Genomic DNA, 107,079 nt, shown 5'->3' with positions numbered 1-107,079 from the left:
AAAAAACAAATCCAAAAGAAAAATAAGATCCCTCCAGTACCCATTGTCATGATCCATGATCCCGCATCCTGACAAAAAAAGGAAGAAAAGATGGCTCAAGAATTAAATTAATCAAAGACTCTAGGCAGGACACAAAAAGTCGAAAGGAGATATCTCAAAATTTGAGTCTCTTTATCTCTATATACCTTGCTCTCCACCCATGTTTCCTGTAATAAATGTGATGCTGATAACTTCACTGATTTGAATACTTTATATACCATTTTAAAACAACTGAAGTTATTTCAACAAATAGTTATTGATTATTGGTTAAATAAATGGTATCTTTTAATCATTTCAGCTCCTCATATTTGGGTAGGATCATGGAAAGGAGGAGATATAACTCCCCACACATGTTCTTCCACTTCAATTGTTGTGAATCCATTCATATCACTTCCTTTCAGTCCTGCCATTCTTTCCTCATTCTGGTCATTCACCTACTGTTCAGAGTATTTCATTCTGTGGCTTGAATTCACGTTTCTCTCAATGTCATACATTTGCCATTCATAGAAAAAAAATGATTATGGAGATACAACAAAGATAAAATCATTGGAAATATTTATTGAGCCTCTAATATATGTTGGCTAACTCACACCTCTTATCTAATTAATTCTCACAACAGATGTGGGGGTGGACATGCTCATCAACAAAGTGCTCATCTGCTGGCAATATGATAATCTAAGAAAAATCAGCAGATGTCAAATTCTGGAGAAGGTTTGACAGGTGCAGATCCAGGAGAAGTGCCTAGAATTTAAAATTAAGCATGTACAGGCATTTCTTAATATTCTAGGCAGAATGTAAGATGGTCTTTCTTTCCTTGAGAAATTTAAATTCATGCAGATTAAGGATGTATAAATTTACTTTGGCATAGATTGAAATCTGAAATATTGGAGTCAACGAAGCTCTCTGTTCCAAGTATTAACAGCGTCATATATTTACTGAACATGCATAAAGTATCAGGAACTATGGTAACTGTGTAACATTTTACCAAGTGTATTGCTAAGTAAGATATATGCTGTTTGCTAAATAAGATATATGAGGAAAAAAAATCTTCTTTTAAATAATAAATAGGATTCACATGTGACAAATTTCTATAGCAATGACAGAAATTAAAATTTCCAAAATTTCAGGAGGGGAAAACAAACAAATTTATTCTTAAAAGACAAGAAAAGAGGACAGATTAAAAATAAAAATATATTAAAAATATAAAGCAGATATAGAACTATAGAAATGAATCCATGAAGATATGTCAGACAGTTTGATTTAATTTATTGAGCTAAAAGATAATAATTATCAGACTAGACTTTTAAATATAGTCATACATGTTAAAGGGGCTTCCCTCTTAGCTCAGTCCATAAAGAATCTACCTGCAATGCAGGAGACCCAGGTTCAATTCCTGGGTCGGGAAGATCCCCTGGAGAAGGAAATGGCAACCCATTCCAGTATTCTTGTCTGGAAAATCCCATGGACAGAGGAGACTGGCTGGTTACAGTCCATGGAGTTGCAAGAGTTGGGCACAGCTTAGCAACTAAACCACCACCATCATACATTTTAAAGAGATTAACCTAAACAATAAAGATGCAAAGTGGTTAAAAGTAAAGGAAGAAGGTTGAGTGGGTAAGTACTAATGAAAAGAAAGATAGCATTCATATTAGTGTCAGAGCAAAATTAATAGAGAAAAGTATGTCGGTAGTGTTAATGACATTTCATAACATTAAGAAACTACAAAAATTCTATGGAAATAGAAGTTTGTATATTTTATGGAAATAGAGGTTTATAAACCTGATGAGATCTCATGGACAGCTATAGCTCAGTTGAACCAGAGACTCTGGAAGGTGCATTCCATTTACACACACAGAGATTACTTTTTAAAATATCATATGTTGTGATACAAATTAATTTTCTTCAAATACACATTACTTTGACCACCTCATCTGAAATGTAACAATGCAGTTACATTTCTACTGCAATAAGCACATATTTTAAACAAGTTGAAATTTAAAACTATATAATAAAGCATCTAGTGAGGTTGGGAGGGTGCTTTAGATTTGAAGCAACACACAGAATATTTTTCATTCTCTTTCCAAACAGTTTATTCCATAGTAAACCAAACTTCGAAACTGGGTCTGGAGTTTCCCTGACAGTTCAGTAGACTCTGCCTTCCAGTGCAGGAAGTGTGGGTTCGATCCCTGGATTGGGGAGTTAAGATCCCACATGCCTCGTGATCAAAAACCCAAAGCATAAAACAGAAGCACAGAAGCAATATTGTAACAAATTCAATAAAGACTTTAAAAAAGGTCCACATCAAAAAATAAAATAAAAAACCTGTTTCTAATTTTCTTGGCCTTTGGCTTCTTCAGTGTTTTCTAATATTTCCTCTGTTCAGACATTATCTCTTAGTTCTTCCTCAAATTTTGTTTCAACATAAAGGACATGATTTATAGTCTCAGGATTGAACATAAGTGGGCTTTCAGTTTGTACTCACATTCCTCAGAGTATAAGGAATTAATAGCTGTGACATAACTATTTTTTAAGGACTTGGCCAGCTTTTCTTTGGGGAGCTGTCTCATCCTTACAAAAAGTAAGAAGGAGGTTGGGGGTTATAATCTCCAAGGTCATCTATTTAAACACCTCTTGGAAATCAAACAGAAGGCTTATGTGTACATTTCCATTCCCAGAACCACAGAGGAGATATAACTTTTGGTAGAAAACAAAAGCACTATTCAACATAATTGCCAGTGATGATTCAGTTTTAAAAATCAAAATGATTTTTAGATCATCTAAAAATTTAGATGATTTTAGTTTCAAAAATCAGGAGAGCAATTCCTATTTCTGTAAGGACAGCAGAAAAGTCCCAGAATCAGGATTCATGTGAGCTGATTTTAAGATAAAATTCAATAACTTTAGTAGTGTGGTTAAGATTCTGACTGCATTGAAAACATTGCTACCATTACTCAGAGATAAAGGATTTTATCTAAAGAGATAATCACCTGGTAAGTAAAATTTCAATCAAGCTATAGTAAATAATAATTGCTTTCAAATACAAAAGATAAATTTTGCATATACAATTTAAATTAAATTTTATCTATAAACATGCTGATTACATATGTTAATTCCCCTTGTCATATGCTTCAACAGATGTCAAAATTAAGCAGATTTTTGGTATGATTTTGAGAAATTCATGGAGAAATGATAGCATTTGTGTCACATAGGGGTTATATTAAAGAAAAGAAGAAAAAACCTTATACTTAAGATGGAAGAGAAAAAAAAATATTAAAGAGAAAGAAGGGTACAGATAAAATAAGTTAAGGGAATGTACTGATATAGAGATTCATCACTCTGCTGCCTCCTTTGCTGCTCTGCATAATACGTATTTAGTGAGTAATTAAAAAAGCAAAATGTTACAATATAGAAAACCTTAATACCAGAGGATCCTGAATGTCAAGGTAGAGCAAACTCAATCAGGAAAATTGAGAATAGGATGAACAGTTACATAGAGAGCAAATAGAACTAGTTTAGCCAAGAATTGGTACAGGTCTTGAGAAAAACCTTTGAAACTGTTGGGAAACATTAAGCTTATTCACAAATTTTTGTGTAAGACAACTTGGTTATAAAAGTAGTAACAAAAACAAACAGATAAAAATAACATGTCCCTAGAATCATAAGACTAGTTTGTACCCGACAACCAAATTAGCAATATCTGGATAGTGAAAGAAAATTAAAATAAATCTAAAAACAGTCTTTAGAATTTATCAGTATTTACCCAAATTGTTGAGTATTTGGCTTCCTTTTTTACAAAATAAGAGATAATAAAATGATCATTGGACTCCTATTTGGATTAATTGTTCAATTCATATAAAATGTTTAAAACTTCTTTCAGGAAATATTAGGTATTATTATCATTACTTACTTTTATGTCTGTGAAAGACCTGTAATAAAAATCAATTTGATATGAACTGCAATGGCTTTAATTTTAGCTATTAATATTTCGGCATACTTCTGAAAAAAGTTATTTTTATTATACTGTATGAAATAGTCTATACACAATGATATGAAGAAAAACAAAGTGAAAGAGAAAATAATCGGGCAGAAAGTGAAGAAGAATTAAAGAGCCTCTTGATGAAAGTGAAAGAGGAGAGTGAAAAAGTTGGCTTAAAGCTCAACATTCAGAAAACTAAGATCTTGGCATTCACTCCCATCACTTCATGGCAAATAGATGGGGAAACAGTGGAAACAGTGTCAGACTTTATTTTTCTGGGCAAAATCACTGTAGATGGTGACTGCAGCCTTGAAATTAAAAGATGCTTACTCCTTGGAAGGAAAGTTATGACCAATCTAGATAGCATATTAAAAAGCAGAGACATTACGTTGTCAACAAAGGTCCATCTGGTCAAGGCTATGGTTTTTCCAGTGGTCATGTATGCATGTGAGAGTTGGACTATAAAGAAAGCTGAGGCCAGAAGAATTGATGCTTTTGAACTGTGGTGTTGGAGAAGACTCTTGAGAGTCCCTTGGACTTCAAGGAGATCCAACCAGTCCATCCTAGAGGAGATCAGTCCTGGGTGTTCATTGGTGGACTGATGTTGAAGCTGAAACTCCAATACTTTGGCCATCTCATGCGAAGAGTTGACTCATTTGAAAAGACCCTGATGCTGGGAAAGATTGAGGGCCAGAGGAGAAGGGGATGACAGAGGATGAGATGGTTGGATGGCATCACCAACTCAATGGACATGTGTTTGGGTGCGCTCTGGGAGTTGGTGATGGACAGGGAGGCCTGGTGTGCTGCGGTTCATGGGGTTGCAAAGAGTTGGACACGACTGAGCGTGAACTGTGAACTGATTGCACAGTATGTACCTGCTAATTCTACCTGCACTATCATGAAATATTTATGTTTATACTAGAAATGCTCATATTAAAAAGGAGAAATTTGTCATAAATAACGAATTTGTGTTAGCAGCAATGTTAGTCCTTGTAGTTTATCATACAAAATGTTCTCTTTAAATCACATAAATATGAAAATGAGGATCTGGTATATATAAAATCAGTAACTCTAATATTAAAAAGGAAATTGGAAATAATGTGGAAGTGTTAGAAATGTAAGTTATACTTTAAATAGCATGATTATAAAGTCTCTGATATTAAGTTGAAGGCTGTGAAGGAGAGACATTTAAGGGAAAAAAAGGAAACTAATTAAGTGTTCTAATTATTTTCCCATTTTGTTAGGATAACATCTAGTTAACATGAGACAGACAGATTTTCAAACTCTCCTGCCTATGAATTAATGGAATGTTTCTATTCACTTTTTCTTTCAGTTAGAATATGCTTTCCTCCAGGATAATATGAGTAAATTATCAAAATGATCTGAAATTATTGGACTAAAAATATGCTTATAAACTATAGAAGCATATTGGTTAATTAATTGAAAATTAAAGTATCTACAACCTAAACTAAAGCTATTTAAGAAAGTAACTTTTATTTATTTTTCTGATTATAGAAATGCTAATAATATGCATGATATTCTGAAAAATATTTTCTTGGGATATTTATTTATGAAATTGTCATTATTTCATGAAGAAATCATTGTAACCTAAAGGATAACAAAGCAGGGACATTATAATTAATCAAATTATAAAATATTCTATTATAAAAATTATTGAAACCTGATCCCTATAAAGCAAGTGCCGTTCACTTATATATTATTGTTATTAGTCTTTTGGCAACATTTGTTTCTCAATTTTATGTATAATTACTATTATTTTTCCTATTAAATTAAAAGAAATGTCACAGCTACTTTTGCTTCACCCGAAACAGTATTTTCTTTACTGTTTTTGTCCACAATGCTTGCAAATATATCAGACTGTTTTCCAGAATCAGAGCTTCTTCTTCTTCAGTCTCTAAGCGTGTCTGAATCTTTGTGACCTTGTGGACTGTACCACGCCAGGCTTCCCTGGAGTTTACTCAAATACATGTCCATTGAGTCAATGATGCCGTCCAACCATATCATTCTCTGTTACACCCACCTCCCCCTACCCTGAATCTTTACCAGCATCAGCGTCTTTTCCAGTGAGTCGGCTCTTCTCATCAGGTGGAAAAAATTTTGGAACTTCAGCTTCAGCATCAGTCCTTCCGATGAATATTCAGGGTTCATTTCCTTTAGGATTGGCTTGTTTGTTCTCCTTGCTGTCCAGACTCTCAAGAGTCTTCTGCAACACCCCAGTTTGAAAGCCTCCATTCTTTGGCGCTCAGCCTTCTCTGTGGTCCGACTCTCACATCTGTACATGACTACTGGGAAAGTCACAGTTTTGACTATATGGACCTATATTGATAAAGTGAAATCTCTTATGCTGTCTAGGTTTGTCATAGCTTTTCATCAGTCAGACAAATGAGTCACTTGTCTTGTGTGCAAGCAACTCACTGATAAAGATAATAATGATTTAGTGCAACATTTTAAAAAATCACATTCCACAAGAAAATATCAACATTTTAATCAAAGACAGGGTTCTATCTGGCAATTGCACAACTTACTTTACTCCCTTCACTTTAAATATGCTTGTTTGAATCTCCTAAGCAAACAAGCCACTTCAGGAAAAGAAATGTATCTTTCCTAAACTCACTTTTCATCCCATACATAAGATGACCGTGCATGTTTGTTTATACTTAAGCAAGTGTATTTTATTAACACTATTCTCCTTCACTCTAGAAAATAATCAGATCTGGTATATAATATGGCAAGATTTTCATACAAGGTTTAGAATTAACTGTTTAAAAGTATAGTATAGGAAGCTGATTTACTCAGTGGATGTATTTCTCCAACACTCACCCTGATTGACTCCATGCTTAGTCAATATTTCTCATGCTAACCTGTCTTTTTTTTTTTCAGGCAAACTCACTGAGTCTTCACTGCATTAGACCATGAAATATACCAATAACATCACTGAATTCATTCTCTTGGGACTTTCCCAGAACATGAAAATCAAACAAGTGTGCTTCCTACTCTTCTTATTTTGTTACATAGCTATTTGGATGGGAAACTTGCTCATCATGATTTCTATCACATGCAGTCAGCTAAATGATCAACCCATGTATTTCTTCCTGAATTATCTTGCTGTATCAGATCTGTGTTATACGTCAACAGTGACACCCAAATTAGTCACTGACTTGCTGGCAGAACGTAGCACAATTTCATACACTGCCTGCATGGTGCAGCTTTTTGCCATGCACTTCTTTGGGGGGATTGAAATCTGTGTCCTCACCGTGATGGCCTATGACCGCTATGTGGCCATCTGCAGGCCCCTGCACTACGCCGTCATCATGAGCAGGCCCAGACGCTATGCCATGGTCAGTGCTTGTTGTGCTGGGGCATTTCTGCACTCCTTTGTCCAGGGTCTCCTCACCATTAACTTGCCGTTCTGTGGCCCCAATGAAATAGATCACTATTTCTGTGATGTGTATCCTTTGCTGAAACTGGCCTGCACAGACACCTACAGAGCTGGGATCCTAGTGGTGGCCAATGCAGGCATGATGGGGTTGGTGATCTTTGTGGTCGTGATGCTGTCCTACATTTTGATATTATACACCATCAAGGCTTACCCTACAGAAACCCGGTACAAAGCTCTTTCCACCTGTAGTTCCCACATCACAGTTGTGGTTCTGGGCTTCGTGCCTGTTCTCTTCATTTACATTAGACCGGCCACAACGTTTCCAGAAGACAAGGTGTTTGCTCTCTTCTACACCATCATCGCTCCCATGTTCAACCCTCTGATTTACACTCTCAGAAATGCAGAGATGAAGAATGCCTTGAGGAAGGTCTGGTGCCAGAAACTATTTTTGATTGCAAGGCAAAGCATCTGAAATCACTTTGCTTCCTCATTACACATCTTATTCAAGTGATATTTGCTTACTTTAGTTTAATAAACAATGGACTTTGCTCTAGAAAAACTAAGCATAAACAATAGCATCAGTTGAAAGGATTTCTATCAATCCATGTTTCTTATTAACATCTTCCCCTAGTAACAGGAGTCATCATTTCCTTGTTGAAGTGACACTTTGCTTTGATTTTTTTTTCTCTTTCCATAAGTCGCTAAATGGAGGTTACCATTCTAATTTCCCCATACTTTGGTTCCATGAAACAAATCTCCAAGTGTACATAAGCTACAATCATGTTGATCATCCCAGACAGAAAGTCCATAGAACCTTGCATTACTCCCTGCATTCTCATAAAAAAGGAGTATCAGAAATTTGAAGTCTTATTTTCTATTCAGCTGAGGACATCCCATATTCATTGCAACTATTTGAAAAGCAAAATTTAGTTATGTAGGAACTGAACAACAAAAATATGATTTATGTGAGAATCACTATATACAAATTGGAACATGTTTCTAAAGTGATTTTAATGAAATCATCTTAAAATGACAAAAATTAATAATTATATAACCTTTTACCATAACAATATCTTCATATATATTGAAACATTAGTTTGGAAATAAAAAGGGTAGCTATATGATTTATTGCTCAAATTGAGATAATTTGAGTGTAAAAAAGAGGAGTTCTGCTACTAGTTATGCTGAAATAATGGACATAAAATGGGATTGTATCAAGCAAGTAGGATGTCTACCTACTTTTCAATGTCTGAGATGTATGGATATTCTTCTAGTGAAAAGGTTAGTGGCAGGAACATTGCAGATCTGCATGTTATCTTAGTTGAAGTCAATGGGGTTTTGAAAACAGTAGTAAATGATAGTACTGAAGCTATTTGATCTAGTGTATACTTCTGGTTTTCCGTTACCATCACGTTGCCGTGCTCTCCTCCAGGGGATCTTCCCCACCCAGCGATCCAGCCCAGGCCTCCTGCGTCCCCTACATTGCAGGTGTATTCTTTACTAGTGCCATCTGGGAAGCCCAAAACAAAAGTACACATTTTCACTTTCCATAGAATTTCTATACACTTTGATATCCCTAGATATATATAGAATCAAGAAGTATCTCTTTTCAAATAATTGAATTTTATTTTTTTCTTAATTCTTTAGCAAAATAAGATTCATTGGACATCATGAAAATAGCTCGAAGGGGAGGAATAATGTATTATGTTGCACATGTATAGGGGCTTCCTAGGTGGAGCTAGTGGTGAAGAACCCACCTGCCAATTCAGCAAAGGGAAGATATGTGGGCTCAGCCCCCGGGTGGGGAGGAGCTCCTAGAGGTGGGCAGGGCACCCCACTCCAGTATTCCTGCCTGGAGAATCGCGTGGATGGAGGAGCCTGGCGGGCTGTGGGTCATGGGGTCGCAGAGAGTCAGACACGACTGAAGCAACTTAGCAGCAGCAGCAGCACGTGTGAAGGGAAAAAAGTTATAGATAGACGGAATATGTAAATGAATGTAAATGTAAATATGTAAATATAAAATGTAAATATGTAAATGAATCCACATAGGGAAAGACAAAATAATGTCATAATACAGTGTATAATGAAAAATTTCAGAGGTGTTCAAATGTGGAAGTAAGGGGAATATTCATATAGGTACTAAAAATTTTAAAAAAATGTTATTAGAGCAATTGATAACCTAGCTAATTCTATGAATTATTATGACGTCTACATCATGATGCATGCTGGTTTGCATTAGTTCATTAAAGGTATCTTGAAGCAATGAGAAAATTATTAACAAGTGTTTCATTTTTTAATACCTTACCTTAGGTTAAAAGAGTTTGTTTTCCAATAAAATTATTATTATAAAATGTTGAGTTAATCTAAAGTTGTAGTAATAGTAGAGATGGCAGTTATGAGTCAAGTGATTTATTAAAATATGAATTTAGTAACAAGTGAACAGGAAGCATGCAGATAAATAATATCTTACTAAGTGAGGGGCCGTGAAAAGACCTTGTTCTTTTTTTTCCCCTCTGTTGTTTAGAGATATTAGTAAATAGCTTATAAGCTAATTGTGATGCTGAAAGGAAATGTGTATTGTTGTTCTTAGAATAGAAACTGCTCAAAATTGTTTTACTACTGCTCTTATTTCTAATGTTATATTAGAAATATATATATTATTTCTAATAATAATATTAGAATACAATTCTAATAATTTCTGTAATTTAATTTCTGTGAAACAAGAATTTTATAATAAATATTTTATTTTTACTTTTTCATTATATTAGAAATATAAGTAGAAGATTTCTGTGGCTTATGTTCATGCATGTTTAAGTAACATATATGCAAAACAGAAAAAGAGACACAGATGTACAGAACAGAATTTTGGACTCTGTGGGAGAAGGCGAGGGTGCGATGATTCGAGAGAACAGCATCGAAACATGTATATTATCTAGGGTGAAACAGATCACCAGCCCAGGCTGGATGCATGAGACAAGTGCTCGGGCCTGGTGCAGTGGGAAGACCCAGAGGAATCGGGTAGAGAGGGAGGTGGGAGGGGGGATTGGGATGGGGAATACATGTAAATCCATGGCTGATTCATGTCAATGTATGACAAAAACCATTACAATATTGTGAAGTAATTAGCCTCCAACTAATAAAAATAAATGAAAAAAAAAATAAAAAAGAAAAGGCATATAATAAAAAATGTTTGTATATTTAAATATTTGTGAGTATACTTACCCACTCATATGCCATTGAAAGGAATACAAAATAAAATGAGATGGATTCAGCCATTCATTATTGTAAATCATTAGAATAAAAAAGTGCTAAAAATAATTTTTTCTCTTAAGGAATGAAATCAGAACTTCTTTAAAGTTACCTGGAACTGAACTGAAAACACTAAATGTGATAGTAAGAATTTCAGGGGAAAAAATGCCATTTTTAAAGCATTTAGTATGGGAATAATTATGATTTGTGTTGAATTATCAGACTTTTCTAAATCCTCCTTCTAAATTGTTAGTCATTGTCTTAACAGTATTACTTTTTTTTTTAACAGTATTACTTTTCATTTCTTCTTGTCCAGTTACGAATGTCTTAATTCCAAAGAACTATAGTTCTGTCATGAGCTTTATAACATTTTATTAAATTGCTAAATAGGTAGGTTGGAAAACTTGAGGTGAAATTGCATATTTTCACCCAAAGTTTAAAAGAAGCATGCTTTTTAATTAATGGTACCTGGTCAAGATAAAGGATATTACTAAAATAAAATAAAGCACCAATTTAAAAAGTAACAAAAAAAAAGTAACATTATAATAAAATATGATTTCAATCTTCATAAGATATATGTGATAATTTTTTTCTCATAAGGCTCTATGAACTCTAGTTCTGAAATATTGATCTAATTATCTATGTTATTTTACAGAGGTGTAAACTGAAACTCAGCAGATAAAATTCTTTCTAAGCATCAAATGGCAAAGTCCAGTTAAGTCAGTTAAGTAGTCAGGTTTGTGTGTGTGTGTGCTAAGTTGCTTCAGTAGTGTCTTTTTGTGACCTTATGGACTCTAGCCTGCCAAGGCTCCGCTGTCCATGAGATTATCCAGGCAAGAATAGTGGAGGGGGTTGCTACGACCTCCTCCAGGGGATCTTCCAAACTCAGGGACTGAACGCATGCCTCTTATGTCTCCTGCATTGGCAGGTGGGTTCTTTACCACTAGCACCACCTGGGAAGCCCCCTAAGTAGTCAGGTAAGGGAAACCAAAAACCATAAAATTGATGGAACACTCAAAATTTTATTTAAAGCTTTTTAGCAAGGAGGAAGTCATCGTAAAGGAGGAGATCAAAGGTTTCATCCTCAAAAATGACATGTACAGTAGCTCATTTCAGCTCAGTTACTCAGTCGTGTCCAACTCTTTGTGACCCCATGGACTGCAGCATGCATTTATAGTAGAAAAAGCAGAAAATAGAGTGGAATGGGATTATCAGACTAGATAAAACTGAGGAACACCTGATTTAGTTTTAAGCAAAACTGATAGTTGGATAAATGAATCTTACTTCTTCAAAGATAGTCTTAACTCCATTAAATTCCATCAGATAATTGCTCAAAAATTCCACTTTTCTATCTCTACTCTCTCTCTCTCTCTGTCTATATATACATATATACACACACACACACACATCAGACTTCCCTGGTAGCTCAGCTGGTAAAGAATCCACCTGCAATGCAGGAGACAGCTGGTTGAGTCCTGGGTCAGGAAGATCCCCTGGAGAAGGGATAGGCTACTCACTCCAGTATTCTTGGGCTTCCCTGATGGCTCAGTCAGTAAAGAATCTGCCTACAATGTGGGAGACCTGGGTTCAGTCCCTGGGTTGGGAAGATCCCTTGGAGGAGAACATGGCAACCCACTCTGATACTTGTGCCTGGAGAATCCCCATGGACAGAGAAGCCTGGTGGGCTACAGTCCATGTGGTCATAGAGTCAGATACACGTAAGCACAGCAGCAGAATACACACACACACATATATATATATATATATATATATATATTCCCATCACTGAGTCTGATCTATATTTTGTCAAATATTATTTTAGGATTATTCTACACTTGAATTTAGATAGTAAGGGAAAATCTTTTACCTTGAGATAGATCATCTATTCTGAGGAACTAAGGGATTTATATTTTCTTCTTTTTTGTAGCAAAGTCAGTTGTGGTTTATTTATTCCTTGATCATATATACTTAATGTCAAACCCAATTAAAATAGCATGAGTTTGTGTGTGTGTATATATATATAAACACATATATTTTCCCCATACTTACAATGTCACTTCACAAACAGATCACACAGTGACTTGCTTTTCAGAGGAACATGCCATGTAGACTATAAGACTGGACTTTACACTATGTTCTACTTAGATCTATATATTCTCTTCACTTAAGTAAAATAATAGTGGTTCACAAATGCACAAAAAAATCTCTAGGCATTTGATTAAAAGATATCTAGAGTTGTAGGACACGAGGCTAGGTCTACAGTTCTGAAAGGAGTTTGCAGTGTGTGATTGCTCCTATTTTCCTGTAACTGCCTTTTTGTTGCTGTTTAGTCGCTGAGTCATGTCCAGCTGTTTAGCATTCCCTCGGGCTGTAGCCCACCAGGCTCCTCTCTCCGTGGATTTCCCAGGCAAAAACACTGGAGTGGGTAGCCATTTCCTTCTCCAGGGGCTTCCTGGCCCAAGGCTCGAACCTGTGTCTCCTGCATTAGCAGGCGGATTCTTTAACTGTCTTTTACCTTTTAACATATTATATTACCTTTCATACCTTGAGGCCAAGTGTATTGACAGCCAGGTCTCCCCCAGGTTTAGCCTCCAACAGAGGCAGGATCACTCTCCCTCCAGATTTTTCAGTGTGTTTTTACTCTGCAAAAAGTTTTCTTTTCTTTTTTTAACAAAGAGGATTATTAGTGAAAAGTGAAATCAAGGAAAATGCATTGAGAGGGAAATAAAAGCACAAACCACTGAAGACAAGCTGTTTTAGAAGACCTGGCTTTTACACATTCTGACTGATTTTCCCATTAGCAGGAAAGAATCAGCAACAGAGGAAGTGATGAGAAGACAGTCACTGGCATCAAAGATGAATGACCTTCAAATCATTAGCCTTCCTTCCCAGAACCTTTTATTGCACCAAACTCTTCTTATGGAATTTTTCATCTCCATGTTTCTAAGTGTGTAGATAAGCGGGTTGAGCATGGGGACAATAATTGTGTAGAAGAGTGTAAACACTTTATCTTCTGGTAATGTTGTGGCAGGTCTAATGTAAACAAAGATGACAGGTATGAAAAAGAGGATCACGACTGTGATGTGGGAACTACAGGTGGAAAGTGCTTTATGGCGGCTTTCTGCAGAATATGTGCGTACGTTATACAAAATCAAAATGTAGGAGGCCATCAAAACCACAAAGATCACCAGTCCCATCAAGCCAGAATTGGCAATGACAAAAAAGCCAATTTTGTGTGTATCAATGCAGGCTAGTTTCAACAAAGGATATACATCACAGAAATAGTGATCTATTTCATTAGGGCCACAGAAAGGTAAAACAATTGCAAGAAGAAATAGACCAAGAGAATGAAGAAGTCCCCCGGCACCTGATGCTATGAGAATTGAGTGACGTCTTTGCCTGTTCATGATGATGGCGTAGTGGAGAGGTTTGCAGATGGCCACATAGCGGTCATAGGCCATTCCTGTGAGGATGAAGACCTCAATCCCCCCAAAGAAATGTGTGGTGAAAAGCTGTGTCATGCAGTTTTTATAGGAAATGACCTTTCTCTCCAGCAGTAAGTCAGTCATGAGTTTGGGTGTCACAGTGGAGGTGTAGAAGAGATCTGAGAGTGCAAGGCAGTTAAGGAAGAAGTACATGGGCTGGGTGATTAGCTGACTGCATGAAATAGAAATCATGATGATCAAGTTCCCCAACCAAATAGCCAGGTAACAGAATAAGAAAAATAAAAAGCAGAGGATCCGGACTTTCTTGTCCGTAGAAAGTCCCAAGAGAATAAATTCAGTAACATTATTTCTATCTTCCATGATCTGATGGTCAAGAAAGTTATCTGAAATGACAGAAGCAATGAAACTAATCATTGATGAGAAAATGGAAACCTATTATCTACTTAAAATGGCACCAATGCCTTTTAAAGACAAGTTATTTTGAGACCCACTGAAATCATTTTCATTTAATACAACTCTTTTGAATATCTAGTACTAATATTCTTCTAAGAGCTAAGAATACAGTGATAAATTTGACAAAGTCCCAGTTTTTATATAATTTAAATTACTTTGTGAGGAAGCAAGGAATTATATTTGTCAAGAATAAAAAAAAAGAGATACTAGTGTTAAGCAGGGTGACATGTAATGTGCCAATTTAGCATGCAAAATAGAGGCAACTACAGAATCTGCTTGATTAAGGGGTTTCTAGTGAAATCACAAAATTCGTGTTGGGAGTGTGGGTGGGCTTCACAGTGCTCGGTGCAGAGTCAGTGTTAAATAAATATCAATTAAATAAAAAAACTGGAAAGTGAACAATGTGCTGTAATTTCAAAGGAATAATACAAGAAATAATCTATCATCCTTTAGTCAGGTAATTCATGATAAAATTGAAGAACAAATCATTTTTATGAATGGACTCATAATCCTTTTTGACTTTTAAGAAGAAATAATTCCTTCATGTGAAATACTCCATGAAACTTCCATATTTCTTAAACTTTATTTGTAACATCTCTGGGTTAATATATCTATAACTCTGCTTTTCCTATTTGTCTGTATTTCTCTTGCAAGATTATATCCTCTTTCAAAATAAATTAACATTCAGAAGTCATTTGAGTTACGTCTTATCAGACTGTAATTATAGTTGCCTAGTTTGGAAATAATATACTGAGAAATGGGCTCCTCTAATTCCAAAATAGTTCCCCCAAACACAATACAGTAAAAAAGATGTAGCACTTCTTCCCTTAATTTCTTAGAGAATTCACCCACACAATCTGCATGACTATATAAAAGAATCTCTTCAGTTCTCTAAAATAGAAACAGTTATACCTGTATTCAGGTAATCATCTGGTAAATACACTATATAAGCAGGCAAAATACCTAGTTTTATCCTCCCATTCTGTTGCTTAATTGTTCATTCCCTAGGATCCCAGGCTCCCATTCATGAAATAAAGTGATTAGATAATCTCTGAAGATCTCCCCAGATTCCAGTATTGTGTGATTTCTGATCCTCCATTAATTTGAGGAAGACATCTGTTTACCTCTCTCCTGCCTTCCCTTGTCTGCTTGATACATTGAGACTATAAAAAGTAACAAATACAGTGGCAATTTCATTACAATTCCTGTGCCTCAGTTTACTTCTTTGTAAAAATCAAGGTAAAGATAATATCTCTTTATATGGTGTTTTTGAATAATTCGTTCCTAAATATGAAAGTTCTTAAAGCAGTATCTGGAAAGTACTATATATTTAATAATTACTGGCCATCCTCAACAATTACTAAGGGCTTCCCTGCTGGCTCCGATGGTAGAAATCTGCTTGCCATGAAGGAGACCAGGGTTCAATCCCTGGGTTGGGAAGATCTCCTGGAGAAGGGAATGGCTATACACGTCAATAAATATTTTTGCCTGGCGAATTCCACGGACAGAGCCTGGTAGGCTACAGGCCTTGGGGTCAGAAAGAGTCAGATACAACAGCAAATAACACACACATGATTACTAACTATAAGATCAAGGCCCAGAGAAAATGTAAGTACACCATCTTAGGAATTGTATCTTGTGCTATCCTTCCCTGAACAAGATAGGAAATATTATTAATATTAATACCAGAAACTTCAGAGATAGAGTCGTGGTCAGCACACAGCTCTGATACTCAAATGCGAGTCTTCAGCTCCTTAAATACTTTTTCCTTCTTTCTTGGAATAAGCATGCAGTACCTAATTTACAGGACTACTGTGAAATGTAAATAAGCTTACATATATAGAACTTGATGCTCAAAAACATGCTAGTTTCCCCTCCTTCCTCTTGGAACCCCATAGTGTTATAAACTTAGGAGGTCCTCACATTATTTGAGTGGTAGTAGATTCTAGTAATTAAGGTTATGAGTTCTGGACCTACATAGAATGAGATACTGGCTCCAAAATTGACTTGGAGCGTAATCACAGATAAAATATATAAGCTCAGCTTCTTCACCTATAAAATGAATAATACTGTAATTAACTCTGAGATCTGCTGTAAAGATGTGATGAGGTCACATATAACAGCTTAGGACAGAAACTGGTATATATTAAGATAAAACATTTAGTACATATTCACTGTCATTGACATCATATATGTCATATCAATGGACATATTGTATTATTCTTACTATACGTTTTGAATAGCTTATTTAAAATATGCAGTATTGTAACACGGGATAAATATGGATAAGACATAGCAGAGCTTCCAGGCCATAAGCCGTCTGCTCTTTCTTACCTGGAGGCTGGGGCTGCTCGCTTGGGGGAAACAGCCTATCATTGAGCAAAACCTTTCTCTTTGGTCTGGCTTGAGCTGCCTTCCCCACATTTCTGAACATAAATGTACTGCTTATTTCAGCCAGTTAGTATTTTTGTTTTCTTTCTTTTGAATTAATTAACCTTATCCAAATTAGACAGATGTTTATGTTCCCCTTTGATAATTTTTCTTCATCTCAACTAAACTTAGGAAAAAGAAACCTACCACTTAAATACTATCCATTCAAGTAGCTTGTTTGAAAATTTCATCATACATTTTTGCTTCTGCATAATCTTAGAAGCATACTGGTGTTTTGATTTTATTTTATTTTTTAATATATCTTCTGTTCCCTTGCTGCAATACTGTACACTTATCTGCTGGACCAGTGCATTCTTCTTCATATTAAACGTTTTTCCATAATGGAATCCAAAGAGCTAATCATATGATTAAATTTGTGAAATATGAAAAGACAAGTAAATCTAGTAATATTTTGATAGCTGCTGAGGGACATGGCACTGATAACTTTAAGAGCTCATGTGCAAATCACCATTCATGACAGTTGAAGCCAGGTTTTCCCAAATAGTAAAAATAGCATTTTAAAGTTTCTGGAATTTTTCAGAGGTTAGTTAGAAGGCTTAGACCATAAATACAATCAGAATGATTCAAATATTCATTTTAAGGGAAGTCACTATTATAACTAGGAACTGGATTTAACTTACCAGCTGCTTAACTCATCAGACAGATTTCTTATAAGATGAGGCTTCACACCTAAGATAAAGTCAGAATATTAAAAATTATCATTTCCATGCAGTAATCCATCTCTAATTGCATAAAATCTTACAAGAGAACTCATGAGTTCCACTGTTACAGATATGTTTGGTAAATTGAACTAATTTTGAGATTTTTTTTTAGCATGCAGTTTTTCCATTTCTAAAAAAAAAATAAATGTGTCTCTGTGATATTTTACCTTTGTCTCTATAGAAAAGTTACACATATACATAATATATTCTGCTTGATGTTAAATTGGCATTTAAGGAGAATTCTGACAAAATGTGTAATATAGAAAAGGTCTCAATATCTCTGAAGATATAGAAATTTCCCATCAGTATACTTCACCAAAGATGTAAACCATAGCTTCAATTTCTCAATTTCTACCTAATAAATAAATATGCCAAAGTTCTTAATTACATTTCCCTATTGCATCAACATCCAAACCACTGAGATCAGACATGGACATGGAGCCTATGAGGAGATGGAGTATATAATGACTATGGACGTAGAGTATATAAAGCTCGTTTGTCAGGACAGGGCAGAATCAGTTAGCTGAGGGAGACTGAAGTCAGCTGTCATGGGAAATATTGAGAACACTACAGCTAGAATTAAAAGTTCAGAGAGTAGACCCAGGATTTAAGACTTAAATTTTCCTGGGGAAAAAAAAAAAAAAGCTTGTTAGGGCATTATAATTTCTGGCTGATGCCTGGAAAAGACTCCTATGCTTTACCCCTATGCTTTTATTTGTGGGGGGGAAACTCACATGCCCCCATGGGCTCTCTTGCAGATGCACAGACAATTTCCCAATTTATCTTTGTAAGGCAAACTCCTTTCTAAAAAGATATGCTTTTTTCAGATTGAATTTTCCATGTGTATATTGCAGAAAACATATTTTAAAAAGAACTGTAACAAAAATAAAATGGTCTCATAAATTTACTCATATAAAAATATTTACTACCTCCTAATTCTAAAAGGTCTGACTTGGACAAAACTTACTATGGAGAACGCATTTGTTGTTGTTTAGTCGCTAAGTGATGTCCCACTCTTTTGCAAATCCACAGAATGTAGCTTGCCAGACTCCTCTGTCCATGGAATTTTCCAGCAAGAATACTGGAGTGGGTTTCCATTTCTTTCTCCAGGGGAACTTCTTGACCCCGGGATCAAACTCACATCTCCTGCATTGGCAGGTGGGTTCTTTACCATAGACCACCAGGGAAGCCCTAGAGAATGTATTTAGTGGTGAACAAAACAGCCTTTGTCCTCAGGGAGGCTGGAGACTAAGGAAAGAGACAGGCAATGAAACAAACAAGAAAATAAGTGTATACTTACAAATAGTATATTTTAAATAAACAAATAGGAAGTTGTGGGTCATTTCTTTTCAATCTATAGAAGTTTTAGTCAAGTGTAAATCTTGAACATTTTTATGTTATACAGATATTTATTCCTTAGTTGCCTCTTGAATTTTACTTTATGTAATTTCATAAGACAATTGTATTTTCTCATCCATTTTTTACCTGAAAATGTAGTTTTTATATTTGTTGAAAAGCTGAAATCATATGACTGAATTAATCTTTTAAGAAATGTACTTAATCTTTATTGTTTGTCTGAAAGCTTCTAAGATCTTTTCATGTACCATTGGGTTTTTTTAAACAGTCAGTGGGTACCTGTGAATGGATCTATTTCTATAGTTTCTTTAAAGTTTACCATTTGTCAAAGGATACATTTTAAAAGAGAATATAATTGAATTTTTATGCAAATGATGAATGGACATGTCAAAGATTCTATTGAATTTATTATTAATATTTAATGTAGAAACCAGTAAGATGTTACCATCAGTTCAGGCAACAGTTCACCACATATTTATCATCAGTAAGGGGTGTTAAAATGAATTTATAAGTTGACGCAAAATAGTCGAATATCCAACGGGCTGTCATTAATTGCATTTCACCTGACACAATTTGAATTTCTACTTCCAGGCATTGTTGATGTTGATATTATTTTGTGTGAATCAACTTCTCTATTTTGAGTTGTAAAATGTCTTAGCCAAGAATAATGAAAGGTAGATAATAACCTGAATGCAAGAACTAGTAGGGTCACTCACCAAACGACAAAGAATCTCACTGTGCTTTCTTGATATTATATGTGCTATTAATGATCCATCTGAAGAGAGAAGTATGGCTGATGCTCTTGAGAACCTAAGAAGGGAGGAGATTACAGTGCAAAAGTGAAGGAGCTAAATCATAATTCCCTGGTTAATGGTTGATATTGACAATGCAGTGTTTGCTTGTTTATCTTATTAAACTATAGTTTATTTACAATGTTGTGTTGGTTTCAGGCATATAGTCATGTGATTCAGTTCATATATATGTGTGATCATATGTATGTATATTTTCCATCTCAGATTACTTTTCATTATAAGTTATTACAAGATATTGAATATAGTTTCCTGTGCTATACAATAGATCATTGTTGTTTATTTTATATTTGGTAGTCTGTAACTGTTAATCCCAAATTGCCAATTTATCCCTCCCCTCCCCGTTTTCTTTTGGTAACCATAAGTTTGTTTTCTGTGTCTGTGTATTTTTCTGTTTTGTAAATAAGTCTATCTGTGTAATTTTTTTTTTTTTTTTTTTTTTTAGAATCCACATATAAGTGATTGCATGTATTTGTTTTTCTCTGTCTGACTTACTTTACTTAGATTTCTTGGTCCATCCATGTTGCTGCAGACTCCAAGTTTTTTAATAATCCACATTCACAACTTTTATTCCAAGAATAAAAATAAGACAGAAACATTTGTGTTAATTTTTGAAGTTTTATTTTTCAATAATACAAGTCTGGTTGGTTGGAGGATAGGGCTTCTGAAGAAGGGGGAAACTTTGAGGGTTGGCGGGTCTTCTTATTAAAGACCCTGCTTATTTCATACCAGAAAGTGATCTTTCACTTTCCCGCTCTGTTATATTCTCTGACGTGTATACTGTGCATGCCCTATCCAGGAGTTCTCAGATAGCCGTCAAGAATTAGGTTTAAAACAACAATAAGCAAATATGTTAGGATCTTTTTATAAGCATTTCTAGCACATACTATTTTTAGGTTTATTTGTTGGGCATTTTAAACTGAGTCATAGAACTATGCTATTTTTCTTTTTTATATTATGAACCCATTTTAAGAATCCTCAACATTGACAACTCATTTTTATCTAACATGGCTCTCTCTACAACTTGAAAACAAATTCTCATGCAAGTACATCATATCCAAGAAGTTTTCTAAGACTTCTGAGATTCTGCCCATTCCTAATCAGTTATCTAGTGGCCTGATCTTGCTACTAGTCATTTCTGACATTGGGCAAAGGAGCTCCAGGATGACTACTGGAAAAACTACCATTAACTTGAACAGTGCCAAAGATGTGCCCATTGACTTTAAGTGATATTCTCCACTTGCCCACTCTAAGAAAAAAACAATTTCCCCAGTAATAGGTGCCCACTGCACGCTGCGCTCTGCTTAGTCACTCAGTCGTGTCCTGCTCTTTGGGACCCTTGGACTGCATCCTGCCGGGTACCTCTCTCCATGGGGATTCTCCAGGGAAGAATACTGGAACAGATTGTCATGCGTGCTTCCAAGGGATCTTCCCAACCCAGGGATTGAACCCAGATCCACCACATTGCAGGTGGATTCTTTGCAGTCTGAGCCACCAGGGAAGCCTAGTAATAAGAGCATGACATTAACATGAGCCCCATTCTCACACCCTCACTGCTCCGAAGGAAAGTTATTATCAGAATGGTTACATTTCTGATGCCTAACAGGAGATTGGGCAGTAAAACAGCTCATTCGTATTCAGCACTGACTGTGTGACCAAGCAGTGTTTCAGTCCAGCACATATCCTCACAAGACTGTGTGTTGGGCTATTATTATCACTTGATGGATGATCTGTTGAGCATATGTCCCAGTCCTCATGGTTAGTAAGCAATTCTGGGTCCAGAACACATGCCCATAACAAATATACACCATCAGGTGCTAGAATTAGCCAGAGTTGCCATTCACATTTACACGGACAGAGTTGGGAGAGACAGTTCCTTTGAACAAAAGAAAAGAGATTGATGTGGGACTTAGGTAAGAGTACTGGTGTTGGACATATGAGAAGCTCCAGATTGCCACTGGCTACAAAATTATCAGAGTAGAAAGCTATATTTTTAAGAAATATAGTTGCAGGTCCAAAATTTGGTCTTTTAGAATATTCTTTAAATGATGCAAGTAAAATGTTGGAATTATCTTCTAAATCATTGCTACCCGGAATTGTCTGTATTGAATAAAGTCACATACAAGAATGGGCTCTGTGGGTTCTCAGTGTGGATTTGTATTACATGATGCCTTTGATATCTAAATTGATATTTAGATATGCTAAATATCTAAATTGATTACACAGCCAAAAGATCAGAGGGGAAGAGGAGATATAAATAAGAAAACAAGAAAACTAGAAAAGAGCACATCAGAGAATCTGGATAAATCCAGGGAGTTGTAAGCTTTTGCTCGTACTTAAACCTATATATTGCTAAAACAAAATGAAACAAAAAAGCATATAAGGCAAGCATTATACATTTTAAAGTCTTCATGGTAGAAAATTCATATATTCAACAAGTTCAGCGGTGGGAATCAGAGGTATCTTAGTTCATTTCCTCTCTTACTGCGATATGGCACCAGAGTTTCTTTATGGCATTCTTCATCTCCAAGTTTCTCAGCGTGTAGATTAGAGGATTAAGCATGGGAGCAATGATGGTATAAAAAAGAGCGAACACTTTGTCTTCTGGTAAAGTAGTTGCTGGTCGAATGTAAATGAAGAATAAAGGAGCGAAAAAGAGGACCACCACAGTGATGTGGGAACTGCAGGTGGAGAGAGCTTTGCGGCGATTCTCTACAGAGTAGGACCTGACCGTGTATAAGATCACAGCGTAAGACATCAATCAACAAGACCACGAGAGTCACCAGGCCCATCAGGCCCGAATTGGCGACGACGAGGAGACGGATTCTGGTGGTGTCAGTGCAGGCCAGTTTCAGCAGAGGATACACATCGCAGAAGTAATGATCTATTTCGCTGGGCCCACAGTAGGGTAAAAGGATGGCCAGGAGAAACTGACCAAAGGAATGCAGGAACCCCCCAGCACAGCAAGCAGCGATCATGGCAGCGCACTTCTGTCTGGTCATGATCAGAGTGTAGCGCAGAGGCTTGCAGATGGCGACATAGCGGTCATAGGCCATCCCCGTGAGGAGGAAGACCTCGATGCCCCCAAAGAAATGCATGGTGAAGAGCTGGGTCATGCAGCCCTTGTAGGAAATGGTCTTCTTTGCTGCCAGCAAGTCAGTGACCAACTTGGGGGTCACAGTGGAGGTGTAACAAAGGTCTGAGAAGGAGAGGTAACTCAGAAAGAAATACATGGGCTGCTTCATAAGTTGACTGGAGGTGATCGAGATCGTGACAAGTAGGTTTCCAATCAGAATTGCAGTGTAACAAAGTAAGAACAGTAAAAAACAGAGAATTTCAATTTCCTTTTTCTGAGAAAGTCCTAGGAGAATAAATTCTGTAATGTTATTCCTATTTTCCATGACTCAGAGCAGTTTGTAGCTACCTGAAATTAAATAGTTATCAATCTATAAATATGTAAATACGATGATGTATATTATTCCTGGTCATGGGCATTTTATAATGGAAAGCATTCAAAACTTGAAGAAAAAGATTTGATTTTTATTTTGAAAGGCTTTTCTTGCATTCTTTTTGTCCCTTTCTGGAAAATGTTAATTCCTGATAAACAACTTTGATACCCGATTTAAAAACAAACACTGTAGAATGTAGCAAGCATATTTATGCAACCATTCTATTAGCATGTATTAACAAACATAACTGGATATTATGCCTTGATAGAATTCAAGAAATGGTACTGTAGAAAAAAAGCGGTCATCCGTTTCCTATTTTCACCATTTGTTATTGAGAAAATAGACACAGAAATGAAACTTTGACAGAAAATACAAATGCACTTATATGTGGATAATGTTATATGTGAGAAATTTCCTTCCATCTGTCCTAGGTGGAAATGTGATAAGTAGAAAAAAAAATCAACCAATTTGGAATCTTGAGGTATATATACATGGCCAAAATCAGTTATATATCTGTTGTGCCTAATTTACAGACATGATTAATTTATAAGTGTGCCTAATTTACAGATAGGATATGATATTTTATAGTCAAACAAAAGGATAACAAGCAAAGTATAATTACCTCTATTTTTTCAAAAGGTATCATCTCAAACTTTAAAAATATTTGTTTTAGACATTCAGTAAGGCAAAGAATGCTCAAACTACCACACAATTGCAGTCATCTCACACGCTAGTGAAGTAATACTTAAAAATCTCCAAGTCAGGCTTCAGCAATACGTGAACCGTGAACTTCCAGATGTTCAAGCAGGTTTTCGAAAAGGCAGAGGAATCAGAGATCAAATTGCCAACATCCGCTGGATCATCGGAAAAGCAAGAGAGTTCCAGAAAAACATCTATTTCTGCTTTATTGACTATGCCAAAGCCTTTGACTGTGTGGATCACAATAAACTGTGGAAAATTCGGAAAGAGATGGGAATACCAGACCACCTGACCTGCCTCTCGAGAAACCTGTCAGGAAGCAAGAGTTAGAACTGGACATGGACCAATAGACTGGGTCCAAATAGGAAAAGGAGTACATCAAGGCTGTATATTGTCACCCTGCTTATTTAACTTATATGCAGAGTACATCATGAGAAACGCTGGGCTGGAGGAAGCACAAGTTGGAATTAAGATTGCCAGGAGAAATATCAATAACCTCAGATATGCAGATGACACCACCCTTATGGCAGGAAGTGAAGAAGAACTAAAGAGCCTCTTGATGAAAGTGAAAGAGGAGAGTGAAAACGTTGGCTTAAAGTTCAGCATTCAGAAAACTAAGATCATGACATCAGGTACCATCACTTCATGGGAAATAGATGGGGAAATAGTGGAAACAGTGGCTGACTTTATTTTTCTGTGCTCCAAAATCACTGCGGATGGTGATTGTAGCCATGAAATTTAAAGACGCTTACTCCTTGGAAGGAAAGTTACGACCAACCTAGACAGCATATTGAAAAGCAGAGACATTACTTTGCCAACAAAATTCTCCCTAGTTAAAGCTATGGTTTTCCCAGTAGTCATGTGTGGATGTGAGAGTTGGACTATAAAGAAAGCTGAGCACCGAAGAATTGATGCTTTTGAACTGTGGTGTTGGAGAAGACTCTTGAGAGTCCCTTGGGCTGCAAGGAGATCCAACCAGTCCATCCTAAAGGAAACCAGTCCTGGGTGTTCATTGGAAAGACTGATTTTGAAGCTGAAACTCCAATCCTTTGGCCACCTGATGCAAAGAGCTGACTCATTTGAAAAGACTCTGATTCTTCATTTGCTATTATTTTCTCCCAATCTGAAGGCTGCCTTTTCACCTTACTTATAGTTTCCTTTGTAGTGCAAAAGCTTTTAAGTTTCATTAGGTCCCATTTGTTTAGTTTTGCTTTTATTTCCAATATTCTGGGAGGTGGGTCATAGAGGATCTTGCTGTGATTTATGTCGGAGAGTGTTTTGCCTATGTTCTCCTCTAGGAGTTTTATAGTTTCTGGTCTTACATTTAGATCTTTAATCCATTTTGAGTTTATTTTTGTGTATGGTGTTAGAAAGTGTTCTAGTTTCATTCTTTTACAAGTGGTTGACCAGTTTTCCCAGCAGCACTTGTTAAAGAGGTTGTCTTTTTTCCATTGTATATTCTTGCCTCCTTTGTCAAAGATAAGGTGTCCATAGGTACGTGGATTTATCTCTGGGCTTTCTATTCTGTTCCATTGATCTATATTTCTGTCTTTGTGCCAGTACCATACTGTCTTGATGACTGTGGCTTTGTAGTAGAGTCTGAAGTCAGGCAGGTTGATACCTCCAGTTCCATTCTTCTTTCTCAAGATTACTTTGGCTATTCGAGGTTTTTTGTATTTCCATACAAATTGTGAAATTATTTGTTCTAGTTCTGTGAAAAATACCGTTGGTAGCTTGATAGGGATTGCATTGAATCTATAGATTGCTTTGGGTAGTATAGCCATTTTGACAATATTGATTCTTCCAATCCATGAACACGGTATGTTTCTCCATCTGTTTGTGTCCTCTTTGATTTCTTTCATCAGTGTTTTATAGTTTTCTATGTATAGGTCTTTTGTTTCTTTAGGTAGATATACTCCTAAGTATTTTATTCTTTTTGTTGCAATGGTGAATGGTATCTCAAAAATATACAAGCAACTCCCGCAGCTCAATTCCTGAAAAATAAATGACCCAATCAAAAATTGGGCCAAAGAACTAAACAGACATTTCTCCAAAGAAGACATAAAGATGGCTAACAAACACATGAAAAGATGCTCAACATCACTCATTATCAGAGAAATGCAAATCAAAACCACAATGAGGTACCATTACACGCCAGTCAGGATGGCTGCTATCCAAAAGTCTACAAGCAATAAATGCTGGAGAGGGTGTGGAGATAAGGGAACCCTCTTACACTGTTGGTGGGAATGCAAACTAGTACAGCCGCTATGGAAAACAGTGTGGAGATTTCTTAAAAAACTGGAAATAGAACTGCCATATGACCCAGCAATCCCACTTCTGGGCATACACACTGAGGAAACCAGATCTGAAAGAGACACGTGCACCCCAATGTTCATCGCAGCACTGTTTATAATAGCCAGGACATGGAAGCAACCTAGATGCCCATCAGCAGATGAATGGATAAGGAAGCTGTGGTACATATACACCATGGAATATTACTCAGCCATTAAAAAGAATTCATTTGAATCAGTCCTAATGAGATGGATGAAACTGGAGCCCCTTATACAGAGTGAAGTAAGCCAGAAAGATAAAGACCAATACAGTATACTAACACATATATATGGAATTTAGAAAGATGGTAACGATAACCGTATATGCAAAACAGAAAAAGAGACACAGAAATGCAGAACAGACTTTTGAACTCTGTGGGAGAAGGTGAGGGTGGGATATTTCAAAAGAACAGCATGTATACTATCTATGGTGAAACAGATCACCAGCCCAGGTGGGATGCATGAGACAAGTGCTCGGGCCTGGTGCACTGGGAAGACCCAGAGGAATCGGGTGGAGAGGGAAGTGGGAGGGGGGATCGGGATGGGGAATACGTGTAAATCTATGGCTGATTCATATCAATGTATGACAAAACCCACTGAAATGTTGTGAAGTAATTAGCCTCCAACTAATAAAAAAAAAATAAAAAATAAAATAAAAAAAAAAAAAAGACTCTGATGCTGGGAAAGATTGAGGACCGGAGGAGAAGGGGACGACAGAGGATGAGATGGTTAGATGGCATCACCGAGTCAATAAAAGACATGGGTTTGAGTAAACTCTGGGAGTTGGTGATGGACTGGGAGGCCCGGTGTGTTGCAATTCATGGGGTCTCAAAGAGTCAGACACGACTGAGTGACTGAACTGAACTGAAGGCATTTTAGGATAATAGTAGGTTTCACTTGAGTTTTGGTTTTACACAGTGTCTTATTCATTTGCATAAATTTCTTCTTTCTAACTGATGTACTCAAACTCTTCAACTCTTCCTAATAATCAGTCATCTTGAAAATGTTTGTTTCTTTCTGTTCCTACATCACACATCTTAGTATCTCAGGCAGGCTTTTCTCTCTTTAATTTCTGTTATTTTTACCTCCTCTCCTCCTAGCCACTGCTATAAAGTAATGTAAGACCAGTGCTAATAATGTGTTTATAACCATCACACCTTTGAACAAACCAATAGCTTTCTATTGGCAGAAGTTCAAGAAGCATAGACTAGGGGAAACTACTGAGAATTAATCATCACACTAAATCACACCAAAATTCTCTACTTCAACTATATAAAACACAGAACCTTAGTATTTAAAATATTTTATTTCACTCACTCCAAACTTCAGAGCCAATATATTCATAATTCATTTTCAAATCTGTAATGCTCCTCTCCTTCTTTTTCATTTTCAGAGAAATTGCCATTCAAATCTGTGTACATAAAGTGGGGTTTGGAAGAGGAAAACTGCAAATCTATCTGGTGTATGAGAGTTACCATCAAGGCCCACAAGATGACATTTAAATAGTATCATACTGAATAATGAAGAGGGGATATTTGTAGTGGTCAAATAAGCCATCTCCTTCAACCAGCACTAACAATTATGCTTTAGGCTTTTAATCATTCCCAATAATTTAAAAGCATGTAATTCTCTATTCTAATTTCTCCCCTAAATTTTATTCTTCTTCTGATTTTGTGGGAAACACTGCAAGTTAAATATTCAATCACAGATTATTCTTTATATAATACTTGATTTGCTGCATGATCAGTTAACTTACATTTTCTCAGCCTTTTTTCCCCCTTACTATTTGTCTAAAATTCTGCCTCTGTGAGACTCTTTATCAGATAACAGACCAAATTATATTTGAAAAAGACAATGTAAATGCCATTTTGATGAGTGTTTGCACTAAAAGTGGAAAATCAATGAAATGATTATGAATTATCAAGAAAATAAACAAATACTTTTAAAATGCAGGTTATTTTGTCTTACCAATATTTGAATATTTCAGGCAAAATTGAAAATTTTTTTTAAAATAGCAATCATGTAAATGCACTCAATCTACTCTATTAGGAAGAGAGGGGAATATGTGAAAAATTCCTAAAAATTAATTTGCTTTTTAAAATATAAAAACTGTATAGTGCATGACTGAAAAACTATAGCCTGCATTCCTGAACAACTTGAAAGCATTTCTCCTATTTTCAATTATTTCTATAGAAATAAAAAAGTATGACTCATGTCTAAAAGTATCACAGCATTTTCACATTTAAAAAAATAAGTATTATATCATCTTAAGAGAAGATATTCTTTAAAATGAAGCAAAGTATTTTCTCCTTCATCTCGTTGTACTATTTTCTAACTTGTTGACTTGAGTATGCCACATCCCTTTTTTGTATTTCAGTTTAGGCATCAAAGAGCAATGGGAGTTAAACTATATCTTTAAGGATCTCTGCTGGACCTGAACTTATTGTCCATGGTTCTGACGTAAATTTTGAGGAGTCATCAGCTGAATGTTGATGATGATTGTTTTCCAAACAAATCAGAGTAAATTTACAACTCCTCACCAGGTTATTGTCTCTCTTACCTCTTATAAGATTAACTGATCCAGTCTCAGAAAGAAGCACAACTCCTTGAGCTCTCCTTTAATTTGGATCCTTTAGAGAGTGCTATTTTAAGTTCCTTTTATCCAATCCAGGTATATGGAAATCTATGTCATCTATGGTTCATACTTAAGTGTTCTCTGAAATCTCTAATGATTCCATGAAGTAGTGAAGCTGGACGAGCAGTTCCAAATCAATATTTGTTCAATACTATCACAGAGTATTAAACTCCAGCTACTTCCAGGTAGATTTCACTAACGACAGCCCACCACGTGGTGGTTGCCCAAATATTCTAAGTCTTATGGTTCTTAGAACTAATTACCTTGCTTCATATTTTTATCTGATTATTGTCAGATACTATTAAATGCTTTAGCTTATCTCTCTAAAAAAATCTTATCTTGGTGAGAGTTAGGACCAGTGCCTCATTTTCTACCTGAAATGAACAAAATTAAAAATGAAACAATACAAAATTCATGCATTTCAGATCTATGTTGAATAGTGAATGCTTAACTTTGGAACAGATTACGTAAACTCTGAGCCACCTTACTTGTTTAACCTCTAAAGAAAGGAAAATAAAACTCATTATTAATTAGTTATCAACTACTATGTGCCAAGAGTTGTACTAGGTGGAAAAAAGACTAAAATCACCTAGGAGACTTCACTGAAATTCTCATTTAGTAAGTTAGTTACCCAGTTCTCCTATAATAAGATTGTGACTGGATAATGAAATGATGAACTATGAAGGATTTGATGTATTAGATTATACAATACATTCCTCATTTAATCAATTGTAGTGCACTTTGTCTCATCATGAATTAAATTATTAATTATATTAGTTTTCTCATTATATCCTCACTCTATACTTTAAGTGTTCAGTATGTATTTGTCAAAGAAATAATTTTATTTCAATATTTGATAGAATGAAATTAAACTTAATTTTAATTGTGTCATTATCAATATAATTGTTTTGAGACATAAAAGCACAGAATCTTATAATCATATTTACTTCAGAAAGATAGAGACTCAGAAAGATCAACTTAGGATTGTTTTTCTAATTTTTCCTAGTATTCTGTCTATTAGTAAAAATCATTTGAAGTTCACACAAACCCATCCCTGTAACCTTTCTCCATTGTTCACTCCCTTGGCTTACTGTGGAGACTAGACCCTTAAGAGTAGTCTAATATATTCAAACTCAGTCACTTGCCCTAAAACCCTGGTTGTCTCCAGCCTGGGTGGTTTCCAAAATGTACAGAACTAAATCTGAGCATGCTCCATTCACCACTCTTTCATTTATTCTGAATAATTATTCAGATCAACTTCATTAACTTCCTATTTTAATAAATAGCTCTGTCTTGGTTGAAATGCAATAGAATAAGTGGTGTTAATACAGGAATGAGAAACTCAAGCTACAAATATGGCACATTCAGGCAATTAATAGAAAGTAAGAGCAGAGTGATTTAACATACTTTGTGCACTCCAGGACTCTTGCCTGGAAAATCCCATGGACGGAGGAGCCTGGTGGGCTACAGTCCATGGGGTCGCAAAGAGTTGGACACGACTGAGTGACTTCACTTTCACTTTACACTTTCATGCACTGGAGAAGGAAATGGCAACCCACTCCGTGTTCTTGCCTGGAGAATCCCAGGGACGGGGGAGTCTGGTGGGCTGCCGTCTATGGGGTCGCACAGACTCGGACACGACTGAAGTGACTTAGCAGCAGCAGTGCTACTTGAGGTTTTCCTTGACAGATTTTCTGTATCCTTAACTGAAATATAAGTCACCGACTTTCTGCTTTACTTGTTTCCCTTTAATATTCCCCAAGTTATGAAAAAATGTTTATTACTGTTATTGTTTATTACTTTATGCAACTGACATAGGAAGGGTAAGTTATCACACATGAGTTGTATAAAAAATATATAACCATGAAAGAGATGCTCTATGTTACCAGGTAGGTAGAGCAATAGTTTCAAATATTGACTGTATGTAAATGTGGCTAAAGTTTTCTTACAAACATTAGCCAGAGGGCAAATGATCATTAAATTATATTTAGATAATTAATTCTAAAATCATATTGATCAAGCAATAGTAATTAATTGTGGGTTGATTAAAGAAAAGTCAACTCATGTCCAACTCACCAGATATTTGGCTTAAATCTAAGGTACATGTAGTATTTCACAGTACCATACCTTAAGTTAACCAGTAAATTTTATGACTATGTAGTAATATGTCTCATTATACAAATAATTTTGAAGAAATCTGAAAAGAGAACTTACCTGCTCTCTAAGGTAATGTGTCCAGCTTTTTTCTTAAGCAAACTCAAAAGGCTTTTTCCAGTTTTATTTTAATATTTAAGAGAATAAAATGGGGCACCATCAGCATTTATGTTGGCAACTTTTCTTTATTTCTCTTTAAATAACACTTTTATTATATTCTATGGTGAACATAAAAACAAAGACAACACAAGGTTCCTATCTGATTTCTAAAAAACTTTACCTGGGAGATACTTAACTTGCAGACACTTATTGCAGTATCTCTGTGAGGTTGGAAATTCCCTTTGGGATAATTTGACCAAAGTGAAGCTGAACTTTTGGAACATTATTCAAAGACCTAAAAATAATTATATCGACCAAGCCATATTTTCCCTATGTGTATATGGAAACTAAGCACAAATCAGCTTCTATTTTAATATGGTGACAATTGTGAGCAAAACCCTAATGACTTGGAAAGAAAGCTCATAATACCCACACCTCAGAAAGAAGAGGTGAGGAAAGAAAAGGAAACTCTGAGTTGCAGGTAAAAGGAAAGCACTGATGCTGCCCCAATTGACAGTTTGTGGAGGATGCTGGTTATTCTAGCATGCATCTCCTAAAGTCTATTAATAATAAAACCTCTTTGAAAAGTTGTCACAATCTATTCTTTACTTCTCAGTGTCCTTCACTGTTGATTATTCTGTCAACAAGTCACCCAAACATCTCCCTTATATACCTCATCCCTGTAATGGAAGATAATACCAAGCCTTTTTGTGATTGTTCATGTTTGTCTTATTTCTCAGTAACATTTTGAGAATATTTTCTCTTTGACAGCATTTTATGCAGGCTCCAGAGACCATATTCCTCAAATGTATTAACATTTTAAAAAATGAAACTTCAACAACTTTAAGTGCAAAACAGTGGCATTAATTACATTTAAAATATTGTGCAACCACTACGTATTTCCAAAACATTTTCATCACTCCACACAAAAACTTTGCACCCATTAATAATAACTCCTCAGCCTCCTATCCCTCTAACTGATGTCCTGTAATACACTCTGCCTCTAGGAACCTGCTTCTTATCTTTCATGTAAATGGAATCACACAATGTTTGTTTCTCCTGTTGTTTTAAATTAATCAGTTACTTTGGCTGTATCGGGTCTTAGCTGTGGCACAGGGATCTCTCATTACTCTACCTGGATGCTTCAGTGCAGTGTGGGGTCTCAGTTGCTCCTCCACATGTGGGATCTTAGCTCCCAAGTAGGGACTGAACCCGTGTCCCCTGCACTAAAGGTGGTTTCCTAACCACTGGACCACCAAGCAGGTCCCCTATCCCTTTTTTAAAACTTGCAATTTAATCTTCAGTTCAGTTCACTTCAGTAGCTCAGTCATGTCTGACTCTTTGCGACATCATGGACTGCAGCACACTAGACCACCCTGTCCATCACCAAACCCTGGAGCTTACTCAAATTCATGTCCACTGAGTCGATGATGCCATCTAACCACCTCACCCTCTGTCATCCCCTTCTCCTCCTGCCCTCAATATTTTCCAGCATCAGGGTCTTTTCCAATAAGTCAGTTCTTTGCATCAGGTGGCCAAACTATTGCAGTTTCAGTTTCAGCATCAGCCCTTCCAATGAATATTCAGGACTGATTTCCTTTAGGATGGACTGGTTGGATCTCCTTGCAGTCAAAGGGACTCTCAAGAGTCTTTTCCAACACCACAGTTCAAAAGCATCAATTCTTAGGTGCTCAGTTTTCTTTGTAGTCCAACTCTCACATCCATACATGACCACTGGAAAAACCATAAATTTGACTAGATGGACCTTTGTTGGCAAAGTAATGTCTCTGCTTTTTAATATGCTGCTTAGGTTGGTCACAGCTTCTTTCAAGGAGCAAACATCTTTTAATTTCATGGCTGAGTCACCATTTGCAGTGATTTTAAAGCCCCCAAAATCCAGGTCTCTCAGTTTCCACTGTTTCCCCATCATTTGCCGTGAAGTGATGGGACCAGATGCCATGAGCTTAATGTTCAGAGTGTTGTCCTAGCCAGCTTTTTCATTCCCCTCTTTCACTTTCATCAAGAGACTCTTTAGTTCTTTTTTACTTTCTGCCATAAGGGTGGTGTCATCTGCATATCTGAGGTTATTGATATTTCTCCTGGCAATCTTGATTCCAGCCTATGCTTCATCCAGCCCAGCATTTCTCATGATGTACTCTGCATATAAGTTAAATAAGCAGGGAGATAGTATACAGCCTTAACATACTCCTTTTCCAGTCTAACTGGTTCCAACCCATTCTAACTGTTGCTTCTTGACCTGCATACAGATTTCTCTGGAGGCAGATAACATTGTCTGGTAGTTCCATCTCTTGAAGAATTTTCTACAGTTTGTTGTGATCTATACAGTCAAAGGTGTTGGCATAATCAATAAAGCAGAAATAGATGTTTTTCTGGAATTCTCTTGCTTTTTCTATGATCCAACAGATACTGGGAATTAGATCCTTGGCTCTTCTGCCCTTTCTAAATCCAGCTTGAACATCTGGAAGTTCACAGTTGATGTACTGTGGAAACCTGACTTGGAGAATTTTGAACATTACTTTGCTAGTGTGTGAAAGTGAAAGTGAAGTCGCTCAGTCATGTCCGACTCTTTGCGACCCCATGGACTATAGCCCACCAGGCTCCTCAGTCCGTGGAATTTTCCAGGCAAGAGTACTGGAGTGGGTTGCCATTTCCTTGTAATTGTGTGGTAGTTTGAGCATTCTATGGCATTGCCTTTCTTTGTGATTTGAATGAAAACTGACCTTTTCCAGTCCTGTGGCTACTGGGAGTTGAAACCCAAGGATTTTGTACTCCAAGGCCAAATTTGCCTATTACTCCAGGTATATCTTGACTTTTGACTTTTGCATTCCAGTCCCCCCAATGAAAAGTGGGCTTCCCTCATAGCTCAGATCATGAACACCTTATTGCCAAATTCAGACTTAAATTGAAGAACGTAGGACAAACCACTACACCATTCAAGGTACGACCTAAATCAAATCCCTTATGATCATACACTGGAGTGACAAAGAGATTCATGGGACTAGATCTGACAGACGGAGTGCCTGTTGGACTATAGACGGAGGTTTGTGACATTGTACAGGAGACAGGGATCAAGACCATCCCCAAGAAAAAGAAATGCAAACAAGCAAAAGGGCTGTCTGAGGAGGCCTTACAAATAGCTGTGAAAAGAAGGGAAGCGAAAAACAAAGGAGAAAAGGAAAGATATGCCCATTTGAATGCAGAGTTCCAAAGAATAGCAAGGAGAGATAAGAAAGCCTTCCTCAGTGACCAATGCAAAGAAACAGAGGAAAACAATAGAATGGGAATGAGATCTCTTCAAGAAAATTAGAGATAGCAAGGGAACATTTCATGCAAAGATGGGCTCAATAAAGGACAGAAATGGTAGGGACCTAACAGAAGCAGAAGATATTAAGAAGAAGTGACAAGAATACACAGAAGAACTGTACAAAAAGGATCTTCATGACCTGGATAATCATGATGGTATGATCACTCACCTAGAGCCAGATGTCCTGGAATGTGAAGTCAAGTGGGCCTTAAGAAGCATCACTACGAACAAAGATAGTGGAGGTGATGGAATTCCAGTTGAGTTCTTTCAAATCTTAAAAGATAATGCTGTGAAAGTGCTACACTCAATATGCCAGCAAATTTGGAAAACTCAGCAGTGGCCACAGGACTGGAAAAGGTCAGTTTTCATTCCAATCCCAAAGAAAGGCAATGCCAAAGAATGCTCAAACTACCACACAATTGCACTCATCTAACAAGCTAGTAAAGTAACACTCAAAATTCTCCAAGCCAGGCTTCAACGGAATATGAACCGTGAACTTCCAGATGTTCAAGCTGGTTTTAGAAAAGGCAGAAGAAGCAGAGATCATCCTTTGAATCATCGAAAAAGCAAGAGAGTTCCAGAAAAACATCTATTTCTGCTTTATTGCCTATATCAAAGTGTTTGACTGTGTGGATCACCACAAAATGTAGAAAATTTTGAGAGATGGGAATACCAGTCCACCTAACTTGCCTCTTGAGAAATCTGTATGCAGGTCAGGAAGCAAGAGTTAGAACTGGACATGGAACAGCAGAGTCTTCCAAATAAAGAAAGGAGTATGTCAAGGCTGTATATTGTCACCCTGCTTGTTTAACTTATATGCAGAGTACATCATGAGAAATGCTGGGCTGGAGGAAGCACAGGCTGGAATCAAGATTGCCGGGAGAAATATCAATAACCTCAGATATGCAGATGACAACCACCCTTATGGCAGAAAGTAAAAAAGAACTAAAGAGCCTCTTGTTGAAAGTGAAAGGAGAGTGAAAATGTTGGCTTAAAACTCAATATTCAGAAAACTAAGATTATGGCACCTGTCCCATCACTTCATGGCAAGTAGATGGAGAAACAGTGGAAACAGTGACAGACTTTATTTTTTTCGCCTCCGAAGTCACTGCAGACGGTGACTGCAGCCATGAAATTAAAAGACGCTTACTCCTTGGAAGAAAACTTATGACCAACCTTGACCGCATATTGAAAAGCAGAGACATTACTTTGCCATTACTTTGTTATAACTCCTCTTCATTTATAGTAAGCCTGCTTTAAAGCTAAGAAAAATTTTATCAATTCTTATTCACAACCTTACAGAGTTATGAACACAAATAGTAAATTGTGTCAAATAAGACTGTTACAATGATTTATTCAATCTTATTGAGAACCACCTTGGTGGGGTGGATCATAGAAGATGCCATAAAACATTCATTATTTGAGAGTGCCTGCTTTACACTTGAGATGAATAACCATCCCTGTCCTAACCTCAAGAAGGCAACGGGCTCACAGAGGATACAATCCAGTGAACAACACAGGTTTGGACTGAACGGGTCCACTTATACACACATTTTTTCAGCATTAAATACAGCACTACGTAATTGCAGTTGGTTGAATCTGGGAGACGTGGAACTGTGGATTCACAGAAACCATGTATATTAATTGTGTTTGTTTCTGTAAGGATCTTAATATTTTACTAATAACTGTACATATTATTAACCACATTTTTGTGTATTAGCTTCTTATACAATTAATTGAAATGAAGTGTTAACTCTCATTAACCAAAATATGTGATTATGTAAGTGACCAAGAGACAACACATCGCTGCTAGTTCAAAACTGAAAAGTGAAAAAGCAAAGATAAAAATCAAAGGTGAGTGGATGCTTGAATGTGATCAAGTAAATTACCATCTTTGAACACTTGTTTCCTTATTCCTGAAAGAGAAATGAAATTACCAACTGACAAAAAAAAAAAAAAAAAAAAAAAACCACAACCTAAATATTGATAATCATTTTTTATTCTATTGACTGCAACCTAGAACTTACGGGGCTTCCCCGGTGGCTCAGACAGTAAAGAATTCACCTGTTGTGCAGGAGACCGGAGTTCAGTCCCTAGGTCAGGAAGATCTCCTGGAGGAGGAAATGGCTTCCCGCTCCAATATTCTTGCCTGGAGAATCCCATGGACAGAGGAGCCTGGTGGGCTCAGTCCATGAGGTCAAAATAGAGTCAAACTCCACTGAGAGACTATGCACAGCGCAAACCTGAGAGACAACATCTCAGTCCAAAGAAACTGCTCTGAAAAGGGAAGGGAGGAGTCAGAATGTACATGCATTTTGCAGCAAAATCCAGGTAGTCAGACCATCAGAAGATTACCGTAAATCAAAGAAAACCAGGGAGCTCATGTTAATGAACTTAGGGCTTCTCTGTGCCTGGGAAGGGGGAAGAATCTGGGCTCCTTGATATCATCCCTTTGAGCTGCACCTTAACTGCTTAGGGCCGGTACCCTGTTCTTTTCTATTCTGTGTCCTCTCAGGGTGCAGCTCTGACCCCATCCAGAGCTCCTCAGGGCTCAGGTCTGAGCAGGAGGTGGGGGTGCAGGAGCCGTGCTATGGCTTGGTGGCCTCAGCATTCTCTGTCGGTCGACACGACAGGTCACAGTTTTCCTTCACAGAATAAAATGTTTTCAAAGTTATATTTAAACCACGAACATCTTGCTTTCTATCAGTTTCTGCTACTTTCTCTAAAGCAATCAATGCACATTAGTTGTGCCTTGATTTAAATTACGGCGTCACTCTGCCATCTAGTGGACATGCTAGGTGCATCACCTGTTAGGGAAAGACTAATTCATACTCTCTGCTACTAATTTGCAGAGGGATTTTATGCTGCTTGTGGCTCAGAAGGTAAAGGATCCGTCTAGAAAGTGAGAGATTCTGGGTTCGATTCCTGGATCAGGAAGATACCCTGGAGAAAGGAATGGCAACCCACTCCAGTATTCTTGCCGGGAGAATTCCAGGCGCAGAGGAGCCTGCTGGGTTACAGCCCACAGGGTAGCAAAGAGTCAGCCACGACTGAGCGATTAGCACTTTATACTCTTCGATCCTATGAAAACATTCTGCCAGCTGCTATGTAATTTTGCTGAGAATGAGACCACAAATAGCTAATGTAGGGTCAAACTGGGAATCCTGGGGGAAAATAAAACCAACATGTCCTTCCCATTATGTCAAACTAGTATTTAAACTGTATATAAACTTAACGGGAAAAATAATCTCTTGTGTAACAAGAAACAATACTGGACTGAGATGATCAGATTTACTTTAATTCTTGAATCTTTTCTGAAATATGTGGCAGACTGGAGGCCCAGGCTAGATCAAAGAAAGATGAATAAAACTGCCTGTGAGCCCAGTGAGTGACCCCGGACACCAGGGTGCCCGTGATGGCCTGCCTTCACACTCGCCGTTCTCAGAGGCATCTGCACACACATACCTGGGGGAGGAAAGTGCAGGTGTTAGTGGCTCTGTCGTGTCTGACTCGTCATGACCCCATGGGCTATAGCCCACCAGTCTCCTCCATCCATGGAATTCTCCAGGCAAGGATACTGGAGTGAGCAGCCATTCCCTTCTCCAGGGGAATCTTCCTAATCCAGGGATAGAAGCCAGCTCTCCTGCATTGCAGGTCAAATCTTCACCATCTCAGCCCCCAGGGATCTATCTAAAACTACATATTTACATGTAGTACTGAATTTAGGAGGCTATTTTGAATTAACTTTCTTACTTTTTTAAAGTATGCTTTGCCCACTACACTTATAGGAATGACCTCCTCAGGTATGTGCCGTGCTCAGCCCCTCAGTCGTGTCCAACTCTTTGTGATCCCATGGACTAGCTCAATGGGAACCAAGAGCTCCTCTTGGTCTAGAGGAACAAACTCCTCCGTCCATGGGAATTCTCCAGGCAAAAATACTGGAGTGAGTTGCCATTCCCTCCTCCAGGGCTCTTCCCAACCCAGGGATTGAACCTGGGTCTCCTGCATTGCAGGAGGATTCTTAACCATCTGAGTCCCCAGGGAAGGCCCTCCTCCGTTATAGACGAAGATTAATAAAGTTTGTATTGAACTGAATCCTTCTGCGTTAAGGTGGTTAGAATGTACTACTTAATTATAGTAATAGATATTTTATCAGGTGGAGTAGTTAAATCAACATGTTACAGATGTGTAAATTATGGATTTTGAGAATTATACAGATAATTTTAAAACAGTATTTTGAGAACACCAAGTAAAAAGTGATCTTAGTGAAAGCTCTAGGCTAATGTGAGGACCAGTCACAGAATATGGGAAGTGTAGAGAGACATTGTGGAGTTTAATATCTTGTTTGCGTGCTTCCTGAAAAGTCTCCCCCTTCCTTTTGTTTACATTAAAGTTTGTGTCTCTAGAGCCCCTTCTTATATACTTTTAGTGAAACTGGGCAACCCAGAGACTCTGAGTCATTCACACTATTCTGTTTACTGGCACTGGAGAAAAAAAGAAAATTCTTTTATTGTTGTAGTTCTGAAATTAGCTTCCTGTTGCTTTTAGAAGTGGATTCATTTAAAATTAAATTTCTGTCCTCAGGAAACAGAAAAAAAGGGCCAGTGTTTCTTTCATATTTTAGCCTTGAAATATTTGAAGACAGTGTTAGGAGTCTCTTTTTGTTTTCCTTCTGTGCTCCAGATGTCTTCAGGCCTTTGGCTGGTTTATCAGATGCTCTAGCTCCCATATTACATCTCATTGTTTATTAGTTCACATTTTAGGTGCCTGAATAATTATTGCTAGTTTCTGGGAATTATTCACTTACCTGCAGTGAGATGTTGTCGAGAACATAATGTTCGTTTCTGAATCAAAATGAAAATGGGAGCTACTTCTTTCTGTTTACATCAGCTACTGATGAAACCACACTGAGTGTGGTGATCGTAACATTGAAGCTGAACCAGGTTCGTTCCCACTGTCGGCGCTGTTACAGCCACAGCCTCTTCATTACCACATACTTGTCCTGTGGGCATGGGACTCTATCTCAACTCTACTCAGCAACCGTTACTGATCCTAATTGCATTCTTTACACAGTTTAGATTCCCTGGTCCTCTGATCCTATCTCATACTGTTTGCTGTTGTTCAGTCATGTAAGACTCTCTGCAACCCCACTGACTGCAGCATGCCAGGCTTCTCTGTCCCTCACCATCTCCCAAAGTTTGCCCTGCATAAACTCTACTTCTAATTGAAAAAAACATTTGAACATTCAAACTCCTACCTTGGTTCAGACTGTCTTCTCTGCTTAAAATGTCTTTTGTTTTTCTTTCTTACCCCTTCAATCTGCCTTAACACTATAGTTTGACTCAAAGTTCAAAGTCTTATTGTGATTTTATTGATCAGGAAATATCTTGGTCATTATTCAAGTATCTCAACATGTGAAGAGCACTCTTAATATGCTTGACAAAAGCTTAATGAAAAATAAATAAGCAAAACACAAAAATATTATGCACAGTAGCAATGCAGAAAAGTGTAGTATTTTTTAAACCAAATTATTATTTCTCTCACTACATTATATTTGTACCATAACAATTCCATTGTTGAACTTCCCAGGTGGCGCTAGTGGTAAACAACCCAGCTGCCAATCCAAGAGAGACAGGTTTGATCCCTGGGCTGGGAAGATTCCCTGGAGGAGAGCACTGCACCCCAGTCCACAATCCTGCCTGGAGAATCCCATGGACAGAGGAGCCTGGCGGGCTTCAGTCCATACCCCTGCAGAGAGTCAGATACCACTAAAGTGACTTCACACACATGCACCCAGTCACATTATCATAAGCCATAATTGAAAACAAGCTTAAGTCTCTGCATTGCCACTCAGAAGGCATCTGCCTACTGATCTGGAGATAATTTGAGACTTTGAACAATCAAGAAATGCATTCTATTGCATAGGTTGACAAGGTGTGATCTGCAAACCAAATCTGTCCTACTGTCTTTATAAATAAAATTTTATTGGAACAGAGTCATGCCTATTGATTTATGTATTGTCTACAGGTGAATCCAGGCTGCAAGATGCAGACATGCATAGCTGAAATTGAGATGATGTGGCCCACAAAGGCTAAAGTATTTACTGCACACCTTATTCCAGAAAAAAGTGCTGCTCCCTGTTCTATTAAATTAAGTCACTGGAGTTGAGATGTTTATATGTTAAGCTATGTCAGCTTCTTAAATAATAAATATACTATACTTCCCATAAACCTAGACTACAAATTGAAAAATAGAATGGAATTTCAATAATAAATGTAAGAATAAAAAAATTGTGCCCATATTTGTAATAGTAATGCAAGTTGTATTATCTTAAGAAAACCAATCATTTTTATAGAAAATGAAGCACAACACAATGTTAAAGAAAGGATTGAAAAAACACTATAATATGATTCATATTGTTTAAGTTTTACATCAAACACATCAATATGTCCCTCAGATATAGAGAAAGTGAAAGTTGCTCAGTTGTGTCAGACTCTTTGCGACCCCATGGGCTATATAGTCCGTGCAATTCTCCAGGCCAGAATACTGGAGTGGGTAGCCTTTCCCTTCTCCAGGGAATCTTCCCAACCCAGAGATAGAACCCAGGTCTCCCGCATTGCAGCCAGATTCTTTACCAGCTGAGCCACCTGGGAAGCCCAAGAATACTGGAGTGGGGAGCCTGTCCCTTCTCCAGGGGATCTCCCTGACCAGGAATCAAACCAGGGTCTCCTGAATTGCAGGAGGATTCTTTACCAACTAGCTATGAGGGAAGCCCACAGATACAGATACAGAGGGACAACCAGAAATTCAACAAAAATTAAGAATCTTTGGATTGTTACCCAATAGCTGGTTTTGCTTTAGTATATTCCTGCATTTTGCAAGTATTTAAAGACAAAAATATAGTGTCTAGTTCAACATTTTTAAAAGATCAATGAACTAGAGTGCATGATGAAATTGTTCCCCAAACTTTGGGAAAAAATACATATGCAACCAAAGTATCACAAGGGCATTATTTCATCTAATTGCCCCATTTGTGGTCTCAAGGCAATAGTTAAATAATATTCTCTAAAGTAAACCTCCTTAGGGTTTTGGTGGCATATATATGTGACAGTTTGATGTTAAGGTTCACCTTTTTTGGTCTCCTTTGCTCTTTGTCATGTCTGAATATATTTTAATACATTATAAGAGAAATTCATTTTCTTCTGAAATATTCATTGCAATATACTCTAGTTTCCTATTTTTCAGGCTTATTACTATATTAAAAAATTGACTTCTCAGCAGAAATTTTCCTGGAATCCATTAAACTTAGAAGCTTTATTAAATGAACCAGTCAAATTTTTCTAAACTCAGGTGAGTTGATTTTTATTTCACTTTAAAAGGAAAATAATATGTTTCTAATATGTCCCATTAATCTTTGCAGGAGGCAAACAAGCATGTGTATAAATCTAATTGCCAGGTTACCTGTTTAGCTGACTAGAAGTCTCTGATTATTTATCTTTCACCACATTTATTATTGTTCACCAGGCTACATCACTAGGAAATATTTTTGGTTTTTCTGAATCACAATATTTTCACTCCCTTTATACATATAAACTTTAATAATAAACAAGAAGTATAATTTGTCATTTGTGCTTATATGGGTTATATCCTGGAATAATGCTCTAAGAAACAAATTGAGGCTGAGATTTTATAATTTTATAATTTCTAAAATGCCTGTTACAGGACTGAGTACATAGTGGGTCTGCAATGGGAAAATTATTCCAGGGTAATTGCACAGAAAAGAAGATAAATACTCTGCACAGCGCCTGTGCTCATAGCTGAGCATGGCTGACACTTCCTGGGGCTACATGGGCGATTGGGAACAGGGGCCCCAAGCCTGTTGATAATACAGAGTATGGGAGGTGGAGTGAAAAGCTACAAGTGTGGATAAGGATTGTGGAGAAGAAGGAACAAGCATGCATCAGAAATTGTATTCATCCTTGGTGAAGATTTCCCTTTCAACCCTGGACTATTCAAACTTTGTTACCATAGACATAGGGAACAAATCCTGACTTTTGGAAAAAGTGTTTTCAGTTAGAGAATATGTGCTCTACGATTTGTATGTTAAAGTGAAACATACTTTCAGGGAATCAGGAATTAATCACATGTTTAGGAATGTAAACAAACAACTGAAGAAAAAGAGTGGGGGAATATGTGAATGGCATAGTTATACATGTAGAGGAAATCTTGAAGGGTTATATGTGTTCTTGGAGTATAAAGTTATAAAACCTGAGTGAAAGTAACAGAGTGTTTAATTTCAACTCCTAATGAGATATAGAATTTTTAGAGAATTCTATGTGGAATGAACTTCCCTTTATACTGAGTGCCATTTCAGGTTTCGGTAAGAATTTAGGAAGTAGCTTTGAAAAGAATGAATTTTAATGTCAAAAAAAGACAATAGAGGCATTTTGGAGGAAAAGAGGCTAATTAAAAAAAAAAAAAAAGAATTCAATGCACTCTTTTTCCCATAAGTACTCTCATTCTATGCCTGGGTCAGGAAGATCCCCGGGAGGAGGGCATGACAACCCATCCAAGAGAATCTCATGGACAGAGGGACCTGGAAGGCTACAGTCCATGTAGTTGCGAAAACCTCTGACAAGACTGAGCGAATAACATGACTTTTCATTCAAATTTTGCTTCAGAGGTCTCTGAATCAACTTTTACATTTTGTCCACAGGAACCAAGAAAACCAGAGTGCTGAAGTCACTTTCGTTCTCTTGGGCTTCTCAGAATACCCCAAACTCCAGATACCCCTTGTCCTGTTATTCTTAACCATCTACTCCGTCAGTGTGCTGGGGAACCTGGGCATGATCCTGATTATCAGATAAATCCCAAACTCCACACCCCTGTGTACTGCTTCCTCAGACACTGTCCTTTGGTGATCTCTGTTCCTCAACAGCAGTTACACCCAAGCTACTAGAAAACCTGAGTGTGGAAGACAGAACCATCTCCCTCACAGGATGCCTCCTGCAATTCTTCTTTGCCTGCACATTTGTGGTGACAGAGACATTCCTGTTGGCAGTGATGGCGTATGACGATTTGTGGCTGTTTGCAACCCTCTTCTCTACACAGCTGTGATGTCCCAGAAGCTTTGTTCCTTACTGGTGGGTGCATCACACTCTTGGGGTACAGTCTGCTCCCTGACTCTTACCTGCTTTTTATCCGAATTGTCCTTTAGAGGAAATAATATCATAAATAACTTTGTCTGTGAGCACGCGGCCATTGTTGCTGTTTCCTGCTCTGACCCCTACATTAGCCAGGAGATCATTTTAGTCTCTGCCACGTTTAATGAAATAAGCAGCCTGGTGATCATTCTTACCTCCTATGTTTGCATTTGTATCACTGTCCTGAAGATACCCTCGACTGGGGGGTGCCACAGAGCCTTCTCCACCTGTGCCTCCCACCTGACTGCCATCACCATCTTCCACGGGACCATCCTTTTCCTCTACTGTGTTCCTAACTCCAGAAGCTCATGGCTCATGGTCAAGGTGACCTCTGTCTTTTACACAGTGGTCATCCCCATGCTGAACCCGTTGATCTACAGCCTCAGGAACAAAGATGTGAAAGAGACTGCTAGGAATCTAGTTAACACCAAATTATTATGTCAACAAATGTAAAACAGCTTAGGTTTGCATTTTCATTTTCAAGAGCACTGTGGAGAACTGTCCAAGTTTTCTAGCATTTTTAAGCGCATTTCAAACTCCAATTTTTAGGAAGGAAAACAGTGCACACATTTAACGTAATTCCCTTGTTGATACATCATTCAACAACTTTAGTAAACTGTAGAGAATTAGCAATAAAATAATAAATAACACCTAATTAAAGCCTAGACGATTTAAAAAGTCTCTAGATAACATGTTTGTTACGAAAAGATTTCTGAGTAAAGACACATTACCATTTGCCTGTTCAGGTGAGTCTTCTTTTTTTTTCTTTAAGTAATTATAAGTCATGGAAGAATGGATTTGAGTTGTCATGAGAACTGGCCACCTGATGTGAAGACCTGACTCATTTGAAAAGACGCTGATACTGGGAAAGATTGAGGGCAGGAGGAGAAGGGGACGACAGAGGATGAGATGGTTGGATGGCATCACTGACTCAATGGACATGGGTTTGGGGTGGACTCTGGGAGCTGGTGATGGACAGGGAGGCCTGGCGTGCTGCGGTTCGTGGGGTCGCAAAAAGTCGTACATGACTGAGCAACTGAACTGAACTGATGAGGGAGTCACATCAGTTGAATCATAGTAACTAAGAGTTGTTCAACACTAAGACGCTAAAGTTAAAAGACTTGCCGGTGCTTAGTTGCTCAGTCATGTCTGACTCTACAATTCTATGGGCTTTAGCCTGCCAGGCTCCTGTGTCCATGGCAAGAATACTGGAGTGGGTAGCCATTCTCTTCTCCAGGGGATCTGCATGACCAGCAATCAAACCTATGTCTCCTGCATTGAAGGCAGATTCTTTACCATCTAAGGTACCAGGGAAGCCTAAATTTAAAGGATACATTTATTTAACACCACATAGAAAGAATTCGTACATTATAAGTGCAAAGAAGTCATGTCTCTGCCCCCACAAAGTCCTGAATATGATTTGGTAAAATTCTACTTGTTAATATAAAATGTATTTGTTTTTTTATGCATAAGTCATCAAAAATAAAATTAAGAAATGCACACTTCAGAAATAGTTCTAGCTAAATCTAAAATAGTCTTTCATGTCAGTCAAATTACATATAAAATAGCCATTGATGTACAATGATAAAATAACAGAGAACTTCATTGGTAAATAACATTAGTGGTAGATTGAATGGGGGCCTTGCTAACATCAGTTAGAGTATCTTGGTTAACCTGATTTAATTTTGCCCAACTGGCAAACTCGTGGGCTTCCCTTGTGGCTCAGATGATAAAGACTCCGCTTGCAATGCAGGAGACCTGGGTTCTATCCCTGGGTGGGGAAGATCCCCTGGAGAAGGGGATGGCAACCCACTCCAGTATCCTTGCCTGGAGAATCCCATGGCAGAGGAGCCTGGTGGGCTTCAGTACATGGAGTTACAAAGATTCAGACATGCCTGAGCAACTAACACACTTCGCAGTAAACTCACGTCCAGTCTGTAGAGTGAATCTATTTGACGTGTGCTGTGGTCTTCCCAGGTGGCACTAGTGGTGGAGAACCTGCCTACCGATGCAGGAGACACAGGAGACCTGGGTTCAGTCCCTGGGTTGGGAGGATCCTCTGGAGGAGGGCACGGCAACCCACTCCAGTACTCTTGCCTGGAGAATTCCATAGACAGTGACACCTGGTGGGCTACAGTCCATCGAGTGGCAAGGGATCAAACACCACTGAAGTGACTCAGCATGCCCACACCTTGATATCAGGTGTACCCAGCCCCTCCTCCCTAAGTAGACTCTGCTATCACATAAGATATATATTATCTGCCAGAAATTGGGGGGAAAGCCTAACACCTCTTTGTGAAAGACTATTTTTTTTTCCCTGCTAAGCATTTTGTCTAATAGTAATTCTATGTTCATCCATGTGAGAGGAACCACCAAACTTATTCTACAGTGTCTGTAGCATTTTAGATTCCCAGGCACAATATATAACTTCTGGTTGCTTCATATCCTTGCCAATCATTGCTATTATATACTTTTATTATAGCAAATCCAGTGGATATAAATTGATATCTCATCATGATATTGATTTGCATTTTCCTAATAACTAAATAAGTTGAGAATATTTTCACAAGCTTGTTGGACATTTGTAAATTTTGTGTTGTATCTGATTTGACTTTTTGTCTTTATTGTTTCTTTTCTGTACCTTTTCTTTTCACTTTATTGATAATGTTTTCAATATACAAATATTTTAAATTTTGAGGAAGTTCAATTTAACAATTTATGTATTTATTTATTGTCACTTATGTTTTTGTTTCCCTAAGAATCTACTGCCAAATTCAAAGCCATGAAATTTAAGGCCTGTGTTTTTCTTATAAGAGTTTTATAGTTTATGCTCTTTCACTCAAGTCCTTGTTCACTTTCTGAGTTAATTGTTGTATATAATATGAGGTGAGTGTCCAATCCCATAATTTTACTTGTGAACGCCCAGTTGTCATGGCATCATTTGTTTGAAGAAGAGTGTATGCTTTCTCCAATGAATATTAAGAGAATCATAACCTCAGAAGCACCATGATGGTGGTGAGCTACCATTTGGGAGAAATCAGAGCCCGTATAGGGCACAGCTGCACAGTCAAAGTGTATTTTGAGTCTTCCACTAGTGAGGAATAAGCGTGTTGTTATTGTTGTTCAGTCACTAAGTCGTGTCCGAGTCTTTGCCATCCCATGGACTGCAGCACGCCAGGCTTCCCTGCCCTTCACTGTCTCCTGAAGTTTGCTCACACTCATGTGCATTGAGTCGGTGATGCCATCCAACCATCTCATCCTCTGCTGCCCTCTTCTCCACTAGCCTTCTCTCTTTCCCAGCATCAGGGTCTTTTCCAGTGAGTCAGCTCTTCACATCAGGTGGCCAAGGCACTGGAGCTTCAGCTTCAGCATCAGTCCTTCCAATAAATATTCAGGGTTGATTTCCTTCAGGATGGACTGGTTGGATCTTGCTGGATGAAGGACTCTCAGGAGTCTTCCCCAGCACCACAATTTGAAAGGACAATTCTTCAGCACTTTGTCTTCTTTATGGTCCAACTCTCACATCCGTACCTGACTATTGGATAAATCATGGCTTTGACTATATGGACTTTTGTTGGCAAAGTGATGTCTCTGGTTTTGAATATGCTGCCTAGTTTTGTCATAACTTTCCTTCCACGGAGCAAGTGCATTTTAATTTCATGGGTGCAGTCACCATAAAGCAGAGATTTTGGAGCCCAAGAAAGTAAACTTACTGCTTCCACTTCAGCTCCTTCTGCATCAAGTTATTATTATTCTTAACCTGTGTCTTTAAAGCGAAAATGGGTAGTTACCGAAATTAGTGAAAATATCATCCTCTTCATAAACAGATATTTTTAGAAAACATATCAAACAAAATTTCTTTTTAGATTCACTAACAAATATAAACATCTGAGAACATTCTATATTTGAAAAGCCAATGGAAGCTGTTTTCTATCAATAGAATCAATAGTGTAAATATAAAATAAAGTTTATAATATAAATATTATAAAGTACCAAATAAACAGTATAATTATAGTTTAGCAGCCATATGTTTAGAAACATAAGAATATATATATATCTTCATAAGAAAATTTAAAAAATTAAATGTGGATTAATAAAAGATAAATCTATTGCTGTATAATTCCCCTTGTGGATTTATGTATTTTATATCCACATAAAAATTTTAAAAATGGTGTTGTTTATTTTTTAAGATTAAATGAGTAAAGTTGATAATACAAATGCCCTAAGGCTTTAGGGAAATAATATACAACCAATATACCACCTGAGACAGTATTAACACATAATTAGTTGAATTGCAGTCATCAAGGCAGTACTTCAGTTATATTCTCTAGTTTTCACATCCCTAAGGTCATGATGGCATATATTTGTGATACAGCTTGGTGCCAGGATTTACTTTTCAGGCTTGATCTTATCTTTGGTATCTCTGAGTTTCCTTAACAGGTTGGAAAATCATAAAATATGAAATAATTAATGAAAAATGCTGGGCGCTTTTACTACCTTTTCATGTGTGTTTCTAAGTACCAAGCAGCAGCATTGCTGGAGTTCGTTAATCTTGGCAAAGAGTTCTTCACTAAATGACTCATTCAAGTTCTTCTGTGTTTAGGTGAGTTGACTCATGTCTCTTTAGTTTTACTTAAGAAAGAAAATAAAAAGACCCAGTAATCTTTGTAGGAGACAAACACATGTGTAGAACAAAGTGTCCACAAAGAACCACTTTTTGGCTGAGAAGGTTTATAGAGTTATATTCCAATTCTTTCTTTCAAATAGTTTTTGTCATAGTTTTCTCATTGGGTATTCACCATAAAGCCAGAAATGGAGAATTCTCCTTTTGGCAAAGGGAAGAATTATAACAAAGTGGGCCTTGTCTTCAAGATTTTGCTGTAATTTTCTAGAAATAAAGTGACAGTAACAACCATATTTGTAAATAATAGGAAAATAATCTACAGTAATTGTGAGTGATAAATATGAAAGTTTGTCTGTATACAGAGGGGATGAAACAATGAGTCATGTCTATAAAAGTAGGTGGTAAAATAAAGCAAACATCATAAGAAAGAATAAAATGGGGAAATAAATTATAAAGAAATAGGCATGTACTACATAGCAGAAGTTGATAAATCCACCTTCACTAAAGAAGGATGTATTAAGTGATAATGAGGTTGAATATAGATCTAAGCAGTTTTTGGAAAAGTCATACTGAATAATGTTAATATTATGCATTTGCTTAACATTTATTTGGAACCTTAAAGTCACTGTTATATTAAACAATCATGGAAAATTATTCTCATAATCTTTCACAGAGTATTTTAAATTGAAGGAATGTGGCTGGAATAATATAGTTATAATCAATCTTTGCAGTGCTGAGACCTTACAGAGTATTTTTATAGAGGATCTGTTGTGGACATGGCCTTTGGAAGATATCTTTCTTACAAGTTCATCATGTGGGAATCAGAGAAAGCAATAGTGTGGTGAGAAAACCTAGAGGAAAATAAGGAAATATGCATCTTAAACCAGGCGTTCTAATGAAATTCTACAGTGCTTCTATCGTGGGGCTTCTAGAAGAAGGGATTTCAACATTGTATTCCCCAATGTCTCCTCCAGCTGATAGATGTCCATGTTTCTGCAGGATTTTCACAAACATATCAGGTGTTTGAAATCATAATGATTATTCATAATTCTAATATATAAAAAGGTAAATATCTGTTCTACCATGTCTTACAGCATTTGAATTCATTACTGAAGTATCTAGTTCCATTCTAGTGATTGAAAGTTTATATTAATATTCTTATCTTACTGTTGAGGAAATGCCTTGTGATCAGTACTAATCAAGAAACATTCTGGTGTCCCATTTGAAATAGGTGTTTTCCAGCCACTTTTCTTTGGAATTCAAATCCAAATTCTTCTTAATTCAAAATGGCAGAGTATATATTTGATCCATTCTGAAGCCTATATGCTTTCTCCAGTACTTTCACAGTTCTTATTTTTGCCACCCAAACTCCAAGGTCTGCTGCAATGGAAAAAAATAAGAGTTTTCTGTTCAATATTGTTTCAACTATTATCACAGGAAGCATAGCACATATTTTGTTTTGAACCTTCTGATGAATAATACAATTGGCTATGAAGAATACATTTGAATATTTTCAGAATTAATTCAACATAAGTGAAAAAGTTCAGTATGTTTTATAGCATAGCTCCAGAAAGGGTTGAGAATTTGGAATAACTAGGAATAAGAAAGGAATTGAAAGGAGATAGAACAACCAAGAAAATATTATGTTAACTGTTTTGCAGAGATGTTACCATTATACAAATTAGCATATAAGCTAATTGTCTCATATCTCAGGAGGTGAGGCAGGTAAGCAACTGGAACCTAACGACATGTTTTTCTCCAATGCCTGTAATTGAATTGTCATATCAGGTGCTTTCACAAAGCTCAGAGTCATGCAAAGGCAATGTCTCTTGAAAGCAGCTGATAATAATGAATTTTATTATTTGAAATAAATCAGGATCCAATCTGTTTTAGTTCTTTGTTTCTGAAGATCAATCACAATGAAAATTATTATTGGCTATATAATTGACATATAAGTGGACATTAGCATCTAAAATAAAGCAGAAGTGTAGCATTTACAGAAACACTGTAAACAGAGACCCAGTGAGCTTCTCAAGACATTTTCTGTTCTCTCACCTATTTCAAAGTTTAGTTTTTACTTCTAGATCAGCATTCATATTTTGTCGACAGGAACCAAGCGAACCAGAGTGCTGAGGTCACTTTCATTCTCTTGGGCTTCTCAGAATATCCTCAGCTCCAGCTGCCCCTGTTCCTGGTCTTCCTGACTATCTACACAGTCACTGTGCTGGGGAACCTGGGCATGATCCTGATCATCAAGTCTAGCTCCAGGCTCCGCACGCCCATGTACTTCTTTCTCAGCCACTTATCCTTTGTGGATTTCTGTTACTCAACAGTAGTTACACCCAAGCTACTAGAAAACTTGATTGTAGAAGACAGAACCATCTCCTTCACAGGATGCCTCATGCAGTTCTTCTTTGTCTGCATATTTGTGGTGACAGAGACATTCCTGTTGGCAGTGATGGCGTATGACCGATTTGTGGCCATTTGCAACCCTCTTCTCTACACAGTTGTGATGTCCCAGAGGTTTAGTTTTGTGTTGGTGATTGCTACATACTCTTGGGGTATAGCCTGTTCCCTAATATACACATTACTTTTTTTGACTTTATCCTTCTGTGGGACTAAGTTCATAAATAACTTTGTTTGTGAGCACGCGGCCATAGTTGCTGTTTCCTGCTCTGACCCTTACATTAACCAGGAGATCACTTTAGCCTCTGCCACATTCAATGAAGTAAGCAGCCTGATGATTATTCTTACCTCCTATGTTTGCATTTGTATCACTGTCCTGAAGATGCCTTCAACTGGGGGGCGCCACAGAGCCTTCTCCACCTGTGCCTCCCACCTGACTGCCATCACCATCTTCCATGGGAGCATCCTTTTCCTCTATTGTGTTCCTAACTCCAAAAGCTCATGGCTTATGCTCAAGGTGGGTTCTGTGTTTTACGCAGTGGTCATCCCCATGCTGAACCCACTGATCTACAGCCTCAGGAACAAAGATGTGAAGGCTGCTGTCAGGAAGTTAATCCATACCAACTTAATACATCAATTAATGATTACTGTAAAATGACTAAGATTTAGTGTGCATTTTCAAGAGGATAGTTGTCCAAGTCTTCCAGAATTTATAGTACTTTCAAACTATTTTTTTTCAGAAAAGAAAACAGTACACACTTTTGAAGTGTGTAAGGCCCTGGTTAATACAACATTCAACAACTTTTGTAAACTTCAGAGATTTACCTATAAAATAAGAAACAACACATAATTAAAGCCTGGACCATTTAAATTAAGTCTCTAGGTGGTTTTTCATATACAGATTTCTGAGTAAGCTCACATTATCATTTGGCTGCCAAGGTACAGTCATCGAACAATGGATTTATAGAGTTGCTCTGAAAATGTATAGCTAAAAGTTAAAGTAATTTATAGCTAAATTTATAGAAAATTTATGAGAGAGTTGCATCAACAGAAATATAGTAAACTGAGAGTTGTTCAACACTAAGACACTAAATTGAAAAGACTTATTTATTTAATCCCACACAAGAAACATCGGTACATTATAAGTTCAAAGAAGTCTTATTTCTGTCCCCACAAAGTCCTGAATATAATTTGGTTAAATTGTACTTGTTAATATAAAATTTATTTGCTTTTTGTAAATAAAACATCAAAAATAAAATAAGAACTGCACACTTCAGAAATAGTTCCAGCTAAATCTAAAGTAGTCTTCACGTCAATCTTAAATTGTGTATAATATAGCTATTGGTATATAAAGATAAAATAACAGAGAACTTCATTGGTAAGTAACATTATTGGTGGACTGAATGGGAACCCTGCTAATATCAGCTAGAGCATCTTGGTTAACCTGATTTAATTTTGCCCAACTAGCAAACTTACCTGCAGTTTATACAATGAACTATCTTTGACATATGTTACACACCTTGTATTTAAGATCCGAATCTTAAAAAAATAGATGACAGATTTTAGGCAAAGAATAATTTTGAAGCTGTAATTAGGTTTCTGTTTTTCAAGAAAAGCCAGAACAAATTATAAAGAAAAAAAAAGTCTGGATGGCTGCAGAATCCTTTAGAATAGAATGCTTGTTACTTCAGAAAATACCGTGAATGGTCATCTATTTACACGTATTTAAAGCAGAAATTCTCCATAAATTTTGACAGTACAATTTTGCAATGAATGTAATGATTTTAAGATTGAAAATCTGTTAATATAAATGATTTTATTGTCTGTTCTACAAAGTCCTAATGATGAGCTCTTTATTTCCAGAAATAAATTATACTCTTTTAACTTTAAATTCTTCTTGGTGGTTTGCATAGGTGCAGCTTTTTGTTTTGTTTCTAAAGTGTTGTGGAAATGTTTTTAATGAAATTGTTCACAAGATAAAGAAAGAATGTACAGAATAGTCTCTTAATGGAGAAAATGTTATAAGTTCAATATAAACCTCATTGTGTTAGGTGCTCAGTCTTCTCCGACTCTTTGCGACCCCGTGGATATAGCCCACAAGCTATTCTGTCCATGGAATTCTCCAGGGAAGAATACTGGAGTGGATAGCCATTCCCTACTCCAGGGGATCATCCCTACCCAGGGATCAAAACCTGTTCTCCTGCATTGCAGGCAGATTCTTTACTGTCTGAGCCTCCAGGAAAGCCCATAAGCCTCATTAGGTAATACTAATTTTCATATCATGTATATTAATAAATAAGATTTCAGCAAATTTGTTGATGCATGCACCAATTCCATAGATGGTGGGTTAAATTCTTTATTGCACAACTGGTCTTCATTACTATTCATCATCTTTAAAAAATATTTTGCCTGAAAGAGATAAAGAAAAACTTAGATGGGCTAATAGGGGAACAGACTGTGGAGCACTTTTTCAATGCTATTTTTCCTGGGTATTACTGCCTAGATACATAGTTCATTCAAGTTCAAGAACAGTCTTGTAGATGGAAAATAGTTTCATTCTAAGCACAAATATAGTACTCAACAGAAAGTAAGTAAAAATAAGCCTGAGTTTGAAAGAAGAGCCTGAAAGAAGAAACATTTAGGAGTAATTTTCTAGTTATATTTGGTGTTTATTTCCTACTGCTATTATCAAAACTCCAGAAAATTCTTTATAAATATCACAGTCTTATCTTCAAGGAAGATTCCGCATTAAGAAGATATAATTGTCAATCTTGCATAAACTTTGCCTCTCTGTAAAATAAGTAGGGAGTGTTTTATAGCTTATTGTCTGATGACAATATCATCAGATAAGAAATGTACGGAATAATAAATCATAAATAAACATGGGCAACCAGTTCAAATAGCAAATCAGTTCATTGATATATAAAATAAGATAATACATCATATCTAAGAGGGATTTAATACAAAAAAAGTGTGCATTTGGTATGCTGCTGTTGTTCAGTCACTAAGTCCTGTCCAGCTCTTTGCTACCCCATGGAATTGAAAGGTTGTTGCTGAACGATAAGACGCAGGATTCTTGGCCTCCAGAAGAGACGAATTCAATCCGGGGCCAGAGACGAGGCTGGATCGCTCAGAGCTTTTGTGTAATAAAGTTTTATTAAAGTATAAAGGACATAGAGGAAGCTTCTGACATAGGCATCAGAAGGGGGCAAAAGAGTACCCCCCTCCTAGTCTCTAGCTGTATGTTATATAGTCACTCACAGTCTGTTAATGAAAAGAAAGGAGTGTCATAAAATTTAGAATGGCACCAGATAATTCATCCCTGGCCATAAAACGATTGACTTGAATCTTGTAGAAGGGCAGAATACCAGCAAATAGTTTCATTTATATAGATTAGGGGAACAATACCTGAGTTTACAAGTAAGTTAGGCCTTGGTGGAACCAACTTGAAGATAGAGTCTGGGGTACATTAACATAGCTTAAGACAACATTTCCATAAGAAAAAGAAATGTATTGGTTAACTCAAGGTTTGAGAGTAGTTAGCTTCAGGTGAGACCAGGTGTCGTGGCAACACAGCATTTTAAGAGAAACCTCCTTTTAAATTTGTGTAGAGAAGGAAAAACATATCTCTGGTTTGTTTCTTCCTGCCGCTTAAGAGAGAGAAAAATGTCTGGCACTTGCAGCCTCTTTCCTCCATTTGGAGACCCCTGGCCTTCCTGCCTGTTACCCTCTCAGAATGTAGCACACCAGGCTTCCCTGTCCTCCACTATCTCCCGGAGCTTGCTCAAATTCACGTCCACTGAGTTGTTTTTTAAGATTCAATAGTAAATTTAAACATCTGAGAACACTGTATTTACATTTGAAAAACAACAGTGAAAGTTATTTCCACTTGATAAAATCAATAATGTAAATATAACATGAAGTTTACAATGTAAATGGTGTAATATACCAAATAAACAATATGAGTTACTGTTTAGGTCCTCTATTTTTAAAAACATAAGACAATATGAGAGTTTACTGTCATAAGAAAAGAAAAAAATAAACTAAACATAGTTTAATAAAAGCTATTTCTGCAATACTGTCAAGTAGATTATTTTTCTCTTGAATAGTTTTATATTTTATCCCTATAAAATCCATATAAAATCCATATAAAATCAAGAAACAGATACAATTTCTTTTATGTTTTAAGATTAAACAAGCTGATAATTCAAATGCCCTAAGGCTTTAGGGAAATAATATACAATCAAGACACCACAGGGGACAGTGTTAACATCTAATTACTGAACTGCAGTCATCAAGGCAACACTTTAGTGATAATCTCTGTCTCCACATCCCTAAGATCTTGATGGCATATATTTGTGATGCAGTTTTGTGTCAGGATTTAGTTTCCAGTTTGATCTTACCTTTGGTATCTGGGAGTTTTCTCAATAGTAATATATGTAAAATAATAGTGATATATGTAGAATATATATGAAAACAACAATATATGAAATAGCTAATAAATTTACTGGTGGGTTGCACTCCCGTTTTCAGGTCTGTTTCTATTAAATAGTAAGCAGCAGCATTCCAGGTGTTTAATTCTTAGCAAGGAGTTCTGTAGTAGACTCATTCAAGGGCTTCTGTATTTAGGTGAGGTGACTCATAACTCTTGTTTTATTTTAAAAAGAAAATACAGAGTTCCAACAATCTTTGCAGGAGACACACATATGTTTAGAGCAAAGTACCCACAAATCCATTTAATTTGACTTAAAAGGTTTGTGGTATTGTACTCTGATTCTTTCTTTCAAATAATATTCATCCTGGTTTTCTCGTTGGGTTTCCACTATATAGCCAGAAATGAAATAAACATTTTGGTAGATGAAGAATAATAAAAAAAGCAGGCACTGTCTTCACTTTTTCCTGTAATCTTCAAGAGATAAAGTGACAGTAACAGTCATATTTATAAATAAAACAATATGGCATATCATACCTGTGAGTTATAAACATGAGTGTTTGTATGTATACAAAGGGGGCAAAAGAAGGAGTACTATCTACTACAGTAGGTGGTAAAATAAAATATCAGAAGTGAGAAAAAATTGGGGAAATAAACTGCTACTATAAGGAAATGGGCATGTGCTATGTAACACAGTTTGATAGACTCACTTTCACTAAACAAGAATGCGTTAAGTGATATACGCATTTTTATAGATACAAGCAGTTTTGAAAAAGTCAAACTGAATGATAGTAATGTCATGCATTCACCAATAACATTTAGTTGGAATCTTAAAGTCACTGAAAGTCAGGTTAAAGTAATCATGGACAATTATTCTGATATTGCACAGAATATTTTAAACTGAAGGAAGTACTGAGAAATTACACTATTGTTACAGAGGATCTATTGTGGGGATGGTGTTTGGAAGATATCTTTCCTACAGGGTCAGAACGTGGCAATCCGAGAAAGCTGTAATGGAGTAAGAAAATCTGTAGGACATTAGAAATATAATCATGCATTGTAGACAAATTGTTCAAACAAAATACTACAGTGTATCTATTGTGTGGGCTCTAGAGGAAAGGAGGTCTACACTGTCTTCCCAAATGTGTGCACCAGTCGACAACAGTCCATCTCGTGCCTGATCTTCACAACATATAAGTTTTTAAAAATCATAGCCGTTACTCATAATTCCAATAAATAAGAAAGCTAATTATCTACTATGCATCACACCCTGTCGTATAACCTTTGGATTCATTATTGAAATATCTAGTTCCATTCTCGTGATTCAAAGTTTATACTAATATTCTCATCTTATTATGGAGGATATGCCTTGTGATAGCAGTAATAACCAGGAAATGTTCCGATGTCCCATTTGAAATGTTTTTTTTCCTGACATTTTTCTTTGAAAAAGCTAAAAACTTAATTAAAATGCAGTAATACATGTTTTTTCTGCATCTTGAAATTTATAGACTTTGTCCAGTAGCTTCATAGTTTTTATTTTTGTCAACCAAATTCCACAAGGTGCCATGCTGGAAAAAGAAAAGCTTTTTGTCCAAGATAGTTTCAGCTATTATCACAGAAGGTATGGCACTTATTCTGTTGTTAACCTCCTGATGAATAATAAAATAGACTATAAAGAATAGCATTTAAACATTTTCAAAATTAATTCAATGTAAGTGGAAATGTTTAGTGTACTTTCACAGCACAATTCCAGAATGGGTTGAAAATTTTGGGTTACTAGGAGTACACGGGCAGAACATCAACGAAAACTTTAACTATTTTTCAGGGATGTTATCATTAAAAAAATTAACAGTTGTAAGTAATTTGTCTCAGAGCTAAAGAAGTGAGTCAGGTAAGAAATTGTAGAATCTCATATGCTTTTCCTCCAACTGAACTGTTTCACTAAGCTCAAATTCATGCAAAGAGAGTGTTCCATGAAGTCAGCTGATAACACTGAATTTTATTATTTGATGGACTTCCCTGGTGCTCCAGCGGTTGGGAGGCTGCCTGCCAGTGAGTGACACCCATGGGTTCAGTCCCTGGTCCAGGACGGGTCCACGCAGCAGGGCAGCAGGGCCTGTCTCCACTGAGCCTGCACTCGAGAGCCGCCGCTGCTGAATTCTGCTTGCCTCAGAGTCAGTGCTCTGCAGCAAGGGGTGGGGAGAAGGGAATGGTCAGCCATCCCAGTAGTCTTGCCTGGAGAAGTCCATGGACAGAGGAGCCTGGCGGACTACAGTCCATGGGGTCCCAAAGAGTCAGGCATGACTGAGTGACTAACACTTTCACTTTCTTGTTAGAGTATAGAATGTCAGAAATAGGTTATCATTGTGAAAAACATGACCTGCTGACCATGAATACTAAAAATGGCTTGCCTTTGGTGTAATTGAGGTACTCAGGGATTACAGTTTAGCTATCAACAGTTTATTGATAATCCATATGCTTGCAGACCTGCGTTCAATCCTTGGGTTGAGAAGATCCCCTGGAGAAGGAAATGGCAACCCACTTCAGTATTCTTGACTGGAGAATTCCATGGACAGAGGAGCCTGGCAGGCTACAGCCCATGGGGTCACAAAGAGTCGGACATGACCGAGAGACTAACACACACACACATGCATGCATGAATAAGTCTTGCAAATTATACTTTAAAAAGTCATTTCTATTTGCTCACCATTAGAATACAATGATGCAATTGATATTTTTATATATACTCATTTATGCAGCACTACTGCATTCTGTTATTATTTTCCCATATTTTGGTTGCAGATTCCTTAGAGCTTTCTATATACAGACTCTAGCTGGCAAATAAAGACAGTTTTACTTTCTACTTTTCAGTAATTACAATTTTCTTTCCTTATTCAGCAAAAATCTAAAATAAGATGTTGAATAAAAGTGGTTGAGGACATTATTTTTTGGTTGTTTTTATGTACAGGGTTAGGAGAAAATCAAGTTATTTTACTTGATGTAGGATTTTTTTTTTTTCTGTTTTCTGTTTTTACATTAAATATAATGCTAGCTAGAGGTATTTTTGTAGATGATCTTTATCAGATTGAAGGAATTTTCTTATATATCTTGTTTGCTGTTATACAGGTAATTGTTTTGGTTCCTCCCCCTCACCCAAGTCATTATTTATTTTTCTATCATATACTGTGATATTTTATTTTCTAATATTTTATTCAGTATTTCTGTAATGAAGTGCATTAGGTTATCTTGGTTTTTTTTTTTTTTTTTTAACAACATCTTTGTCTGGTTTTGTTTTTCATGGTTGTTGGTTAGTTACTAAGTCTTATCTCTTTTACAACCCCATGGATGGTAACATGCCAAGCTCCTCCATCCATGGGATTCTTCAGGCAAGTATACTGGAGTGGATTGCCATTTCCTTCTCCAGGGGATCTTCCTGATCCAGGGATAGAACACGTGTCCTCTGCCTGGCAGATGGATTCTTTACCTCTGAACCACCAGGGAAACCCATGAAACACCAGAGATGTCCCAAAACTCAGAAAACGATGAGAAATATTGGTGGTGGCTCCTCCTCACTGTCGGAGACACCCGCACCCTTTCTTTCCTGGTGTGCCTCTCTGCCTTGCTTCGATCTTAACAGTTTCTCTATGTGCTCGCCCACTTGTTGTGCTGTGTCTCTAAAAGTAAACTTCATACCTCATTTACAATTTTTGCCTCATTGAGAAATGCATTTTTTTACTGGGGACAATATATATATATATATACATACTGATGGCTGCCAGTAACCCTCATCTCAGCTATCAGTTTTTAAACTATGGAGCTATGATTCACACATTCTAAACTAATTAATCATTTTCAGATTTTGCACATTGCTGATTGAGTTATCTTTGCCTCTTCAACCAAATCCTGAGCTCCTGAAGGTCAGGAAGAGGCCAAAGAATTCTATCATTGTACTTGCACAGCCCTGGATTCTAGATATTTGTACCTGAAAATCAAATCCAGAAATCTTTGGTTTCTATCATAGAGGTTTCTTAGAACCTCTGTCAGAATCACCTGGGAAATCAGTTGAACTCCCGGATATTTGGCAGAGAAACCCAGGAAAGCTCATTTTAAACAAGTCTCTTGGAATATTCTTATGTACACGAATGTTTGGGAATCAGAGAGCTGTCACATACAAATAAACACAATCTTAAGTACATGTTTCACACAAGGTATAGGTAAGATAGTAACAGCATCAAATTTAAATAACATTTCCAGTCTCATTTCCCCCTCTAGTCCCTCCTCCCCCTCCCATCTGAATCATCTTCCTGGAGTAAAATTTCGATCAAGCCCTTCCTTCAACCAAAACCTTCCCAACTGAGAGAATATAAAACCCATGATCATAAGCTTATCCTTTAAGAATCTTTATGGCCCAGTTGCAATCAAATGACATAACTTTTTAACTAAGAGCGCAAACTCTGGGGCCAGACTGACTTAATTCAAATCCCAATGCCTCCAGTTTGAGAATGAGCTATATTAATGGGATGAAGAAAAAGTGTTGCATATATTTCTTATTGCTCTGTTTATTCAAATATCCATGCACTTTTTTTGTACTGTTTATTAGTTAAATGCTTGACAGAATTTACCATTTAATAGTATGGGCCTGGGGTTTTCCTTGTGGGAAGATTTTTAACTGAAAATTAATTTCATAAGAAGATAGAGGCTATTCATATTTTGTATTTCATCTTTAGTAACTTTATTTGTATGGTTCAAATGATTTTTCGACATCAACTAAGTAGTTGAATTTTTTGGAAGAAAATTATACATAATACTCCCTAATTATTTTTTCTACATTGACAACATCTGTAATGAAGTTCCATTTTTTTTTTCTTGAGTAGCAATTGTGTTATGATCTGTTATTTTTAATCAATTTATCTAACAGATGATTGATTTTATGTATCATTTTAGACATCAGAATTTTAGTTTTGTTCAATCCCTTATTCCTGTTTCACATTCCATTTTTTATCTTGCTGATCACCATTCTCATCTTTTCCTCCTTCTATTTATTTAAAAAAATTTTTTTTCATTTATTTTCATTTGTTGGAGGCTAATTACTTTACAATATTGTAGTGGTTTTGCCATACATTGACATGAATCAGCCATGGATTTACATGGGTTCCCCATCCCGATCCCCCATCCTGCCTCCCTCCCCATCCCATCCCTCTGGGTCTTCCTAGTGCACCAGCCCTGAGCACTTGTCTCATGCATCCAACCTGGGCTGGTGATCTGTTTCGCCCTTGATAGTATACTTTCTTCAATGCTATTCTCTCAGAGTATCCCACCCTCACCTTCTCCCACATAGTGCAAAAGTCTGTTCTATACATCTGTGTCTCTTTTTCTGTTTTGCATATAGGGTTAGCGTTACCATCTTTTTAAATTCCGTATGTATGCATTAGTATACTGTATTGGTGTTTATCTTTCTGGCTTACTTCACTCTGTATAATGGGCTCCAGTTTCATCCATCTCATTAGACCTGATTCAAATGAATTCTTTTTAATGGCTGAGCAATAGTCCATGGTGTGTATGTACCACAGCTTCCTTATCCATTTGTCTGCTGATGGGCATCTAGGTTGCTTCCATGTCCTGGCTATTATAAATAGTGCTGCAATGAACATTGGGGTGCACGTGTCTCTTTGAGATCTGGTTTCCTCGGTGTGTATGCCCAGGAGTGGGACCATATGATTATCTCAATAGATGCAGAAAAAGCCTTTGACAAAATTCAGCATCCATTTATGATAAAAATTCTCCAAAAGGCAGGAATAGAAGGAACATACCTCAACATACTAAAAGCTATATATGACAAACCCACAGCAAACATTATCCTCAATGGTGAAAAATTGAAAGCATTTCCCCTAAAATCAGGAACAAGACAAGGGTGCCCTCTCTCACCACTACTATTCAACATAGTTTTGGAAGTTTTGGCCACAGCAATCAGAGCAGAAAAAGAAACAAAAGGAATCTAGATAGGAAAAGAAGAAGTGAAACTCTCACTGTTTGCAGATGACATGATCCTCTACATAGAAAACCTTAAAGACTCTACCAGAAAATTACTAGAGCTAATTAATGAATATAGTGAAGTTGCAGGATATAAAATTAACACACAGAAATCCCTTGCATTCCTATATACTAACAATGAGAAAACAGAAAGAGAAATTAGGGAAACAATACCATTCACCATTGCAACAAAAAGAATAAAATACTTAGGAGTATATCTACCTAAAGAAACAAAAGACCTATACACATAAAACTATAAAACACTGATGAAAGAAATCAAAGAGCACACAAATAGATGGAGGAATATATCGTGTTCATTGATTGGAAGAATCAATATTGTAAAGATGAGTATACTACCCAAAGCAATCTATAGATTCAATGCAATCCCTATCAAGCTACCAATGGTATTCTTCACAGAACTAGAACAAATAATTTCACAATTTGTGTGGAAATACAAAAAACTTCAAATAGCCAAAGCAATCTTGAGAAAGAAGAATGGAACTGGAGGAATCAACCTGCCTGACTTCAGACGATACTACAAAGCCACAGTCATCAAGACAGTATGGTACTGGCACAAAGATAGAAATATAGGTCAAGGGAACAAAATAGAAAGCCTGGAGATAAATCCACGAACCTATGGACACCTTTTCTTCAACAAAGGAGGCAAGAATATACAATGGAAAAAAGACAACCTCTTTAACAAGTGGTGCTGGGAAAACTGGTCAACCACTTGTAAAAGAATGAAACTAGAGCACTTTCTAACACCATACACAAAAATAAACTCAAAATGGATTAAAGATCTAAATGTAAGACCAGAAACTATAAAACTCCTAGAGGAGAACATAGGCAAAACACTCTCCGACATAAATCACAGCAAGATCCTCTATGACCCACCTCCCAGAATATTGGAAATAAAAGCAAAACTAAACAAATGGGACCTAATGAAACTTAAAAGATTTTGCACAACAAAGGAAACTATAAGTAAGGTGAGAAGACAGCCTTCAGAATGGGAGAAAATAATAGCAAATGAAGAAACAGACAAAGGATTAATCTCAAAAATATACAAGCAAACTTCTGCAGCTCAATTCCAGAAAAATAAATGACCCAAGCAAAAAATGGGCCAAAGAACTAAACAGACATTTCTCCAAAGAAGACATACAGATGGCTAACAAACACATGAAAAGATGCTCAACATCACTCATTATCAGAGAAATGCAAATCAAAACCACAGTGAGGTACCATTACACGCCAGTCAGGATGGCTGCTATCCAAAAGTCTACAAGCAATAAATGCTGGAGAGGGTGTGGAGAAAAGGGAACCCTCTTACACTGTTGGTGGGAATGCAAACTAATACAGCCGCTATGGAGAACAGTGTGGAGATTTCTTAAAAAACTGGGAATAGAACTGCCATATGACCCTCCTTCTATTTATTGTGAGATTAAAAACTATGTTTTCTTTTTTATCTTCTTAAGATGGAATTACAGGTCATCAAGTTTCTTCTCTTAAGTAAAACATTCAAGCAAGTAGGTGCTATTTTAGATAGAATGAGGTATAAATAGAGAGAGTACAAAAATGTTGACCTCATAAGTGACAAGTCTAAACTAGTCCTTAAGATTCCCCACCATTTGGTGTACACATATCTTCAACTAGTCATTCAATTAAACATTAATCTGGGAGCTGCTGGCAAATAATTTTAAATTATAACTAGTTTTAAATCAGTTGATCATAAGAAAAGAAGACTATCCTGATTGGTGGGTCTCATATAATCTGATGATTTGTTAAAAATACTTGAATCCCTCCTTAAAGAGATGTATGCATTATAAGAGGGTATTGAAAGAGAGATTTGAAGTGTAAGAGTGACTTGAGTGGAGAAAACAAAGTGGATACCTAGGAGTGCATTCTAGGAACTGTGAATAACCCCAAAACAGATGTAAAGGAAACAAGACCCTATTCCTACATCTTTAAGGAACTGAATTATTCCAACAATATGAATGAGCTTGGAAGAGAACCAATTTCTAGATGAGAAACTTGATGACACTTTGATTACAGCCTTGTGAAAACTTGAATAGAGGGACGAGGTATATTGTGCCTAATTCAAGCATATGAAATTGTGAACTAATAAATGAGTGTTTTTCAAGCCACTGAATCTGCAGCAGTTTATTATGATGAAATAGACCATTAATATACAACATAATTGATAGATTATATCAATTGCATTATCAAAAAATGTATATTCAACAAGGTTTAATAAAACAGGGAAACATTGGGATACAATAATAACTGCAAATGCCATAATATATTTCTATTCAGTGTGATATTGAATGTGTTTTTTATGAAAATGTAGATGTCCAAATAAGAAAACTTAGAGGAAAGACTGAAATAAACATAACACAGGAACAACACTATGCGTGGTCTATTGAACAGTAATTGTGATTTTCTCTTTCTGAATTTTGGAATTCACGTCTTCCATGATAAATATAAACGGTTGATTGCTAGTGTTATTTTTCTAAGATGAGAAGATAAATGTGCTCAAGCTTCCTATATGATTTAATGATTTAAAATAAACTATACTCTAAATGAGGAGTATGGGATTTTCTTTAAATTGTCTTGTTTGTAGATGGAAAACATCCCAATCAAAATTCTCTGGGGTGTGAATCCCCAAAGTTCCTCAGGTAGACGTAAATATACAGCATGATCCCTAAGTTTACCTTACAAGTATTTCTTACCTTTGAGAGTGTCTTTATTTTTTAATGAGAAGAAAATGTAATTTTCTTGATGACTTTACTGAAATATACTTTGGAAGAGGTTGCAATACTCTTATTACAAACTACAACAATTTTAATTAAATGTAAGTATTTTTGTTGAATACTTTTTAAGATTCTTATTTAAATTAAAGAAGTCTTCAGTAAATCAATCTATAAAGACTATATGGCTTCTGGTGAGTTGTTTAAATTAAGTCATTTACTTTAATTCTGATGTGGGAAACTCTGAAGTTAACAATACTTTTGGCAGAGAAACATCTATGCAACCCTAGTGGCAATGAAATGATATTCATTTAATTCATTTAAGGGTAAGAATACAAGATATTGAATTTATTTTTTATATCTTTAATATTCATGGGTGCATTTAGTTTTGAACTTTGCTTATATAGCTGAGTGATGCCCTTGGTGGATACTCAAGTAATAGTATTTGTTTTCAATTAAAAATTTAAAAAAAAATTAGGGAAATATTAAAAAGAAATCTATAAAACTGTAGAGAAATATGCCAGACTTTGCATTAATTTTTTTGAGTTTAAAGTCATGCAGGTGAAAGCAAGTTGGAGCAGTACAGCAAATTTGAGTTCTGAATTAAACCCCAAAGTAGTTTGAAATATGTGGCCTGGTATTTGATATTAAAAGGTAACAATGCTTTTATATACCAAAATGTGTGTATTTTGTACACAAAAATCAAAATTGCTGCAGTGAGTAAAACAAAAGAAGTAGCTATCAAACATTCTGGATGATGCAGTGATACAGTGCATGCTAAGTTGCTTCAGTCCTTTCTGCCTCTTTATAAACAACCCTATGGTTAGAGCCCTCCAGGCTCCTCTGTCCATGGGATTCTCCAAGCAAGAACACTGGAGTGGGGTGCCATGCCCTCCTCCAGGGGATTTCCCAGACCCAGGGATAGAACCCATGTCTCTTATGTCTGCTGCATGTAGTTTAGTATTTTTAGAGATCACAGAAATCCAGACAGAAGTGTTCAGATTGCAGGTAATTTGTATGGAAATGATTTTGAATATAGGTAAGCATTTGAGCATGATTTTAAACTAATATTGAAACAAAATTGGTTTTGAAGAATGGCTGTAGGAAGGCTAAATAAAGATAGCTGCTGAGTAGATGAATGGATAAGGAAGCTGTGGTACATATACACCATGGAATATTACTCAGCCATTAAAAAGAATTCGTTTGAATCAGTCCTAATGAGATGGATGAAACTGGAGCCCATTATACAGAGTGAAGTAAGCCAGAAAGATAAAGAACATTACAGCATACTAACACATATATATGGAATTTAGAAAGATGGTAACGATAACCCTATATGCAAAACAGAAAAAGAGACACAGAAATACAGAACAGACTTTTGAACTCTGTGGGAGAAGGTGAGGGTGGGATGTTTTAAAAGAACAACATCTATACTATCTATGGTGAAACAGATCACTAGCCCAGGAGGGATGCATGAGACAAGTGCTCGGGCCTGGTGCACTGGGAAGACCCAGAGGAATCGGGTGGAGAGGGAGGTGGGAGGGGGGATCGGGATGGGGAATACGTGTAAATCTATGGCTGATTCATATCAATGTATGACAAAACCCACTGTAATGTTGTGAAGTAATTAGCCTCCAACTAATAAAAAAAAAAAAAAAAAAAAAAGATAGCTGCTGAGTAGATGGGTGGTAGCTAGCAATAAAGATGGGAATGTATTTTGAAGAATATGTTCATTTTGCCCTAATTACATTTTTCACAGCCTTAACCTTGAATGGAAAGGAAATCATAGAGATACAGAAAAGGACAGGGAAAAATGGACAAAACAAAGCTTATGCCTTGATGGCTTGAGACATTAATGGAAATGTGCAGCTAAGAAGGAAATATTAGAAAAGAATTAAGTAAGAAATGGAGTTCCTCCGTGTATGCATTTTTTCTACTTCTTAGTTACTATTTGCACCATTTTAGACTTTGTAAAATTATAGGTGGTGCTACATTGTAGAATGTTTTGAGGTCATATATTTCGAATTCAAAGTAAACATGAAAAACAGCATTAGAAATACAAGAGAAGAAACTAAATTTGGTGAGGGACATTCATTACATGTGAAATTAAAGTCTTAAATGTTTTAGAAAATAATTAAAGTTGGACTTCCCTGATAGCTCAGCTGGTAAAGAATCTGCCTGCAATGCATGGGACCCTGGTTCAATTCCTGGGTTGGGAAGATCTGCTAGAGAGGGGATAGGCTACCCACTCCAGTATTTCTGGTCTTCCCTTGTGACTCAGTTGGTAAAGAATCTGCCTGTAATGTGGGAGACCTGGGTTCAATCCCTGGGTTGGGAAGATCCCCTGGAGAAGGGAATGGCTACCCACTCTGGTATTCTAAACTAAATTTGGTGGGGAGCAATTATTACATGTGAAATTAAAGTCTTAAACATTTTAGAAAATAATTCACTAGTTTAACTTATATTTTATACATAATTGTGTAGTAAAAACAAATTCTTATAATAGAATTATATTCTATAGGTAAGGTTTCAGAGAGTTTAACTTGTCAGAGACATATTAATAAGTGGCTGAGGTTAAATTTGAAGGCAAGTTGACTTGATTAAAGAGTCTAGATTGCTAAAAGACATCATTCATATTCTCTAGGAGATACGATATGTGACATTTTACCAAGGTTTGGCCAGTTGGCAAGATCATTAAGGGAATGTAAACCTGAGGCTTCTCTGATAAGGTGGGTGCTGAATCTCTCAGTTGTGTGACTTGCCAGGCTCCTCCGTCCATCAGATTTCCAGCAAGGATACTGGACTGGGTTGCCAGTTCTTTCCCCTGGGGATCTGCCTGACCCAGGGATTGAACTCATGTCTCTTGCATCTCCTGCACTATCGGGAGGATTCTTTACCACTGCATTACCTGGGAAGCCCTCTCTGATCAGAGAGCACTAAGGAAAAGTGAGAGAAAAACAGAAGACATCCTGAGCAGTTAGAATGGCCTGAACAAACATAAGAATTTGAAGTGTAATCAACAATTTCAATTAAATGAAGCTAAAGAAAGGAATTATCCACGTGGAGAAAAGGGAGACATAGCTGAGGAGGCTGAGAAAATCCAAACAAGGACATTTTCTGAGTCACCTTGACACTCAGTTCTTCCCAGTCCATCCTCTCCTTGCCCCTCCATCAGCAGCTGCCTTGCACCCTCCACACCTGTAGACATGCAGTGTACCATTTGGGCTCCAACTGTGTCTTATTCGCCTTCCTGGGAAATCCCAGACTTCACCACTGCAGACCAGTCCCCTGTCCAGGCTGGGAAAAAAATGCCCTCTATTTCTGTCCTGTCTGGCTGCTTAGGGTGAACTCTGATTTTCTCTGACAGGGGCCATAGTGAAGGATGAGAGAAATCAGAGTGCTGGAATCACCTTCGTCCTCTCGGGCTTCTCAGAATACCCACAGCTCCAGATGCCCCTCTTCTTGGTCTTCTTCGCCGTCTATACAGTCTCTGTGGTGGGGAACCTGGGTATGATTGTGATCATCAGAATCAATCCCAAACTTCACACCCCCATGTACTTCTTTCTCAGCCACCTCTCCTTTCTTGATTTTTGTTACTCTTCTATAACCACACCCAAATTATTAGAGATCTTGGTTGTGGACGTAAGGACCATCTCCTACGTGGGTTGCATGATGCAATTCTTCCTTGGTTGCACACTTGTGATTACGGAAATGTCCATGCTAGCAGTGATGGCCTATGACCGGTTTGTGGCTGTTTGTAACCCCCTGCTCTACACAGTTGCTATGTCTCCTAAGCTCTGCAGCCTCCTGGTTGCTGGAACCTACACGTGGGGTGGAATGTGTTCCTTGACAATCACATGTTCTCTTTTGGAGCTGTCCTTCTGCGGTTCTAATGTCATACATCACTTTGGCTGTGAGTATTCTGCTATCATCTCTGCCTCCTGCTCTGACTCTCACGTCAGTCAGATGACATGTTTTATCATTTCTACTCTCAATGAGGTGTGTAGCCTCCTGATTATCCTTGCCTCCTATGTTTTCATAATTGTCACAATCATCAGGATGCCTTCAGCCGGTGGACTCCGAAAAGCCTTCTCCACCTGTGCCTCCCACCTGACCGCCATCACCATTTTCCACGGGGTCATCCTTCTTCTCTACTGTGTACCCAACTCCAGAAGCTCACGGCTCTTCACCAAAGTCGCCACTGTGCTTTACACAGTAGTGATCCCCATGCTAAATCCCCTTATCTACAGCCTTAGAAATAATGATGTGAAGGAGACCATTAGAAAATTAGTCAACACCAAAATGTTTTCTCACCCAATGTAATTTTGAGTGAGAAGAGAGATAGAGGAAAGCACTTTCTTAAATGCGCTTTATACAGTGTGTTGGTGGTTATTACATTTTTCTTCAAATGTGTGCTTATTCACTGATTAGTGTCCTACTCTTTGCGACCCCTTCTCTGTCCATGGGGAATCTCCAGGCAAGAATACTGGAGTGGGTTGCCATGCCCTTCTCCAGGGGATCTTCCCAAGCCAGGGATGGAACTCATGTCTCCCGAAGTGCATGTTGATTCTTTAGTGACTGAGACACAATGGGATACAATCTCTTGGGAAAACTATATATACATATACATATATATCATATATATATATATATATATATATATATATATATATATATATATATATATATTATATGAATATAATGTGATTTTTAAACTGCACTGTGATTTTAAAATATCACCTTCAGTTTAAAAGAAAAAAAAGAAGTAAAATTATGTTTATGTCTCACTTTCAGAGTGTTATAAGCAAAATAATGATCATCTAATGTTGTGCATGGGCTTCCCTTGTGGCTCAGATGGTAAAGAATCTGCCTGCAATATGGGAACCTGGGTTCTTTCCCTGGGTATGGAAGATCCCCTAGAGGAGGGCATGACAACCCAACCTAGTATCCTTGCCTGGAAAATCCCCAGGGACAGAGGAGCTTGGTGGGCTACAGTCCATGGGGTTGTATGGTACCCTTGTAGCTTACCTATTTATACAGAGTATTTTGTATACTTTATATTCCTAAATTGCCCCACCTGCTTTCCTCTATAAAGTCTGCAAATAACAATTGTTGGTAAGAATTAGAGTAAAGGGAAAGCTTGGGCATTGTGGGTGAGAATGTAGATTGGTATAGCCAATGCTGGAAAACAGTATGGGGTTTTGCACACACACACACACACACACAAGCTAAAAATAGAACTACCACGTGAGCCAGCGACTTCACTCCTGGATGTTTCACCTTTTTTGTCTTTAATGGAAATGCTGCGTAAACACTCTTACACAACTGTGTGCCGCATTGCACGTGAGCGCGCACTGTGTGAGGTGTGCCCTATCTCTGAATGTTCTGGATCAAAGGGAGCTTGTTTCTGATCTTTTGCTAGATACCATCAAATAATTTTCCAAAATAGAGGGATTAGTTTAAATTCCAACTTTATTGCATGTGGGTTCTAATTATTGTCCATTCTTGCCCATGTTTAATATTGTCATTGCAGACATTTTAATATTTTCAGGTTGGTGGGTGAGTAGGGGTACTTCATTTTGGTTATGAATTCAATTCCACTTTATTAATGTGCTTGAATTCCTATAATTTAGTCATTAGTCATTTGACTTGTCTTACTTCTTTGTGAAGGGCCTATTCAGGGTTTTTTTTAACCTATTTTTCTATTAGGTTGTTAATAGTTTACTATGAAATATATATTTCATTATGCATTCTAAATAAAGGTCCTTTGATATATGTATCATGAATATTTTCTCCTAGATTGTGGCTTGTCTATTCACTCGGTTGGTGATGTATTTAGGGGCACACATTTCCTTATGTTTAATGAATTAATGTTTATCAAACTGTTTCTTTACACAGTGAAGGCTTTTAATGTCTTATTTAAGATCCACTTCTTACCTCCAAAATAATAAACATATTCTCATATTTTATATGCTAAATTATCACAAATTTCATACAGAATTATACTTTATATTCTACTTCCTCTGTTTTCAATTCAGGGTTTTATTTTCTCTTTTTACATTGATTTTTGAATTTATTTCAAACTGAAAGTAAATTTTGATGGGGCGTGATTATAAGCTAATTTTATATTTTGACTTATTGGTGTATATTTACCCCAGAAATACTTATTGAAAAATTCACTCATTTTAACACTGCTCTGTGGTGCCAGAATATTCATAAAGTAAACATCAGTATATCCATAGTTCGTTTCTAGATTTTCTGTATGCTTCTAGGATTTTATAACCAGAACTACCCTTAACTAGTAGGCTTTGGCATCAAGTTGAGCAACTCCTAAAAAGTTAACTCTTTATCTTGCAGAGTGTTTAAGATATTCTTTATCTTTACCTTTTAAAACAAACTTTAGATTTATTCTTGTTTAGATTTAGTGTAGAAAAACAGGAGAATTGTAGATCTATTTGCAGAGAATGATGTTTTCATCCTCAAGTCTTCCAAATCATAAGCAATCTACATTGTTATGTTTATTTAGATCTACTTCATGTTTTACAATATAAGATATATCATATTTTTATAAAGTTCTTACATATATTTTTAAATTAATCTGGATGTATGATTATTTTTCATATGATTTTAAATGTCATTTGTAAAATGTTTATTACTTTTCAATTAGGATTCAATGCATTTTGGCAACTCTAACAATATCTCTTAATAATTTTATAATTTATTTGTAGATTATTTTGGATTTTCAACATGCATATCATACAATCTCTAATTAAACATTTTCTGGATATGTTGTTTCCAATGTTATTCCTTTTATTTTTTTCTTGTGTTTGGTTAACTAACTGAAAACATTAGTACAATTTTGAATAAACAGTAAAAGTGGGTATCTTTGACTTCCTCATCTAACAAGTATCAATACTTAACATTTCATGCTTAAAGTATAAAGTAAAGTTATCTTATGTATTTTTTTGCATGTGTTTGCTTGTTATATTTTGTTTTTTAGTGAGTGAATGTTGAATTTATCAAGCTAATTTTCCTCATTTTAACTCCTTTAATATTTTGATATGGTAACTTATATTTAAAAAATTTTTCTAATGTCAAAATATGTGCTTTTTTCCTGAGAAAATTATTATAAGCATTATATATTTACATTTTTATTAGTTGATTGGTTTAATGTGTCAATATTTTATGTATAATTTAAAATTCTATGATCATTGGTAAGATTGTTCTGTAATTTTCTTTTATTGTCCTTTACTTGTTAGTTTTTGCCATTAAAATTATATTTTTCTCTTAAAACAAAAATAGTAAGAGAGTCTTCTTATTCAATTAAGTGAATATTATGTAGAAATGAAAAAAAGAGTGTGATAGAAGAAACACATATAAAAAATGACTATAAGTTAAATGCTATTCAGTTCAGTTCAGTCGCTCAGTCTTATCCAACTCTTTGTGACCCCATGGACTGCAGCACAACAGGCCTCCCTGTCCATCACCAACTCCCAGGGTTCACTCAAACTCATGTCCATTGATCGGTGCTGCCATCTAACCATCTCTTCCTCTGTCATCCCCTTCTCCTCCTCCTTCAATCTTTCCCAGCATCAGGGTCTTTTCAAATGAGTCAGCTCTTCCCATAAGGTGGCCAAAGTTTTGGAGTTTCAGCTTCAACATCAGTCCTTCCAATGAACACCCAGGACTGATCTCCTTTAGGATGGACTGGTTGGATCTCCTTGCAGTCCAAGGGACTCTCAAGAGTCTTCTCCAACACCACAGTTCAAAAGCATCAGTTCTTCGGTGCTCAGCTTTCTTTACAGTCCAGCTCTCACATCCATACATGACTACTGGAAAAACCATAGCTTTGACTAAATCGACCTTTGTTGACAATGTCTCTGCTTTTGAATACACTGTTTAGGTTGGTCATAACTTTTCTTCCAAGGATAGGGTGTTTTAGTTTCATGGCTGCAGTCACCATCTGTAGTGACTTTGGAGACACCCCCCTTCCAAAAAAAAAAAAAGTCTGCCACTGTTTCCGCTGTTTCCCAATCTATTTGCCATGAAGTGATGGGACTGGATGCCATGATCTTAGTTTTCTGAGTGCTGAGCTTTAAGCCAACTTTTTCACTCTCCTCTTTTAGTTTCATCAAGAGGCTCTTGAGTTCTTCTTCACTTTCTGCCCTAAGGGTGGTGTCATCTGCACATCTGAGGCTATTGATTTTCCCAGCAATCTTCATTCCAGCTTGTGTTTCATCCAACCCAGCTTTTCTCATGATGTACTCTGCATATAAGTTAAATAAGCAAGGTGACAATATACAGCCTTGACGTGCTCCTTTTCCTATTTGGAACCAGTCTGTTGGTCTATGTCCACTTCTAACTGTTGCTTCCTGACCTGCATACAGATTTCTCAAGGGGCAGGTCAGGTGGTCTGGTATTCCCATCTCTCTCAGAATTTTACACAGTTTTTTGTGATCCACACAGTCAAAGGCTTTGGCATAGTCAATAAAGCAGAAAGAGATGCTTTTCTGAAACTCTTTTACTTTTTTGATGATCCAGGGGATGTTGGCAATTTGATCTCTGGTTCCTCTGTCTTTTCTAAAATCAGCTCGAACATTTGAAGTCCACGGTTCATGTATTGTTGAAGCCTGGCTTGGAGAATTTTGAGCATTACTTTGCTAGCATGTGAGATGAGTGCAAGTGTCCAGTAGTTTGAGCATTCTTTGGCATTGCCTTTCTTTGGGGTTGGAATGAAAACTGACCTTTTCCAGTCCTGTGGCCACTGCTGAGTTTTCCAAGTTACCTGGCATGTTGAGTGCAGCACTTTCTCAGCATCATCTTTTAGGACTTGAAATAGTTCAACAGGAATCCCATCACCTTCACTAGCTTTGTTTGTAGTGATGCTTCCTAAGGCCCACTTGACTTTGCATTCCAGGATGTCTGGCTCTAGGTGAGTGATCACACCATCGTGATTATCTGGGTTGTGAAGATCTTTTTGTACAGTTCTTCTGTGTATTCTTGCCACCTCTTAATAGCTTCTGCTTCTGTTAGGTCCATACCATTTCTGTCCTTTATTGAGCCCATCTTTGGATGAAATGTTCCCTTGGTATCTCTAATTTTCTTGATGAGATCTCTAGTCTTCCCCATACTATTGTTTTCCTCTATTTCTTTGCACTGATCATTGAGGACGGCTTTCTCCTTGCTATTCTTTGGAACTCTGCCTTCAAATGGGTATGTCTTTCCTTTTCTCCTTTGCTTTATCTTCTTTTCACAGCTCTTTTTAAGGCCTCCTCAGTGAGCCATTTTGCCTTTTCACATATTTTTTTCTCGGGGATGGTCTTGATTGCTCTCTCCTGTACAATGTATGAACCTCCATCAATAGTTCATCAGGCACTCTGTCTATCAGATCTAGTCCCTTAAATCTATTTCCCACTTCTACTGTATAATCGTAAGGGATTTGATTTAGGCTATACGTGAATGGTCTAGTGGTTTTCCCTACTTTTCTCAATTTAAGTCTGAATTTGGCAATAAGGAGTTCATGATCTGAGCCACAGTCAGCTCCCGGTCTTGTTTTTGCTAACTGTATAGAGCTTCTGCATCTTTGGATGCAAAGAATATAATCAGTCTGATTTCGGTGTTGACCATCTGGTGATGTTGATGTGTAGAGTCTTCTCTTGTGTTGTGGGAAGAAGGTGTTTGCTATGACCAGGCGTTCTCTGGGCAGAGTTCTGTTAGCCTTTGCCCTGCTTCATTCCTCACTCCAAGGCCAGTTACTGCACTCCAAGCAGTCACTCCAGTAATGGCTATTACTGCTGCGCTTAGTCGCCCAGTTGTGTCTGACTCTTTATGACCCCAGAGACTGTGGCCCACCAGGATCCTTTGTCCATGGTATTCTCAGGCAAGAACACTGCAGTGGGTTGCAAAGCCGTCCTCCATGGGATCTTCCTAGCCCAGGGATTGGACCCAGTTCTTCCACCTTGCAGGCAAGTTCTTTACTGTCTGAGCCACCACGGAACCTATTAGTGGAGAAGGCCCTCAAGCAACTGTGATTTTTATTATCTATTTATGTGAAGAAAATAGTGTTTGAATCCTGACTTCACACACCAATTTTCTGGCCCAGGAAAGTAGGTTTGTTGTGTCTTGTTTACTTCTTTGTGAAATGTGTATATTGAGTTAGCCAGAAAGTTTGTTCTGGTTTTTCTGTAACATGGAAAAACTGGAATGAACTTTTTTGGCCAGCCCTACATTATTAGGAAATTGTAAGTTTGCAGTCACTAAATTAGTTGCTATTTAGTTAATAATAAGTTAAAAAAATATTGCTTACTACTCCCAAAAACTACCCCTCAACCAGGACCCAACACACTGACAGTCACAGAAACTAAAAATAAAGTCTGGCAAATGTTGTAGCAAAATAATGCAAAGTGGTGATACTGACAGCTACATATTACATTTACACTTTTTCAGTTCAGAATTGATAGTATGTTGGCATAAAGCAGAGCTGGTTGTAGTATTGAAGATACAATAAAATGGGACTACTAATGTGAATGATGGCATTTTAAAAATAGATTATATAATTTTTAATTTAAAAAATAAGTTGCAAAGATATTTCAGAGTTTTCATCACACCTTGTACATTGTTAGTAGGAATTCAAAATGTTGTAGCTGCTATGGAAAACAGTATAGAGGTTCTCTATTAAGTTGAAAATTAAATTGTAAATGATCCAGAAATCCTTCTTATGGGTATTATCCTAAAAATTTGAGGTCAAGCTTTCAAAAATATTTTAGCATTCCCACACTCACTGTAGAACCATTCACAATAGCCAGGGTGTGGAAACAACTGAAATGTCTATGGACAGATAGTTGGATAAAAGAATGTGGTGCATATGTAAACAGAGGAATACAATCTGACCTTTAAAAAGATGGAAATTGTGTAATATGTGACTACATGGATGAAACTTGAAGACATTAAGCTAAATGAAAATGTCAGTCACAGAAAGACAAATACTGCAGGATTCCACTTATATTAGAATCAAGGAATGGAATAATAGTTATCAGAGGCTAGTGGAGAGGGAAGCAGGAATTTACAAATCAATGGTCAAGAAGTTTCAATTTAGCAAGACACACACAGTGTACTGTACAAAATTATATGTGTAGTCAACAGTACTGTGTTGTACACTTAAAAATATCTTAAGAGGGTAGATCTCATATTGTGTTCTTACACAGTAAAATAAAATTTAAGAAAGAGTTAATAGTACATTATGACTAAAATTTAAATTTTATTTCAATTCCATCTGGTTTGTTTTTTCCCGCTAATACACTCTTTTCTTCCTGAGATGTAATCTGGGGTACCATATTGGATTAATTTTCACATCTCCTCAGTATCCTCTGGTCTGAAACAGTGTTTCACTCCTTTCTTGTTTTTTCTTGACTTTGACAATTCTAAGGAATATTGGTGAGGTATTCTGAAGAATGTTTCCGGATATGGGTTTACCTAATGATTCTCTCACGTTAAACTGGTAGTGTAGATTTTCAGTATGGTTTTATCACAGAGGTGACGCTTTTCTCACGACATCACATCAGGGTGAGTGATATCCACATTACGTCACTGGAGAAGACCACCTTTATCTTTTGCTTAAGGCAGAGCTGGTCAAGTTTCTCTACTATAAACTTGAATGCTGGATTTGACATGCAGTTAATTATTTCTATATATTTTTTTTCATATTTCAAAGTCTACATTTCATGCTTATTCGATGAATACCTGTTGTTTCAAAAGTTCAATATAAAAAAAAAAGTAATTAATGGGATAGACGTGGTGGTGTAATTATCTTTAATGATTTAGAAGAAAACACATCCACTAAAATGACACAAGAGACAGTGTCTCACCTAATTAAATGGTTTGTGGTCCACTGAGCATTACTCCAATTACAATTCTGTGTACTTCATATATTCATGGTCATGGGGGGAAATATAAGACCCAGGGTTTGGCAGAATTTAGACTGTGAATTTAGCTTTTAGCTTTTTCTTTGTATTTTTTAATATTTCTAATGTCCCTAGAAATAAAACGCCATTTTACTGTCATGCTCATTGAAATATACTACCATTTTGGCAAGCCTAAAGTCTTTTAATATCTTAAAGAATGTTTGAATACTGAGAAGAAATATACCTGAGATTCATTAATCCTAAAAAGAAATTCTCAGTAAATTAATCAAGAACATCTGGTTTCAGGTCAGTTCATGTTTCTTTCTGTATCTTTCAAATTAAGTGGAAAAGATGAAGCTACAGCTCATATAGACTACTCCACAAACTATAGGTGATCCCTTTCTATGATCAGAAACATTTTAATTTGCACTAATATGGCATGAAGTGGTTTTGACAATTAAGATTTGTATTACTGAAACTGGCAGCAATGAGCAATAGGGAAATTGCAAAAATACACAGAATTCTGTAATTCTATAAGCCCAGTTCCAATTTGAGTACAAACCTATCATTAATCCACTGATTTTCTCCAAAATCATTTGAAATTGCTAAGGTTGAACACTAAATCAAGTTTTCAGTCTGTTTCGTTATTGCTGTGAGTATTGCATCAGTAAACTGAAACAGTGGTTCCAGTCTTCCTAATATACTGGGGGGTTGCTAATATTTTCAAATGTTGAAGGAAAGCCATTTATTAAAATAGTCTGAATAATAACGGATATTTACAGTGTATCTGCCAAGTCCCTCTTGCTATTGGAAAAAATATTCTGATGACATATTATTTATGTCTAGGGTTGTTTGTAGTGGATATCAAGTAGGCCTTCATGGAGCTGAGTCTGTAGCCTGACACTTGATCTGGACAAAACTAAGATGAAACAGACAATCCATCTAATTTTACTGAAGTTTTATGTTTGTATCTTGGGGCCATTCATTTTAAGGCATTGCAGCTCTTGCTTCCCCATCTTCTCCAAGTTTGCCTCATAACAGAGGTTTACTCATTGGTAGAGAAAATTTGTACTTTTCATTGCATCTTGAATGCATTTTGTATAAAATTATTGTTGGCATATATAATAATTAATTATATATAATTTATAAATATGTTATATCCTTTTGTTTCTCATAACATCATATGTATTTTATGTGATATATTTAATTATATATTGGTGGCTGAGACTGTAAAGAATCTGTCTGCAGTAGACCTGGGTTTGATCTCTGAGTTGGGAAGATCCCCTGGAGAAGGGAATGGAAATCCACTCCAGTATTCTTACCTGGAGAATCACATGTACAGAGAAACCTGGTGGGCTACAGTCCGTTGTTTTTCAAAGAATCAGACACGAGACAGCAACTAACTAACACTCATTTATACACTTATTTTAGATATATATCAAAAAGGTTTAGCTGCTAAGTCATACTGGAGTGGGTTGCCATCTCCTTCTCCAGGGTATCTTCCTGACTTAGGGATTGAACTCAGGTCTCCTGCATTGCAGGTGGATTATTTACTGACTCAGGCATCGGGGAGGCCTGCAGCAATACTGGGGTGGGTTGCCATTTTCTTCTCCAGGGAATCTTCCCCACCCAGGAATTGAACCTGTGTCTCCTACATTGAAGGTGGATTCTTTACCATTAAGTCACTGTGGAAGCTTTATATATTAAAATAGATTATCTAAAATCACATTTACAAATAATTAATATAAGTTAATTAGATTCAATTAATGACTGAATCAATGTTAAGCAAAATGTCAATATAAAAACCCAAAAATTATCGCAGGAGGCAGTATAATCTTAATGAAGTTTCTTATGGAAGGTACATGATTATTTCAAGAATAAGATTCTATAATTAATTTAAGCACAAGATGGAAGGCATAAACTAGTTACAACTTAAGATTTATGCCAATTCACAAACTTTATGGTTGCTTAATTCTTTAATATGACTAGAATAAGAAGAAAATTATACTAAGATTTATATGTCTCCTTTTACACATCATGTGATATCCTTGATCCTTAGTGTAATTGTTAGAACCATAAAAAAGTACTCTGCTTCTTTTTGCCATCTCAAAATCTTGTGATTTACAATTTCTCTTGTGTTCCAAATTTATATTTTAGTTGTATATTAGAAATACTAACTAAGGGCTAAATTTTAAACGATAGGATGAATAGTCTGTATTTTAGTGGTTCTCATAATTTATCATGCATCTTAAATCACCTGGAGGGCTGGATAAATCACAAATTGTGGGCTCCATTCCAGAGTTTTTGATTCAGGACGTTGGAGACGGGACTTGAGAATTTGCATCCCTAACATAGCCTTAGGTGTCCCTGCTGATGGTGGTTTGAGGCCCATACCTGGAGAATATATACCAACTCCACAGAAACATGAATCTTCTGCCTTCTCTGTTTCTCTTTTCTCTTCATTTCTATTTTTCAGGAATAATGTTTGGCCCTTTGTTCAACAGGAATCATGCTGCTATCAGAAGGAAATCAGAGTATCACACCCACATTTATTCTCCTGGGTTTTTCAGAATATCCAGAACTCCAGGTCCCACTTTTCATTGTTTTCTTGTCTATCTACACAGTCACTGTTGTGGGGAATTTAGGCATGATCATAATTATCAAGGTCAATTCAAAACTCCACACGGTCATGTACTTTTTCCTTGGTCACTTGTCCTTTGTCGATTTCTGTTTTTCTACTGTGGTTACACCCAAACTGTTGGAGACTTTGATTGTGCAGGACAGAACCGTCTCTTTCTCTGGTTGCATTGCGCAATTCTGTTTCGCTTGCCTATTTGGCGTAGCAGAAACGTTCATGTTGGCAGCGATGGCCTATGACCGCTTCGTGGCAGTCTGCAGCCCCTTGCTCTATGCCGCTGCGATGTCCCCGAAGCTCTGTGCTCTCTTGGTGGCTGGCTCTTACTCCTGGGGTGTAACGTGCTCCATGACACTCACGTGCTTTCTTCTCGCGTTATCCTATTGCAAGTCTAGCACCATAAATAATTTTATCTGTGACCACTCTGTAATTGTTTCCGTCTCCTGCTCAGATCCCTATATCAGTCAGATGTTATGTTCTATTATTGCCATATTCAATGAGGCGAGCAGCCTGGTGATTATTCTGATGTCCTATATATTCATTTTTATCACTGTTACGGGGATGCCTTCTGCAAGTGGGCGCTGGAAAACCTTCTCTACCTGTGCTTCCCACCTGACAGCCATCAGCATCTTCCATGGAACCATCCTTTTCCTTTTCTGCATTCCTAACCCCAAAACTTCTTGGCTCACAGTCAAAGTGACTTCTGTGTTCTACACAGTAGTGATTCCTATGCTGAACCCCTTGATCTACAGCTTGAGGAACAAAGAAGTAAAAAATACATTCACAAGATTACTTTTCACAAAACCGCTTTGTCACTCCACATAATATTTTTAAAGTCATTATTTTATTTCTGAAAAAAAAATTGATGTCCTATGCTACAGATTGTTCCATTCTTGCAGTGTAATTGATGATTCAAATCTTTTGATAAATACACTTTAAGTTAATATATCTATGGCAGGATAGCATTTTATTGATGATTATTGATTTTTGCATACATCAGTGTTTAGTAAAATAGCTGTAAACTATATGTAAACCAAAATTTTTAAAAAATGACTGCTTTTTTTGTAGTATTTATAAATTATTTTTGAGTGAATTCAAATGTATTAAAAGTTTATGGGTATATGATGAAATAAGCTATTTTTTTCTGCTTTGGCCAGTTGGCATGTACAACATAAGAAAAATGATTAAGGAGAAAGTTCAAGCTTCATACAAAGAATGAATAAAACTCTTTATGACATCCTCTTCAAAACACAAGTCTGGGAAAATTAAAGATAGGAGGGCAACACGGACTCCAAGAACTAATCAATCAAATACACAATAACAATAAAATATGACTAGCCAACCAACAACACAATTATTCCAGTCATACAATGACCAAGTGCTGTCTTAGACTACAGTGTTTAGGCATGCATGACAGCAATCTGTCTTTCACTATATCACAGAGTTTGCTCATACTCATGTCCATTAAGTCAGTGAAGCTATCCAACTATCTCATCCTCTGTTGCCCACTTCTCTGCCTGCCCTCAACATTTCCCAGCACCAAGGTCTTTTCCAATGAGTCAGCTCTTCTCATCTGGTGGCCAAAGTGTTGGAGTTTCAGCTTCAGCCTCAGTCCTTCCAATGAGAATTCAGGGTTGATCTCCTCTAGGATTGACCTGGTTTGATCTCCTTGCTGTTCAAGGGACTCTCAAGAGTTTTCTCCAGCACCACAATTTGAAAGCAACAATTTGGCACTCAGCCTTCTTTACAGTCCAACACACACACATCTATACATGATTACTGGAAAAACCATAACTTGGACTATATGGACCTTTGTCAACAAAGTGATGCCTCTGTGCTTTTTTTTTTTAAATTATTATTATTATTTCATTTATTTTTATTAGTTGGAGGCTAATTACTTTAAATATTGTAGTGGTTTTTGCCATACATTAACATGAATCAGCCATGGATTTACATGTGTTCCCCATCCTCATACCCCCTCCCACCTGCCTCCCTATCCCATCCCTCTGGGTGTTCCCAGTGCACCAGCCCTGAGCACTTGTCTCATGCATCCAACCTGGGCTGGCGATCTGTTTTGCACTTGATAATATACATGTTTCAATGCTATTCTCTCAGATCATCCCACCCTCGCCTTCTCCATAGAGTCCAAAAGTCTGTTCTATACATCTGTGTCTCTTTTTCTGTCCTGCATATAGGGTTTTCATCTTTTTAAATTCCATACATATGCATTAGTATACTGTATTGGTGTTTATCTGCTTTTTAATACACTGTCTAGGATTGTCAAAGCTTTCTTTCCAAGGAATCATAGATGAATGAATCATAGATGTAAACATAAAAATGAAAACTGAAAAATATTTAGCATAAAACAGAAAAAATCTTTCATAAGTTAGGATGATAATTTTTTGAATGAACAGAAAAAGGATGGATTTTTAAAAAACAATAAAAGGCGCTTCATTGCCATTAAAATATTTGGTTAAAGTTTCTTAAGCATAAATGACACCACTAATAAAGTGAAAATACAAGCCATAGATTGTGAGTAAGTATTTGCAAAACATATTTGATAAATGATTTCAATGTAAAACACACAGAGGAAGACTTTATACTCAATACAAGAAGAAAACCTACTTAAAGTTTTAATGAGCTCTCTGAGCACACATTTGACAAAACAGAACACACAAACAAACACATGAAAAAATACTAAGCATAGCTAGTCATCAATGACATTCTTATTAAAATTAAAACCTAAACCACAAGGAGAAACTACTCTACTCCATTTAGAATAGCTAAAATGAATAAGAGATTCAAATACTGCTGAAAATGTGGAGCAAGTTAAATGCTTATGCATTTCAGGTAAGAGTACAGGGTTAGATAACTTTGAGAATAGTTCAGCAGGATCTTGTGAAGTTACACAAGCACCTCCCGACTATGATGCTGCAGAAACTGTGATTGCAGTTAGTTTCAGCCTCGGAGTTGGCGGCAGTTTGTTGAACAGCATGGAAAACTAATATCCAACAAGGTTGCTAGCTCTGGGTGACCAGGGTGTAGATACTGGCTCCAAAGCTAGTCCAGGGTACAGAGGTGTCAGCAATGGGGGGAAGATGCCTCGTGGAACTCAATCCTATCTCAGTGAGAGAATAGCCATGCAGACTTGTGGGATTTTGGATCAAGACCATACTATGTACAATAATTCTGTGCCTGGTGGGAAACAGCCTCTGGTGTGTTATCCCTTCCTGGTAGAGTCTGGCACGTGTTGGTCAGGTTGTCAGGAGCCTAGGGGAAGCATTTGTTGTGGCTGTTTAGTTGCTAAATTGTGTCCAAATCTTTTGCGTATCCATGGACTGCAGCCCACCAGGCTTCTCTGTCCAACAGATTTCCCAGGCAAGGATATTGGAGTGGGTGGCCATTTTCTTTACTAAGGGTTATTCCTGACTCCAAGCAGGGATAGAACCTACGTCTCCTGCACTGCAGGTGATTTTTTTTTCTTTTTTTACCACCGAGCCACCAGGCAAGACAGTGGATCTAACTGTGTGATATTTCAGTATAGTAGAACCAATGGATTGATTGACACTCAGAGGTTTTAGAGCTTTAAACATGTTTCCAAAATGCATTTTCCATTTTTAAGACACTGTATTTTTTAATTATATTAATATAAATTTGAAAGTGTGGATTGCTTATATTTAGAAGAAAACACAATTTAGTTTCAGTAAAGAGCATCACTGTTTCTGAAGACAATAATATTTATTTAAGTTAAGCAACAAAATCAGAGACCAAGTTATATTGCTTATACACCTCAAAACACATGCACTTCAGACACAGAATGGGAAAGGAAAATCACACAGTAAATATATATAATAGCAGTTAATATCTCTGAACAGTTTCATTTTTGCTTGTTTATCTTTCACTTTGGGTTTTATTGTAGTCATCAAGTTTTCTTATTCAGTTCATGCATTTTTTTTATAATTATTTTTAAAGAAAGTCATGAAATGGACTATTTGAGGTGCCATCTAGAGTGATTCAGAAGGAACTACCTTCTTGCAAATTGCCACATGAAAAAAAAAAAAACATTCAAGCTAAGTTATTGATGTGTGATATAAAAATAAATAGCTCAAGAAATACTCTCTAGGGTCTAAATCCCCAAGGTCACAGAAGCATACATAAGCCCTACATTTTGTTCATAGGAATCAGATTCAGCTTCCAAATCTCTCTCTCTCTCTCTCTGTTTCTTCCTTTCTCTGAGTTTTCCTGGATATTAAGAAAGAAGTATATTCCAGTCCCATTAAATTTTTGTGGGCTCCTCCTATATTGATTAACTCCTTAATGTTTTACATGATGTTTGAATTCTGAGTGGGAACTCCCCTGGAGACAATTAATAGTAGAAATGGGATCTTCAGGTGAGTTGGTTTCAGGTGGGATCATCTATCTTGTTTCTTTTCTCTCCTTTGGGGAACACTGAGATTCTGAAACCTCTAAAGCAGAGGACACGCTGTCAGTCTTTGTGCGATAATGTCTCCCAAGTCCATTTTCCGGAAGGCTGAGCTTTGATCTCCTCCCCCTTCACTGGTGTATCGTCCTGGATTTTGCTTTGAGAATATCCACACTGTGCTTCACAGAGTAGTCACAGTGAAATCTTTTAAAAGAATATTATAATGCCTGGGAATTCCTCAATGCCTCAAAATTGAGTCGAAAGAAGATAAGAATCATATGTATAAAATAATAATGAACCCCATAATATACAATTCCATTTTTCTGACAGTAATGTCTGCAGGTATGTCAAGAGTGTGGAAAATATGACTGAAGTGAAGAGGAAAGTGTCCTCATGACAGTAATTTGCATGAAATGCTTTATATATTGTTCAACTGCTGCATCAGTATGTAAGAAAAGAGGAAATTACAGGCATTATATTCTGAGAATACTGACTTGATTAAAGAAGGTTGAAATTTGAAGAATATAGCTAGGATAAGGGTTTAGGTAAAACTGAGCAGAGAAATTTAGATTTGATAAATTAGTTAATAGGGAGAAATTAAAGTTTTAAGAGTCAGAAACTGTCATAACAGCCACAATAACCAAGAAAAGGAGAAATTGATTTTCTCACAGTGCAGGGTAGCAGCAGCTCAGGGAAGTTGGCTGAGCCTAGGTGACCATGAGATTAAAAAGGGATGATTAATAAGGGTCAGATAATAATGAGAAAACAGGGGAAACAGAGACAATGTATTGAAGGATAGTGATGGATGAATTAGCATGGACAGGGCCAAGAGGAAGTTCAGAAAAAGAGTTGAGCTACTCTTTGACTTCACAAATTGTTCCTGCACTATTGTTGCTGCCAACTTTGAACCTTGATCTGTTTCTTAGATTGTTTAAAATAAAATGTGTTTAAAAATAATACCAGTTATTCAGAGTATTAAGAATTAAAATGGATGAGAGTGGGAAAACCTATATATTTTAAACTGCACACTGTCAGACTTTGTGCTATTATATTAATGTCATTTCCTAACTTAATACTTATACACCTATAAAATATATATGATCATGTCATTATTACTGATAGAGAAGTTGAGGCTCATAAAATCTGAGTGATTCACCAAAGACCATACAGTAAATGCCAAAGCTTGGAACTGAATTTAAATCTAAGTTTCCAACTCCCTGCTTCTTTCATTGTGCCAGTCTGTCTGTCACTAGCTCTTTTCCACTTCCCACTGATTCCCTTTTCTGCATATAGGAAATGCATTTTTTGAGTCTCAAAAGTACCATAAAGCTATTCAAGAAATAATGAATTATTTCTCCCTTCACATGGTCAGACAAAACTAAAATTGCATCTGTGTTTATGAGGGTCGAACTGATAGTCCCTTTAATAATGAATATTTCAGATGCGTGCTTGTTATTGGTTAACTTATTTTAAAATCTTTGCCAAATAAATATACTCCTGTTGTTATAAACTGCTTACCAGTACAAGATGCTTTTGCTTTCTCAAAATAATGTATACAAATAATGATTGTATGACTCAAAGCAAGATTATCACCTGTAGTTTTAATCGAACTCAGTATTCCTGTCACCAGAAGTGTTGAGGGTGATCATGTAACCACTTGTGTTTATTACTGTATTCTCTGATTTTCTTGAGAAACAGTATAGAATGTGAAAGAGTTCAGCAAAATATATTTTAAGTTACTCTGTAATTCAGATATTCTATAAGCACTGAATGCTATAATATTCCTAATAAATTTATTAGATTAAAAATATTGATAGCAAGTTAAGAGATATTGATCAAAGAATTTAAAAGACTACATTGAGAGCATCAGTGAGACAATGAGAGACATCAGTGACACTATGTGAGACAAATGAGAAATAGTCAAATGGGAAAGAAAGCAAAAATGAGGGCACTACAAATTATAATACAACTTCATTAATTTACCAGGTTCCTGCATTGAACACAAAGCCAATAAATTTACCATCAGACTGGAATCATTGGAAAACCTGAAGTTAGAGCTTTATTTCCTTCATTGTCCATTTATGTTTTCCAAAAGGTGAAAATTATTGTGGTGACTCATGACCTCTGCCTTTTCAATGATCTTCAGTTTGAACATAAGGATAGAAGTACTACGGCCTCTAAAAATAATACTCCTCCTGCTTTTTAAAATAAATTTAAGTGCTATGTTTTCACTTATTGTTATGCTACTCCCACTAAACATCACAGACCTTCAGATTGGTGGAACTGAGAAAAACATGTTTTTCTACAACACTAAAGAAATATGTCTCCCTAACTCTAAACTAAATTCAATTTCTGTCACTCATGATCAACTTCAAACCTAACTCATCACTAGCAGGCTGTGTTAATTCAAACACGTGTCTTCACTCATATATGCTTCCATTTCCCTTTGTAAAATATGAGACTGCTTGTTTTGAAATTCAAAGTCTTATTTAGTGGTCAAAACAAAGGTACCAATATTTTAACACAATAATGTCTGCTGCATGATAAATGTGATATCCATGCACCGTCATCATTATCATTGTCATTATTTTATTATCACTGTCTCAGATTTTCTCCAACAATTATGTGGTTTGCTGAAGGAAATCAGAGTGCTGGAGCCACATTCACCCTCTTGGGCTTCTCAGAATATCCCGACCTCCAGGTTCCCTTGTTCCTGAATTTCCTCACCGTCTATGCAGTCACCGTGGTGGGGAACCTGGGCATGATTGCCATTATCAGGATCAGTCCCAAACTCTACACCCCCATGTACTTTTTTCTCAGTCACTTGTCCTCTGTTGATTTCTGCTATTCCACCACAGTTACACCCAAACTCTTGGAGAATTTGGTTGTGGAAGACAGACCATCTCTTTGACGGGATGCATCATGCAGTTCTTCTCGGCTTGTATGTTTGCAGTGGCAGAGGCGTTCATGTTGGCAGTGATGGCTGATGACCCATTTGTGGCCGTTTGTAAGCCTCCACTCTACACAGTGGCCATGTCCCCAAAGCTCTGTGCATCGTTGGTGGCCGGTCCCTACATGTGGGGTGTAGTCTGCTCCCTGACACTCACTTGTTCTCTCCTGGAGTTATCCTTCTGTGGGTCTAACGTCATAAATAATTTCTTCTGTGAGCACTCTGTCATTGTCTCTATCTCCTGCTCTGACCCCTTCATCAGCCAAGTGCTCTGTTTTGCCATCGCCATATTCAATGAGGTGGGCAGCCTGGCAATTATCCTCACTACTTATACTTCCTTTTTTGCCACTATCAGAAAAATGCCCTCTGCTGGGGGGCACCAAAAAGCCTTCTCTACTTGTGCCTCCCATCTGACCGCCATCACCATGTTCCATGGGACTATCCTGTTCCTTTATTGTGTACCCAGGTCCAAAAACTCATGGCTCATGGTCAAAGTAGGTTCTGTATTTTATACAGTGGTGAGTCCCATGCTGAACCCTCTGATCTATAGCCTCAGGAACAAAGATGTAAAAGAGAGTGTCAGGAAATTAATGAATCACTTAATATAATTTGGTTGAAGATATGTATTTCCAAAAGAAATTTGACCTATTACATAGTGTTAATTAAATCTTCTTGTAGAGATGGTGACTCAAATTATGTAGTCAACTCACTAGATCATAAATTTAGAGTCATAGATTGTCTATTTGATCTCTTAGGTTCTGTTCAGTTCAATGTCAAATAAAATAGCTGTATATCATGTGTAAAATGATGTGTGTTGTGAGTGTATGAAAAGTGAAACTGTGAGTTGTTCAGTCATGTCTGACTCTTTGCCACCCCATGAACTGTAGCCTGCCAGGTTCTTCTATCCATGGAAGTCTCCAGGCAAGAATACTGGAGTGGGTAGCAATTGCCTTCTCCAGGGGATCTTCCTGACCCAGGGATTGAACCTGGGTTTCCTGCATTTCAGGGAGATTCTTCACCTTCTGAGCCAACGTTGAAGCACTGTGGGTGAATAGTGTCTCCCAAATATCCATGTCACCCAAAACTCAGAATGTCACCTTATTTGGAAATAAGATCTTTGCAGATGTAATTAAGGTAAGAGTCAAGATGAGCTTAAAGTGAACCCAAAATCCAACGAGGGTTTCCTTATAAGACAGAAAAAGATACACAGGGAAGGAGGGTGTGTGACTTCTGCTTCTCTCTCTTTCCTCCTAAACCACACACAATTCTTAAAAACAAAAAAAAAAAAAAAAAAGGGAGGTAGGAGGGGGGATCGGGATGGGGAACACATGTAAATCCATGGCTGATTCATGTCAATGTATGGCAAAAACCACTACAATATTGTAAAGTAATTAGCCTCCAACTAATAAAAATAAATGAAAAACCAACAACTCATTTTTAGTATTGTTGGTACATAACTGCTTCCTGGTTGTCCGTAAGCCTGTGCTTCACACAGCTGTTATGCCCCAGAAGCTGTGTTCCATCCTTCTGGCTGGTGCTACAGCTGAGCATAGACTGTTTCTTGCACTCATCCTTTCAGTTGTATTGCCTACTGTGAGTCCGTCATAGTTAACGCATTTTGTATGAATATTCTGCTTCCCTTTTGGATCTTGTTTACTTTAGCCAATTCAATGAACCAAGAAAGTTCATAGTCATCATTTCCTAGCTTTCACTTCTGTCACTATTTTAAAGATACTTTCTACCTGTGGGCATCACAGAGTCCTGTCTCCCTGTGTCTCCCACATATCATCATCCTTTCTCTCTATAGCACGTGCATGCTGTGTGCTAAGTCATTTCACTCGTGTCTGACTCTTGAGACCCTGGACTGTAGCCCACCAGGATCCTCTGCCAATGGGATTCTCCACGCAAGAATATTGGAGTTGGTTGCCATGCCTTCCTCCAGGGGATCTTCCAGACGCAGGGACTGAGCCAGAACCGCTTATGTCTCCTGCAGGTACCTTATCACTAGGGCCACCTGGAAGCCCTCTACAGCATGCTCAGTTCCAAATGCTTATAAGTGATTGTTCAAATAGAGTCTGTTTCATACTGTGCCAATCCTCACACTGAACTCAGTGACATACACTATACATACTGACATCCTCACTGACATAATAGCTTGAAATATAAAAACATGAAACACCCTGTAAGGAAGTTAATAGACTCCAAAATATTTTAGCACTCAATCCACTGTTAATAAATATATTTCTATTAAATCATGTATGTGCCTATTCAAATACCACCTTACAAGAAGATTCTTTTCTGAAAATCTAATATAATGAGATAATTGCTCTTTATCTCCTTAACAATATTTTTTTTCTTAGAAACAGATGATATGTTTAATACATGCAATAATTTATTTGTCTCATTTCCTTCTCCCTCTATACACTCCAAGAGAGTAGAAATTTCAGGTATTATTATTGTACCTTATATCTCTAATGCCTAGAAAATTACCTAGAGAACACATTTGGCCTTCAATGAATACTTGCTGGATGAGTGAAAGATGAAAAGAAATGAAAATTTCTGACTAAATTCATAATATTTAGTACTGTGCTCACCTAGGTAAGAGACCTTACCTCGTGGCTCAGATGGTAAAGAATCCCTCTGCAATGCAGGAGACCCAGGTTCAATTCCTGGGTCAGGAAGATGCCCTGGAGAAGGAATGGCAACCCACTCCAGTATTCTTGTCTGGAGAATCCCATGGACAGAGCAGCCTGGCTACAGTCCATGGGGTCACAAAGAGATGGACATGACTAGGTGGCTAACTCTTCACCTGGATAAGACTTTAGATGATGTCTCCTTAATGAATATAGTTGTCACATGAGATTTAAAAAGCTAAAATGACATAAGTAATGCACTCAAAGATTTATATGAGTGCTCCTATTACTGAGTACTGTACATTGGAATATATTTCTTTGTTTAAGTCTTTAGCTGTAGCTGCATATTCTATAAACATTTGACTCTCTTGCAGTTTTCAGAACCACAGAAATGACACTGCCATTATCAAAAGGGTCTCTCACAAATAGTCCTTGAATGTAGTTTATTAACACTGGTCATGTTCAATTTAGAGATCTTGCCCTTTCTAAGCTAATACAGATTTCAGAAAATCTGAAGAGTTTATTCAAAATTCTCCAAGCCAAGCTTCAACAATACATGAACCATGAGCTTCCAAATATTTGAGCTGGTTTTAGAAAAGGCAGAGGAACCAGAGATCAAATTGCCAATATCTGCTGGATCATCAAAAAAGCAAGAGAGTTCCAGGAAAACATCTATTTTTGCTTCATTTACTATGCTAAAGCCTTTGACTGTGTGGATCACAATAAACTGTGGAAAATCCTGATAGAGATGGGAATACCAGACCACCTGAACTGCCTCTTGAGAAACCTGTATCCAGGTCAGGAAGCAACAGTTAGAACTGGACATGGGACAACAGACTTGTTCCAAATAGTAAAAGGAGCATGTCAAGGCTGTATATTGTCACCCTGCTTATTTAACTTATATGCAGAGTACATCATGAGATACGCGGACTGGAGGAATCACAAGCTGGAATCAAGATTGCCTGGAGAAATATCAATAACCTCAGATATGCAGATGACACCAGCCTTATGGGAGAAAGTGAAAAAGAACTAAAGAGCCTCTTGATGAAAGTGAAAGAGGAGAGTGAAAAAGTTGGCTTAAAGCACAACATTCAGAAAACTAAGATCATGGCATCTGGTCCCATTACTTCATGGAAATAGATGGGGAAACAGTGGAAACAGTGGCTGACTTTATTTTTTTTGGCTCCAAAGTCACTGCATATGGTGATTGATTAGAAGCCCCTTACTCCTTGGAAGGAAAGTTATGACCAACCTAGACAGCATATTAAAAAGCAGAGACATTACTTTGTCAACACAGGTCCATCTAGTCAAGGCTATGGTTTTTCCAGTGGTCATGTATGGATGTGAGAGTTGGACTATAAAGAAAGCTGCTACTGCAGCTGCTGCTAAGTCATTTCAGTCGTGTCCGACTCTGTGCGACCCGATAGATGGCAGCCCACCAGGCTCCCCTGTCCCTGGGAGTCTTCAGGCAAGAACACTGGAGTGGGTTGCCATTTCCTTCTCCAGTGCATGAAAGTGAAAAGTAAAAGTGAAGTCACTCAGTCGTGTCCGACTCTTAGCCATTCCATGGACTGCAGCCTACCAGGCTCCTCCGTCCATGGGATTTTCCAGGCAAGAGTACTGGAGTGGTTGCCATTGCCTTCTCCTAAAGAAAGCTGAGCACTGAAGAATTGATGTCTTTGAATTGTGGTGTTGGAGAAAGACTCTTGAGAGTTCCTTGGACTATAAGGAGATCCAACCAGTCCATCCTAAAGGAGATCAGTTCTGGGTGTTCATTGGAAGGACTGATGTTGAAGCTGAGACTCCGATACTTTGGCCATCTGATGAGAAGAGCTGACTCATTTGAAAAGACCCTGATGCTGGGAAAGGTTGAGGGCAGGAGAAGAAGGGGATGAAAGAGGATGCGATGGCATCACCAACTCAATGGACTTGAGTTTGGGTGACCTCCAGGAATTGGTGATGGACAGGGAGGCCTGGTGTGCTGCGATTCATGGGGTCGCAAATAGTTGGACACGACTGAGTGACTGAACTGAACTGACTTAAGATTTTTTCCAAAATACATGATGCAACTTTGTTTACTAGAGGTGAACATCTTTATTTTAGTGAAAAGAAAAAAAAAAAAAAAAAAACCTGAGAACAAGTAAAATATATCTAAGAAAATCATACTGCAAAATACTAGTACCTGTGACTAAACTTGTGATGTTTTCTTGGGTGTGGTTCTATCTTCTGTTACATTCAGTGTTGTCTCTGGAATAATTTAAGGTGTATTTCTATGTCTGTGTCTGAGCTCTGGATTTTTCAATTATTTTGTTCTCAGAAATATGTGACCAATATGCTAGTGGTAAAGAATCCACCTGCCAATACAGAAGGCACAAGAGATGTGGGAAAGATCCCTGGGTGGGAAAGATCCCCTGGAGGAGGAAATGGCAACCACTCCAGTATTCTTGCCTGAAAAATTCCATGGACGGAGGAGCCTGGTGGGTTACAGTCCATCGGGTCACAAAGAGTTGGACACGACTGAGCGACCGAGCACAACACTGGTTCATATGAGGGATTATCCAGACAGAAATATAGATTTTTCCTGTTATTCTTTTGTCCCTATCTCTTCAGAGTTCAGTCCTATACTTGTTTAAATTTTCCCGCTCATCCAACATTTATCACATATGCTTAACCAACTCCAATAAAGGTGCACTGTTTTAATTCCACAATAGTGCAAACACAGAGATGCACAATACACACATATGCACATCCATTAAATTTATTGTGGCAATTAAAAATTCTATATAAAGATGGGAAAACCCAACTTGACTCAAGCTGCTCAGAGAGGACCATGTATTCTTGTATAAACTCAGATTTTAAACATAAAAAAGACCTTAATCAATACAGTTACATGAAAAATATTCTGAACAGAAGCATTATATTCCTTTCCTCTGATGTATATTCATTCATTTCATTCATCTACTGGTTTACATACAGTTATTCATACTTATGTTGCTACTTTCAAAGTTAATTTAGTGGAAAGAAGCACTGTTTATATGCAAAAATGTATATTCAATTATTTATATCATAAACTCTAAAATGAATGATTGTATGCTTACATAATTTCTCATGTCCAGGGTCTCTTTATGGAAGTCCTTAGAAGTGAACTTGAGGGACAACAAGAAAACATTTTGGAATTGTTATATACTATCTATTTTACTAGTATAAAATACCACATATCTAGTATGTTATCTAATTAACTGTAGAGGATGTTAAGCAAGATGTGTCAGGCATATACTAGATTATGCTTGAAAGACTTCAGGTACTTTCCTATTTATTCAGAAACCTCACCTGGCAATTTGGGGGTGCACAGGATTTCTTTACATTTGTTTGCTTTCATTGTCTCTTTCTTCTGCCTGCTGGTTTGCTGTCTTCCTCCACTGCTTTCCATAAAGATAGAATGCTCATCAGACTAAAGTCACCGGAATTGGAACATTTCTAAATTTGAAAAAAGGGATTCCTACTGATGAATTTTTACGGATTCTATATTTCATTTGTGTGATGATCCCAATACTAAGATACCAAAGTTCTTTCTTGTGGGGGATATTCTTGAGGCAAAGCTCAAGCCATGTAACTAATTGTTAATCACTGTGCACTAATTAAATTCAAGAAACAAGCATTTCTGGTACTCAAGTTCTTTAACACCACTGTTGACTTCTCTGGTACACATTGTGAGGATATAACGTTTTCCTTGTTCCTGTCTTCTGATTCCTGTCAAATTAGTTATTCCGTCAGGTTTTTCTGAGTCTTCAGGGATACAAAAGTCCCTCCAGTTACATTTTGTTTAACCAAGACATAATTTTAGCTTCTTAAGCAAGGCTTCTCCTTCAGATCATGTAGACTATCTTCCCTTCAATGATTTAAAACTGAGTTTTTGAAGCTAGACTATTATTACAAATTATGTAATCTAGTTTAGCTCTCAATGGATTTCTGGGCTCATTAAGAATGTGTTCTTTAATAACTAGAAAAAAAATGTTTTTAGGAGAAATTCTATGCAACAGATTCAAGCAAGCAACAATAATTCTTCTATATTTATGGATTTCTAGGTACCCCTGATGTCGTCTGTGGTAGTTAAGGCAATAAAGAATACCTGCACAATGCAGGAGACTGGAGTTTGATCCCTGGGTTGGAAAAACCTCCTGGAGAAGGGAATGGCTACCCACTCCAGTATTCTTGCCTGGAGAATTCCATGGATAGTGGAGCCTGGTGAGTTACAGTCCTTAGGGGTGCAAAGAATCGGACACAACTGAGTGACTAACACACCACCAGCTGGTAACACTGAAACAGTAGTACCGAAGCAAGTGTCCACCCAAATGGTCACATTCTGAGAATAGTCGTCTGTCCCCAAAAAATTCAATGTTGTGACACAGATTTTAGTTCATTGCATTTCCCCCCAAGCACACTAAGTTTCCTTGCTGCTGTAGGAAAGATTAGAAGGGCCTGTAGGTGAATAAAGGCATTATTTAACATGAAGGGATGACAGAAGTGTTGATTATTGGTAATTAAAGCACAATGATACAGTTTTTCAAGGCACTTTCCATTGCTCTTTATAACCTAACCATTTGTACTTTTCCCCCCAGGTTTATTAAGATGTAATTGACATCATCGTTTTCCTTAACGTAGATAATGTATGTTTTGATAATAATATGTGAGATGATAACTGTTACAAGGTTAACAAACAGATCTATTACCTCATATGGTCTTTTCTGGTGACTCAGTGGTAAAGAAATTTGCCTGTCAGTGCAGGAGATGCTTGTTCAGTCCCTGGGTTGGGAAGATGTCCTGGGGAAGGTATTGGCAACCCACTCCAGTATTCTTGCCTGGGAAATCACATGAACAGGGGGGCCTGGTGGGCTATAGTCCACAGGGTCATAAAAGAGTTGGATACAATTTAGGGACTAAACAACAACAGCAAACCTCACATAGTTGTCACTTTTCGATTGTGTTGGGAAAATTTAAGATATATTTTCTGAGCAAATTTCAAGCGTACAAAACAGCATTGTCAAATATAGTCATCGCATTGTGCCTTAAATCCCCAGAAACTATTCATGTTATAACAGAAAATCTGAACCATCTGATCAACATCAATATTCCCTTCCCCAACTCCTCTAGCCCATGGAGGGTTCTTTGAGTTCTACTTGGGTTCTTTGAGTTCAACTTTTTTAGATTCCATATAAAGGAGAATATACAGCATTTGTCTTTACTTTGTCTGACTTATTTCACTTAACATAATGCCCTCGAGGTTTACCCATGTTCTCAAAACTATGATTCTATAAGAGAGCAAAATTTGCCACCCCAAAATATGGCTCTTTAGTATGACAACTATATTGAGATGAGTATTTTTTATGGTGCCAAATACTTCTATTTTAATCACTTTACATATATTTTCTTATTAAACTCCACAAGAATCCTATGGCATTATGGGTATCCCCATTTTATGGTTATTCATTCATTCATTCGGGGCATATCTCTTGAATGCTGACTTATTATATACAAGAGATCATTCTAGGTAATACCTAGGTGAAAAGAGGAGCAGTGTGGAGGCCATGATAGGAATCTACATGGTTTGATTGGAGATCAGCAGGGAAGGAGCTGGTACTGGCTGCAGGGAAAGGGAGCCGGGGGGGGGGGGGTCAGAAAGGTAGTGGGCAGCGGTTCCTGTGGGTGGGCTGAATGTTTTTAAGATGCAAATGACAAAGGTTTTTTCTTTTTAACTTGCCCTTAGCTGTCTAAAATAATTTAGATAGAACTCATGTTTCAAAGAAGGAACTATTATCATAGATGGGGACTACAGAATAGTATGAACTAGGTCTCCTAGACAGGGAGGAAGCTAAAAAATTCTGTTATAATTTCTCTCTATGATTCAATGTTTCTGTGCATCCCAGGAAACATTTGTCTACCAAACATTTGCTCTTTTCACTTCCTGGTGAATGGCCTTCTATTCCTGTTCATTTTCAGACTCCTACCACTTTCTCCTTTGTCAAAGTTCTGTATGGTTAAAATGTAAAGATAAAATGAGATTATATATACCTCCTTTTAGCCGTCTTTGGAATCTCTTATGTTATGTGGATTCCATCTATGTACGTAATTAAACATTTTTTTCCTCTTGTTAATCTCTTCCATATAAATTTAGTTATTAAATCTGCCAACATGTACTAGGAGGGTAGAATTTACTTTTTTCCTTCCTTAAAAATACTTCTAAAAAGTCATGGCCTTGTCCACCTTAAGACGTCTATAATTGTCAGGCCCTCTTCCTGCTATCTTCTGCTATTACAACATGCATCATTTCTCTTTTACACTCTAATCTCCATTTGATGAAGCCTTAAAAAAAAACTAATTTAGGATTTTCTTTATACTTATTACCTATTGTTTTTACTTCATGATGATATTGAGGTTAGTATGAATTATTTGGTATTTACATAATTAGTGTTGGTTACTTCAAACAGATAATAAGATTTATTAGTATAGAAGCTATTCAAAGTGCCATGGAACACAAAATGCTTAAATGCTCAGACTTCATTTAGTAAACACATAATGTGCTATAAGAACAGTGAATTGATATTTGAATGAAAGAATGGACATAAATTTAGCAAAACTAGAAAGGTTGAAAAACTTTCTGAATGGAGGGACTATTATTTATAAATTTTAGACATATAATGAAGTATGCAACATTTCTTAAAATTGAGGTTTAGAATGAATACTCATTTTATCAATTAAATTATTGGAGACATCTTTGTTTTTATTGTAACATTCAAAATAATTTTACAGTAAATAATTTATTTATGCAATAAATAAAATGAATGGGTGCACATATGCCAAATATAAATATTTAAAACCATCTTTTATCTTTTAGCTTTTCTAGGGCATCTTTCACATCCTTGTTCCGTAGGCTATAGATCAGAGGGTTTAACATGGGAATCACAAGGGTGTAAAACAATGAGGTAATTTTGTCTTGATCTAGAGTGTGGGAAGAACTGGGTCTGAAATATATGAAGAGTATAGTTCCCTGGAAAATTGCCACAGCCATTAGATGGGAGGTGCAGGTGGAGAAAGCTTTGAGCCTCCCTTCTGTAGAGTGGATCTTCAAGATTGCTAGAATGATATAACAATAAGAAACAAGGACTCCTGAAATGGAACTTAATTCAATAAAACCAAAAACAGTGAATAACGCCAACTCATTGACCCGTGTATCAGAGCAGGAGAGAAGGTAAAGTGGGGATAAGTCACAGAAGAAATGGTTAATCTCGTTTGATCCACAAAAGCATAAGCGGAATGCTAATGTCGTGTGGATCAAAGCATCTGCCATCCCCAGCATGTAAACCCCCGCCATGAGCAGGGAGCACAGCCTGCTGGACATGCTGACCGCATAGAGCAAGGGGCTGCTGATGGCCTTGTACCGGTCATAGGCCATCACTGCCAGCAGGAGACACTCAGAGTCAGCAAAGATACAGAAGATCAAGAACTGCAGAGCGCAGCCATAGAAGGGGATTGATTTGTTTTTGGCTAAAATGTCTATCAACATCTTGGGGCCAATTGCTGTTGAATAGCAGAGGTCACAGAAAGAGAAATGGCTGAGGAAAAAGTACATGGGTGTGTGCAGCTGGGGATCCAACCTAATTAAAATAATCATTCCAAGATTTGCCAGAAAGTTAATGAGATAAACAAGGAAAAACAGGATAAATAGGGCTACTTTAATCCCAGGGTTATCAGTAATTCCCAACAGTATGAATTCAGTTAAGGATGAGCAATTTCCTCTTTCCATTCTTCTATGCTCTTCTCTAAATTCTTGAGGAAATGATCAAGAAAAAGATACAGACACATGTACCACTTCTGGATGCTTATAGTATATCTGTAAGGAAGAACACAATTTATTTCTGCAATTTTCATTTTGTACTCAGAAAATGACTTGGTCAGTAGTCACTCTTTAAAGAGACATTGCTATCTACCTGATAATAATATAAATATGTGAGATAGGCAGTTGAGAAATTTGTTCTAAATCTACATGTTGTTCCCAAGGTATGTTACAATCTACAAACTAATTACTCTGAGCATAACCTTTCTTGTTTCAAGAAGAATATTTGGATGAATTAATGTCTCATTACATCTTCAAAACAACGTGAAAAAAACAACAATGTTAGAAACACCAGGCTATAAGAGTGACTTGTATTTCCTATGCTTGAAAAATTTCCATGCGTGCAAAAAGTGTTTACAATTTTTATGTCGCTCAAAGAACAATTTAGAACATTTATGTATTAGTGTTAGAATAAATTATTACAACACACACTAACAACAATGAAAATAATTGTTATTGGTACTAGTCTTTAGTATTTAGTGAGACATGCGATAATATCACCTTTTCTCTTGAGATTTATTACTGCTTTACCACACAACTCATTACCTGTTTTTGGAGTGTCTGGTGCCAAAGATGGAGCCTGTAGAACAGTCAAAGAAAAGAGCTAAAAGGAAATGTAAACAGCAGAATTTAAAGCATATTGCTGTATCTCTTTGGATTTTGAACGGACTTTTATAGCATCCAAGTGGAAACAGGTTTAGTGACAATAAGTACTTCTGAGATACATAGGTTTCTCTGTCTAGTGTGTGTATCATGTGTGCCATGTTAGAATGTCTATTAAATGTCTTTAATGTGCATAAGAATAGAATATAGGTGAGGAGCTTTTCTTTAGACCTTATGACACGTGATTCATATGAAGATGAATTTGTACATTTTAATTTTGAAAGTACCACCTACATTACTCTTTAAATAAGGTAAAACTAACAACAACAACAAAACCCTTAAATTTATCTATACAGTATTCGATGAAAAAAGAAGTGAAGGTTTTCCTGTGAATCAACATCAAAATAAATTAATAGTCATATTATGGATGCTAATAAGTACAAGCAGATTCTGACAGTTCTGAGAAGAAAATATTATTTTTGGGCATTACATTAGATAATTTATTTAACTGAGTATGGAGGCATAAAATGTTTTACTTAACAAATTTATTTTCCCAAACAGTAGCTATTTGTTCTAGAATCCTGAAATCATTACCTGGAAACCTTAGCTGAGATGAGCAGCTCTTGGGTAGCTGAATAAGCAGATAGGCTTTTATCTTACCAGGCGCACTGGGACTTAAAGCCCTGTGCTAGTGTGTCTAGCTTTAGACAATATGCAAACACATCATTAAATTTATTTCTGCTTCTGTGTATCCCCCCGTGAATTCAGAAACAACTGAGCAAAGTCTGAACTTTTATGCTTCAATATGTCACCAAATTAATCTGTGGTATGAAGAAGCCTGCACAAGCTATGTAAGGTGTTCCCCACAGTTACCCTCTACCTGCTCAAAAAGACGCACAACTTGAGAGTTGTGAGTTGAATTTTATTTGAGGCAAAATGAGGACTGCAGCCTGGGAGACAGCATCTCAGGGAGCTCTGAGAGATTTCTCCAAAGAGGCACCAGGAGAAGGTCAATATATGAAATTTTGATGAAGGGAGAGTTCTATGCAATCAAGTGCTTATTTTACAAAGGGTTTTCTGCTGGTTGCAAGGAGCTAATGTCACCATGAAGGGATTTAGCTCTTTGTCTAGATATGAAGGGACACAAGGATTCGGATCATAAAATCAGTTCCTGAAAATATCTATCTAAACACCTGTTCTACCAGTTTCCCTGGGGCACAGAGTGCCTCACTCTCCACTCTGAATTCCCCTCAGGGGGTGATCTCCTTCAGGATGGACTGGTTGGATCTCCTTGCAGTCCAGGGGACTCTCAAGAGTCTTCTCCAGCACCACAGTTCAAAAGTATCAATTCTTCTGCACTCAGCTTTCTTCACAGTCCAACTCTCACATCCATACATGACTATTGGAAAAAACCATAGCCTTGACTAGATGGACCTTTCTTGGCAAAGTAATGTCTCTGCTTTTTAATATGCTATCTAGGTTGGTCATAACTTTCCTTCCAAGGAGTAAGTGGCTAATTTCATAGCTGCAATCACCATCTGCAATGATTTTGGAGCCCCCCAAAATAAACTTTGACACTGTTTCCACTGTTTCTCCATCGATTTCCCATGAGGTGATGGGACCAGATGCCATGATCTTAGTTTTCTGAATGTTGAGGTTTAAGCCAATTTTTTCACTCTCCTCTTTCACTTTCAAGAGGCTTTATAGTTTCTCTTCACTTTCTGCCATAAGGGTGGGGTCATCTGCATATCTGAGGTTATTGATATTTCTCCCTGCAATAGTGATTCCAGCTTGTGCTTCCTCCAGCCCAGCGTTTCTCATGATGTACTCTGCATATACGTTAAATAAGCAGGGTGATAATATACAGCCTTGACATACTCCTTTTCCTATTTGGAACCAGTCTGTTGTTCCCTGTCCAGTTCTAACTCTTGCTTCCTGACCTGCCTATAGGTTTCTCAAGAGGTGGTCTGGTATTCCTATCTCTTTCAGAATTTTCCACAGATTATTTTGATCCACACAGTCAAAGGCTTTGGCATAGTGAATAAAGCATAAATAGATGTTTTTCTGGAACTCTCTTGCTTTTTTGATGATCCAGAGGATGTTGGCAATTTGATCTCTGATTCCTCTACCTTTTCTAAAACCAGCTTGAACATCTGGAAGTTCATGGTTCATGTATTGCTGAAGCCTGGCTTGGAGAATTTTGAGCATTTCTTTACTAGCATGTGAGATGAGTGCAATTGTCCAGTAGTTTGAGCATTCTTTGGGATTGCCTTTCTTTGGGATTGGAATGAAAACTGACCTTTTCCAGTCCTGTGGCCATGGCTGAGTTTTCCAAATTTGCTGGCATATTGAGTGCAGCATTTTCACAGCATCATCTTTTCGGATTTGAAATAGCTCAACAGGAATTCCATCACCTCCACTAGCTTTGTTCGTAGTGATGCTTTCTAAGGTTCACTTGACTTCACATTCCAGGACATCTGGAATTCCAGGCTCTAGGTGAGTGATCACACCATCGTGATTATCTGGGTCGTAAAGATCTTTTTTGTACAGTTCTGTGTATTCTTGCCACCTCTTCTTAATATCTTCTGCTCCTGTTAGGTTCATACCATTTCTGTCCTTTATTGAACCCCATCTTTGCATGAAATGTTCCCTTGGTATCTCTAATTTTCTTGAAGAGATCTCTAGTCTTTCCCATTCTGTTGTTTTCCTCTATTTCTTTGCATTGATCGCTGAGGAAGGCTTTTTTATCTCTCCTTGCTATTCTTTGGAACTCTGCTTTCAAATGAGAATATCTTTCCTTTTCTTCTTTGCTTTTTGCTTCTCTTCTTTTCACAGCTATTTGTAAGGCCTCCTCAGACAACCATTTTGCCTTTTTGCATTTCTTTTCCATGGGGATGAACTTGATCCCTGTCTCCTGTACAATGTCACGAACCTCTGTCCATAGTTCATCAGGCACTCTGTCTACCAGATGTAGTCCATTAAATCTATTTCTCACTTCCATTGTATAGTCATAAGGGATTTGATTTAGGTCGTACCTGAATGGTCTAGTGGTTTTCCCTACTTTTCTCAATTTAAGTCTGAATTTGGCAAAAAGGAGTTCATGATCTGAGCCACAGTCAGCTCCTGGTCTTCTTTTTGCTGACTGTATAGAGCTTCTCCATCTTTGGCTGCAAAGAATATAATCAATCTGATTTCCTTGTTGGCCATCTGGTGATGTCCATGTCTAGTGTTTTCTTGTGTTGTTGGAAGAGGGTGGTTGCTATGACCAGTGCGTTCTCTTGGCAAAACTCCATTAGCCTTTCTTTGCTCTACTTCATTCTGTACTCCAAGGCCAAATTTGCCTGTTACTCCAGGTGTTTTGCTGACTTCCTACTTTTGCATTCCAGTCCCCTATAATGAAAAGGACATCTTAGCTCTGGGATTAAAGAAAATATGTGACTAAGACAAAGCCCCAAACTCCTTATCAACCTACTTAAGAATTAACTCTCTGAATATCATCCAAGGACATTTAATTGAATCTGTGACTTCATAACATTCTCTACTATGTATGCTCTTTCTTGAATTATGTTATATTTTCCATAAAAATATGTCTACTGCATTTAAGTCTTTAGGAAAAAGTTCTGTGCTTATTATCTCTATTTTCTAAAACTGTTAATAGAGGACTTGCAGAGCTAACTGCTTTCTAGACATTTATTGCTAAGTATTTCTGTCTGTTAAAGTGGATAATAATGTACAAAGGATAGAAACATACTAGATTTGGGATTTTCCTTACTTACATTGTTCATACATTCAAGGATGATTCACTTAAAAATTTTTGGTGGGTTTCATGATTTTCTAAGTAGGTTTAATTTTTGCTTTCTTAAATAATTTGTCTGATATTATCCATACTAGATTTGCATAATTAGAAATAATAGAATTTTCTTTTTTCTATTGAAGTGTAGTTGGAATACAATATTATATTAGTTGCAGGTATATAGCTTAGTGATTCCATATTTTATATTCTCCACATATAGTTATAAAATATAGCCTATATTCTCTGTTTGTACATCATATCTTGTATCTTCTTAATTTTATATCTAATAGTTTGGTTACCAGCAGGGGTTCATGAGAGAGAGGCAGGATTTGAGTGAATCAGGGGGAGGGTTACATCATCTTGGTACCTGTCATGAGTGATTATAGAGCCTCGCCCATCTTTCAACTGAATATTTCATGGTGACCTCAGTCAACATGAAGAAGAAAACCAATACCAAAGAATGGATCAATGGTCATCATTTTAAGTCATGTAATTTTGAAAAAGTGTTTATGTAGCAAAAGATAACTAGAACAGTAAGAGTAAATACATCAGAGAAAAACATTTCCATAAAATATAAAGTATTTGAAAACCATTTATTCATATATATGACACAGAACATGCATCCAAAATATATGAAGATTTTTGTCAATAGTAAAAACAACAACAACAAAAATGAACAAAATACTGAACAGATACTCTCACCATAAAGATATATAAACAGCAAGTTAAAACACAACAGCTTTCTCAGAATCACTAGTTACTAAGGCAATGACAACAAAGCCACAGTAAGATAATATAACACAAATGTTAAATGAACTGAAATTAAATACTGATCATAATTAATCTCTGCTTCATCTGATTTCTCATTGGGAAATTAATAGCAACACAGGCTTTCTTATTCGTTTTGATATTTTTCTCAGTTTGTTCTTTTACTTATTTCTATAAATCTGGGAAATTTATTTTGCTAAAATGTATATAAATACTGCATATTTTACATTGGAAAAGTGATCCTTAACAACAATTTCTGATGCCTTTTATATATCACTGTCATGCTTGGTTCTCAGGATTCCAATACTAAAATATCACCTGTACTCCTGTGGAGATATTTTTGAGGCAAAGCTTAAACCACAACTAATTTTTAATAGTTCCCCACTAAAATTCAGAAGATGATGAGCTTGTTTCAAAAGAATTTTACTATCACTATTTGCTTCTCTATTACACATACGGTGTATGTAGAATTGTCCTTGATCACCTAATTCTATTCCTATCCTTTCTGATTTCTCCCTCAGTTACTTTCATTTCTCTCTCTCTCTCTTTTAATTTATTTATTTTAGTTGGAGGCTAATTACTTTACAATATTGTAGTGGTTTTTGCCATACATTGACATGAATCAGCCATGGGTGTACATGGGCTCCCCATCCTGAATCCCCCTCCCACCTCCCTCCCCATCCCATCCCTCAGGGTCATCCCAGTGCACCAGCCCTGAGCACCTGTCTCATGCATCGAACCTGGACTGGCGGTTTATTTCACATATGATAATACACATGTTTCAATGCTATTCTCTCAGATCACCCCAATCTCGCCTTTTCCCACAGAGTCCAAAAGACTATTTTATACATCTGTTTCTTTTTCTGTCTCGCATATAGGGTTATCGTTATCATCTTTCTAAATTCCATATATACGTGTTAGTATTCTGTAATGTTCTTTATCTTTCTGGCTTACTTCACTCTGTATAATGGGCTCCAGTTTTATACATCTCATTAGAACTGATTCAAATGTATTCTTTTTAATGGCTGAGTAATATTCCATGGTGTATATATACCACAGCTTCCTTATCCATTCGTCTGCTGATGGGCATCTAGGTTGCTTCCATGTCCTGGCTATTATAAACAGTGCTGCGATGAACATTGGGGTGCACGTGTCTCTTTCAGATCTGGTTTCCTCAGTATGTATGCCCAGGAGTGGGATTGCTGGGTCGTATGGCAGTTCTATTTCCAGTTTTTTAAGAAATCTCCACACTGTTCTCCATAGTGGCTGTACTAGTTTGCATTCCCACCAACAGTGTGAGAGGGTTCCCTTTTTCCACACCCTCTCCAGCATTTATTGCTCATAGACTTTTGAATAGTGGCCATTCTGACTGGCAGGAAATGATACCTCATTGTGGTTTTGATTTGCATTTCTCTGATAATGAGTGATGTTGAGCATCTTTTCATGTGTTTGTTAGCCATCTGTATGTCTTCTTTGGAGAAATGTCTGTTTAGTTCTTTGGCCCATTTTTTGATTGGGTCGCTTAGTTTTCTGGAATTGAGCTGCAGGAGTTGCTTGTATATTTTTGAAATTAATTCTTTCTCAGTTGCTTTGTTTGCTATTATTTTCTCCCATTCTGAAGTCTTTCTTTTTACCTTGCTTATAGTTTCCTTTGTTGTGCAAAAGCTTTTAAGTTTCATTAAGTGCTATTTGTTTATTTTTGCTTTTGTTTTCAAAATTCTGGGAGGTGGGTCATAGAGGATCCTGCTGTGATTTATGTTGGAGAGTGTTTTGCCTATGTTCTCCTCTAGGAGGTTTATAGTTTCTGGTCTTACATTTAGATCTTTAATCCAATTTGAGTTTATTTTTGTGTATAGTGTTAGAGGCTAAAAAAATCCCTTGAGTTACGTTTTGTTCAGTCAGAACCTTGCTATAGCTTTTTAACAGGCTGCTCCTCAAAACCATGAAGAGTAGTATCATTTTTATCTACTCCCACTCAACAACTGAAAACTGAATTTGGGTAGCGACATTATTATTACAAGCTGGATAAACTAAAATATCTCACAATGGGATTTGTGTTTCATTAAAAATGAAGATCTTAAATAGTTTAAAAGCTTGTCTTAAGGAGAAAACATATTCCTCAGATGTAAGTAAGTGAGAAAAAAAATCTACACTTAGAGTTTTCCTGGTGCCTTGGTGACACTAAACAATTCTATGTAGGCAAACACTACCCAGATGAAGGTCTTCTTCAGAATGTAGTTCTCTGGCCCCCAAATCTATAATGATATAGAATGCATTGCACGGTTCTAAACCGAAGTATATTGTAGCTCTCTCCTGCTGTGAGAATGACTAGGAGAGCCAGTGGGTATATAAAGACAGTGATGTTCTACAAGCAAGGCAGCACTTTTAGTAACATGAAGATAGTAATATATTGAGAGACTCTAGAAAGTATGCACTACATCAATTCAGTTCAGTTCAGTTAAGTCCTTCAGTCATGAACGACTCTTTGCGACCCCATGAATCACAGCACGCCAGGCCTCCCTGTCCATCACCAACTCCCGGAGTTTACTCAGACCCATGTCCATTGAGTCAGTGATGCCATCCAGCCATCTCATCCTCTGTCGTCCCCTTCTCCTCCTGCCCCCAGTTCCTCCCAGCATCAGGGTCTTTTCCAATGAGTCAACCCTTCTCATGAGGTGGCCAAAGGATTGGAGTCTCAGCTTCAGCATCAGTCCTTCCAATGAAAACCCAGGACTGACCTCCTTTAGGATGGACTGGTTGGACCTCCTTGCAGTCCAAGGGACTCTCAAGAGTCTTCTCCAACACCATAGTTCAAAAGCATCAATTCTCCAGTGTTCAGCTTTCTTCACCGTCCAACTCTCACATCCATACATGACCACTGGAAAAACCATAGCCTTGACTAGACAGACCTTTGTTGGCAAAGTAATGTCCCTGCTTTTTAATATGCTATCTATGTTGGTCATAACTTTCCTTCCAAGCCCAAAGAAAGGCAATCCTAAAGAATGCTCAATCTACCGTACAATTGCACTCATCTCACACACTAGTAAAGTAATGCTCAAAATTCTCCAACCAGGCTTCAGCAATACATGAACCGTGAAGTACATCAACTAGATAAATATATAATGAACTCTTGTACAAGAAACTTTTCAAGTTAAAAATAAAAATTGATAGTCTCCTACAATCTCATAGTGAATGTATTCTGTTTATGGAAAGACATTTTTCTAGTATAATATGCACATAGAAAAGGCATTTTCTGGATTTAGAAAAGGCAGAGGAACCAGAGATCAAATTGCCAACATCCTCTGGATCATCAAAAAAGCAAGAGAGTTCCAGAAAAACATCTATTTCTGCTTTATTGATCATGCCAAAGCCTTTGACTGTGTGAATCACAATAAACTGGAAAATTCTGAAAGAGATGGGAATACCAGACCACCTGACCTGCCTCTTGAAAAATCTGTATGCAGGTCAGGAAGCAAGAGTTAGAACTGGACATGGACCATCAGATTGGTTTCAAATAGGAAAAGGAGTACGTCAAGGCTGTATATTGTCACCCTGCTTATTTAACTTCTATGCAGAGTACATCATGAGAAACGCTGGGCTGGAGGAAGCACAAGCTGGAATCAAGATTGCTGGGAGAAATATCAATAAACTCAGATATGCAGATGACACCACCCTTAGGGCAGGAAGTGAAGAAGAACTAAAGGGCCTCTTGATGAAAGTGAAAGAGGAGAGTGAAAAAGTTGGCTTAAAGTCCAACAATCAGAAAATTAAATCATGGCATCTGGCCCCATCACTTCATGGAAAATAGATGGGGAAACAGTGGAAACAGTGGCTGACTTTAATTTTGGGGGCTCCAAAGTCACTGCAGATGGTCAATGCAGCCATGAAAGTAAGACACTTAGTCCTTGGAAGGAAAGTTATGACCAACCTAGACAGCATATTAAAAAGCAGAGACATTACTTTGCCAAGAAAAGTCCGTCTAGTCAAGGCTATGGTTTTTCCAAAAGTGATGTATGGATGTGAGAGTTGTACTGTGAAGAAAGCTGAGCACCAAAGAATTGATGCTTTTGAACTGTGGTGTTGGAGAAGACTCTTGAGAGTCCCTTGAACTGCAAGGAGATCCAACCAGTCCATCCTAAAGGAGATCAGTCCTGGGTTTTCATTGGAAGGACTGATGTTGAAGCTGAAACTCCAGTACTTTGGCCACCTCATGAGAAGAGTTGACTCATTGGAAAAGACCTTGATGCTGGGAGGGATTGGGGGCAGGAGGAGAAGGGGACGACAGAGGATGAGATGACTGGATGGCATCACCGACTCGATGGACATGGATTTGGGTGGACTCCGGGAGTTGGTGATGGACAGGGAGGCCTGGCATGCTGCGATTCATGGGGTCGCAAAGAGTCGGACACGACTGAGCGACTGAACTGAACTGAACTGTGATAATATTGCTCATCTAATCTATATCAAGTGTCAGTGTACCTGACTCATACTGTTTTATTGGAGCTGGGACATACCATTTATTCATATATTATGGACAACTGCTTTTGTGATACAGGGCAAAACTGTTTAGTTATGACCAAAAGTTATGGCCTAAAACCCTAAAATATACACTATTAAATACCTCAGGGCTTCCCAGTTGGTGCTAGTGGTAAAGAACCCTACTGCCAATTCAGGAGACATAAGAGACACAGGTTTGGTCCCTGGACTGGGAAGATTCCCTGAAGGAGGTCAAGGCAACCCACTCCAGTATTCTTGCCTGGAGGATCCCATGGACAGAGGAGCCTGGAGGGTTACAGTCCATGGAATCACAAAGAGTCAGACACAACTGAAGCTGCTTAGCAAGCACCACAAATACTTCAAAGAAAAATTTGTCAAGTCATGATCTAATGTGTTGAAACAAATTTGAACTGGTGCCATTTTTACATAATTTCAAATAACCCAATGGTGAATATTTCTGTACATGTATTTCAGTGGACGTATTCATTCTTCACACTTGGGCATAATTCTAGGAGAGGTATGTTGGGGTTCTAGCACATTTATGTCCAGCTCTAGTATGAATAGACTCTGCTATGGTGTTTACTAAGTGCAGTGGCAATTCTCAGTCTACTGTCAATGTGTAAAAGCCACAGCTGACTCACATCCTCCCCAGATACCGCACTTGTTTACACTTTGCCATTCGGTCAGTCAGTCAGTTCAGTCGCTCAGTCGTGTCCGACCCTTTGCGACCCCATGGACTGCAGCACGCCAGGCCTCCCTGTCCATCACCAGCTCCCAGAGCTTACCCAAACACATGTCCATCGAACTGAGGATGCCATCCAAACATCTCATCCTCTGTCATCCCCTTTTCCTCCTGTCTTCAATCCTTCACAGCATCAGAGTCTTTTCCAATGGGTCAGCTCTTCGCATCAGGTGGTCAAAGTATTGGAGTTTCAGCTTCAGCACCAGTCCTTCCAATAAATGTTCAGGACTGACT

The 107,079-nt window shown here is 37.2% G+C and overlaps 6 protein-coding genes and 3 pseudogenes across 6 annotated transcripts; 6 read left to right on the top strand and 3 right to left on the bottom strand.

The window, feature by feature from the left end:
- The first annotated feature begins 6,948 nt into the window (after positions 1-6,948).
- On the top strand, positions 6,949-7,887 carry LOC122702983 (olfactory receptor 4P4-like). The gene has a single exon (XM_043917042.1). The coding sequence runs from the start codon at positions 6,949-6,951 to the stop codon at positions 7,885-7,887; it is 939 nt and encodes a 312-aa protein (XP_043772977.1).
- A 5,644-nt stretch (positions 7,888-13,531) lies between these two features.
- LOC122702977 (olfactory receptor 4P4-like) lies at positions 13,532-14,470 on the bottom strand. Its single transcript, XM_043917028.1, has one exon. It carries the CDS (start codon positions 14,468-14,470, stop codon positions 13,532-13,534), a length of 939 nt encoding a protein of 312 aa, XP_043772963.1.
- Positions 14,471-22,344: 7,874 nt separating this feature from the next.
- Positions 22,345-23,281, bottom strand: LOC122675466 (annotated as a pseudogene).
- A 15,080-nt stretch (positions 23,282-38,361) lies between these two features.
- LOC122702974 lies at positions 38,362-44,227 on the top strand (annotated as a pseudogene).
- Positions 44,228-44,465: 238 nt separating this feature from the next.
- On the top strand, positions 44,466-51,462 carry LOC122702972 (olfactory receptor 5D13-like). Its single transcript, XM_043916999.1, has 2 exons — positions 44,466-44,520; positions 50,483-51,462. Exons 1-2 carry the CDS (start codon positions 44,466-44,468, stop codon positions 51,460-51,462), a joined length of 1,035 nt encoding a protein of 344 aa, XP_043772934.1.
- A 5,839-nt stretch (positions 51,463-57,301) lies between these two features.
- On the top strand, positions 57,302-68,333 carry LOC122702963 (olfactory receptor 5D18-like). The gene is made up of 2 exons (XM_043916990.1): positions 57,302-57,410; positions 67,378-68,333. The coding sequence occupies exons 1-2, from the start codon at positions 57,302-57,304 to the stop codon at positions 68,331-68,333; spliced, it is 1,065 nt and encodes a 354-aa protein (XP_043772925.1).
- Positions 68,334-78,419: 10,086 nt separating this feature from the next.
- On the top strand, positions 78,420-79,370 carry LOC122702957 (olfactory receptor 5D13-like). The gene has a single exon (XM_043916980.1). It carries the CDS (start codon positions 78,420-78,422, stop codon positions 79,368-79,370), a length of 951 nt encoding a protein of 316 aa, XP_043772915.1.
- Positions 79,371-85,591: 6,221 nt separating this feature from the next.
- Positions 85,592-86,526, top strand: LOC122702948 (annotated as a pseudogene).
- An 8,893-nt stretch (positions 86,527-95,419) lies between these two features.
- On the bottom strand, positions 95,420-96,352 carry LOC122675415 (olfactory receptor 5W2-like). Its single transcript, XM_043874192.1, has one exon. The coding sequence runs from the start codon at positions 96,350-96,352 to the stop codon at positions 95,420-95,422; it is 933 nt and encodes a 310-aa protein (XP_043730127.1).
- Positions 96,353-107,079: the final 10,727 nt, after the last annotated feature.

Source organism: Cervus elaphus, chromosome 1 (genome assembly GCF_910594005.1).
Source record: "Cervus elaphus chromosome 1, mCerEla1.1, whole genome shotgun sequence".
NCBI lineage: Eukaryota > Metazoa > Chordata > Mammalia > Artiodactyla > Cervidae > Cervus > Cervus elaphus.
Note: the sequence above shows the minus strand (reverse complement) of the source record. Positions and strands in the feature narration are given on the sequence as shown.

Coding starts and splice junctions, on each gene's coding strand:
- LOC122702972 (XM_043916999.1), top strand. CDS start 44,466: ATGTTTGTTACGAAAAGATTTCTGAGTAAAGACACATTACCATTTGCC. Junction 44,521..50,482: donor ATTACCATTTGCCTGTTCAG/GTGAGTCTTCTT, acceptor TTTTACTTCTAG/ATCAGCATTCATATTTTGTC.
- LOC122702963 (XM_043916990.1), top strand. CDS start 57,302: ATGGGTTCAGTCCCTGGTCCAGGACGGGTCCACGCAGCAGGGCAGCAG. Junction 57,411..67,377: donor TGAATTCTGCTTGCCTCAGA/GTCAGTGCTCTG, acceptor TTTCTCTGACAG/GGGCCATAGTGAAGGATGAG.
- LOC122675415 (XM_043874192.1), bottom strand. CDS start 96,352: ATGGAAAGAGGAAATTGCTCATCCTTAACTGAATTCATACTGTTGGGA.
- LOC122702977 (XM_043917028.1), bottom strand. CDS start 14,470: ATGGAAGATAGAAATAATGTTACTGAATTTATTCTCTTGGGACTTTCT.
- LOC122702957 (XM_043916980.1), top strand. CDS start 78,420: ATGCTGCTATCAGAAGGAAATCAGAGTATCACACCCACATTTATTCTC.
- LOC122702983 (XM_043917042.1), top strand. CDS start 6,949: ATGAAATATACCAATAACATCACTGAATTCATTCTCTTGGGACTTTCC.